The following is a 107,344-nucleotide window of genomic DNA, read 5'->3' on the forward strand; positions in this document are numbered from 1 at the left end:
GTGCCTCAAAATGGATATCATTTTATCTGTAATAAGAAAAGTTTGGGATTTAAGAATGTAAGAGTCAATTCTGAGTGAATTGTTTCCACGTTAAATTGCTTCTGGACAAATACTGGATCTCTAATTAAATGGTCTTCGCTGAGATCAACTAGTGGACATTGTGAACCCTCTTCTTGTTCCTTGTGTGGTTCAGTACTAATACATCTAAACTGGCACCAGTGATGCTATAATAAATAGCAACATGTCCGGGGCTCATAACGCCAACATGGGACATGGCATGACGTGCTCAGTACACCATAGGCCAGGGATGATGCTGATGTCCATCATTAAGTCACCAGCGGTGTGGTCTCCCGATCTCAGCAGACAATGACCATTTACATTGTACATGGAATGCTGCTTGGTTCATGTCAGAGATGCTGAGTATGGCGTCGACTCTAAGGGAATATTCAGGTCAGGATATTCATCTCTGGTGAAGCATAAAAACTGTAGACAAAAGAAAAGAAAGCAAAATTACACTATAAATAAGCAGAAAAAGTGGGGCTCAAATGATCAAAGAAAAGGAGCGAAAGTTGCATAGCGAGCAAAGAAACTATGAGGTTGCATAGTTTGGGGGCCAGACATATCTATTTGCTCTCCTCTCACTATGCAATGAGGGGGTTAAAAGGGTTGTCCAGCCTTGAGGTACAGGCATACAGTCACTCTATGTAACTGTAGACTTGTGACTCCTCACAGAGCACAGACTGCCCACTGTGAGGATTCTCGGGTGCCGGCAGCGATGGGCGTGATGCCACAAGTATGCAATTTGTATCCATGTGGACTGCATTGAGCGAGGCCAGACATGTCTAGTCGGAATGTGGCCGGAAGTATTCAACTCGCATAATTGTGGTCACATGACCACCTGCTCCTGGCGCCAGCACCAGAGAATCCTCACATTGTACAGTGTGTGCGCTGTGAGGATTCACAAGTCTTCAGTCACCTAGGGTACAATAATGCTGGATAACTCCTTTAATATTGTCACCTCTAATACCTGGATGAATCCAGTCTATTCCGCTCACATACAGAATAGATGGAATACATTGATTGTACAGTTTAAAATGTCTGAGGTTCTGACCTAAGTAAAGTCCATTGCTGGGGGTAGATTAATCTTCTGCCCAGTGATAATGGGAGCAATGCCCAGTGGGTTTTTCATATGGTCATTTATTAAGGGGATAAAAAGCTAGGAAAGGCTAAAAGGGGTGTTGGTACCTTCTGGATTTCTTCATTGGCTGGATCCCTGCTCCACCTTGTCTGCCGTCCTTTCTGCCCTTCTTCATCTATATGCAATATGGTATTCTGCGTGGTGCCAACCCTGCTGCTTGTTTCGGCACACAGGCTTCATCTGGGGGTGATGCAGGAGTCTCTCTTTAACACCACTCTGGATAATAGAACAAACAGGAAAATTACCTGAGTTTTGAATCGGACACATCTCTCTGAACAAGTCATGCAGCGCGTGACATCAGAACATGTGACCGGAGGCCCAATCCACGTGACGTGCTACGCGGAAGGGAGTCTGATCACATGACCACAACAGCTGCTGCTCTAGATACAGCCGGGGAGGCAGTCTGTCCTCCTGCCCCGCACATGTGCACCACTTGGTAGTGTGGCGCTGTATCGGCCAGAAGGTAAAACTAAGGTCAAAGGTGGGATGATGAGGCAGGAGAAATATTACTACAGCAGTCGGCAGGACTCCTAGATATGGAGATCAAGCAATGACGTTACATCATACCAGATACTGAATATCAGAACTTGACTGTGACGTCATCCTCCTACTTCCCCTCTTATACACCTCCTACCTGCCTTCATTGAGTGTTTTTTTCACTAGAATAAAACTAATTTGTCACCACCCGACTGTTTATATGATAATCAATGAACACTTAAGATGATGCTGATTAGATTTTGTAAATCTTAAAATCTTTCAATAAAAAATAATTTAAAAACTACTTACGTTTTTTTCTTTACTCTAATGTTCTGGTGCTGAAGCAGCATAAAAATGCTCTGACGAGCCTAAGAGGAAGCCAAAAAATTGGTAAATAGTGTTTAGAATGGAGAAGAAAGGACGGGAGGGTTAGTGAGTTTAGAAGTCGGGAACTGAAAGGGAAATGCTTTTCTCTTACTATGGGACGTATAAATAGACATTTACAGTGGGTATGGAAAGCATTCTGACCCCTTTAGATTTTTCACTCTTTGTTTCATTGCAGCTATTTGGTAAATTCTAAAAAGTTCTTTTTTCTTTCTCATTAAAGTACATTCTGCACCCCATCTTGACTGAAAAAAAAAACAGAAATGCAGAAATTTTTGCAAATTTATTAAAAAAGAAAAACTGAAATATCACATGGTTATAAGTATTCAGACCCTCTGCTCAGTATTCTTGGGAATGATGAAAACAAGTTTTTCACACCTGGATTTGGGGATCCTCTGCCATTCTTCCTTGCAGATCCTCTCCAGTTCTGTCAGGTTGGATGGTGAACGTTGGCGGACAGCCATTTTCAGGTCTCTCCAGAGATGCTCAATTGGGTTTAGGTCAGGGCTCTAGCTGGGCCAGTCAAGAATGGTCACAGAGTTGTTCTGAAGCCACTCCTTTGTTATTTTAGCTGTGTGCTTAGGGTCATTGTCTTGTTGAAAGGTGAACCCTCGGCCAAGTCTGAGGTCCATAGCACTCTGGAAGAGGTTTTCATCAAGGATATCTCTGTACTTGGCCACATTCATGTTTCCTTCAATTGCAACCAGTAGTCCTGTCCCTGCAGCTGAAATACACCCCCATAGCATGATGCTGTCACCACCATGTTTCACTGTTGGGATTGTATTGGGCAGGTGATGAGCAGTGCCTGTTTTTCTCCACACATACCACTTAGAATTATCACCAAAAAGTTCTATCTTCGTCTCATCAGACCAGAGAATCTTATTTCCCATAGTCTGGGAGTTCTTCATGTGTTTTTGAACAAACTCTATGCGGGCTTTCATATGTCTTGCACTGAGGAGAGGCTTCCGTCAGGCCACTCTTCCATAAAGGCCCGACTGGTGGAGGGCTGCAGTGATAGTTGACTTTGTGGAACTTTCTCCCATCTCCCTACTGCATCTCTGGAGCTTAGCCACAGTGATCTTGGAGTTCTTCGTTACCTCTCTCACCAAGGCTCTTCTCCCACGATTGCTAAGTTTGGCTGGATGGCCAGGTCTAGGAAGACTTCTGGTGGTCCCAAACTTCTTCCATTTAAGGATTATGGAGGCCACTGTGCTCTTAGGAACCATGAGTAATGCAGAAATTCTTTTGTAACCTTGGCCAGATCTGTGCCTTGCCACAATTCTGTCTCTGAGCTCCTTGGGCAGTTCCTTTGAGCTCATGATTCTCATTTGGTCTGACATGTACTGTGAGCTGTGAGGTCTTATATAGACAGGTATAAGTACACGTAGTTGGATAACCAGGCTCATTTCAAATATGATACTCTATTCAAAAAGAAAATGAGGATAACCAATAACACTTATACTAATTCTCATCCCTCATTAGAATAAATCAAAAAGTAAAAGTTCATATACTTTCAAAGATTTGTAAGTTTATTATATCAAGAAGTTTATTCCACAATCAAGATATCCCGCGTTGGGGTACGAGGCAATGTGGTCTCCTATATGATGGCACATGGTTTGTATGGTTACCCAGACTTACTAGAACTATATTAAACTGCGGGGTTACAGCAATCCTTCTGGTTGCTATCTTTATGATTAACCTCTAGGTGGTTTTCTTGTATTGTCATTTTATTAAATTTTTTGATTCACTGAGATAATGACATGATATCTTAACTTATATATATATATGACATGCACATTGGATCCTGGATATTTCAACATTATGTATTGATAGTGGTATCCTTAAAACGATTGATTGTTATTGTGAAGCTGCATGTACACGTTATTTATAATATTTGCCATCTATGTAACCACATGTGATAATGTATTGAACAGCTGACTAATTTTATATCATACCTATGTTTATTGGTCTATAAATTAATTATGTCGCCGAATAATATTATCACTTAGAACCACACTGTCTTAGTCTTTTTAAATGGGTCTTTTTTAGGGGTTATTTTTTATAAATGGGATGTCTGTTGATTCTTGATATAATAAACTTACAAATCTTTGAAAGTATATGAACTTTTACTTTTTGATTTATTCTAATGAGGGATGAGAATTATTATATAGAGGTGTGTGCCTTTCCAAATTAAGTCCTATCAGTTTAATTAAACACAGCTGGACTCCAATGAAGGCGTAGAACCATCTCAAGGAGGATCACAAGGAAATGGACAGCATGTGACTTAAATATGAGTGTCTGAGCAAAGGGTCTGAATACTTATGACCATGTGATATTTCAGTTTTTCTTTTTTAATAAATTTGCAAAAATTTCTACATTTCTGTTTTTTTTCAGTCAAGATGGGGTGCAGAGTGTACGTTAATGAGAAAAAAATGAACTTTTTAGAATTTACCAAATGGCTGCAATGAAACAAAGAGTGAAAAATTTAAAGGGTCTGATAACTTTCCGTACCCACTGTATATATTGGTTTCTTCCATTAAAAATATGCAATATAGTATAAAGATATAAAGGGAAGACACATCGTATATCTACCCCTGATATCATGAGCCTCAGTGTAATAACATGTCACATACAACAATGGGGGAAGCTTTTCCTTACTTTGGTGGTCGGTTCAGTTCTTCTTCGCTGTCGCTTCTCCTGCTGGAGAAATAAAAGAAATGATCACAAATAAATACCATGTAAAATAATAATCAGGAACAGATCTTGGTCTCATAGGGACACAGACAATAAACATAATGTATGACCTGTCCCTTATACTGCACTACAGGATATAGATGGATGTCATTACTAATTAATAGCTCATTGTATAAATATCACTGTCGGATGCATTTGCATGGGGACAGATCTTCTGTCTGTAACTACCAGGACGGAATATTAAATACTTTTTCATCTACAAGACAGTAATTAGGACATAAGGGCACGTCTATTTGTGGGAAGGGGTTAAAGTACTTACAATTTTCTGACTATGCTCATGGTCATTCTTCTTAAGCATTTTGGGATCCACAATTTACGATTGTGCCTTAAAAAATCCAAACAAACAAATTGAGATACAGACAGTTCACAATATCATTCTGATCAGTCTATGAGGATATATACAGCGATATCGTCCTGTCTAATGTCCGGCGCTTGTGTCACTGTATGATGTCATCACTCAAAAGTCCAAGGTCCCATTAGAGTAAATGCCGCCATGATTGCTCCTATTACTTACTGGATTGGCTCTGTGTTGGCCCACGCCATCTTTAGTTTTGGCCTATAAGAAAAATGAAGTTTTCATTAGAAACAGGGATGCTTAGAAAATATCAGAACATATCATCTGTATAGTGTGTCTCCTAAATAAATTCAATGACTTAAAGGGAATCTGTCAGTAAGATCAACCCTCCTAAGCCGTCTATATTGGCATGTAGGAAGCTGAAAATAATGACACCTTGATATCTGTGATCCAATTTCTTATTCCAGAGAAATCCACGTTTTTCTTAATATGTAAATGAGGTGTTAAGATCTATGGGACGGACATAGATCTCCCCAAGAATCTACCTACAGAGCTTATTATAAATAAAAGGGGCTGTTAGTGTGAGACATGTAGATCAGGAGAATAGACTGTCAGTCATTACATGTCTCACACTGGTAACTCCCCCTTTTATTTAGAATTAGCTCTAGAGGCAGATTCTCAGAGAGATCTATGTCCAGCCCATAGATCTAACCGGCTCATTTACATATTAAGAAAAATGTGGATTTCTCTGTAATAAGACATCAGATCAAAGATATCAATCTATCATTTTATTCAGCTTCCTATGACCTGCATGGCCACATAGATGACTTAGGAGGGCTGATCTTACTGACAGACTCCCTTTAAATAGCAGCAATCGGGGCACAGATATAGAGAATTAGTAGAATAAAACAAATATACAGCAACGGACCCCGTAAACTTCTCTTCTATTAGATCTAAGTAAGAATCTTGACATCCGCATGTGAAAACTTAAGAACAAGCGACTGGGGGGTTTCCGACCTTACTGGTCTTATATTTTTGGACTTTTCCATCTTCAGTCATCATTATGTACAGATTATGCAACCACGTTGTATACCAAGCGACTGAATATATAAATATAATGACTCCCCCGCGCCAGCCGCCCTAGTTTCAACTTTGGTAGCCACAGTGGTCATCAGCAGAACTATTCTCAGTACCCCATGGCCACATTGGAGCGGTATCACTGCTCAGACTAGACCAGTGTTACACGCACGCCTCTAGGTTCAGATAGGGGCGAGACAGGTTACATGAACTCTTTGGAATCCTGGGGGAACCGTTACTCAGGGCGACCATAGACCATGTGCTGCAGCTTGACTCAGGCACACAGGGGTATTGACCCTCAGGCACAGACACGTAGGTTGTTTCACTTGCTGACCAGACACACTTGACAAGAGTCCTCATAAACGGTAGAACAGTAGCATTTAATAAGAAGCTGCACAGCCAGTGCAAGTTAAGTCTTATGAGCAACAGGCTCCAGTGACAAACAGTACAGTTTCCTTAGCAGTACAGCAGTTCACAGTCTTCCCAGTAGTACAGGACAGCACAGTTCTAATGAAAAGGCACATTAATGACCACAGCATTCTTTACAGCACAGTGAGATGGAGGGGGGGGGTTGCTGATGGAGATGATCCCTGTGACACCATTTTTTCCAGTCCTTATCTTTCTGCCTGACAATACTCTGCACTGTTAGTTCAGGAACTCTACCTGACCTGTGCTTAGCTTCACTCCTGACTTGATTCCTTTTCACTAGCAGGGGCGCTTCTGTGAGATATAGAACACACACACCACCTTTCTCTTTGGCTCCAGCCAGACAGTAAACAACTTCTCCATAATCCCCCTGGGGCTATGCTAAAACTCTCCCCTTCTCCTGTGACTGTTTTATCCCCTCTAGTTGCTGGATGCTTCTGGAGCAACAGCACTACTTCTGCATGTCACACCAGGGACTCAGAAAATTGTGCTTACTGTAACCCTGGTGTAGGTGACCCCTAAATCAATAGCCCCCCAATATGTACAGCAATGTTTTATATGCTCAACAGTCTCTGCCCAGTGATAACAAGTCATTCATCAGTTACTAATAAATATCTACAATCATATATAGCCTATAATATCTGTATATGTCACCGTCTCTACTTACAGTCTGGTGGTCTCTGCGCTGCTGTCATCCTCTCTGATCTCTAGCTCTATCTCATCGATTTCCACTTGTTCCTCCTCTTCCTCACTACTGGACACATAACATGGACTAAATGCAGTAACTCTATCATAAATGACCATTGTTGTAATCACTCTTTTATGGAGAGTGTTAGAGCGGTTCATACAATGCAATTATAGCAATTTTTTTGGATGAATCAACCGTTCATGAATAAGTGTAAGATTTTTCTGACAAATTCAGAATGTTACAAGACAGTGCACAGTACTGCACAGCTTCCAGCAGGTGGCGCTTGCCAATCATTCTTGCTTTTTTAAAGGGAATCTGTCAGTAGGATCAACCCTCCTCAGCCATCTTAGTGGTCATGTAGGTCACAGGAAGCTGAACAACATAATACCTTGATATCTGCAATTTGATGTCTTTGGGAAGAGTCAGGCGGCCGTTTAGCTCGGACGAGGATCGCATACAATGCTCAGACTGGCCGGTGGCTCTCCCGACCCGAGCGTAACAGGAGCATAGAAATACATGCTGTCATGCTCGGGTCGGGAGAGCCATCGGCCAATTCGAGCAGTGCGTTATACGACCGCCTGACTCTCCCCTTATTCCAGAGAAATCTACGCTTTTCTTATATGTAAATGAGCGGTTCTAGGCTATGGGGCGAACGCTGATCTCCGAGAGAATCTGCCTTCAGAGCTTATTTTTAATAACAGGATACAGTGTGATACATGTAACTAACATAGTATAGTAGATCTGAAATTTGTCTCATAACAAACTCGTTAGCATCTGCAGCTCTCACAGCTCTGCTGTATTGCTGCCCTGTCTGCCTGTGAGATGAGGCCGGAGCTGAGAGGAACCTGCAGATGTATCAGGTATAATCACACACAGCTCTGCAGAAAGATCAGGAGAGCCGACTGTCAGTCATTACATGTCTCACACTGGTAACTCCCACATTCATGTAAAATAAGCCCTAGAGGCAGATCATCAGGGAGATCTATGTCCAGCCCATAGCCTGGAAAAGCTCATTTACATATAAGAAAATGTGGATTTCTCTGGAATAAGACATTGAATCGCAGATATCAAGGTATCATTTTGCAAATATAGACGGCTTAGGAAGGTCGATCCTACTGACAGATTCCCTGTAATTCCCTTCTGTGCCATTTATGTGCTATGTGAGCAATAAACTGGGAATTATCATCCAGGAGGGCACTAAAAAGCCAAACGGGGCACATAGGAGGCAGTGATTTTTGTGACCATATTCCATTTATTAATCCTTCTGTGAGCTTCTGTTCATTTCCCTATTACTTCCCAAATGACATTCATTGACCCCATAGCAGAGGCAGGACTACAGCCGTGTATATGTACAGCCATGTTTTATATGTTCCTCCATCTCTGCCCAGTGATAATAAGTCATTCATCAGTTACTACTAAACATCTACAACCATATACATCCCATAATATCTGTATGTGTCACTGTCCCTCTACTTACAGTCCGGTGTTATCTCTGCCGCCATCTTCCTCTGTTATCTCAGGTATAATATCCTCCATGTCCACTTCTCCCTCCTCTTCCTCACTACTGGACACATAACATAGACCATATGCAGTAACTGTCTCATAAATGACCACTGTTGTAATCGCTCCTTTATAAGCGAGTGATAGAGTAAGTTCATACAATGCAATCATGGGGATTTATAGCAGTGACTTTCCAAAATTATTGCAGAATCAAAGCATTTAATAAATGAATAAAACTCAGTGACCAATGGCCACATTGGAGGCTGGACAGATCAAGCAAGACCAGGGGCTCCAAGACTGCTACAGGATCAGAGAAGTCGGGTAGGGAGAGAGAGACTTGTGTAGTAAGAGACCCCCAAGTCTCCATCTTCCTGCCCAACACTGATCAGCGGAGGAGAAGAAGCTGAAAGAGACCGCGCTCATAGGTTTCTCATGTCGTCTGCCAGTTAGGTTTCATTGCAGCAGTTGGAAGACCTCCATTTCCCTGCACCATCTACCAGCGCCTCTACCTTCATATTTATTAGTCACAGTGGCCATCATTTCATCTGTCCTTAGTGCCCGATGGCCACATTGGATGGCAGCACTGCTCAGGCAAGACCAGCAACTCTGAAAATTGTATTTACTACAACACTGGTGTCGGGACCCCAGTAATCATTAGCCCCCAATCAGCCTCTGATACCCAGGAATATGTACGGCCATGTTTCATATCCTCCTCAGTTTCTACCCAGTGATAACAAGTCATTCCCCATTTACTATTATGATATCTACAATCGTATATCATCTATAATATCTGTATATGTCACTGTCTCTCTTCTTACCCTCCGATGTTCTCTTCGCCGCCATCTTCCTCTCTTATCTCTGGTGTTATCTGATATATTTCCTTCTCTTCCTCCTCTTCCTCACTACTGGAAACATAATATACACTGCTCAAAAAATTAAAGGGAACACTGAAATAACACATCCTAGATCTGAATGAATGAAATATTCTCATTGAATACTTTGTTCTGTACAAAGTTGAATGTGCTGACAACAAAATCACACAAAAATCATCAATGGAAATCAAATTTATTAACCAATGGAGGCCTGGATTTGGAGTCACCCCCAAAATTAAAGTGGAAAAACACACTATAGGCTGATCCAACTTTGATGTAATGTCCTTAAAACAAGTCAAAATGAGGCTCAGTATTGTGTGTAGCCTCCACGTGCCTGTATGACCTCCCTACAACGCCTGGGCATGCTCCTGATGAGGTTGCGGATGGTCTCCTGTGGGATCTCCTCCAAGACCTGGACTAAAGCATCCGCCAACTCCTGGACAGTCTGTGGTGCAATGTGACGTTGGTGGAAGGAGCGAGATATGATGTCCCAGATGTGCTCAATCGGATTCAGGTCTGGGGAACGGGCGGGCCAGTCCATAGCTTCAATGCCTTCATTTTGCAGGAACTGCTGACACACTCCAGCCACATGAGGTCTGGCATTGTCCTGCATTAGGAGGAACCCAGGGCCAACCGCACCAGCATATGGTCTCACAAGGGGTATGAGGATCTCATCTCGGTACCTAATGGCAGTCAGGCTACCTCTGGCGAGCACATGGAGGGCTGTGCAGCCCTCCAAAGAAATGCCACCCCACACCATTACTGACCCGCTGCCAAACCGGTCATGCTGAAGGATGTTGCAGGCAGCAGATCGCTCTCCACGGCGTCTCCAGACTCTGTCACGTCTGTCACATGTGCTCAGTGTGAACCTGCTTTCATCTGTGAAGAGCACAGGGCGCCAGTGGCGACTTTGCCAATCCTGGTGTTCTGTGGCAAATGCCAAGCGTCCTGCACGGTGTTGGGCTGTGAGCACAACCCCCATCTGTGGACGTCGGGCCCTCATACCACCCTCATGGAGTCGGTTTCTAACCGCTTGTGCAGACACATGCACATTTGTGGCCTTCTGGAGGTCATTTTGCAGGCTCCATTATATGGAGTGTTTAAGTGGGTTCGTACAATACAATCATGGTCGGGTTTTTTTTGCAATGTTTTTATAAATTAATTCAGAAAACAGAGCAAAAAAAAGCACCGTGTACAGTTTTGCACATTTTCAGTAGCCGTACCATCCCATCCCCAGAACACAGTATCTTAAAAGGGGTTTTAACAAGGCAGCTGTCACTTTGTATGGCGATAGACCCCCACAAAAGGCGATCGTTGTGTGCCGATTGGTTGCCATTGCAGCTAGGGGTCTTCTGGAGGCCGCCGTGTCTGTTGTGAGATCTCCTACAAAGCCCAACCTGAACCTTCTGCAGTCTGTACCATAAGAAGTCATTCATCAGTTACTATTAAACATCTACAGCCATATACACCCTATAATATCTGTATATCTCTCTACTTACAGTCCGATGTTATCATCACCTCCATCTTCCTCTCTTATCTCCATCACTTTAGTGACCTCTTCTCCTTTCTCTTCCTCCCTACTGAACACATAACATAACCCTTTATAAGTTAGGGTAAAGGGGGTCCATGCATAGCAATCATGGTGCATTTTTTGCAATGGTTTTCCAAAATCAATGCAAAACTGCAGTGTTTTTACTGTGATTTTGGAAGAACCTGGTAAGAAATATTCTGTGATCGAAGCAATGAACCCACGCTAGTGAAGATAAACCCACCATTCATGATCAGGGGAGATGTTACTGATGAATTCAGAATTTTACAGGAGAGCGCACAGTTCTGCAGTAGGTGGCGCTCCTAAGCCCAAGAACACTGCAGCTTGTATGGCAAATAATAGTACAGATCAGCGCAATTATGACACCACACTGGTCAGTGTCCGCAGTCAGGAGACAGGATGTAGGATGGAGAACTACTGCAGCTTCCCCTTCTCTGGCAGTGGGGCAAAGACGCTGCACGAATACAAAACCTAAGTCAGTCATTGTGAGCCCTAAGGGATCAAATGATGGCACCTGAGCAGAAAACAGAAATAAATTGCCTACTTCGTGTCCACTTGTCACTTGTCCATTTTTTAATACTCTTCTATGCCATTTGGGTGCTATAGGAGCAATAAATTGGAAATTGGCATCCAGTGGGCACTGAACAGAATGATACTAACAAGCAAACGGGAACTTAGGAGACATTGGATTCAACGGCCATTTTCCATTTCTTGTCCCTTTTATGGCATTCTCTTTATTATCTCCTTTCTGACATATATTGACCCCTTTAGACAGACAACTGCAGGACGTGGGGCAGTAAATGTGTAATGGGAACCAATGTGTTACAACACAGAGGGACATTAAATGAGCAATGGATTAACCCTTGAAATTTGATAATTCTCTACCTCTTTTCTGACCAGAAAAAGTTTGGAAATTCTTTTAAAGTTATCTTATCATACAGATTTAAAAAAATATATTATTTTTTTTCCAAGATTTCCTCAGTCCTGGTCTATGAGTTCCACTAAGACAAATGCAGCAATGAAAGTTCTGATAACTTACTTGATGTCTTCCATGCTCGCCCAGGCTGTTCTTGGTGTAATTGGCCTATAAAAATGGAGCTTTTGTTAGAAACAGTGTAATACTTAAGAAACCTACAGAAAATATCATCTATATCAGGGGTCTCAAACACGCGGCCCGCGGGCGCATGCGGCCCTTCAGGCTGCTTCATGCGGCCCGCAGGCACCATAGACCCCGATCGCGGCCCGGTCCAGGAGCTGCCGGTAGCTGCGCTTCAGTTCAGTGTATTGTCTCGCAGAGACCGGCTCTCTGCACAGCAATACCAGTGGCAGCCACTGGCCTATCAGAGGCCAGCAGATGTCAGTGACGTCATACGCCGCTGCGCTGGGACGCAGATGTCAGCTGCTGGCCTCTGATAGGCCAGTGGCTGACACTGGTATTGCTGTGCAGAGAGCCGGTCTCTGCGAGACAATACACTGAACTGAAGCGCAGCTGCCGGCAGCTCCTGGACCGGGCCGCGATCGGGGTCTATGGTGCCTGCGGGCCACAGGTGCAGAAAGGATGCCGAGGGAATGGAGGACAGGAGAGAAGAATCTTTTTTTTTTCTCTTGTATGTGTAGAACGGCACAAGGGACAGTGCTCCAAGATGGGGACCAGGCTGGGGACAGTCCTAAAAGATGGGGACCAGGCTGGGGACAGTCCTAAAAGATGGGGACCAGGCTGTGGACAGTCCTAAAAGATGGGGACCAGGCTGGGGACAGTCCTAAAAGATGGGGACCAGGCTGGGGACAGTCCTAAAAGATGGGGACCAGGCTGGGGACAGTCCTAAAAGATGGGGACCAGGGTGGGGACTGTCTTAAAACATGGGGACCAGGCTGGGGACAATCCTAAAAGATGGGGACCAGGCTGGGGACAGTCCTAAAAGATGGGGACCAGGCTGGGGACTGTCTTAAAACATGGGGACCAGGCTGGGGACAATCCTAAAAGATGGGGACCAGGCTGGGGACAGTCCTAAAAGATGGGGACCAGGCTGGGGACAGTCCTAAAACATGGGGACCAGGCTGGGGACAGTCCCAAAACATGGGGACCAGGCTGGGGACATTACTACAAGAGGGGGACCAGGCTGGGGACAGTCCTAAAACATGGGGACCAGGCTGGGGACAGTCCTAAAACAGCTGGGGACAGTCCTAAAACATAAGGACCAGGCTGGGGACATTACAACAAGATGGGGACCAGGATGGGGCATTACTACAAGATGAGGACATATCTACAATATGGGGACCGGTATGTGACATTACGACAATATGGGGCCCAGTATGGAATATTACGACAAGATGGGGACAAAGATGGGGGACATTACAAAATGCAGACCAGGGTGGGGCACATTACTACAAGACTTTGGCAGAAAAACTTCAAAATAAAGCATGAAAAAATATTTTGCCACTAAAAATGCTGCTTTATATCTAAACTAAAGTAAACAAAAAAATTGCATGTTTTATTATCGCCACATCCATAACGACCCAAGCTATAAAAAATAAAACAGCAAAAATGTTCAAAAGGTGTATAGAAAAAAAAATGGTATCACTAAAAATGTCACTTTGTCCTGCAAAGAATGCGGCCCCCCAAATGAATTTTTTTTCCGTGTGTGGCCCATATACCCAGCCGAGTTTGAGACCCCTGATCTATATAGTGTCTCGTTAACAAATGCAATGACAAATGGCAGCATTCAAGGGCATAACTATATGGAGTAATTAGGGAAAAAATTATTTTATGGTATCTGAGATGAACATTTACATATAGCTATAGCACACGTGTCAAACTCTGGCCCGTGGGCCAAATCTGGCCCGCAGGGTGATTATATTTGGCCCGCGACACCAGAACCACTACCCCTATGTGGGGCCATTATTCTGTATGGAGGACTATGTGGGGCCATTATTTTGTATGAGAACTTTGTGGAGCCCATCATACTGGTTAGACTTTGTCCAAGTTTTTCATTTTGGCTGTCTGTGTGTTTGGGTTTTACATCCCTGAGCTATAGGGAGTGTAGAGCGAGCAGTCGCATTTGGACACCTTCATCTGCCTCATATACTGTATATTCATCACAATTGCAAATGGTTTATGGTAGTTGAGGGGCCATGTTACATGTTTTGAATTGGGACCCAAGAAGTTCACGTTACACCTCTGATTGCATCTATGTCTCATAGTGAAAAGTAACTGAAGGACTACAAATATTGAAAGTCGTGGACCATGGTTATAGCAATTACTTACGGCAGTGTCTCATCATTGGGCCATGTGATCTTTACATGGGATCCAAAGAACCTGAAATATAAAAATATAGTTATGTTTAGAAGAATTGATACTTAGGAAGCCTACAAATAAAGTTATCTGCCGCAATGTGCACAAGGGCAGTATACTCTCTAACCGGCAACGGAACAGAGTGCACTGTCACTGCACATTGTAAGACAAATTCCCAGTGTGCAGAGACCAACACCGCCTCTGCAATTGATGTAATTTGTGGGGGCCGGTGTTCGTTTCTGCAAGCAGGGTATTCATCTTACAAGGAGAACTGACAGTGCTCTCTGCTGTGTTGCCAGCTCATTACTACTGATCTGAGCCGGTGAGAAAGCGCAATGCCTGTGCACATCGTACAATGCACGTTACGAAGGGACTAGCCCAGCCCCTGAAAAGAAAGTCACAGCTGACCCTTCATTTCAGGAAGAGGGCTGAGGCAGTGACCTCAGCTTCTGCTCCCTGATGACACTTCATTTGAGTATCCCAGCATGCGCTGGAGTTTTCAAGGAAGAGTCATCAAAAAGGAAGTAGGAAAAAGAAAGAAAAAAAGAAAAGTAGTTAGATAGTGTAGTTAAGGAAGGATTGGGAATTTTTAATTAAAGTATATTAGAAAATAGCTTAGATTATGGCATTATATAAATAGGGATTTAGAATGAAGATCACTTTGTATTTCGAAACATCTTCTAAAAGAATAAAGAAATATTATTTATATAACTTGTCTCTCAGATAATAACATGAACATCACCTCCAGAATCTATACAGCTCTGCGTTCACATAGATTGTACTACACAGTATGATTATCCTTTAATCTAGGGATCCAAGACAATATTTGGTCGGTCAGGAGTCCAGGTAAATTTTTGGCATTACTGTAATTTGTTCATGACCTCATTGTTATCCTATGGGGGAAACGGAGGAGCAACAATATGAAAAATTCATCTGGGTCTAAATTCTCTATTATTGAAAGAAACTTTATCCTTAATATGGAAACATTGTAAATGCCCATGAGTGAGAGCGGTAATGCCATGATCGCATCATTATGGAGTCCCCCCCTTATTGGGACACATACTACTCCTATAGGAATGTGGTAGGAAGATGTAATAAGATAAATACCCAATTCTTCCATTTGGGATCTCTGTTTTCTGCATCAATCTGTTAAAGAAAAAGAAAAGAAAAAAACAATGAATATATTACACATATACATTTACCAAAATGGTAGGAAGATATTTGATACTATTGAGCCTTAATTAGTGATGAGCGAGCATGCTCGCTACTGCTCGGTGCTCGCCCGAGCATCTCACTGCTCGAGATGCTCGGCACTCGCCAAGTATTTCCGGGGTTGCTCGGCGGGAGATCGGGTCCCCTCCCTGCATGTTTGGCGCTCTTTACAGAGCCAATGAACATGCAGAGATTGTCTGCCACTCACTGTAATGACGTAGCCATGTTGGTTGTGGCATTACAGTGATTGGCTGGCCGCACAGCGTCATCAGGTCTATATCAGACCTGGCGCCACCATGCTCGTCACAGTCACTCCAGAATCAGACAGTGTAGGGAGAGCTGCTGCTGAGCTAGGGAGAGATTTGCTTGTTTCTAGTTAGTGTAGGTAAACCACAATATATTATTCACATATCCATCTTAACAAACAGTTCTTCTGAGGACTAATCCATCTGCATAGATATCAGGCAGGCAGTGTATATAGGCAGACAGGGTATATAGCAGACTGCAGTGCACATAGCACAAGAGGCTCCATTCCAGTTCTGTCTGCTGCTGCTGCTGCTGTTAGATATTTCTAGAAATAGGCCCAGGTCTCAGGGGCCAGTAATAATTTTTTTTTGGATCTTAATCCTTATTATTTGCTTAAAAAGCAATCCAGAGAACGCCGTTGTTCTGCGCCATTTGCTTGTTGGCACTGCAGAATACAGCCAGGTCCTTTCCATATTACAGCGCTAAAAATCCAGCTATTTAACCCCTTAAGGACCTTGGGTTTTTCCTTTTTTGTTTTTTGCTCCCCTTCTTCCCAGAGCCATAGCCTTTTTATTTTTCGGTCAATATGGCCATATGAGGGCTTATTTTTTGCGGGATGAGTTGTGCTTTTAAATTTCATCACTTGTTTTACCATATCATGTACTGGAAAAAGGGAAAAATATTCCAAGTGGGGTGAAATTGCAAAAAAAATGCAATTCTACGGTTGTTGTTTTTTTTTTTTTAACCACGTTCACGGAATGCTAAAACTGACTTGCCATTATTATTCTCCAGGTCATTACGAGTTCGTAGACACCAAACATGTGTAGGTTATTTTTTATTTAAGTGGTGAAAAAAAAATCCAATGTTTATTAAAAAAAAAAAAAAAAAATGGCGCCATTTTCCGAGACCCGTAGCGTCTCCATTTTTCAGGATCTGGGGATGGGTGAGGGCTTATTTTTTGTGTGCCGAGCTGACGTTTTTATTGATACTATTTTGGGATAAATTGGATGTTTTGATCGTCCGTAATTGCATTTTATTGCAATGTTGCGACGACCAAAAAATAGTAATTCTGGCGTTTAGAATTTTTTTATCGTTACGCCGTTTACCGATCAGATTAATTCTTTTTTTATATTGATAGATCGGGCGATTCTGAAAGCAGCGATGCTAAATATGTGTATGTGGGAATTTTTTTTTAGTATTTTATTTTGAATGGGGCGAAAGGGGGGTGATTTAAACTTTTATATTTTTTTTATTTTTTTAATATTTTTAAAACCATTTTTTTACACTTTCTGCATGCTTCAATAGTCTCCATAGGAGACTAAAAGCTTCAGTTTCCTGATCGTTTCTACTGCATACATGCGACGAGCAGATTGCCTGTATGCAGGAGAAATGCTCCTATGCTATGAGCGCCAACCACTAGGTGGCGCTCATAGCTAGCGAGACATGACAACCAAAGGGGTCTGCTGCAGACCCCGGGTTGTCATGCCGACCCATCGGTGACCCGCGATCACGTGATGGGGTCACCGATGGGAGGGGCTAAGGCCTCGCTTCCGGTGCGGCGCTGTTAAATGCCGCTGTCAGAGATTGACAGCGGCGTTTAACTGGTTAACAGCCGCAGGTGGATCGCGATTCTGTGGCGCCCCTGAGGTTTCATTCGCCACAGAGGTACTACAACTAGTGGTGCCTCACTCTCTGGTAAGGAAAGGGTACAGCCCAGGACCCCAACACCTGCATCCAACACTACACTGCTCCAGGCCGGCTGGAAGGGCAAGATGCAATGTGTTCTGCTGAGCCCTGTCCCTGGCTGGAGTGGGGGGAACCAAAGAGAAGGGGAACCAGTAGTGGGTGTGGGTGAAGGACCTGGAACAGGGGAGCACTTTTATAGGAGTTTTATATAAAGGGAGGCCATCTTAGGGTGGCAGTGAGTGAGTGCAGTACTGTGCAGTGAAGTGAGTAGTAAGGAGAGGAGGGGAGCAGAGTCTCTTCAGGAGCTCTGCTCCACAGTGGGGCCTGGTGAGAGAGGCCCAGGAGGGGAGCAGAGGAGGAAGGCTCCGGTAACTGAAGGGGTCCCAGGGGTACGGAAGGAGCAGAAAGCCACCCGTACGCTCTAATCTGTCAAGTGACGGAGGGACCAGGCCGCAAGAAGGGAACCGGTCCCTGGGCTAGTCTTGTCACTTTAGGTCTTGGCTAGGAAATCGGAGGCTTCTGGCCTTTATGGTACAGTTGCTACAGCCTCACCCTAGTCGCCGAGGAGGGCCGCAAGTAGGTCCGGGAACTCCAGGTTGCCCAGAGGGACTTCAGAGCACCCTATCGGGACTTTGTGTGGGGAAGCGCAGGCCAGGAGGGAGAAGACCCAGCGCGAAAAGTTGGCCGAGGAAAGGAACATATAGAAAGGGGGCCCCGATAAATACTCTCAAATTGCCGGAGGGACTGCTGAACCCCTGCTTGGTGAACGCAGCGCGACGCGGGAAGCGGTAACCTGTACAGTGTACCGAGGAATCTAGAAAGAACTGTGAGTAAAATCGGATGACTGCACTCCACTGTCTCTGTTGGTTATTGCCGCTGCGCCATCAACCCTCCTACGTTAAAACGCCCTGCATCCCTTCTATCAACTCTGCCCCGGGGGCCTGCTCCGCCTGTGGGGAGCAGAAACATCCCAGCTGCCATCCCATCATCCCCCGGAGGTCTGCAGCAGCGCTGGTAATCATTACCGGAAACCACAGGTGGCGTCACGAGACAAGCTAAAAACATTAAAACCCCTTTTAAAGAGTGACCCCAGAGTACGGGCCCGGGAGCCGACTGCTGTGACATCCCAAGGAGGTAAAGGCCCGGGTACCGAGTCCCCATATCCCCCTGGGCGAGTCAATTCCACGCGCGGCTGTTGCGGGCACATGTCAGCTGTAAGAATCAGCTGACATGTGCCCGGTTCAGTGTGGGCTCAGCGCCGGAGCCCGCGCTGAACCAGGGGTAATAGCCTATAGCATACTAATACGTCATAGGCTATTAAGGGGTTAAAACTGTGGTTTGTCTGTCACACGGATCACATAGAATTGCGCTGAAAATACTGTAATTTTTGGCCTCCATTAAAAATTTGTTTCAGTGTGTCAGTGAAGCAATTGACACCAGTTTGCTGTTCAAAATAGTTACCTACAGGCCAGGTATTTAAAACTGTGCTTTCTCCGTCACACGGATCACATATACGTTTTCAGAAAATACTGCCATTTCTGGCCTCCATTAAATTTTTGTTTTCAGTGTGTCAGAAAAGTTTTTGACACCGGTTTGCTGTTCAAAAAAGTTACCTACAGGCCAGGTATTTAAAACTGTGGTTACTCCATCACACGGATTACATATAACTTCGCTCCAAATTCAGTCATTTGTAGTGAGCGTGGAAGATATTGTCCTCCATTTAAAATGGGCAAGGCGCGTGGCAAGGGACGGGGAACTGAACGTGATGGTGCATGCAGAAGCCGAGGCCGAGGCCATGGGCAAGCTGAAACTGTGCCACAACAAACACCCACATCTTCTCGCCCGACCTTCCTGTCCCAATTCCTAGGGGACTGCAGCACACCACTATTGAACCCAGAGCAGTGTCAAAAGGTTGTTGGTTGGATAGCGGATAATGCTTCCAGTCACTTTGCCACCACCACCACCATGCCCACCCTGTCTTCCATACGGTTAAGTCTCAGTAGCCATGAGCCTGGACTGAATATTCCTCACCCTGATCCTCCTTCCTCCCACCATGCCGAGTGCCCGGAAACAACTGATCCCACACTTGGACACTCCGAAGAGCTGTTCACTTTTCCATTTATAGATTCGGGCCTATCGCCCGGTCCACTTGAAGTGGGGCAAGAGGAGATCGCATGTAGCAATGCCTAAATATTTGAGCAGCCACGGTCACACGAAGGCGACGGTGGGAAAGTGTCACAAGAGGTGGACGATGATGAGACACAATTGCCAGAAAGTCAGGAGGAGGACCAAAGTGCGGAAGTGGAAGACGAGGTGGTGGATGATATAGTAACTGACCCAACCTGGCAGGAGGACATGCAGAGCGAAGACAGCAGCACACAGGGGGAGGGAGGCAGAACACTCCAACAGGCAGGAAGAAGCAGTGTGGTGGCCGCAGACAGAAGGCAGGCCAACATGAAGGAAGTTGCCAGTACAATTGTTAGGTCTTCCAGAGTCTGGTTGTTTTTTAAAGACTCTGCCGATAACCCCAAAAAGGCCATTTGCACCACCTGCCAGGCCAGCATCAGCAGGGGTGGCATAACTAGCAGCCTGACCACCACCAGCATGATCAGGCACATGGCAGCAAAGCACCCGACTTTGTGGGCCGAACCCCAGGGTCCAGGAACAGTGTCTGCGGGTGGCACCATTCCTTCTTCCGCTGTTGTGCATGCAAGCCAATCCCCTGTCCATGGTGCATGCGAAGATGCCTCCTGCCCTGCACCTGTCATTGCACACTCTCAAGCAGCAGCATCAGGAAGCACGTCCACGTCCTTGTCCCAACGCAGCGTTCAATTGTCCATACCCCAGTCCTTGGAACACAAGCGCAAATACGCAGCCAACGCCTCACAGGCCACACTACTAAATACCCACATTTCACGACTGCTTGCACTCGAAATGTTGCCTTTTAGGCTCGAGGAGACGGAAGCATTCCGCAACCTGATGGCAGCGGCCGTCCCTCGGTACTCGGTCCCCAGCCGCCACTATTTCTCCTGGTGTGCAGTCCCAGCATTACACAAGCACGTGTCCCAAAACATTAGCCGTGCCCTCAACAACGCAGTTACCAGAAAGTCCATCTAACCACGGACACGTGGACAAGTCCTTGTGGGCAGGGACGGTACATCTCGCTGACGGCACACTGGGTTAACATAGTGGAAGCCGGGACCCAGTCGGACCTTGGGACAGAACACGTCCTCCCGACGCCAAGGATTGCGGGCCCTAGGTCAATCAGGGTTGCCCTCACAGTCTACAGCTCCTTCACCTCATCCTCCTCAGCCTCCTCCTCCTCTTCAGCCTCCATCTCCGAAATGACCACATCAGTCACAAGCTGGAAGCACTGCAGCACTGCCTCGGCCAAGCGGTTACAGGCTGTGCGGAAGCTAATATGCTTAGGTGACAAACCGCACAATGCTGAAGAGTTGTGGACAGCTCTGAAAGAGCATGCAGATCTGTAGCTCACACCGCTGAACCTACAGCCAGGCATGGTCGTGTGTGACAATGGCCGAAACCTGGTGGCGGCTCTGAGGCGAGGCGAGCTCACACACGTACCATGCTTGGCCCATGTGCTTAACCTCGTGGTTCAGCGGTTTCTCAAATCCTACTCGGAGCTGGCGGATCTGCTTGTTAAAGTACACCGCCTGTGTGCCCCTTTTAGAAAGTCACCTACAGCTTCCGCCGCCCTTGCCATGTTTCAGCAGCGTTTGCAGCTTCCAGCTCACAGACTGGTGTGTGATGTCCCCACACGTTGGAACTCTACATTGCAGATGTTGGGAAGGATTTGTGAGCAGAAGAGGGCAGTTGTTGAGTACCAGCATCAACAAGGCCGTCAGTATTCAGTTCAGACGCCACACATAAGACCTCAGGAGTGGACATGGATGTCAGACATATGTACCATCCTCCAAAACTTTGAGGACTCCACCAAGATGGTGAGCGGCGATGACGCCATAATTAGTGTCACCATCCCGTTTCTCTGTCTTATGAAATGCTCTCTGCTCACAATCAAAGAGGATGCATTGCAGGCGGAGCACAATGAGATGGAGCAAGGAACCATACAGAGTGGTTACACACAACCCAGCCTCATCTCATCCCAACGTGGATTGGGTGACAATGAGGAAGAGGAGGAGGAAGAACAGGAGCTAGTTTCATGCGCTATAGACGGTACTACCTGCACAACTGTCATACCGTCTGTTCAGCGTGGATGGCCTGAGGACAGAGAGGAGGAGGAGGAGAGCATGGTCAGTCATCCTCTTGGTGAGGACACGGAAGTCTTGCCTGTTAGCAGTCTGGCACGCATGGCTGACTTTATGTAACGCTGCCTTTCCCATGACCCTCGCGTTCTCAAAATTTTGGGTGACAGTCATTACTGGTTGGTGATACTTCTAGACCCACGCTACAAGGAGAACTTTATATCTCTTATTCCTGAGGCGGACAGGTCTACAAAAATGGGGCAGTACCAGAAGGCCCTTGTTGCGGAATTAAAAAAATTCCCATCTGAAAACGCTGGCGGCAGAGGTCACAGTTTGTTGGGCAACTAAGGAGTACTGGCGAGAGAGACACAACTTCAATCCAGCAGATGCAGGGGAACACTGTAAAAGTTCTGGGAGAATTTTCTCAGCCCCTCCCATCGCACAGGCCCTGCGAGGTACTCTCACAAGGAGTGCAAAGTTTGGGAAGATGCTGAGGGAGTACCTTGCCGACCGTATCAACGTCCTCCGTGATTCCTCTGTACCTTATAATTATTGTGTATCCAAGCTGGATACGTGGAATGAACTGGCTCTCTACGCCTTGGAGGTCCTGGCCTGCCCTGCCGCCAGCGTATTATCAGAGCGGGTTTTTAGTGTCGCTGGTGGAATTATAACTGATAAGTGTATCCGCCTGTCAACTGAAAATTCTGACAGGCTGACTCTTAGAAAAATGAACAAGGGCTGGATTGGGCCAGACTTCTCAACACCACCGAATGATAGCAGCGTAACAAACTCAAATCCAGTGTCTTTTTTTGGGAGATGTATTCCCATGCACCTCTTCACACCCACACATGGGTATACACTTCCTGATTTTGGCTATTTGCTCTTGTCCTCCTCCTCCTCCTTCTCCTCATCCTCATTCCCCAGCACCATATCACCAGGGTGACCGTGGCCCGTGATGCAACACCCACATAATTTTTTTAAAGGGTGTTTATGATGCCAGTAAAAAAAAAATTTTATACAGTATGTTCATGTATACCCCCCAGGGGTAAATGTTTGTCAGCCCATACACTTAGTGCATGGGCATTACAAGTATAGTTTCTAATGGGAACATTTTTTATGAGGCCCTCCTCTACGTCTCTTCCAAAGGGCATTGGAGTGCCACCAAACCCTTGCATTCACTGCATAGGCAAACACAATGGGAGACCTACTTCCTAATAATGGGAACAATGTTTTCAGGAGGCCCTCCTCTAAGTCTCTTCAAAGGGGTATTGGGGTGTATCCAAATTTTCAAAGTGGTATTGGGGTGCGTCCAAATTTTGGGCAGCCCTGCCACTCACTGCATACCAATAACAGTATAGGAGACCCACTCTTTAGTAATGGGAACAATAAAACATAGCCGGCTGATGGCTCTCTAAGAATAGTGAGGGCCGACTGCTGGCCCTTTAAGAATAGTAAAGGCCGCCTGATGGCCCTATAAAAATAGGCTTTGTGAGTTTCAGAGTCCCTCCTTCAAAAATGAAACACGATGTGTCTGATGATGTGTCACACACCACATGGCCAGATAAGGTTGTAAAATGTTAAAATGACATTTCCTGCTGAATGCATTTGTCACAGTTGAAAGCAATGCAAAAGTGCAAAAACGCATCAAAAACGCTACGTGTGAACATAGCCCAAGGTGTGGAGGAGTATTTTTGTTTTTGGTTATTTATTTTGCCTTATATACAAGTCATTACCCTGGAAAAGATGTTCCTTAACATATTTCCCAGGAAAATCCATTTGGGTTTCGTTTTTGTATGCTTTATTGTGAGTCCGTAAAAGTGGCGTAATACCTTTGACAATGTTGTTGACAGCAGTGACCTGGGAGTCAGAGATGCTTCCAGGGGTCTTCCCTGTGCTGTTCCCATGTCAATTGAGTACTGTTCCCATCGATTTGGGCAATTTTTAGGCCCTCTGCAGACCGCCGGGGGGAGCCGTCTGAAAAATGCTTGAGTTTCCCATAGACTTACATTGGCCTCGTTGCTCGGGTCGAGCACCCGAGTATTCCAATGTGATCGACCCGAGCATCGAGCACCCGAGCATTTTAGTGCCCGCCCATCACTAGCCTTAATATAACAGTGCAGACATCTCTGTGCATTATTACAGGGAGAATATGGGAGAATCAATAATCCCAGTTATATCAGATACATACATCTCATCCAGATGTTCCTCCTCCTCCTCTTCTACCTTCATCCTATTAAAGAGTAAGGAAGATAATGAGAAATGATTGAATTATAACATACTTATCAATATTACGGTAGCCAAAATTGAGACATGTAAGCCAGTAATATCTCCATAAACCGGCATGGGGAGCCCTCCAAACATAACCGCAAACACTGGACTTTGGGTGGAATTTATCCCTTTTACAACACTTTCTGGCGTATATTATAACTATTCTGTTGGGCATTGCCCTTCCCTGCCCTTCGGCTAGGCCATATCCATGTTTTTGAAAAGTGTCAGGGTTGGTGTAAAAAAAAAGCCAAAAGGCTCTAAATTGTGTTTGGAACCTCGTGTTACATAAAAATGTACAACTTTTGTGGCCTAGTGTAATATGAACTCCGACTATGAGCGAATTTCCAAAAATTTAGATACTATAAATCTGCCATGTCTGAACTTAGGGAAGAGTCAGACGGCTGTGTAATTCTGGCAGGGATCACAACGCAATGCTCAGACTGGCCGGCGGCTCTCCCGACACGAGCGTGATGGTGTATTTCTATGCTGCTTTCACGCTCGGGTCGGGAGAGCCGATGGCCAGTCCATGCTTTGCATTGCGATCCTCGCCCAAGTTATACGGACGTCTGACTCTTCCCTAGGGCTAATGCTCGATGGTAACGCGGAGTCACCTGCCATTCTCCTTACTCACATGGAGCTTCAATGTTTCTCTATGGGAAGAGAAGTTGCAGGAGATTATGGGTGACATGGAAGGTGGCTCTCCACCATCAAGTGGCCCCAGTCTATCAGAGAAATTGTAGATTTAGGAAAACAAACATTTACCTTATTCTTCTCACAAATTATTCGCTCACACTAAAAAAAACCCTAAAAGTATAAAAAAAAAGAATTATAGTAGACATCAAATTTCACTCATGTTTTGATATTTGTGAAGAAGTGAAGGGGGCAAGGGCCGGTTACTGACATTACAGGGTTAATACCTATAGATAAAGAAGAAAGTAACAGAACATAATGAAGGCCATAAAAAGAGACTATTACAAAATTTACATATACTTCACTACCAACAGCAGCCCTCTAGTGAGTGTCCCCTCAACAGTTACCGTGATGTCACTGTGTAATGTCACCCCATTCCTTGGATTACTAATCACCAGTAACAACAGTAGCTGTCGGAAGTGACAAAAACCTGCAACCAATCCAATACACACTGCTCAAAAAAATAAAGGGAACACTCAAATAACACATCCTAGATCTGAATGAATGAAATATTCTCATTGAATACTTTGTTCTGTACAAAGTTGAATTTATTAACTAATGGAGGCCTGGATTTGGAGCCACCACCAAAATTAAAATGGAAAAACACATTACAGGCTGATCCAACTTTGATGTAATGTCTTTAAAACAAGTAAAAATGAGGCTCAGTATTGTGTGTGGCCTCCACGTGCCTGTATGACCTCCCTACAACGCCTGGGCATGCTCCTGATGAGGTTGCGGATGGTCTCCTGTGGGATCTCCTCCCAGACCTGGACTAAAGCATCTGTGGCGCCCCTGAGGGTTTAGTCGCCACAGGGGTACTGCACCTCAGCTTGAGTTGTGGTATCTCCCCTTCCAGGTAAGGATGGAGCATCTCTCAGGACCCTACTTTACCACTCAACACTACACCACTCCTGTCCTGAAGGGGGCCTAAATGCACCAGGGTGCTGCCCCGGTCCGGGATAGAGGATATGGGGGGAACCAAAGATAGGGGGAACCATGTAGTGGGTGAGGGTGGAGGACACACTTTTAGGAAACACTTTTTGATTCATATTTAATCTACGGCCATCTTTGGTTCAAGGTCTTTGATTGAGGGTCTTCTGTCAGGGTCCAGCAAGAGGCTGTAGCTGGCGGAAGGTTCGCGGTCCTCGTTCTCTGGCCTTGAGACGAGGAGCGGGTCAGAGTTAACCACTGTCTCTACCCGGTCAAGGTCCTGACCTAAGAAGGCCTGGAGGGGAGCAGAGGAGATAGGCTCCACAGGCAAAAGGATCCCAGGGGGGTACGGAAGGAGCGGAGTCGCCACCTGTATTCTTTATTCTGGCCTAGTGAGAGGGATTCCTGCTGCAAGAGGGGTGACCGGCCCCCGATATCTGACTTTGTCACTTCACGTCTCAGTCAGAAAAGCCCGGAGGCTTAGTGGATCCCAGGGGGATATGGATGGAGCAGATTCGCCACCTGTATCTGTTAAACTGCGTTTATCCAGTGGGACCCGGCCTTACACCACTTTCATACCACACACAGTCAGGAGGAGACTCTGTGGGAGAACTTACCAAGGAGAGGAACACACACCAGAGGGGTCATGATAGGTGCAGCTGATCTACTTGGGAAGTGCTGGACCCCCTTCCCGGTGGCCGCAGTACGCCGTGTGTAGCAGAGAGAAGCTTTGTGGCTGGAAGTTCATCCAAACTGAGTAAAGACCCGGGTGACTTCATACACCACCTTAGCCTGTTATTTCCTGCGCGGCACTGCACCCACCATTCCTCCTCACACTGCCCTGAGGCCTGCTCCACCTGCGGGGAGCCGTCCCATCCTAGCTGCCCCCTTAACACCAGCCTCAGTGGACTGTAGCTGCGCTGGTGGCCGTCACCAGGAACCGCAGGTGGCGTAGTCGAAAATACCACTCATCCTTGAAAGCCCATTATTTTTATGTGACAGCCCTGGGCACGGAACGGGTCGAGGCCATGACTGCATCCCCCTGCGACCCCTACACTGACCCGGCTCCGAGTACCCCAGCAGCCCAGGGAGGGCGAGTCACATCCGCCAACTCCTGGACAGTCTGTGGTGTAACGTGACGTTGGTGGATGGAGCGAGACATGATGTCCCAGATGTACTCAATTGGATTCAGGTCTGGGGAACAGGCGGGCCAGTCCATAGCTTCAATGCCTTCATCTTGCAGGAACTGCTGACACACTCCAGCCACATGAGGTCTGGCATTGTCCTGCATTAGGAGGAACCCAGGGCCAACCGCACCAGCATATGGTCTCACAAGGGGTCTGAGGATCTCATCTCGGTACCTAATGGCAGTCAGGCTACCTCTGGCGAGCACATGGAGGACTGTGCGGCCCTTCAAAGAAATGCCACCCCACACCATTACTGACCCACTGCCAAACCGGTCATGCTGAAGGATGTTGCAGGCAGCAGATCGCTCTCCACGCCGTCTCCAGACTCTGTCACGTCTGTCACATGTGCTCAGTGTGAACCTGCTTTCATCTGTGAAGAGCACAGGGCGCCAGCAGCGACTTTGCCAATCCTGGTGTTCTGTGGCAAATGCCAAGCATCCTGCACGGTGTTGGGCTGTGAGCACAACCCCCATCTGTGGACGTCGGGCCCTCATACCACCCTCATGGAGTCGGTTTCTAACCATTTGTGCAGACACATGCATATTTGTCGCCTGCTGGAGGTCATTTTGCAGGGCTCTGACAGTGATCCTCCTGTTCCTCCTTGCACAAAGGCGGAGGTAGAGGTCCTGCTGCTGGGTTGTTGCCCTCCTACGGCCCCCTCCACGTCTCCTGGTGTACTGGCCTGTCTCCTGGTAGCGCCTCCAGCCTCTGGACACTACGCTGACAGACACAGCAAACCATCTTGCCACAGCTCGCATTGATGTGCCATCCTGGATGAGCTGCACTACCTGAGCAACTTCTGTGGGTTGTAGAGTCCGTCCCATGCTACCAAGAGTGTGAAAGCACAACCAACATTCAAAAGTCACCAAAACATCAGCCAGAAAGCATTGGTACTGAGATGTGGTCTGTGGTCCCCACCTGCAGAACCACTCCTTTATTGAGGGTGTCTTGATAATTGCCAATAATTTCCATCTATTGTCTATTCCATTTTGCACAACAGCACGTGAATTTATTGTCAATCAGTGTTGCTTCCTAAGTGGACAGTTTGATTTCACAGAAGTTTGATTTACTTGGAGTTATATTCTGTTGTTTAAGTGTTCCCTTTATTTTTTTGATCAGTGTACATCGAATGGTCCTTGAAGAGATTGTGCAGGATTAGAAAAACATAACTGCTTTCTTCCAAAAACAGCGCCACACCTGTCCCCAGGTTGTGTGTGGTACTGTAACTCAGCTCCATAGAAGTAAATAGAGCTGAGTTGTAATACCAGACACAACCAACAGACAGGTGTGTGGCGCTAATTTTTCAAACAAACGAGACAGAATTTTTAAAATTTTGTACAACCCTTTTAAATTCCTTCCTTTAACCCAAAACCTTACACAAGAGATATCAGTGTAATTATCTAAATATCAAGCAAATAGCTTCTTTAGAGAGAAAGAGGACGGGAGCTCTAGTGCCACCCACTGGAGGTAGCAATGCTAAAAGTCAATATTGATCCTTTAAAAAGCCTCCTCACATGACCTAGGATATTAAGCAAATTTTATTTGCAGACAAGTGTTTTGGGCTTTTTGCTTCTTATCAGTGCAAAGTTATGTCCAATAGAGGGCACTAGAGCTCCTGTCCTCTTCCTCTGAACTGACTACTTGCATATTTAAATTCCCAGAGGAGCATTCCTTGGCCAATAAGTCTCCCAACACCAACTTGGCGCCCTCCACGAGGAAAAACGTTACCCCTCGGACCTTTTTATGTTATGTAACTGTGATTAAAACAGTAATAGATTTATGGCAGCTATTTCTATTTTTCTAATGATATTTAATCCATACATAATGTATTGTACCCATGTATGGATGAAGGCTACAATGACAGAAGGACGGTGGGAAAGATGACACATTTTGCTCATTGGCTAAACAAAAGTTCAGATATTAGAGAATGAGGGAAATGAGGAGTGAGAGGGAAAGACACAAGGGATATAATAGGACATAATATAAAGAAGCTACTTACACTCCACTAACTGTAAACCCTCAGAGGATTCCGTCCGGCAGTTGCTTATATATCAGCGTCACAACATTCCGTGACCTCATAACCGACAATCACCTACAACCAATGCACTATACATGAATGGTCTTCTAACCCCTTATGGACTCAACTGGTTTTAGCCTTAAAGAGACAGACCATTTTATTTTACTTGTGTTTTTAGCATTGCATTATTTTTCCTTTAATTTAGTCTTAGTATGCTATTTTTTGTGACTTTTTTTAAATTTGCCATTGAGGGAGAAGTGAAATTATACTCTGAAATGCATTTAGTGAATACTCTATCCAACTGTTGAACTACAAGTTACAACATCTTTGAGTCTATGAGTGTACTATTATCCAATTCTATTACAGTGAAGGAAATAATTATTTGATCCCTTGCTGTTTTTGTAAGTTTGCCCCCTGACAAAGACATGAACAGTCTATAAATTTTAAGGGTTGGTTAATTTTAACATTGAGAGATAGAATATCCAAAAAAATCAAGAAAATCACATTGTATAAATTAGACAATTTTTTTTGCATTTTGCAGTGAGAAATAAGTATTTGATCCCTCTGGCAAACAACACTTGATACTTGGTGGCAAAACCCTTGTTGGCAAGCACAGCAGTCAGACGTTTTTTGTAGTTGATGATGAGGTTTGCGCACATGTCAGGAGGAATTTTGGTCCACTCCTCTTTGCAGATCATCTCTATATCATTAAGAATTTGAGGCTGTCGCTTGGCAACTCGGAGCTTCAACTCCCTCCATAAGTTTTCTATGGAATTAAGGTCTGGAGACTGGCTAGGCCACTCCATGACCTTACTGTGCTTCTTTTTGAGCCACTCCTTTGTAGCCTTGGCTGTATGTTTTGGGTCATTGTCTTGCTGGAAGACCCAGCCACGACCCATTTTTAATGTCCTGGGGAGGGAAGGAGGTTGTCACTCAGGATTTTACGGTACATGGCTCCATCCATTCCCCTATTGATGCGGTGAAGTAGTCCTGTGCCCTTTGCAGAGAAACACCCCCAAAACATAATGCTTCCACCTCCATGCTTGACAGTGGGGATGGTGTTCTTTGGGTCATAGGCAGCATTTCTCTTCCTCTAAACACGGCGAGTTGAGTTAATGCCAAAGAGCTCAATTTTTGTCTCATCTGACCACAGCACCTTCTCCCAATAACTCACAGAATCACTCAGGTGTTCATTGGCAAACTTCAGACGGGCCTGCACATGTGGCTTCTTGAGCATGGGGACCTTGCGGGCACTGCAGGATTTTAAACCTTTAAGGCGTAATGTGTTACCAATGGTTTTCTTGGCGACTGTGGTCCCAGCTGCACTGAGATCATTTCCCCCCCCCCGTGTAGTTTTAGGCCGATCTCTCACCTTCCTCATGATCAAGGATACCCCATGAGGTGAGATTTTGCATGGTGCCCCAGATCGATGTCGATTGACAGTAATTTTGTATTTCTTCCATTTTCTTACTTTTGCACCAACAATTGTTTCCTTGTCACCCAGCGTCTTACTTATGGTCTTGTAGCCCATTCCAGCTTTGTGCAGGTCTATGATCTTGTCCCTGACATCCTTAGAAAGCTCTTTGGTCTTGCCCATGTTGTAGAGGTTAGAGTCTGACTGATTAATTGAGTATGTGGACAGGAGTCTTTTATACAGGTGAATATGTAAGACAGCTGTCTATAATGCAGGTAATGAGTTGATTAGGAGCGTCTAACTGGTCTGTAGGAGCCAGAACTCATAATGGTTTGTAGGGGATCAAATACTTATTTCTCACTGCAAAAGGCAAATAGATTTATCTAATTTAACTTACAAAAAACAGCAAGGGATCAAATAATTATTTCCTTCACTATAAGTATTCTTTGTGAACTGTGGAATCACGACGAGCTGCAGCATTTCCAGGTACATCGCAAGAAAGTTTATAAAAATCTGAAAAAAAATAAAATGTGAAAATTCAATACCATCCCTTTTCCTCCAATAATAATTCAGAAATAAAAACAAAAAAATAAGCATATAAGGTATCACAATATGTGGAAAAGCCTGATCAAAATATAAAATTACGGTAATAAAATCAAACAGTAAATGGCGTAACGAAATTTAAAAAAATAAACTTGAAAATATTTGAAGCTCCAAGAATGGAGGGGTTTTTTTGGTCTCCACATCTCCTTACAAAAATGCAATAAAAAGCGATCTTAAAATTTTAAATTTCCCCGAATTGGCATCACTGAAAAAGTCAGCTTGGCGCACAAAAAACAAAAATGTACAGAAATGCCCGGTCTTGCTAGCCTCATCCCCCACAAATTAAAACTGCCTTTGGTGCACGCAAAAGTCTAGTATGTCCAGGAAGGGTCAGATTCTCATCTTTTGTAATTTGCCATCAACTTCTTTTGAGTGGATGGTTCCTCTTCAAACAGGAATCTGCCAGCACTATATGTGCAGGAACTTCCTATACTTCCTGAAAGCCTCATTTTTTTATCAATATATAAATAAAGTGTTTGCTTATTCGTTATTAAAAATAATATTAAAAAACAGACAATATTGTATATCAGAAGTTTTTATTATTTGTTGTAATCCGATACACAGATTCACTTAGTAGATTACACTCTAAAACGAATGAAACACTTTTCATATTCATCATACACAGTATGATCTCACTTTCCACAATGTCTGATCACTGTCTGACTTCTTTCCCATCAGTAAGTGATATTACCCTTCTACATGTCAGAGATGCGATCAACGCAGCTCACGGCATCGTCATCCATGAGGATGTACTACATGCACGTTAAGACATGATATTTCACACGTAACATTTATATTTAGGAACCCGCTCCTGTTTTACAATCATACGTTCTTTAGTAACCAGTTTTTATATCTACAGCAGGACAAACACAAAAAAAATATACATAATGATACAAGCAGTGCTGAGGATAATGGATGTGTTCTCATATACATGAATATTAGGTAATAACCATTTAGGCGCTGTTCACACTGATATTTTAGTAGACAAATGTTTCCCATAAATCTCACTGACTACAACTGTTTTTCGTGTTATCAGCTGGCTTTACTTAGCCTCCATTTGTGCTTTACTATTTTAATTAAAATAAAATGCAAAAAAAAAACACATGACATATCCGCTAACATTTCACATATTTCTGGTCTTCAATGCATCTTTTAATAAATTTTTTTACCTAACTTGTTTTATTTTATTCATAGGAGGGATTTATTATCTGGCCAGAATTGTGGGCCTTCATACACATTAGATTAGTTTGGCTGACTTTTAGCTAATGCGTATGCTGGCCTTGAAAATAGACAATGCACTAATATCAAAAAGTATGAGCCCCTGTGATAAATACTTGGAGGTTTTAGTAAAGTAAGAGCCACAGTATTTTTTTTTTTTTAAAAAAACCTACAAAAAAAAAAAAATAATAATAATAATAAAATAATATTATTGCCAAAAAATTTTAAAAGGCCAATTTTTGAGAATTCCGCCCACACTTAGCATTAGACATATTGAGGGTTTTCTTTTTTAATAGCTTATTATTGTTTATTAGCATTTCTCTTATTTTAACTATTTATTTATTCTTTTACTTCACATATTTCCCTTTGAACTGGGGACGGTTAAAAAAAAACAAAAAAACCACATTTCTACCTCCTCTGGTTGGTGCTCAGCTATTTTTTTTAGATGACTGAAGAATAAAACCTCTTAGCGGCCACAGCAAAAACATATAAGAACTGTCGTCAAAGTGGGATCCGTTTTGATCCACTAATGTTGGAAACTTTGGCGTAGATGTGAGCCGAGCCGCAAGTAAAGTAATATATATTGTGCAAAAGTAGTAAAGTGTGTGGAAGTTTTTTTATATATTCTTATTTTACACCTTTACCCCCCATATTCGTCGATTTTGCTCTTTCGATACAAAGCAGCTTTTCTTAACAGTTCTATACAAAATATAAAGGCAGAATCTAATCGATGTTCCTTCATTTCCTTCGGATATCAGTAATTTTTCTCCTTCATTTATTGACATTCATAGTCCACAGTAGGTGGCCCGCGAACAAGGTTAAAATATCCAGCAAGAGCGCCCAGGTCAATGGATAGAGATCGCTGTCTTCTCAGCAGCTCCGACTCCTCGCTTGTGTACAAAGAAGAATCTATAGAGAAAAAAAAAAAAGTGTCAAAAGTAAAAATGGGGCTCGACAGAAATAGACGAAACTTTCTCCATAATGGCTAAAATTCTGCTACACTCAAAATCTGGAAATGAAGGTGTTACTGCAGAGTAAGGGGTTTTCCGAGCTGAGTGAAAATTCCTGCAATCACTCTAGTGACTGCAGATTGCCAAATCATGACAGTGTGCACGTGTACGCAGCCAGGATTCCCCTCTATTGCCAGCTTTTGCAGTCGTCATGTAGCCCAAAGTATGAGATTTGCATAGTTGCAGTCACCAAGCAATTTACTTCTCATCTGCTTCTTTCTATAGAAGATTGAGCGAAGCAGAAGTTTCTAGTTAGCACATGATCGCCAGTGTACAAGTCACATACGTGTGGGCACATGATGACCACTCAAGCTGGCAATACAGGGGAATCCTGCAGAGAACACAGGGGTTAATCTCCTGCCAATCATCTCCATCTTCAGCTGGTGAGAGGCTGAAGCCTTGTCCCTTGGGAAAGGGCCTAGCAATCATTTGTCCTGCTGTAAATGTGGGCCCGTGCGGGTTCAGTCGTCACAGAGGTACTGCATCTCAGCCAGAGGTGTGATACCCCACTCTCAGGTAAGGAGGGAGCACTACCCGGGACCCACACACCCACATCCAATACACTCCACTTCAGTAGGGAAGGGCAAGATTGCTCCTAAGGGAGAGCACAGTCCCTGGTCACTAGCTGGAGGGTGGAGCTAGGTAGAGGAGGTGAGTGGAGGAAGTAGTTCAGGGGAGCAAAGACAGGGAGAGTATAAGAAGAGGGGGAACCATCTAGAAGCAATCAGTTCTGAGGAGAAAGTTCAGAGGAGAGAGAGCTGGGAGCAGGAGCTCTGCTCAGGAGGAGTGGAGAAAGGAGCAGGGCCCAGACAGAGAGGCCCAGGAGAAAGAGTGAAGAGAGGAGAGAGGAGCAGTGAGGAGGGCTCCAGGAGTAACAGAGGGGATCCCAGGGGCACGGCGCCCAAATTCACGCTGAAGTGGAGGGATCAGGTCGCAGAAGGGGACCGGCCCCTAAAATAGTGGAGAATAATCAGGCTCAGATAGATAACCGGAGGCTGCTGTATTTGCAAGGTGCAGTAGCCAACCACCACGATTAGATTGCCGAAAAGGTGGCCGCATAGGGTCCAGGGGACTGTACGTCGTCCGACAAGACCCGAGGCTACCGGCTTGGGACACTGATCGTAAGGCGCAGGGCAGGAGGGCGAGAGCCAGCGCAGGGAAGACGAACATGTAAGGAACATAGAACGGGGTCCCGTTTAAGTACTCCTGAGAGATGTGAGAGTTGCTGAACCCCTTTCCCTGGTGAACACAGGACGGCGTGGGAGGTTACACACCGGCCCTGGTAATCTGGAGTCTGGAACAATTTGAGTAAACCTTGAAGACTGCACCCCACTGTGTCCTGGAATTATTTCTGCGCCATCACCAGCCCTGCACTACACTGCACAGCAACATCTACCTCATAAAATCACCATCTACTGCCCTGGAGCTAAGCTCTGCCTGTGGAGAGCTGAACCAACTCTGCTGCGTCACTATCAGCTCCATATAGCCGCATACTACAGGAGGTGACGTCATGAACATTATATCTCTAAAAACTTTTATTCCCCCTTTAATTATTTGACCGCCCGGGGCCACGGACCGGGTCGCTGCCACCGTGACATCCCCAACACCGACCGGCCCGGCTACCGAGAACCCCACGGACCCAGGTGGCGCGTCATAAACGTGGCAGAGCGGAGAGGCTCCCGCTGCAAACGTGGCAGAGCGGAGAGGCTCCCGCTGCAAACGTGGCAGGGCGGAGAGGCTCCCGCTGCAAACGTGGCAGGGCGGAGAGGCTCCCGCTGCAAACATGGCAGAGGGGGGAGGCGCCTGCAGCAAACATGGCAGAGGGGGGGGGGTCCCTGTTGCAGCCAGTTGTTTACAGCTACACAAAGGATTGTAAGGAAGAAAAAAAAAAAAATCATGTCTATGGGTCCGTGGAAAACATCAGACCGTTCTCAGATGACACAGACAGACGTGAAAATCTAACCACATCCTGATCAGCATAATCGGACCGATTTTCTCGGGTGAGAGAGAAATGGTTGTGTGACTCTAGCCTTACACTCTCTCACCCTACAGAGACTATTTCCACGAGGAAGTAAAATCCTCAGGTGCAACCAAAGACCAGGAGTTCTGCAATGTCTGGATATGGGAGTCACCAGCAGGATAACCAATATTTCCAGGAAAAAAATTGGCTTTGTATCACACTATGATGGTATTAAAAAAAATAAAACAATATATTTCTCTTGTAATCTGATACAACGATACTTTCCTTCTTTCAGTGCTTCCAGTAAACCGTCAGACATGCTCCTGATAACAATAGATAGAGGAAGTTCTGTCACAGGTTCCTCTTTTCAGGCTGCACAAAATCCACTCAGCGGAGCAGTTCTCAATTTCTGTTACAAAGACTTAATTATAAGTGGAAAATTGAGTTTCTGGTGGGAAAGATGAAGGATGAGTCCCAGGAAATATGCAAATATCTTTTCTACTTCTGTAAGTGATTCGAGCTATTTTGCTGGCACGAGTTGGGTTTACCACATCGGAGGCTATGCTCACACGAGCGTATATTTGGTCCGAGTACCGTCCGTGAAAAAAATCGTACATAACACGGGCAGCGCCAGGAGCAACGTTAGGTTATGTTTTTCCCACTGACTAAATTTGCATGTGAAAAAAATTGCAGCATCCACTAATTTCTTCCATATTGCCTATTCAAGTCTATGGGAGTGCAGAAAAAAAAACAGATCCGTGCGGATCATCCATATAGCACCTGTTTGTTTTACAGATACATTGCAATTCTATAAAATAGGAAAGTGTAAATTATTGATAACTACCGAATTATAAAAACAGATTGCACATGGACGACGGGTGAGAAAATAAAAAAATCGTCCGCGTTTTCTGGATGAAACTTTGACAATTTTATTATACGCTCGCCAGTCGCCTAAGGCAGGTTCCACATGGCGGATCCATCATTATCAGGACCTCCTGCATTTATACTGAACTTGGTCTTCATAGGGTTCTGTGGAGATATAAGTGCAGTTTATAAGAACCACCAGTGGTCCGAGTCTACAGTTGTTAAAGAGGTTGTCTGTTTTTGCAATCCTGTTTGTTTGTGAAGTCCAGGGACATGTCGGGCCCTTCATGGAGTCATTATCGGCTGGAGTGAAGAGTATGGCTCACGCATATAGCAGAGCTGTGTACACAATAGTGAGTCAGGAGCACAGAGTCCCTGGAGCTCTGTGCAACAGCAGTACTAAATCCAGGGGCCTCTATATGGCGCTGTTCATTCAATGCTTCTCGGGTATCCAAACATGCTCACCACTGTATGATATGGGAGCGATTTGAAGGGGAGGCCCCACAGAACCTGTGGATGCTGTATTATGTCTCTTTACTCTGTGTCCTTAATAGAGGTCAAGAAAATCAACATACTCCAGTGTCATTGACCATACAAATTAATATCATGTTCTATTCCCATCCTCTCAGGGCAGGGTCACACAAACAGTCCAATTATTCTGATCAGAGTGGCATCAGTTTTTCGGACGTGTAGAGAAAAAAAACATTTCTCCATCTTTTCCATCCTGCAAGTCTGTGAAAAGCAGACTGCACTCAGATGTCATCAGAGTGCAGTCTGATATATTTCCCTGACCCATAGACTTGCATTGCTGATATTTATCCGATACTTGGATCAAAATCAGACATGTCTCTGATTTCTTTCCTCAGTCCACTCAGTCCGAAGGAAAAAAAATTGGACATGTGCACAGCCCCATAGAATATCATGGGTACGAGTGCTATCCGTGAAAACCACAGTTAACACTTGTTTGAGATAATCGATCGTGTTCACGAACCATTTGGAAAAGTCAAAAATTTTGTGAATTTTTGTTTTGCAGTTATTCCACCCAAAACCTTGAAACTGGGAAAACTAAAATGCAGATATTTTCAGACAACACAAAAAGAAAAATTTAAGACAAAAATAGTAACATTTTGTACCTGTAATGTTTTCTGGGAGGTCAACCTCCTTTTTTAGCAATCTCTTCCTTTCCAGCAATGCTGTATCCAGGCTCTGGCAGCGAGGCTGGTCCTCCGGGGGTGGGTTCAGGGCCTCGTGTTTCAGTAGGTTTGCCGCAGTAGGTCGCTGCGTTGGATTCTTATCCAGCACTGAAGCCAAAAAGTCTCTCATGACGGGACTGCAGTCTTCAGCAATGTCCTCTAATGGGGGAGCTTGTTTGTGTATCTGGAAGAAAATATTAAATATTAGAAATTTGGATTTCGCCTCCATGATCTATTTTATTCTCACAATTGTACAATAGGAGAACTTAGACTAAATTTTAAAATTCGAACATTATAAAAAAAATACTAAAACTTTAAAAATATATATTAATCTAAATATTTTCTAAAAATTCCCATTAACATAAAAAAGTAGCAAAAAACAACTTACAATATACAGATAAGAGGGGTATGCTGATCGAGGATATCGCTTCACCCAGGGAGGATTTCCTGTCTGCATGTGAATGATCGTAGCGCCCATACTATAAATATCAGCTTTAGTTGAATGTCCTCTGCAGAGAACGACTTCTGGACTCATGTAAAACTGCAAGAAAACAAACGGTTGATAAATATCTACTGCTTATATGTGTGTCATCTAACCACATTACTCAGAAACATTTAACATCTTACAGCAAAGCAGTCAAATATTTCAATGCAGAACGACCACAAAAAAACTGCAGAATAAGTGACACAGAAATAGCCTTAATTTAACTTAATTAATGGGGTAAGTTAAATTCTAAAAACTTACTAACTTACACTATACATAAATAATAAATGTAGCAACTTTGTAAATTCTGTAAGATGGCAGCCGGAGAAGTCCTGGACCGAACATATGTGTTACCGTGGGGTCTAGCCTCGATGATGTAAAACCTGAAGAGAAGGCTCCAGCACGGATAGCGCTGAGAAGTTTATTTAATGGGCTTGGATTATGGATCCAGGTTTTAGGAGCAACTAGGAGAGCTGGGTGGGACTGGCTGCTCCCATATCTTCAATCTACACCTGGCAGCCGATACAAAGAAGCAGCTGAGCTGCTCCATAGTTTCCAGGGAGTAGAGGTGGAAACACCTCTGGTATGCTAGTCAGACTGCCAGAAGCTGACCAAGTATAGGCCTCTGTTGCTGGTGAGTCTCAGCCATTGACAAAAGGTGTGTGGATTGTCTAGGAAGGACTCTGTCAGTGTTGCAGTCACTGTCTTCTTATATGATTTCCGTTTATGCCAGGGAAGGGCTGTTTATCTTCATTTGCTGGAAGTGTTATGGACTTTTTGCATAATAAACCTTCCTATGTGGAAGCTTGAAGGGCATGGAGGAGTCAGAAGATATAGCTGTCTGCCAAATATTACCTTGCCATTAGCAGGTCGTCCGTTCTACTTTTCACTCCCCTTATTGATGCCCTGTGTTTTGGTCTGTATAAAGCAGAATACATTCCATCCTGTAATAGAGATTTCTAGCCTGTGTGTATGGTTATTTCCTAATATTAAGTCTTCAATCTGGAGAGCTAAATATAATCATTTTTTGGTACATTTTTTGGCCGCTGTGCATGTCACAATGAATGTATAAACCAGACTGGAGCCAAAAAGGGAAGAAAGAAAGTCGGGACCCGGAGCAGTGAGAAGCACCTAGCATTCCTTCCTACTTTGCATACTATGATTTCCGTCCTTCAGGATTACAGCAGTGCCCCGGCCCACACATCTGCTGGATACCCTGTGTGTTCTCAGGCATCACCCAGAGATAATTACCTCTGTTCCCCTCAGGTCTTTTGGGTAATACAGATCACCAGTCATCTGAACGCTGAGGCCAAAATCCACCAGGACAGCTTTGGTCGACATGAACACAATGTTGCTGGCTGGAAGGGAAGAAAGGAGAGTTTTAGGTGGAAGTTCTATTTCATTATATGATTTTATTCTTTAATATTTTAGATTGGGTTACATTTTTATATTATTATTTTTATATTTCTTTTGTTGGTTTTATTAAACTCAACTAAGAAAAAAAAATCAACAAACCTGATTGCCAACTGGTATGGGAATAGGTGATAGAGTATTGTATGCTTATTTTTTAGGTGATCTACTGTAGGATTACATAATTATAGTACTGATGAGTAATGACTTGGTGCAAACCTACTCACAACCACATGAAAGTCCAGATCATCCTGAATGAATATACAATCTACTAAAAATGTTAAAAATGGGGTATTCCGGTTTCAGTAAAGTTAGTTCTTTGTATAATGATTCACTCCTGTATAAGATGTTCGCTTGCACTAGAAACCTTCATTGTTTAATTTCAGGGGATAAAAAAAAAGGTGTCTGGGTCACGTGGTGACCACACAAGTACAGGGCTTGTCACAGGTAAGGTGGCTATAAACTTTAGATAGATGCCGAAAGAGTGACAGCTATTCCTCTTGATCCCCATATAAATTTCCCAGAGGATCATTGTATGGCCTATAAGTCTCCTTACACTGGCATGTCACTCTCCACAAGGAGAGATGTTACCCCTTAGACTCCTGACCCTCATACACACATATATACTTTGCGGACTGAAAACTTGTGTTCTCAATGGGCACAGAGGAATAAAAGCCCATCTAGACTGATTTTGGCTCATAAATGAGCACCAATCGCCTTTTACACAAGTTAATCAGTGTTCGTTTATAGCCCCGTTCACATGGGACAACAAAATTTAATGGTGACAGAAGATCACAAATACTATTGTGTATGTATACGATCACCCAAAAGCTAATGGCCCCTATATACATATGTGTTCTCTATGGAGAGAGGACATTAAAAGGGTCGTCCACTACTGGACAAAATCTTCCTCGTTGCTAAAGTGACCCAATTTAAAAAAAAGAAGGACTAAAAAAAAACTAAAATACATTACATAGTTACCTCAAAACACAAAAGCATTAATGCAAATTTTGTCTATGTATAATGCTAGACATCAATTATTTAATGGGGGCAATATAAAGAATATAATCTGATAACTTACGTTTTATGTCGTGGTGGATCACGTTTTTAGAATGAAGGAAATCAAGACCCTTTAAAATATGTTTGGTGACCCAGATAATTTCGAATTCCCGCAGGGGTCCACAGCTCTCCAGCTTTTCCAGCACAGATCCTCCTTCTCCGGCCTCCATATACAGGTGAACCATGTTCTCAGATAGGATGGCTCCATATAACTCAGCGATATTCTCGTGCTGGAACTGAACCTGAAACTCCACATCTGCTGGTTTAAACTGCTCCACTGGGATCTGGAATAGAGATACAGAAAAATATATATATTACCAAATAAAAACTAATTATTTTTTTGCTTTAAATGAAAGAGGAGAGCTGTTGTACCCTACCCTGTTCATGACCAGGAGGCACGGTTATGCATGGAAAAGGTGAAGGTCCCTTCATTCTTAGGATCGGACAACGTCCCGGTAATAGGACTGATGACCCAGCTAAGGACTATGCCATCACTTTCAATGATTGAATAAAACAATATATTTCCCCTAACAAAAATTCCCTTGAAATATAGAAATTTGAGTCATCCCCTTGTATGAAGTCTTGATATTCTCTTCAGCTGTCCTTGCCTTGGTCTCTTCTTTTAACAGAGATGTAACTTAAATCTTCAGGTCCATATACAAAAATCTGTAACCGGGCCTCTGCCAATTTCAGGACTATTGGCAGCTATGCCATGATGGGCAAATTAAGGAATGTTCTTCTCCAGGGTTCACGTAAACCCCACCCTAGAGCGCCATCCCCACACAATTCTGCCGGTTCCTGTGTCTTTCCTGGATCATCCTAAGGCCTCATTCACACGTCAGTATTTTACATCAGTATTTGTATGCCAAAACCATAAGTTGAACAATCAGAGAAAAATTATAATTGTAAGATTTGTTCTGTGTTTTGGAGAAATTTCTGGTTTTGGCAGACAAATACGGATGCAAAATACTTACGTGTGATTGAAGCCTTGTATTAAAGGAAGTCTCACCCTCAAAACTCAATGAAATCATCTTTAGTGTCATATAGGGGGCTTCACCCCTATAAAATTATTATACCTGTAGTATAGATTTCACTACTTTACTTTTACATAAAAACAGTTTCATTATACATGCAAATTAGGGCTCCTTGGTTACCCCCTTAGTGTGGCCAAAGACTCTTGTGAAGCATTTGGTCCCCTCCACTAGCATTCTCCACGCTTCGAGCTCTGCCTGAATTGAATCCATGGCCCTGCACGTCCACACCAACAATGCAAGAGCCCAGGGAGCGCTTGCACAGTGTCAGTGCAGGTGCGCACTGACCTCTTTCTCCTGTCTGCAACAGCCGCTTGCTACAGGTGCTGCAGACAGGAGAGAGGGATGAGAGCGTGTGTGCACTGACACTGCGTGAATGTGTGTGCTCCTGCAGTGTACACGCGTGCTCCCTTGGCTCCTGCAGTATAAGTGCAGGCTCGCAGCGCTATGAGTCAAGTTAAGAGAAAATGCAATAGATGCTGAGGCAGCGAAACAGTGCACCGAGCCCTTGGCTACACTAAGGGTGCACCACAGACCTCAAATTAGTAGATGTTATAAAACATTTTTTTTTTTTTTTATGTAAAAATAAAGTAGTGAAATCTACAATGCAGGCAGGTATGATTAAACACATACTCTGGGAAAGCAACCAACGTATATATTAAACGGTAGCCTGTGACAGATGCTACACGGCGGTATCCATCACCCATAGCACTCCAAACTTGGCTCCATGGAATAACTGGGTGTAAATGGATGCCTTTAATTCATGCACTGGGTACTTTGCTGAAGTAATATAGAAGCGGTCCAAGTGCACTGACACGCCCCACTGCACTTCCAGAATAATTTGCATATGACTTCTACGCTACCTTTCTCAGGACTGGCACATTGGCTCTCTACAGACAAAGTTTGGGGCAAGCACTTCTTCAGCCATACTACTACTTCCATAAGTAAAAACATGCTGATAGTTTGCCTTTAAAAATAAATTAATTAGTAATTGTGACTTATGGTTATATAGGTTGAAAGAATACAAAGGTCCATTGAGTTGAACCTTTCTCCACCAGTTATACAGTCTGTATCGCTAGATTATTTATAACCCACAACGCCACTTGTTGTGAGAAAAGCATACAGCCCTTTATTAAATGCTGTTGTAGTGTCGGCCATTACAACCTCCTGTGGTCGGGCATTCCACAGTCTGACTGCTCTGACTGTAAAGAACCCTTTCCTATTCATCTGCCAGAATCGCCTTTCTGCCAACTGTAATGAGACCGCCCTGGTCCTTTGTAAGGTCTTTGGAAACAATAAGTCATGTGCCAGTCCTTTGCATTGACCACACATGTATAAATGGGATCTCCTCCAAGACGTCTTTTTCCTAAGCTAAACAAGCCCAACTTTTCCAAACTTTCACAGGAGAGGCCATCCATCCCTTGTAATAATCTTGCTACCATGGAATATCTTTTTTAAAATGTGGAGCCCAAAACTGGATCCCATATTCTAGATGTGGCCTCACCAGTGATTTATAAAGGGGTAACAATTAGTGTTGAGCGAGTATGATCTGTTCCGAGTATGCTCGGGAGAGCACCGAGTATTTACAGCTGCTAGGTGATATGGTTGAATCGCTCCCGTGCATGATTTGCAACTGTTTGACAGTTTTATTACATGTGAGGAATGTGTAAGAAATAGACATTCCTCACATGTATTAAAACTGTCAAACAGTCGCAAATCATGCACACGGGAGCGATTCAACCATATCACCGAGCAGCTGTAAATACTCGGAGCTCGGCCCGAGCATACTCGCCAAAAGGGTTAACAGAACATACTCGCTCAACACTAGTAACAATACATTGGGATCAATGGATTTTATCTCTCTTTTTATACACCCTAAGGGGTAACATTTTTCCTTGTTGAGAGTGACATACGGACTCTGGCATGCCATTTATACAGTGATGTGAAAAAGTGTTTGCCCCCTTCCTGATTTCTTATTCTTTTGCATGTTTGTCACACTTAAATGTTTCAGATCACAAAACAAATGTAAAATATTAGACAAAGATAACACAAGTAAACACAAAATGTAGTTTTTAAAAGAAAGGCCTTTATTATTAAGGGAAAAAGAAATCCAAACCTACAGGGCCCTGTGTGAAAAAGTGATTGTCCCCTAAACCTAATAACTGGTTGGGCCATCCTTAGCAACAACTGCAATCAAGTGTTTGCGATAACTGGCAATGAGTCTTTTACAATGCTCTGGAGGAATTTTGGCCCACTTATCTTTGCAAAATTGTTGTGATCCAGCCACATTGGAAGGTTTCCGAGCATGAACCCCCTTTTTTAAAGGTCATGCCATAGAATCTCAATTGGATTAAGGTCAGGACTTTGACTATGCCACTCCAAAGTCTTAATTTTGTTTTTCTTACGCCATTCAGAGGTGGACTTCCTGGTGTTTTGGATCATTGTCCTGCTGCATAACTCAAGTGCGTTTCAGCTTGATGTCATGAACAGATGGCCGGAAATTCTCCTTCAGGATTTTTTGATAGACAGCAAAATTCATGGTTCCATTTACCACAACAAGTCTTCCAGGTACTGAAGCAGCAAAACAGTCCCAGACCATCACACTACCACCACCATATTTTAGTGTTGGTATGATGTTCCTTTTCTAAAATGCTGTATTACTTCTACGCTAGATGTAATGGGACATACACCTTCCAAAAAGTTCTTTAGATGTTGTTATGGGATCTTTTGTAACCTCTTGGATGAGTCATCACTGCGCTCTTGGGGTAATTTTGATCAGCAGGTCACTCCTGGGAAGGTTCACCACTGTTTCATGCTTTTGCTATTTGTGGATAATGGCTCTCACTATAGTTCGCTGGAGTCCCAAAGCTTTAGAAATGGCTTTATAACCTTTTCCAGACTGATAGATCTCAATTATTTTGTTTCTCATTTGTTCCTGAATTTCTTTCGATTGCAGCATGATGTCTAGCTTTTCAGGATCTTTTTAGTCTAGATTGAGAACAGGTGTGGCAGTAATCAGGCCTATGTTTGGCTAGGGAAATTGAACCCAGCTTCCCAAAGATGTGATAAACCACAGTAAATTTATGTTTGAAAGGGTGGGTGAGCAATCATTTTTTCACACAGGACCCTGTAGGTTTGAATTTCTTTTTCCCTTAATAATAAAAACCTTCATTTAAAAACAGACTTTATAACTGAAATCTATTAAGGAGTCTACAGAGAGTTGAATGTCATAAAAAGGATCATATCACTACTCTACAACAGAAAGCCTTATGGAGTTTGTATATGCCACTCTTATTTTTATGGGTTTCTTCCAGGTACTGAAGTTTTAGTCCACAAACCCAGGAATACATCAATAGTAAAAAGCTTGGTATGAACTGGCCTCCTTACAGTGCTGCAGAATACGTGGGCACAGAAGTAATTAAAATTGATTTGTGGTCATAAAGTTTTGATTCAAGAGCGTCATGGAACAGGGAACATATTCTAATATCTAAACTTCCCTGTATAACGAACGAAAGGAACAATCATTATCCTATTCACACAGAGGGAAGAAAATCTGCTTCATGAGAACTCCATGAAGAATCCGATATGATCTGATTTTAGAAACATTTCACAGTTGAACAATCTGAAAGTTTAATTTTAGTAACTAATAAAAGGTCTAAAAATATCATAAAAATAACACAAAATATACATGACATTTCCATAATGTGGCGCAATGTTATCTGGAACAAATAACCTTAGGCAACAGCAACGGAGGACGAGGTTTGCCAAAAAACATAGTATTTGTTTTTGTTACTAGGGTTGGTGGTTAAACAGTAACTAAACCTTCTTATTTTGATTTTATTTATATCTTTTACCGCCCTTTTAATTGCAAGCAGATCGGTGGAGGTCCTGGTTCTGAGACCCCCTCCCCTCATCAGTGGCTCCAAAACCAACCAGGAGGTTTGATTATCTCTTGTCTGAGAGTGCACACAGAGAGGGGTACAGATTTAACAGAAAGTTTAGGCTTCAATAAAAGCAAAGACAAATAATTTTTTAAAAGGGTTCAAATATGAAAAAAAACCACTCCCCATCACCAATCCCCGCGGCTCCTGCTTCGCCGCTCACCCAGATCTCGCCAGATTTTACTTCCTGGTCCCAACAATGGTTGTAGCGGGGTCAGGGTGATTGCCAGAGCAGATACTTTTGAGCATGTTAAGTATATCGAGCCAGGAAAAGAATATGGAGGTCAATAGGAACCAGGTAACCATTGGAATGGGGGCTATGAGGGATCAGTGAGGATAAGAATTGCTTAATTCATTCTTTTTCTCAGCTCTTTAAAAATATTTTTAGTAGTTTAGACTACCCCTTTGATTAAACTTGAAGATATTGTACCAAAAAAAAAAAAAAATTCTTCTAAAGGATGTCATAAAAGTGAAGGTTGTGAGAAATGTTCAACTTGGCCACAACCAACCATGGAGATGGCTTCACCTACATGGACAGATATCATTAAAAATAACTGGGTTTTTTTGTTGCTTTTTATGAAACTAAAGGGTTTGTCTCCAAGGGGCAACCTGTCTCCATATTTGTTTTGTGGACGCTACAAGGGTGGATTCTCCACTCATTACCCTTTGGTGGACCCAAAGTGTCCATGAATTACAAGGTTGGCCAATTCATCTGCCAGATCCAACCTATCAATGTATTATACAATGTCTAAAGATATATAGAGACTCTATTATTATACGATCCCCATGCTATTACATACCAGTTTACACGCCATTCTCTTCCTTGTCTGTACATCTTGCGCCAGATGAACTTTACCAAAGGCGCCCCTGGGAATGAATTCGGAACCGATGCTTTTATAGGTCATCTTCCACGGAAACAATACAACATCAGTGTCTCTCTGATATCGCCCGTTTCTTATCGTGAGCATCTGGAAACATAAATAAAAAAGAAACTTAATCCACATCATATATCAATGAGTAAATTATATCTACCATGCCAGTGGATGTCCTATGTTGGGGTCAGTACTCACAGTAGCCAAAATGGCACAAAAAAAAATGTGCTGTTTAACTAATGGTAACTACTGTCAGCAGTTAAAAAGTTATACAAAATTGCTTTCTTCCAAAACAGCGCCACAGCTGCCTACAGGTAGTGTATGGTATTGCAGCACAGACACACTCCAGTCAATACAATCAAACTGCAATCACAGACACGTCTCACGTACTGATGAGGCGCCGTTTATGAGAGGAAACAGACAATTCTGATCATTTGAAAAAGTTGGTGGAGTTTCTTGGAGAAGGGTGCATGGCTGAGTGGGGCCGGCAAATTCAGCTTAATTTACCCCGCAAAAGTGACAGTCGCTGGCGCACGGCCTATGAAATATACTCAATAATGAGTTTTGCGCCATCTTATTCCAGTACACTCTTCTCTAAGAATGGTGTCAAAACGCCAGTCAAGATGAATCAGGCGGAGGTACAAAAGTCTAAAGAGTTTAAAAATAAAAAAGTAATTACATCTGCAAACAGCAGCCTGAGTAAGGCTCCCAAAGAATAGCAGATTTTTCTACACTGCAGAGAATAAAAAATAAATACAAATGAGAGAAAACTGTAAAAATAGGTCTGATTTTCATCAGTGTTCTGGATCCCATTTTCACCAGTCAGTGATTTTTCATGTATGGAAAAAAAAAAAAAAAAAAAAAAATTGCAAAGCTTCTCCTATTCATTGCAATGTTTATCATGGATAGCACACAGATCACAAACTGATGTCCTCAATGTGCTGTCTGTGATTTTAATAGACTTGTATGGGCAATCTCGGTCTCTGTTTTTTTGATTTTTTGGAGGGGAAACAGTCCACAAAAAAAAAAAAAAAAATGATATGTAACTAGCTCCATTGCTTATAATGGATACGTGTTCCATCCGAGAAAATCACTGCTAGAACACAGGGGTTCATTGATGTCTGAATGAGGCCTTACAGATTACAGGAGGGTGGAGGTTTTGTACTCATATCTGCGGTGGACAAGGGGAGAATGTGTCTTAGAGGGCACAGAAAAAACTGCAATAGACAAGGTTGAAAGTACATGAAGTTTAAATGCCTGCAGTACGAGAGCTGGGCCAATACATGAAAGCAAGTAAAGACAGGAACACCCTGGATGCACACAGACGTCACATCAAGCCTATATTACTGGAAGTGACACTCGCACAAGATAAACTACTGACCTTCTCCAGGTCCATCAGCGAGTCTCCGCCGCTGCTCCTGGTAAGTGTGACATGCAGAAGTAGTGCTGTTGCAGAGTGTGACATGCAGAAGTAGTGCTGTTACTTTAAAAGTATTCAGCAACTATTAGAAGTAACACACCCACAAGAGACAGGAAGTGTTGTGCTCCAGAAGCATCCAGCAACTAGAGGGGTTAACACAGTCACCGGAGAAGGGGAGTGTTTTAGCAGAGCCCCAGGGGGATTGTGGGGAAGTTGTTTACTGTCTGGCTGGAGCTGAAGAGAAAGGTGGTGTGTGTGTTCTGTATCTCACAGAAGCGCCCCTGCAAGTGAAAAGGATTCAAGTCAGGAGTGAAGCTAAGCACAAGTCAGGTAGAGTTCCTGAACTAGCAGTGCAGAGTATTGTCAGGCAGAAAGATAAGGACTGGAAGAAATGGTGTCACAGGGATCTTCTTCCTCAGCAAACCCTCCCCACTCTCCATCTCACTGTGGTGTAAAGAATGCTGTGTTCATTAATGTGCTTTTGCGTTAGAACTGTGTTGTCCTTTACTACTGGGAAGACTGTGAACTGCTGTGATGCTAAGGAAACTGTACTGTTTGTCACTGGAGCTTGTAAGCTCATAAGACTTAACTTGCACTGGCTGTGCGGCTTCTTATTAAATGCTACTGTTCTACTGTTTATGAGGACTCTTGTCAGGTGTGTCTGGTCAGTAAGTGAAACAACCTATATGTCTGTGCCTGAGGGTCAATACCCCTGTGTGCCTGAGAGAAGCTGCAGCACATGGTCTATGGTCGCCCTGAGTAACGGTTCCCCCAGGATTCCAAAGAATTCATGTAACCTGTCTCGCCCCTATCTGAACCTAGCGGCGTGCGTGTAACATAAGTGGCACTGTATGCGGTGCTAATGTTACATCAACAACGTGGTAGCCAATTTGTGAACTCAGCGGCTCTGTGTATTCCAGTGTATACATAATGCCCATATCCAAGCTCATTGACTGGCTGCAGCCAATGCCACATACCTGGAGCAGCGGTGGCACGGACTCTCCAGTAGACCCAGCAAAGGTGAGTACAGCACGTTTCTTTTTTGCTTTCTTTTTATGAGAAAGACATTATATTTGAAAGGGAACAACCCCTTTAAAGCGGTCTCTATCACACCTGGGGTGTACACATGCAAAATATTAGTTGATAAAATGCCTAGTAGTATCTGATCATAGTGAGTGTGATGTAACATGGAGACTAACAGGTTGTTCTTCTATTGTGCATTTACAACACGTTACCACCATTTACGCAATAAAGCGTCAGGACTTCATACGATGTAGATAACTCTGTGACCCGTCCTACAGGAACGCCGCGGTCAGGCGTGGTGCACTAAGGATCTAGTCGTAAACACGACATAGATCAAAAGCTATTTTATGTGACATAACACGTAGATGTAATTACACATTCACATTAACACCTTCCTCAAAAGCTAATGACTAATAGAAAACCCAGGTTCTGATTAATATCAGAAACTAAACAGGATACAAATCTAAATAAAAAAATATATACACCTTGTGGTGCTAAGGAGGAGATCGTTTGGAAAGGACCATGAAACCACAGGCAGAAATAATAAAAACTTGGCAATTTCGTCTTAAAAACAGCACCACCCGTGTCAACAGGTTTTGCCTGATATTGCAGCTCAGCCCCATTTACTCTATGGACCGGTATGGCAATGTTTCTGGCTGAAAACAACCATGTTTGTGCAATTCTTGACAACTCCTTTAACATAAAACCTAATTTTCTTAGTCCGATTAGGTTGGAAGAAAGAAGAGTATCAGTATGCTAGTAGAACGGTCATCAAGCAGGGTCCTAAAGACAAACATTTGTTTTGGGATCAAATTATGAGCATGGTATGATAATTTATACTCTTCTGCAATTTTACCAATAGCTGACCAAATACAGAGGTTCACTTTGGTTAAAGGGGTTGTCCGGTAAAAACAAGTTATCTTATTATCCATAAGATGGATGACTTGTTAGACCAGTGGGGGTCTCACCGCTGGGACATGCACCAATTTAAAGAACGAGATGCTTTTATCCCCATTAGCACTGAGTGGTGGTGCACACCCCCGACCGCCGCTCCATTCATTTCCTATAGGGCTGATGAGCGCATTTTCTGGCATCTCCATATAGAGAATGAAAGGCAAGGCAGTGGGGCATCTTACCTGCCGCTTCATTTTGTAATGGGTATAAAAGTTTACCGCCAGGTATAAAAACTCTCCCCCATCTGCCAATCACTGCGGGTCCCAGCGGTGTGACAAGCACCCATCAACAAGTTGGCACCTATGGGTGATAATTTGTTTTCACTGGACATCCCCTTTAATTCACATTGGCAACCAATATTTACTGTATTTAAGGAATCCCGTGCTAATAGAGATAGATCTTCCATCGAGGACTTTCAGATATTGGCCAAAAATGGAGACAACTTATTAATTTCAATGGGCACTGTGTGATGCAGTATATAGCTAAACAATGGCGTACATTAGCCATTGACTCATATTGCAAAAACTAAATAAATATATATACCACATGGTCTACTTTATTCCTAACTAGGAAAGCGCAGTAGTCTATGCTTTTTTTATACAAAAGTACGCCGATGCATAATATCTTCGGATATGCCAGTAGGACACACTTAGCAGTTCCTGGGTTGATTGATGACCATGTATAAGTTCGCTGTGTCTGGGACTTTTCCAGAGCATAAGGAAAAAAGAATGTGAGCAGAATCTAACTGGTGTTTATAGGGTTTTTCCATGGAAAAAATAGCTTTATGAAATGGTAAGATAGTTAAATCACAAATATATTTGAATTAGCCATGGTGCTCCGATTCTTCCATAGTCAGTTCAGGCCTCGGTCCCTGAATCTTCACTTACAGTCCTAGAACAACATTTTTCTATGTCAACATGTGACCACAGTAGTCCATGAAGTTTGATTACTGCTAGATATAGATAGGAGGGGCCTGCTTATCTATTGAAATGAGCAATCAGCCAGCCCCCTTCACACACAGCTTCGATCCCGTACGGACAAAGAAAGTACTGTCCTATATTGGACACAAACCAGAAGATGACCCGCCTTGACCTGAAACTAGAGCTCGTAGCTAAAGATCTAGGCACCTTTCAGACATGAACCATATTAGTAAATTACTAGATTAAAGGGGGTTGTCCGTGATTGGGGCTTAAGTCTGCAATCAATCTATGTGACTGCAGACTTGTGAATACTCACAGGATTCTCTGGTGGCTGTGATTTGCATACTTCCGGCCACATTCCGACCAGACGTGTCCAGCTTCTCTCAATTCACTTGTATTGAGCGTCTAGTCGGCACGTGACCGCATGTATACATATCACATACTTGTGGCTCCGAAGAATCCTGACAGTATGCATATTGCTGTGAGGATTCACAGGTCTCCAGTCACAGAGTACCTGCAGACTTGAATCCTAAGCCTAGACAACCACTTTAACATAAGTACAATTTTGTTTTAGCTGGAAAATTTCTTAAAATACACAATCTCTCAAGTAGTAATCGTCATGTGTCTTTTTACCTTGTTTAATATAATCCCACATTCCTGCTCAAAGCATTTATGTAAATGTTTCGTTGCATCAGATACTTGGTTTGTAAAGTTGAGTAGCTCCTTAGTAGTTCCGTATTTGACCGATGATAGGAGGGAAGTTTCTTGTCCGCTCAGAAACAGAGAGTCCGTCCTCTCCTCGTGGTTATAAGCTTCTTGCCCTTGTGTGACCGAGTTCTTCTCCCCTGCACACACTTCCCCATCACGATACAGGTTTTCCATTATAGTCACCAAATCCGTGACATTTAAATAAGTGAGAAGCAGCTCCGCGTCCTCCTTCTGGTCACTGGTGGTGCTCATGAAATCCATTATGGCACTGCTTTCTAAAGCAACACCTAGAAAATAAAAAGGAGGTTCATGTTATTCCATATATCAAATTCATCTTCAGAAATGACAATTTTATTCTTTTTTTAAATTCCAGGTCGTAGTTGTAAAACATAAGCTAAAATAGAACTGCAGAGACCTCTCCGTGGGGTCTGAGGTCAAGAAACACTTGTACTTTCCTCACAGAATTAGTGACAGGGTCTATTTGACCCATATTAGGGTACTATAGGATCAAGGGGCAATCCCAGATCTATAATGCAACTTTTTTTTTTCATAACCTTATATATGCACCGATATTTGGTATAATTGGATAGTTTTTCATTATTTTATTTACTTAGCATGTGCACTGTGAGTATCTGTCATTTTTATCTTACAAAAGGGAGTTACTTCATTTAACTATGTGGACAATCCCTTTAAAAAGGGGTTGTCCAGGCTTGGGGCTCAAGTCTGCAGTCACAAATATGCGATTTGCATCCTTCCAGACACATTGCGACTAGACGTGTCCAGCCTTGCTCAATTCACTTGTGTTAAGAGAGGACACGCACATCTAGTAGTCATGTGACCGAATGAAAGTAAATTGCATACTTGCGATCATGCGCCTACTCCGAGCGCACTGTGAGGATTCACAAGTCAACAGTCACAGAGAGATCACAAGTCTGAGACCCAAGGCCACACAAGCCTTTTGAGCATGGCGTGATCCCCTAGAGCTACATCACTTTGTGGCTTCTGAAATGCTGCATAAAAATCCTCTTGACTAGATTTACACACAGAGATAAGGGGCCATATCCTTTGAATGGAGAGGCACAAAAAACGAAAAACCACCACCAGATTAACAGAATTTACACCAGGCAAAAAATACAGATTTACGGTAAGGGACAGGTTTTCTTTAAAGAGATTTTCTACAATTTATAAAAATAAAGACGGCTGATTAAATAAAACATACATACATACATACATATACAGTGCTGGCCAAAAGTATTGGCACCCCTGCAATTCTGTCAGATAATACTCAGTTTCTTCCTGAAAATGATTGCAATCACAAATTCTTTGGTATTATTATCTTCATTTAATTTGTCTTCAATGAAAAAACACAAAAGAGAATGAAGCAAAAATCAAATCATTGATCATTTCACACAAAACTCCAAAAATGGGCCAGACAAAAGTATTGGCACCCTCAGCCTAATACTTGGTTGCACAACCTTTAGCCAAAATAACTGCGAACAACCGCTTCCGGTAACCATCAATGAGTTTCTTACAATGCTCTGCTGGAATTGTAGACCATTCTTCTTTGGCAAACTGCTCCAGGTCCCTGATATTTGAAGGGTGCCTTCTCCAAACTGCCATTTTGAGATCTCTCCACAGGTGTTCTATGGGATTCAGGTCTGGACACATTGCTGGCCACCTTAGAAGTCTCCAGTGCTTTCTCTAAAACCATTTTATAGTGCTTTTGGAAGTGTGTTTTGGGTCATTGTCCTGCTGGAAGACCCATGACCTCTGAGGGAGACCCAGCTTTCTCACACTGGGCCCTACATTATGCTGCAAAATTTGTTGGTAGTCTTCAGACTTCATAATGCCATGCACACGGTCAAGCAGAGGCAGCAAAGCAACCCCAAAACATCAGGGAACCTCCGCCATGTTTGACTGTAGGGACCGTGTTCTTTTCTTTGAATGCCTCTTTTTTTTTCCTGTACACTCTATGTTGATGCTTTTTCCCAAAAAGCTCTACTTTTGTCTCATCTGACCAGAGAACATTCTTCCAAAATGTTTTAGGCTTTCTCATGTAAGTTTTGGCAAACTCCAGCCTGGCTTTTTTAGGTCTCGGAGTAAGAAATGGGGTCTTCCTGGATATCCTACCATACAGTCCCTTTTCATTCAGACGCCGACGGATAGTACGGGTTGACACTGTTGTACCCTCGGACTGCAGGGCAGCTTGAACTTGTTTGGATGTTAGTCAAGGTTCTTTATCCACCATCCGCACAATCTTGCGTTGAAATCTCTCGTCAATTTTTCTTTTCCGTCCACATCTAGGGAGGTTAGCCACAGTGCCATGGGCTTTAAACTTCTTGATGACACTGCGCACGGAAGACACAGGAACATTCAGGTCTTTGGAGATGGAATTGTAGCCTTGAGATTGCTCATGCTTCCTCACAATTTGGTTTCTCAAGTCCTCAGACAGTTCTTTGGTCTTCTTTCTTTTCTCCATGCTCAATGTGGTACACACAAGGACACAGGACAGAGGTTGAGTCAACTTTAATCCATGTTAACTGGCTGCAAGTGTGATTTAGTTATTGCCAACACCTGTTAGGTGCCACAGGTAAGTTACAGGTGCTGTTAATTACACGAATTAGAGAAGCATCACATGATTTTTCAAAGGGTGCCAATACTTTTGTCCACCCCCTTTATTAGGTTTGGTGTGGAATTATATCCAATTTGGCTTTAGGACAATTCTTTTTGTGTTTTTTTCATTGAAGACAAAATAAATGAAGAGAATAATACAAAAGAATTTGTGATTGCAATCATTTTCAGGAAGAAACTGAGTATTATCTGACAGAATTGCAGGGGTGCCAATACTTTTGGCCAGCACTGTATGTATGTATGTATGTGTATATATATATATATATATATATATATATATATATATATATATATATATTATACTCACCTTTGTAGTCTACCACTGCTGCTCACTGTTGTCTCTGTTCACTTCCTGCAGCAGTCACATGCTGTATATCATTCATGTTACCACTGCAGCCAATCAATAGCCTCAGTGGTCACGTGTTGTACATGCCAACATCAATGATTGGCTGCAGCAGTCGTCTGAATGTTATACTGCACATGATCACTCCAGGAAGTAAGAAGTGACTGAAGGGAAATACGGAACCATCAGCACCGGAGCAGCAGGGGGGTTGAGTATAGGAATTTTTTTTACTTAACCCATTCCTTACATTTTTATACATCCTGGAAAACCCCCTTATAGGTCTTGTCCTCTATGTAACATTCATCACTGATCCACTGCTGAGACTCATATAACAAGAACATGAGTCCAGTGTTCCCCACTTGAATGAATTAGTTTTAAAGGTGGTCCAATGTCCCTCATTTGGATGGAGTGGTAGTCACGCATGCGCACTATTGTTACATGGGACTGATAAGTGAGCACTATTGTCACGCAGGGTGTGGGAAAGACTAAGTGCAACACCAAGGGAAGAGGGGGAGGAAGCCCAAACACTAGGGAAAGGGGGAGTAGAGACCCCCCTAGGCAGATCTAATCACCCTGTCTACCCTACCGTCCCTATACAGGTTCCACACTTATCGCTGAGCAAGACCCTAAACCCTGGATGACCCTAGAGCTTGGCCATAGATAGGGAGGGGGAGGGGTGAGCACTGGTCAGGCCCCACTACAAACTAAAGACTACAAGGTAGACAAACAAAGGGGATACACATAGCTTGAGCAGACAGCAGAGGAGTAACGCCAACTGTCCTCCAAGGGCACCAGAGAAGATGCTAGCCGACTGCTAGTGCTCCAAGCCTGCACAAAGGTACATAGAAGTATCACCGGTGATTCCCTGGAGCAAACTGAGTGTTTTTAACTTCCTGGCAAGGGTGTATCAATCAGCAGAAGGAGGGAGGTCGCCGCTGGGTACTAAAGGCAGAAGGATTAAGAAGGCGTCTGTAATACCAAGCGCAGAGACCTTCTACAGCCAGATCCAGAGCGACTGTCTATTACACCTGACACACCCGTGACAACTATACTTTGCCATCTCCATCCGTCCCAAAGATAAAGAGTGGACTTCTTGTTAACATAATAAACCGCCAATCCGTTCAAATAGGTGAGCATTCTTGAGATTTATGGGGTCCCAGTGGTGGGATCACCAGTGATTACGCATTTATCATCTATCCTTTGATGATGTAATAGATGTTGTTCCTGGGCCAAACCCTTTACCGTTCTCGTTACGCAACAATCTACATTTCTTTTGGCGGCTGTCATAGTTAGAATAGAAGGATACAATGCACCTAAAGGCAGTGCACGCAGCGTACTCGTGTCATGCAGAACCGGCCCTGCCCAAAAACAGATTAAATCAGCTTCCAATTACGGAGGGGGTCTTACAGGTGGGAAACAATAACTATTGTGACATTTACAATGCGACACATCTGCTCCTTCCATTTATTCGGTTTCCTCTTAAATGTGCATTAAAACCAACATACAATAAAACCATTGTGCAATATATGGAGGAAAAGGGAAATTATAAATGCAATGTGTGTTCATTTGATTAATCAAACTGTAAGCTGCGACCTTCCGGATGATCTAATAGTTACAGCCTGGGAGTTGTAGTTCTGATATTTAATGAGAGACTTGTTGCCGAGCATTACATTTTATAATGCAACTTTATGTAACTGTGTAATCTGAATTCCTGCAAATCAAGTCACGATTGAAGTCTAAGAATAGCAGGATGATGACCTCAGCCTTGATCCCTGGAGGAGACAACAAGACAATTTCTGGGCAGACATTAGAAATGTGACTTAAGAAGAAAAACATTCATTTTCCCAATCCAAATAAGGCAGAAAAAAATGGATGGATTACTGGAAAACTGAAGCACAGTTCCCAATCCATCCAAAACTAAAAAGTTTCCCAGCAGTTGGCAGGGAGGATGGAAAATTGGAAAAGTCCCCTTGTTGTCCTAAGACATTTACTACATCTCCAATCATAACATGTTGCCTACTTGGCCCTTTAACTAATGCCGGGTGACTGCAGAAGTTACTCAAAACTGTGTCTACTGATCAAATGTTAGCATACAAAGAGTTAATATATGAACGTTGTATTGTAGTCTATCCGATGGGCTGATATCTTCTGGCCCTTTAACTTGTGCCCCGATTTGAGGATGATTGACAATGAAATATAGGTCAGATAGTGGTCTGTGGCTGAGTCTACGGAGGTCTGCCCGTAATCGCAGTGGTAAGTTCCTCCCTTCCATCCTTTCTTAGTAAACAAGTTCATTTCTCCTTATTGCATAATATAAACCAGTGTGACGTGAGAAAGGTCTGGGGTCTAAACTTACTAACTGTGATCAGAGCTCATAAAAAGTTACAATTACTGGCATAATCCTGGTGTCACGGGGTCCAAATCCGGTATCACACAATCAACAGAGCGAAAGATGACTGAACAATCCCAAGAACCTTTATTACATGCAAACCAAAAGGTCCATAAAACAATCTACCACACAGAGGATGAAATAGTCCAGGAACACGGATACAGTCCAGTAACGGGATAAATGCCCCGGAAGGTGAGAGTCACAATCCTCCGCTTAGAGATCGATATGACAGTGCGACTCCAGATACTTCTCCATACAGGTTCCTCTAGCAGTATTAGTCTCTCTGGGGTGCAGGCCTTAGCATCAGCAACCCACAAAGGATCTATCTTACTCAACTGTTTGTCCTCCTCAGATCCCCTCCTTATATCCAGGGATAGGCAGACAGGTTGGATGGCCTACCATCTGGCCCCCCAGACCTGGGAACGGTGCCTCAGAGATCTCTACCCTCAAAAGAGCTGGTGTTACTATCAGGAATCTGACAAAGTCCAAAAAGTCAGTTGTCATCCATCAGTCAACACAAGTGAAATTAACCAAGTCTTTGGGTGAACTCAGAAGTCCTGATCTGTCGGAGGTCTCCCCAACTGAACTCTTCAGTCTTATAGGCATATATGAGGCACTTGAGTTCGGGTTAGGAGACCTGCGATCAGACCGGACACTGTGGCCCATATTCAGACCGTGTTTCACGGAAGGATGAATTTGGTTTGACTCTTCGAGAGATTTTCTATCCAAGTATATTGTTTGGGTCCAGGTCCATAAAGTTCACATTTTCTACAACTCCATGACTGTATTGTAAGGGAATCCTAACAAGACATTCAAATCATGACGAATGAGAAGGAGAAGCCAGCTCACCACACACCACAGTAGTCCATAAATCTCTGGAGCTTTGACTGACACCACTCAGCCGGTAAGACAGATAAACAAAGTAGGGATAGATCCAGCTACATAACCATGACTAAGGGTGCTAAATGCACCCGAAAAGCGTCAGTACCGGTTTGTTTTTGGACTGTAATGGATGTTTTGTGGAATTTTTAATATGAACGAATAAAACTTCAGTAACCTTTATCCGTGTAGCTGGATCTATCCCTACTTTGTTTACTTAAATCATAACACCCCAAAACACCCTTCTCCAGGTGCCCACCAAATAATTGAAGAGAAACCTGTGGAAAGAAACCCTTATTATTGGAATCAATGGCATGTATTTGGAAACTTATTCCAAAGTCTAAAGGCCCCCAAAACACATTAAGTGGATGTCATCCGAACAGGGAGATATTGGTAGGAGACACAAACTATCCAATGTTTATAGGGCCCTCCTAACTCTTGCTCAACAGATGATTTAATAGCGACAGAATGATCCGGCGTATTGAATTGCAGCACCCTATGCACCCTTGTAGCCAAGACACTGACTAATACCATATTTGTTTATTTTACTCACTTATATAGCGCCATTAATTCCACAGCGCTTTACAGACATTATTGACACTGTCCCCATTGGGGCTCACAATCTAGATTCCCTATCAGTATGTCTTTGAAGTGTGGGATGAAACCGGAGAGCCCGGAGGAAACCCACGCAAACACGTCAATGCAATTTGTAGCAGTTTGTATTCTGCAGATTATTTCTCAGGAAAGACTGTTGCAAAGTTCCAGTCCAATGGACAGGGATGAAAACTTAACCAATCCTAAAAATACATTTTTTAAACCAAGGCTACCACTCCACTTCCATTGATGACCAGATCATTAGAGCCACAAGGATCCCTAGAAGTCAATTACTTCAGTACAGAGAAAAAGAGGAAAATAATTGTGTACCGCTGGTGGTGACCTACAACCCACAGCTTGAGGTACTGAGAAAAACTGCTAAAAAACGTCACCACATGCTACACAAGGATGACCGGCTAAAAACAATATTCAAAGACCCTCCCTTGCTGTGCTACAGGCAACCTCCAAATTTAAGAACCATCATGATCCGAAGTTCAGTGCCCTTAGATACACCAAGAGGAACTTTTCCTTGCAATGTGAAGAGCTGCAAAACATGCACCCATATAGAGACCAAAGACAGGATACAGATTCCCAACACACAGCAGGAATATAAGATTCCCGGGACATTCACATGTTCCTCTTCCAATGTGGTGTACTTAATTCTGTGCACTATATGTCCTATTGGGGGTCTCTATGTGGGAGAAACCAGACAGAAACTGAGAGCAAGCATCATCGCCACCCAATTACAGATAAAAAAAAAAACATATACCGGTGGCCAAACATTTCTGTGGTCCAGGACACAACATCAACAATATGAAAGTTGTCATATTAAAAGGCAACTTTAAATCACAAAAACACAGAAGAGTTTGGGAATGCAAACTGATTAGAGTCTTTGGCACCCTCCACACAGGAATAAATCTGTCAGGAGGATTTATGTCTCACTACAAAATCTGAGGAATCTGCTCCAGAGACAGGAGGTCACCAGGCCTATGATCTTACATGGATATTGGAACCATAAAACTTTCACACCACTAATCTAATCCAATTAAGGACTTCTCTAAGCTCAGTTTTGTTTGCTTATTTAAATGTCAATTTATTATGCCATGCATCTGTTTTTTGTTGTTTTTTTTTTCTTTTTTTGTGTGCATATATTTGTGTTTCTTTATATATCTTCTCATACCATGCCTGAGGAAGGAACCTAAGTTGTCTCGAAAGCTTGCCTTGTAACATCATATATTTTATTTTTGCTAGCCATTAAAAGGTATCATAACTACAAGATTATCTTGTTTTTCCCACTGAGAGCAATTTTTAATCAACACATCATAACGTCTATAAAAACTGCATTCACAGAATACAGGCTGCAGTACATGGCCCCAATATTCTGCTAACGGCAACTGCACAAACTTCGTTATATGCCCTACCTCAAAGTGCTGGTTCTTAAGAATGGAGCGATTTTTAATATTATTGTTGACTGCTCCTTGCTTAGGTTACCAGCCATGTCTGCAGTCGATCAGCAGTGGCCGGTCTCCTAGGCAAGTAGTGCCTAGCTTTTTCCATATATAAGTTGGCAAGGTCGCTCTATCCATCCAATTTCAGTGCCCCTGCGCTCCTCGTATAGACCAGAAGCAAATCTGTCTCTGTTTGCAACATCTGAGACTGCACATTTTTCGCCAGGGGCTCAACCATTCTACTGATGTGAACTATCAATAAGGAATGCAGCGCCTCCTGGCTAGAAGGAAGCTGTGAAGCAGGGGAGCGGTGCGCTCCTGAAGACAGAACTTAGAACAACCCTTTTAAGACTCTCTGGACTAAGTTTGCACTGTCTAAATGTTGCAAGAGATTAGTAATTCTACCCAAGTGGGTTTTTTTTCTGTAAAACCTCAAAAAAAAAAGTTAAACTTTTAAGCATTTAGTATGGAATTTTAGCAATACGACTCTTTGAACATTTTTTAAAAGCCTATTGACATCTATAGAGAAAAAACACCTTAATATCAAACTCCGATCACAATGTAAAAAAACACAAACGTGACTGTGTAGAGATAATCATGTGTTCCTATAAACTAATGACCTCCAACCTGTCATAAAACGAAACTCCTGACCTACCCTGACAACCTGCATCTGTCCGTGCTCGCTGGAAGTAGTAGTTTCCTAACAGCTTGAGACCTTTTCATAGACTAAGGCCTCGTTCAGACATCTGTGCTTTATGTATGATTTTTAGTTGTGTTTTTCATGGACAGAACATGTGCCCATTATAATCTATGAGGCTGTTCATATGTCCATTTTTTTGTGGTTTGCAGACTAAAGGCCCAATTTATTATTGCATTTGTGCCTTTAGTTTAGTCAAGTTATTGGTGTTTTTTGCCTGTTTTGCATTTGTGCTTTATTCTTTTAATTTGTACCTTTTTATATTAATCTTATATGTGTTTTTCATTATGTTCTCCATTGTGGGCAAGGTTTGGGGTTTACAGATTTTTATGGTTGATTCGTTAAAAGGTATAGTCCGAAATACAACTTAATTTTCATCGTAAACCCCAATTTAGTGCCATAATCTAATCTAATACACTTGAATTAAAAAGTCCCTTTTTCTTCCCTAACTAACTGTTTTTTTTTTGCGCTAAAAAGTCACAAAAAAAAGGTTAAAAAACAAAAGTAAAGACTGTTTTTGAATTTGTACAAAAGTCATGAACAGCGTACACCGGTATTGGTGGAGTAGAAGGAATTAAATTCATTAAGGGTGCTTTCACTTTGCGTTCACACACCCGTTCTGTGGCTCCATCGGGGTGCACGTCTATATTCCCCCCTGCAAAATGGGATTTGGGCCTATTCGCCAATGGAACTATAGACTATAAAGATGCCGGCAGAGCGAACGTGCACTCTGCCGTACACCATTTTCAAATGTATACTCCTACTTTAGGCGCCTATTACGTCTGAGTGTCCATACCAGTAGTCGTACATGCTCAAAAATGATGCACGGCAGAGCATACATGCACTCTGACGGCACCATTATAGTCTATGGCCCTGTTGGCGCATATGCACGAAACCCAGATGTATGACCTGACGGGGCCACCGAGCAGGTACTAAACGCAATGTGAAAGCACTCTTAGAGGAACAAACCACTTAATTAACTTGGTGCCTCTTCTGAGTGGCTTGCACCGAGTCCGAAACCCTATTCCAGTCAGGGACTGGAGTAGCATTTTTTGCGTACAAAATGCCATCACTTCTGAGGAATTTGATGGGCAGGCGTGGCCAGGTCCTATCCCGGTTCCTCCCCAGCTCTACACATTTCAACAGTGCCTGATCTAAAATGGCGAGAAAATGCCAATAGTTGCAAACATTTCACGCAACTGTGAAAAAAATATGGCGACTTTCCAAAGCTTTTGCACCAATTTTTTGGGCTTAAAAGCTTTTATGAATCGGCCCCCATGCAAAAAAAAAAAAAAATCACTGATCTTGAAAACCTGACCCAGTACACCAATGAAAATCGGTCAGTAAGGCTGTGTGCCCACGTAGCATTTTTCAAGCGTATATGCTGCGGAATTTCCGCAGCGTAAACGCTTGAAAAACGCATGTATATCCGCACCCCATGGTCCCCAATGGGATTCCGCAACTTCTATGCACATGCTGCGGATTTTTCCGCAGCGTTTATGCCGCGTTCAAAACTCCGCAGCATGTCATTTAATTTTGCGTTTCCGCAAGCGGAATTGCCTTTGTCCAATGCATAAAAAACGCAAGGCAATTCCGCATGTGGAAAACGCGTGATAAACGCGCGAAAAATGCGCGATAAACGCGTGCGGAATTCCGCATGCGTTTTTCCGGGAGAGGACTTGCATTTATGCAGCAGAAATTTTCTGCTTCATAAATGCAACGTGGGCACATAGCCTAGGAGAAATCACTGACGTCTGAATTTGGCCTAAGAGCAAACTTCTGCATGGAGTCTTTTTGGCTTTGAAAAACTCGGTGTGTGTAAAACTGAGCTCCATAATAACAGCTGAAGTTTTGGCCACATATTTTAAAGCGTCCTTCCTGCAGGGGCACATTACTCATCAGAAGGTCGAGAAGGAAAGTCCCTTTCAGAAGGGAAAAAAACAAGTCTTGTTATTTCCCTCACTTGGCATTTGGTCGCTATCAGGTTTGACATTTTTTGCAAAAGTTTTTTTTCTCTAATAGAAATAGAAATTAATCGCAAAGTAAAATATTGCACTTTTCTCTACATACTTAGCATCATAAACAAGAGAACAAGGTTTCTGTGACGCTACCTATCTGGAATGTATTTGTTCTGTTGCTTCCAGTGAGCAGACAACAGAGGTATACGTGACATATGTGTCATCCACACCTCACAGACAATTCCACACAGGAATCCCAAAAAATGCCACAGTCCATATACAGTCAGTGAATGGGGGATGCAGCCAAACGGGATTAGACTTCAAGGCAATAACGTATTAGAGAAATGTGATCGGGGTTACAATCAGGGCCGGCCTTAGGGTATATGGCGCCCTGTGCGAAATCCCTCTTGGCGCCCCCCCCCAAAGAAAAAAAATTAAACTCATGTAGGTGAAAACAACAAGTGCATTTTTTATTAATCAAATGATCAAGTAATAACAAGCAACAAAAGTTGAAAAGTTTTAAAGCCGCCACCACGATAAGGTAGACTCTTCTGGCAGGGCCCTACTCTAACCTATTAAAATTTTCTTAAAATATCCAATACTCTTTTTAGATATATTTTTATTTAGTTTTCTTTAAGGGAATGTGTCATATACATTTTTTTTTAAAAATGACCAATAATACCACATACAGGGAATACTGCCACACCATGACCAGACCACATATTACCACAACATAGTGACCGAATAATACCACACAGAAGGGGGAAAAACTGCCACACCATGACCAGACCACATATTACCACCACATTACTAATATTACCACCACATTACTAATATTACCATAAGTGTCATTATGCACGGGAGCTCTATACATGGTATGTATAATGTAAGTGTCCAGGTAATCTAGTGATCACCAGTGACATTATACACAGGAGCTCTGTATATAGTGTCAGTGTACAGGTAATACAGTGATCATCAGTGACATTATACACAGGAGCTCTGTATATAGTGTCAGTGTACAGGTAATACAGTGATCACCAGTGACATTATACACAGGAGCCCGGTACATAGTATATAGTGTAAGTGTACATGTAATACACTGACTCACTGGTGACGTCTCTAGGTGAAGTCCTTCAGCTACGCTTTTCTCCTTCATCCAGCACAGACCGCCATTACGTCTTCCAGCCAGGACTCGTCTCTGCATAAAATAACACAGTTATCTAGAGCACATTCCCCAACTTCTACATTACGCAGCTGAATACAGACGTGTATCCACCATCAATATATGGTTAGTTATTATACAACCTACCATTCCAAATATAAATTGTAATCCACCACGGTGCCCCCATTAACTGTAAATAGGCACTTAATATATAATTTAATTAGAACCTCTACTCTTTCCGCCAATTTGTTACCAGTTACACTCCTGCATCCGCAACGCCCCCTACTCTATACTTCCTGCTCCCCGCATTCATTATTTACATGCACCCCCTGCCCCAATTCATTATATCATGTCCTGCTCTCCCCACCCCATCATCATTTACTGTCCCCCACCCCACATTCATTATGTGCAGCTCATTATCCCCCTACTCCCAATTCCCCCATGTGCAGCTCATTTTCTCCCAATTCCCCCATGTGCAGCTCTCACCCCCCCATGTGCACATCTCTCATCCCCCTCCCCCACATGTGCCCCTCTCTCATCCCCCTCCCCCACATGTGCACCTCTCTCATCCCACTCCCCCACATGTGCACCTCTCTCATCCCCCTCCCCCACATGTGCACCTCTCTCATCCCCCTCCCCCACATGTGCACCTCTCTCATCCCCCCCATGTGCACATCTCTCATCCCCCTCCCCCACATGTGCACCTCTCTCATCCCCCTCCCCCACATGTGCACCTCTCTCATCCCACTCCCCCACATGTGCACCTCTCTCATCCCCCTCCCCCACATGTGCACCTCTCTCATCCCCCTCCCCCACATGTGCACCTCTCTCATCCCCCCCATGTGCACATCTCTCATCCCCCTCCCCCACATGTGCACCTCTCTCATCCCCCTCCCCCACATGTGCACCTCTCTCATCCCCCTCCCCCACATGTGCACACCTCTCATCCCCCTCCCCCACATGTGCACCTCTCTCATCCCCCTCCCCCACATGTGCACCTCTCTCATTCCCCTCCCCCACATGTGCACCTCCCATTCCCCCCACTCCTAGTAAATTGTATTTAAAAAAAAAAAAAAACTTGTTATACTTACCCCCATGCGATCCCTGCAGAATCCTCGTCCAAATCGATGACACCAGGTTCTCCTGACTTCCGGTCATGTGACGGTGCCGTCACATGACCGGAAGTCAGAGAAATCATGACAGAGATGTTCCGGCCCCGGCGCTTAGCATGGGGCCGGGGGCCCCATGAGGAGAGAGACACACAAGAGGGGGGCCCCCAAGGGGGCCCCTACCGGCCGGGCCCCATACTGGAGTCAGGGCAGTCATGCCCTGATGGCGGCCCTGCTGGAGGCTGAAGGGGCCCCCTCTCCCTCGGGGCCCCCGTTCAATGAACCGGCTGCACGGGCGGTAGTTCCGCCCCTGTGTGTGAGGAGGAGAGAGTGCAGCGCGCCCGGGTCCCGGCCGGACATTTCAGAGCAGAGAGGGGGCGCCGGCGCCTGAGCACAGAAGAAACGCTGGGCGCTCCCTCTCTGCTCTTCCATAAGAAAAATACCGACGGGGAGGGAGCCAGCGCAGCGCCCCCCTTCACTCTCAAGTTTGAGGCGCCCTGTGCAGTTGCACAGCTGGCACGCCCCAAAGGCCGGCCCTGGTTACAATCATAATATTCCGATGGAGATGAAGGCGGCCAAGCTGTGCCCAGAATAGATCCAAGTGTATGGTCGCTCCTAGGAAACCGAGCTCCCCAGAGACAGTGGGTTACCCACCAGAGATCATCCATTACATTTCCAGATGATCTGGCTGCTCACTAGAACGGCTACAATAAGACACAAGCAAATTCACTCTGTAACAACAATGTGATTGCACATTTTATTAACACTCAGGAGGAATATGCCAAACAGCAGCCACAATCTGGTTGCCGTTGCATCAGTCCATCATAGGGACCGTTTCCAAAAAAAACACTACTAATATATATATATATATATATATATATATATATATATATATATATATATTTCTTTTGGGTTTTTTTTGTGGGCTTAAGGGACACTTATTCTGATGCATTTTCTGATAGGTAAAAAAAAAATGTATGCAGACAGAGTGGACCCATGGGAACATTAAGATGTACACTTGAAGCTATGCCTGGCATACATTATCAGCTTTGTGCACAAACATCTACAATATATATTTATTTTACTCACTTATATAGCGCCATTAATTCCACAGAGTTTTACAGACATCACCACTGTCCCCATTAGGACTCACAATCAGCATTCCCTATCAGTATATCTTTGGGGTGTGGGAGGAAACGGGAGAACCCAGAGGAAATCCACACAAACACGGGGAGAACATACAAACTCCTTGCAGATGTTGTACTTGGTGGGATTTGAACCCAGGACCCCATCGCTGCAAGGCTGCAGTGCTAACCACTGAGCCAGAGTGCTGCCCATATATCTTATAAGGGTATGTGTGCACACGGACTGGAGCGGGCCAGCTGCGGCCCAGACGCTGCAGAATAACCACCGGCGGCTTTCACTCAATATGCTAATGAGCTGCACCGTTTGTTTTTTTTTCACCTGCAGACTTTCTTCATAGATGTTAGTCTATGGGGAAAGCTGGCATGCGGACCCGCAAGAGATTGACATGATGCGGTCTGGAAAACCGCGCAGCATGTCAGTGTCCGCAGGTGTGCCGCAGGTGCACGGAGACGCATAGCGGACATGGGATTTCTAGAAACCCCATCCGCTATGCTGTAACATCTGGACGCTGTAGGTTTGACGCTGCATAAGTTTGCAGCGTCAAACCCACAGCGGCTCCGGATCGTGGGCACATACAGTACAGACCAAAAGTTTGGACACACCTTCTCATTTAAAGATTTTTCTGTATTTTCATGACTATGAAAATTGTACATTCACACTGAAGGCATCAAAACTATGAATTAACACATGTGGAATTATATACTTAACAAAAAATTGCGAAACAACTGAAAATATGTCTTATATTCTAGGGTCTTCAAAGTAGCCACCTTTTGCTTTGATGACTGCTTTGCACACTCTTGGCATTCTCTTGATTAGCTTCAAGAGGTAGTCACCGGAAATGGTCTTCCAACAATCTTGAAGGAGTTCCCAGAGATATTTAGCACTTGTTGGCCCTTTCGCCTTCACTCTGCGGTCCAGCTCACCCCAAACCATCTCGATTGGGTTCAGGTCTGGTGACTGTGGAGGCCAGGTCATCTGGCGTAGCACCCCATCACTCTCATTCTTGGTCAAATTGCCCTTACACAGCCTGGAGGTGTGTTTGGGGTCATTGTCCTGTTGAAAAATAAATGATGGTCCAACTAAACGCAAACCGGATGGAATAGCATGCGACTGCAAGACGCTGTGGTAGCCATGCTGGTTCAGTATGCCTTCAATTTTGAATAAATCCCCAACAGTGTCACCAGCAAAGCACCCACACACCATCACACCTCCTCCTCCATGCTTCACGGTGGGAACCAGGCATGTAGAGTCCATCCGTTCACCTTTTCTGCGACGCACAAAGACACGGTGGTTGGAACCAAAGATCTCAAATTTGGACTCATCAGACCAAAGCACAGATTTCCACTGGTCTAATGTCCATTCCTTGTGTTCTTTAGCCCAAACAAGTCTCTTCTGCTTGTTGCCTGTCCTTAGCAGTGGTTTCCTAGCAGCAATTTTACCATGAAGGCCTTCTGCACAAAGTCTCCTCTTAACAGTTGTTGTAGAGATGTGTCTGCTGCTAGAACTCTGTGTGGCATTGACCTGGTCTCTAATCTGAGCTGCTGTTAACCTGCGATTTCTGAGGCTGGTGACTCGGATAAACTTATCCTCAGAAGCAGAGGTGACTCTTGGTCTTCCTTTCCTGGGGCGGTCCTCATGTGAACCAGTTTCTTTGTAGCGCTTGATGGTTTTTGCAACTGCACTTGGGGACACTTTCAAAGTATGCCCCATTTTTCGCACTGACTGACCTTCATTTCTTAAAGTAATGATGGCCACTCGTTTTTCTTTACTTAGAATTTGTATTATGGAAAGAAAAAAACAGCTAACAGTTTATTCAGTAGGACTATCAGCTGTGTATCCACTTGACTTCTGCACAACACAACTGATGGTCCCAACCCCATTTATAAGGCAAGAAATCCCACTTATTAAACCTGACAGGGCAAACATGTGAAGTGAAAACCATTTCCGGTGACTACCTCTTGAAGCTCATCAAGAGAATGCCAAGAGTGTGCAAAGCAGTCATCAAAGCAAAAGGTGGCTACTTTGAAGAACCTAGAATATAAGACATATTTTCAGTTGTTTCACACTTTTTTGTTAAGTATATGTGTTAATTCATAGTTTTGATGCCTTCAGTGTGAATGTACAATTTTCAAAGTCATGAAAATACAGAAAAATCTTTAAATGAGAAGGTGTGTCCAAACTTTTGGTCTGTACTGTACCCTAAACAGTTTTACATATGACAGCAGATGTTTCTTTTGTGCATTACAATACTTAAGTAAATGACAAATTCAGCTCTGCTGCAACCACAACTAAAAAACTCACTATATATTGAATGTGTGAACATGGCCTTATGGTGCAATCAGTTTACTCTGCAGATTTCCTCTCCTTTGTGAGGATGACATGTCGCACATTTCCTTCTTTTCTGTGACCTGAATTAGGTTTTGACTAGCAAATACAGACCAAAATGCTGCCATGTGAATGGACCCTGGTGCCTCAGGCATCCTGACATGTACTAGATCCATTATAAAGCTTATATGGGGCGCAGAGCCTCAGCTGTACCTCTATTCTCATATGGCATGTTTTTTGTTGTGTTACTCAGTGTGAATTGGGGCCAGTTTCACACATCTGTTTTTCATCGTCTTGGTACAGATTGCTCTGCACAGACTCACAGTGGTCTCCTGACCCAAACTCAACAGCTTCATGTATATACGCCCATGGTACTCTGGAGTTTGGGTCAGGAGACCCGAGGTCAGTCTGTACATTGCACAGTGAATCACGGATGTGTGAAACCTGCTGTTGGCCTCATTCACACGTCCATGTTTAAACATGGATATGAAAAAATGGTGCCGGTGTCATCAGTATTTTGGATCAGTGTTTGGTCCGTGTGTTCGTTTTTACCATCAGTGTTTTCACGGATGGATAAAGAAATGACAACACTTCTCCTATACGTTACAGTGTTAATCACAGGCGGCACACCGATGGTACATGGATGACATCCATGTGCTCTACGTGTTTTTCACAGACCCATAGCCTTGTATTGGCCCTTGTCATCCATGCTGTAGGAAAAAAACGGACATGTCTGCGCAGGGGCGGACATATCATTGGTGCAACCTATGCAGCCGCACAGGGGCCCAGGAGGTAAAGGGGGACCATTTATACCTCCAAAGCAGGTGCCATTTTGCATTCTTAGGAGCTCTTGGGCTGCAAAGGGCCCTTCTATTGTTCTTGCACAGGGACCCTTTTCTGTCTGTGTGAGTTTTGCATGGACATATGAATAGCACAATATATTATAATGGATACTTGTTCTGTCCATCTTTTTTTCATGGACAGAACATATCCGTGCAACAAGGACATGTGGATGAGGCCTTAGGGAGCGTTCACATTCACACTTGTTCGGTGGCCCTGTCAGAACTTAAGTCTGAATCCTGTTTTGTGGAGGGGTTCAGACGCAAGCCCCAACATGGCCACTGATTGTTGGATGCCGGAACGCATAGTGAAAGCACCCTTAGGCGAAGTTCAAATAAGTATATGAAAAATCATCCATTTTTCATTCAGGAATAAAGAAAATTTTTTTGATCCATCTAGCCATCCATATACCATCAGCATGTCTCCCATGTGTCATCCATATGTCCATTTTTGATAACCATTTTTATACAGCAATAATTAAAATTTATTCAATTTTCCCTATGTTAATAATTGCAATGGAGCCATTAAAAACGGATGTCATATGCATGGTGTCCATATTGCACCCGTTTTTTGTGTGCACCCATTGAAATACTGTATATAGGCGAGTCTCATTGGAAAAACATATGAGGCAAGAGATTTAGTTCACACCGTTGGTCTGTGCGGAAAAACAATTCAGGTGAAGGAACACATGGATTAACATCGGAGCGTGTGCGGTCCATTCTCCACACATACAGCACTTGGACTGAAAATATGTTTGCATGAACGGACCCCAAGGCTACATTCACAAGTCAGTATCTTCGGTCTGAGTGCTGTCTGTGGAAAAACTGACAGACGGACAGCGCTCGGACCAGAGTTATTTTATTGAGCTGTTCTGATGTATGTTTTTGTTTTTTGTTTTTTTACTTTTAACAAATGTCCACGTGAAAAAAAAAAAAAAACACAGCCTGCACTATTCTCTTAGGCTATGTGCACACGGTGCGTTTTTTTATACGGTAAATCCACATGGAATTGGCCCCAAAAACGCACTGCAAACCTTATCCCTGCATTTTCTATGAGATTTGTGCACGCGATCAGGATTTTCCCTTACAGAATTTCATGTGCGTTAAAATAAGCAGCATGTCCATTTGTGCGTTTTTCCTATACAATGCATTGGAAAAAAAGCATGGCAAATCCGCATCAAAAACGCTGCGGAATTTCCGCAGCGTTTTTTGTTTTGCTGCCAAGAGGTGAAGAACCTGGCAGAAATGCTGCAGAAATTTCTACAACAAATCCTGATCGTGCGCACATAGCCTTATGAATTTCAGATGACGCACTTTTATCCAATTCTACAGGTCCTCAAAAAAAATAAATTAAATAAAAAAAAAAAAAAAAATCAGATTCCACGTGGATCGACAGCACGGCATCCGATTTTTATGGATATATTGCAATTCTTTAAACATAGGAAACTGTTTGGTCTTGTAAATTTTATTTCTGGATGAAAATCAGACTTTATTTTTTTTTATATACGATCCATTCCAACAGTGATTTTTTTTTTTTTATGTTGCAGACTTTTTGCACCCATTAAGTAAAATAAGTTACTTGCATTTTTTCGAAAATACGAAGCGTAAAAAAAACTCATTGTGGGAACTTAGCCTTAGACAGAAAGCAATGGTCTGCGTGGTCATATTCCGCATACACGGCTACTAGGGGACACTCTCTTCATACACACAGCTCTCGTAAAATCTCATGTAGCGACCTACAATGAGTATGGGGTCTACCGTACAATGACCCTAATAATGTTGCCTTCTGGGCTTCCGCTTACCTTTACACTCCATGTGGGCCAGCATGGCTAGGACAAGGGAAGTCACTTGCCGTCCAGTCCTAGCCCCATGTCCCCATGTCCTGGGTGAGTACTGCTCCCTGCTCAGCCTGCAGCTCAATGCTGGAAAGTCCAGGGAGGAAGTTTTTCTCAAGAAGTTGGGCAGTACTTTCAGGAAATGATGAGAATGAAACAAGAGGAGATATTAACCCTCACAGCACCTGAGAGCATGCAAAGACACCAAGGAAGATCTTCACTCTACTGAGACAAACTAAAAAGTGATCTCAAGTCTTAGGGCCACCCAGAGAAAATCCCCAATCTGCATAGACGCTCGGGGAGGGCTTATAGTATTTGCATATAAGGAGCGCCATGATGAAAGGAAACTCGCTTCACAGAAAAAACAATTCTTTCCATTGAGCGAATGATATCACGGTGACATTAGTAATGGAGCACTGACCTGATGTATTGTACGTGACCGAATAAATAGGATCATAATGCAACTGTTTCAGCTACTGGGAAAATAAGCCTTTTATCTGATGTTGTATCTAGCAAACGAGTGGTTAACCCAGCGTACATTGTACAGAGATAACAGAGACCTGGCATCATTTCCAGGATTTTTTAGCTTTATGTTGAGAAGAGTGCAAAACAAAGCAGCGGCTGGAAACCTGAAAATTACAGGGGATTTAAAGGTTCGGTATTATTTAACGGGTTAATCCCAATTTGTACAGTAAAGACAATGCCATCAGTTTATGATTACCAGTGGTCCATATGCCCCCTTCACACATCCGTATAAAACCGGTACTGGAAAAAACAGTATTGGTGTCATCAGTGTTTTTCCGGTATGAATAAGGAAATAAATTACAAGTCTTCTCCTATACTTTTTAATGTTAAGCACGAACATGACACGGATGACATCTGTGTGCTGTACATGTTTTTCAGGGACCCATAGACTTGTATTTGATGCATTTGTGCTGCGGTAATGCGCTTAAAAAGTATTTGCATTTTTTACCTGCAGAAATTCCACTCCTAACGCAAGTCTATGGGAAAAATCTGCATGTAAAACTCAGCGTACCAGCAAGAAAAATTGGCATGTTGCAGATTTGAAACCCGCATCGCAGATCAGTTTACGCTGCATAAACAAAATCACAGTGGGCATGAGATCTGTATTAGGCCGGTTTCACACGTTCGGATATTTCCGGTCCTGAAAAAAACAGTACAAGAGATATCCATGTTTATGTGCACCTGTTTGGCACACGTGTGCTGCACGTGTGACACATTAGGATTACACGTACCGGCGACTGGGAATCAGCAGTACAGTTAGTGCTGTTCCCAAGTGCCAGGTGCTGAATGCTGACCTCATCATTGTCCCTTGCTCGCGCTGTGATCAGCACGAGCAAGGGACAATGTTGGGAGTAGCAGTCTGCTGCCGCAGTGTCCAACTGTAAAAATAAGAATAAAATAATAAAATCCTTATACTCACCTGTCCGGAGATGTCCCCCACTGTAATCATCGGCCCGCTGAAGCTGAGGAGCAGGGGAGAATGAGCCCCTGCAATGAGAGGAGTGCAGTTTCGGGGCCCGCTCGCTGGAGTGAGTCATTCTCCCCGGCTCCTTGGCGTCAGCGGTCACATAGATTACAGCGGGGGATATCTCTGGGCAAGTGAGTATAAGAATTTTATTATTTTAGTCTTATTTTTACACATGGACACAGCAGGAACAGACTACTACTCCCAACATTGTCCCTTGCTCGTGTGATCAGAGGGCTAGATCTAATCTGTCAGAGGGCTAGTACTAATATTAAAAGGGTTGTCTAGGCTTGGGTTACAAGTCTGCAGTTACACTATGTGGCTGCAGACTTGGTAATCCTCACAGTGTGCAGTGTGCACACCATCAGGATTCTCCGATGCCGGAAGCGGGCGGCCATGTGACCACAAGTATGCGATTTTCATACTTCCGGCCACATTCTAAGTAGATGTGTCCGGCCTCGCTCTATTCACATGCATTGAGAGAGGCCGCGTACGTCTAGTCGGCACGTGACCGCATGTATACAAATCGCATACTTGTGGTCATCCGCCTGCTCCCAGCGCTGGCATCGGATAATCCTGACAGCCCACACACTTCATGCTGCAATGATTCACATAGAGTGATTGCAGACTTGAACCCCAAGCCTTGACAACCCCTTTAAAACCATATGATATAAACATTTTTATTATTACTTCTTCCATTTATCGCCGTGTTTATTTCAAGTTAACCTAGAATAGGAAATCATTAAATCTTCGTATAGCTAAGCACTGTCCTGTGACTGACATCTTTCTACCCACAGCTGAATATATCCCATATAGCTCACACCATGAAACTTGTTTCTAGGAAGCAAGTTTACTATTCATCTTTTAATTATTCCAGTGAACCATAAGTTTAGGGCATGTACTGACAATACAGAAAAGTTAACACTGATTACTTCTCAGTAGAGTGTTACCAGGTGTCAGATTACGGTGTATAGTCCACACAAGTAGATTCCTTTGCTCTAAGCTAGACCTCTTATTAGGCGACGTTCCCAGAATGAGCTTTTGGTGGGTTTTTGACGCGGTGTCAAAAATGCAGTGTCTTAGGGTATGTTCACACTAGGCATTTTTTTCTGCAGCAAAACCTGAACTCCTGGCTGGCAGGAAAGAAGCTGCATCAAAAACGCAGGTTTTAGTGCGTTTTTGCTGCGTTTTTCAGGATCCCAAAGTTCAGCTTTGCTTCCACCACAGAAGCAGGAATACAGGTCACCAATGCAAGACATACAGTATGTGAAGCCATATTAACCAGAATTACAAATGCAAAAGTGGGGGGAGGTGAATTGTTCATAAATAGTTTACCTTAGGATACTGGCAGTGCATTGAGTTTCTATGACACTATTTATTTTCGCACTATGGTCTGCCATTGAGTTGCTCAGGAATTGTTCAATTTCACACCTCCGTGGGCCACAGGTATTGTTCAATCTCACACGTAGATCAGTCAATGTTTAAACTGTACACATCATTAATTTAATTAAACTCTCCTAATCCAAACTGTCATCTCAGGTGACCAAGACAAGATGGCAAAATCACAAAAATAAATGAGTTTCACATACTGCTGTACTTGTTTTTTTTTCCACTAAAAACGCAGCAAAACCTGATAGACGTGACATGCTCTATTGTGCAAAAAAACATTTGAAGCACAAAATACAGGTGACACAAAAACCAATGTGTGTGCATGAGATTTCTGAAATCTCAGACTTTGCTGATACTGTAAAATGCCGCTGAAAATTTGCATAAAAAAATGCATTAAAAAAACACTGAAAAAAACGCCTAGTGTCAACACGGCCATAGAGATCTCATGCCCACGGTGCTTCTTTTTTACTTCTTTTTTCACACAGTCTTCTACTCAGAATTATGTCCCCATATAGCCCGCCTACACATTATGATGTCCCCACACAGCCCCTCTTGCAGTATAATGTCCCCAAAAAGCCACTATGCAGTATGATTTTCCCACACAGCCTCAATACACAGTATTATGTCCCCACACAGCCTTCTACTCAGAATGATGTCCCCATACAGCCCCCCTACAAATTATTATGTCCCCATACCTGCCCCCCTACACATTATGATGTCCCCACACAGCCCTCTTACACATTATTATATCCTCACACAGCTCCTGTGCAGAATGACATCCCCACACAGCCTCCATGTAGAATGACGTCCCCACACAGCCTCCAAGTAGAATGACGTCCCCACACAGCCTCCAAGCAGAATGACGTCCCCACACAGCCTCCAAGCAGAATGACGTCCCCACACAGCCTCCAAGCAGAATGACGTCCCCACACAGCCTCCAAGTAGAATGACGTCCCCACACAGCCTCCAAGTAGAATGACGTCCCCACACAGCCTCCAAGTAGAATGACGTCCCCACACAGCCTCCAAGTAGAATGACGTCCCCACACAGCCTCCAAGTAGAATGACGTCTCCACACAGCCTCCAAGTAGAATGACGTCCCCACACAGCCTCCAAGTAGAATGACGTCCCCACACAGCCTCCAAGTAGAATGACGTCTCCACACAGCCTCCAAGTAGAATGACGTCTCCACACAGCCTCCAAGTAGAATGACGTCCCCACACAGCCTCCATGTAGAATGATGTACCCACACAGCCTCCATGTAGAATGATGTCCCCACACAGCCTCCATGTAGAATGATGTACCCACACAGCCTCCATGTAGAATGATGTACCCACACAGCCTCCATGTAGAATGATGTACCCACACAGCCTCCAAGTAGAATGACGTCCCCACACAGCCTCCAAGTAGAATGACGTCCCCACACAGCCTCCATGTAGAATGATGTCCCCACAAAGGCCCCTCATCACACACAAAATGATATACATTGCTGTGAAAAATTAAAGCATCAATATTTACAAATTCATTTTGAAATGGAAACAATGGTCAGATTGAAACGAAATTTTGCATGGCTGTAGGCCAGACCCTGAATTTCATGATACGGAAATTGTTTTGCTATTTTCAAATCAATTCTAGGGGTTGCAACCCTCTAAACACCCCAAATTGGAAAGTGGCTAGAACAATTCCAAAGAAGTCGACTTTTCTCTGAAACTGTCAAATGGATTGGTTTGAAAGACTCCTCAGTGATGGTAGATTGCATAACATTTGTGATCCTGTCATTCCAAATGAATTTGGAAATATTGATTCTTTAATTTTTCACAGGAGTGTATAAAACTGCTCACCTAACCTCATTCCCGTGCAGCTCTGGTCTGCGCTGGGCACAACTGGCTCGATGCAGTGACCTCATTGCGACTGCTGCGCTCCAAGACACACAGGCTCAATGATGGCAGAGGGAGCTGACAGTCCTTTGGCTGTCCCAGTACATGGGCCGCACCAGAACAACCAAAGAGCCGCATGTGGCCTGCGGGCCGCACTTTGCCCATGTCTGCTCTGTGCCATTGCCACCTCACAGCATAATACAGGTAGCCATCTACGAAGTCTATGTGCGCGCTAAGGCTGGAGCTGTGCACTTCTGTCTCTTGTATTGTATAATTCTCTGGGTTCTAATGAATGATCGGTGAGTGTCTCAGGATCTGTGCACCCGCCAACCTGCATGCAATTAAAAATCTTGAAAGTTTATTTACTCTGTTATTAACACTTTAAAAACAAGCAACTTTTACAATTTACTTCATATTAAATATCCTCTCTGCTCCCAAGAGCTGAGGAATTTTTAATTCGATAGTTTACTGCTCATTGCTTAGGTTACCGGCCACCTCAGCATGATCGGTTTCCTACGCAAGGGGCACTCGCTTGCTAGTACTTTTCTCTGAAGCTTGCTGGATCGCTGGTTCAGGCCAGCTTCAGTGTCCCCGATCTTCTTCCTGGCAAAGTTGGCTCTGCTAGTGCTCAGTTCAGACCAGCATCGCAACCATGCTGCTGGTCCGAACTGTCAATCTTCAGGATAACACCGTCCCCCCCTTCCCCAGTAATCAGTAAGCCAGTAGGTAAGGGAGTGGTGGCTCCTGAAGAAAGAAGGTGAGAGCATATAAAGGGAATCTGTCAGCAGGGTTTTGCTATATTATCTAATAGAAACATGATGTAGGTACAGAGACCTTGATTCCAGTGATGTATCACTTAGTTTACTGGGTGCAGCGGTTGTGATACAATCACTGTTTTCTCTGCTGCAGATCTAGCAGATCTCTGAATGATGAGCCCTGTATAACCCCGCCCACTCCACTGATTGGCCGCTTTCTGTGTACACTCTGCATAGGCAGAAAGCTACCAATCAGTGGTGGGGGTGTGGTCGGACCAGGAGACGCGAAAACACCAAGGCCTCTACTGATAATCTTCCGCTGATTTTATTGAAACACTAACACACAGCCTAGTAAGTGACACATCGCTGAAATCAAGGTCTCTGCCCCTACATCATGCTGCTCTCACACAGTGGCATACATAGAAATCATAGGGCCCCATAGCAAATGTTCTAATTGCACCCCTCCCCCCAAAATAAAAAAAAAAATTATATATCCCTACATTTGAAGCACCTTGGTGTTAACCTTTTAGGGGCATTTTAGAGTTTGATGCTCCCAAAAATGCCTATGCACACACACACTGTGTATGGTATCCAGACAGTGAATCCCCCCACAGTTTTACCCCACGCATACAGTGTAGTACCTGTCAGTATGATGCCCCACACAGAATGAGGGCCCCCACAGCCCCCTACTGAGTATAAGAACCCCCACACAGAATGACAAAAAAGTATTTGTCCATCTTGTTTTTACCTTTGAGGGCCCCTGCCCCTGCCAGCCCTTTGTCATATGCACATCATTAAGGGCCCTCATTTAGAAAAGATCCTATGAAATGGAAGTTTGTTACTTTTTTTTTATAATAAAACTACAGAACTTGATGAGTAGGTATAACCAGATATATGATGAATGTCTTTTAACTGCAGTCACCAAAGAGTTAATAAACAAGGAGTGAACCCGTCCTACGGTCATACAGTATGGTAAGTTCTCACGGGGTGGGCAGATCTGCAGCAGCTTTTCCATTTGGAATTTCCAGTTGCATGTGAACATGTGATGTAGATCCGGGATCCGCAGCATTTTAATTTATGCCTTGGATTTAACTGTAGATTTCACTGTTTGTAATGCAAATCCAGAAAAGCCCTCAGCATTTCTGCTACAAAATCCACAGCGGATTCATTAGGTAGGAACAAAATCATCCAATCCTTTACTCAAAGAAAGTGCTTTTTACTTTGATCACCCTGTAAGGGGTGTGGACTGAACTGTTACGTTCCTGCTCCTTGCGTATCTACCTAGCTATATATATATATATATATATATATATATATATATATATATATATATATATATAAAGAAAGTGCAGCAGCACTCCATTACATTATGGCCAAGATACATAAAGACAATAAAACCATTTAATTTAAACTGTGTTATTACTCAATAAGCTTTACTTACAAAAAATGGAGGTTCTTAGCGCATAAATTGGCCAATTCATGTGTGCCCATCAACCGCTGCAAGGTGACCTCCCATCTGATGGGTACTACTCTGCCTACATGCCTCTCTTGGGCTACAAGCCTATAACTCTGGACAGAACATATCACTTCTGGGCTAAAACACCTACAATTTAAATGGGCTGGTAGAGTAGAATATACATCACCTGCTGGTTAAATGGGGGGAGTGCAAGGTCAAACAGGAGGCAGTTCCCACCTCCTATAGTGATATGTCAAATAACACAGTTTAAATTAAATGGTTTTATTGTCTTTATGTATCTTGGCCATAATGGAGTGCTGCTGCGCTTTCTTTTTATATATCTTATGCAGTTTCTGCAGCTTGCACCTGTTCACATTTGGGATGTGCTGGTCAGTTTTTTTGACATATATATATATATATATATATATATATATATATATATATATATATATACAGTACAGACCAAAAGTTTGGACACACCTCATTTAAAGATTTTTCTGCATTTTCATGACTTTGAAAGTTGTACATTCACACTGAAGACATCAAAACTATGAATTAACACATGTGGAATTATATACTTAACAAAAAAATTGTGAAACAACTGAAAATATGTCCTATATTCTAGGTTCTTCAAAGTAGCCACCTTTTGCTTTGATGACTGCATTGTACACTCTTGGCATTCTCTTGATGAGCTTCAAGAGGTAGTCACCGGAAATGGTTTTCACTTCACAGGCGTGCCCTCTCAGGTTTAATAAGTGGGATTTCTTGCCTTATAAATGGGACCATCAGTTGTGTTGTGCAGAAGTCTGGTGGATACACAGCTGATAGTCCTACTGAATAGACTGTTAGAATTTGTATTATGGCTAGAAAAAAGCAGCTAAGTAAAGAAAAATGAGTGGCCATCATTACTTTAAGAAATGAAGGTCAGTCAGTCCAAAAAATTGGGCAAACTTTGAATGTGTCCCCAAGTACAGTTGCAAAAAACATCAAGCGCTACAAAGAAACTGTCTCACATGAGGACCGCCCCAGGAAAGGAAGAACAAGAGTCACCTCTGCTTCTGAGGATAAGTTTATCCGAGTCACCAGCCTCAGAAATCGCAGGTTAACAGCAGCTCAGATTAGAGACCAGGTCAATGCCACACAGAGTTCTAGCAGCAGACACATCTCTACAACAACTGTTAAGAGGAGACTTTGTGCAGCAGGCCTTCATGGTAAAATAGCTGCTAAAGTTTGGGCTAAAGAACACAAGAAATGGACACTAGACCAGTGGAAATCTGTGCTTTGGTCTGATGAGTCCAAATTTGAGATCTTTGGTTCCAACCACCGTGTCTTTGTGCGACACAGAAAAGGTGAACTGATGGACTCTACATGCCTGGTTCCCACCGTGAAGCATGGAGGAGGAGGTGTGATGGTGTGGGGGTGCTTTGCTGGTGACACTGTTGGGGATTTATTCAAAATTGAAGTCATACTGAACCAGCATGGCTACAGCATCTTGCAGCGGCATGCTATTCCATCCGGTTTGCGTTTAGTTGGACCATCATTTATTTTTCAACAGGACAATGACCCCAAACACACTTCCAGGCTGTGTAAGGGCTATTTGACCAAGAAGGAGAGTGATGGGGGGCTACGCCAGATGACCTGGCCTCCACAGTCACCAGACCTGAACCCAATCGAGATGGTTTGGGGTGAGCTGGACCGCAGAGTGAAGGCAAAAGGGCCAACAAGTGCTAAGCATCTCTGGGAACTCCTTCAAGATTGTTGGAAGACCCTTTCCGGTGACTACCTCTTGAAGCTCATCAAGAGAATGCCAAGAGTGTGCAAAGCAGTCATCAAAGCAAAAGGTGGCTACTTTGAAGAACCTAGAATATAAGACATATTTTCAGTTGTTTCACACTTTTTTGTTAAGTATATAATTCCACATGTGTTAATTAATAGTTTTGATGCCTTCAGTGTGAATGTACAATTTTCAAAGTCATGAAAATACAGAAAAATCTTTAAATGAGAAGGTGTGTCCAAACATTTGGTCTGTACTGTATATATATATATATATATATATATATATATATATATATATATGTGTATATATATATAATGTGTTCCGGTGTGATGTATTATGACATAGAGTGTGATAAGTGCTGAAGTGTAATGTGCATAATGTATAGTAATGCAGGATTTAATAGAAAAAAGTATAATATAAGTATTGTTGTATTGTTTGTAGTAGTGCGTTGCGTATGGCGTTCTGCCCAGCAACAGACAGCAGGATCAGAAGTAGTTATATGTTGGGACTGGCCCACAGGGGGAGGGCTTAGTGATAAGGACAGGGCTGTGCTCCCTGGATAGAGTTAGTTAGGAGTTTGCAGAGTAAGAAGTGTGCAGTGCGGCCAAGGGTTGATCTACAGCTAGAAGAGACTGGAGCGAGGAATAGCGAGATCCCAAAGACAGTTAACTGACGAGACTGTGAGACCTTCCAGAAGGTGTTATCGGGTAAGACGATGAGCCACAAGAAACCTGGGAGCTTGCTAGTGCCCAAAGTAACGGACCTAAAGAGGACTGAGAGCGTGGGACTAGTGGGGGTCCTGAGCAGTAGATCCAGGGCATCTATAGTGATAGGACAGGGAACCGCAGAGCGAGTAGAGAGAGACTAGCCGATCAGGACTGTGGCCTAGAAGCTGGATTGTGGCGATGTAGTGACGAAACAGATAAGCTGCAGAGCCCTGGAGTAGCCTACAGAGGAAGGATACAGTGGGAATGTTCAGTAAAGTCCCCATGTATGAACGAAAATCTCCTTTATTAGTCTGTGGAATTCGTGGTCCTGGCTAGCCAACACCATCGGCTATAGGTGGCCTGCACGGGCGCAAGGTCCTCACAGCTCCAACACCAATACCCCGCCAGGTCCCACTCTTTCAAGCAGCGCGCCGGGGCGTGACAGAAGAAGACAAGCGCCTTGTCCGCGGCTACTGCCCCGCGCCGCTCTACAGCCCCCTCAGGTCTACAAATGTCATCAACAAAACCAAAGCCTGATGTAACCAAAAGAACAAAACAACCCAATTCAATTCATTAGTTATCTGTAAGTTATTAATAAGAGAAAAACAAACTGTGACACATTAGACGTTGTAGTAACGCCTAGGTCATGCCTGAGAAGTCACGAAAAAAGCAGAAGTGATGAGTTTTATCAAGGGAGGTGCAGCGAGTGTTGATAAAATGATAAACACTATGGGGGCGATTCATAATTAGCTTTCTTATAAATCAGTTTTCTTTTTTTTATCTTTTGATGTTCGTTGACGTTTTTTGAGCCAAATTCTTCAAAATGGAGGACATAGTTTATGGATTTTCTGAAAAGTAATTTTTGTCTTTAAACTCTTTTTGAGACTTTTTAGAGCAAAATGTTCTGCTAAGATGACTCAAACTATGCAAAAATTTCAGACTGGAGCATATTTATGTGAAACTTGATGAATCAGCCTCAAACATCTCAAAAACAAAAAACCTGCCCACAATAAAGACATAAAAACCGATTGCAGTGGTCCTAGTAACTTCCGAACAGAGCAGACACAGTTTCCAGAGCTGGTGAAGACCTCCAGAGCTGAATCCGCAGGTAAGCTTGAAGGTGCGAATGCCTCCGATTGTTATTTTAAAACATCCATGCCCAAAAATAAATTATTTTACTATCGACAACCCCTTTAAAAATGCTATGGGTGCACATTACAGTCTAATACATCCTGATTCTCATGTTCTATAACTTGCTATCTACTCTTTTTCAGTGGGTAGAACCCCTTTATCAGCATTCTGCCAGCACATTAGGTGCTGGAGCTATTAGTTCAGTTAAATGATTGTCTATTGGACAGATGTCATGCAAAATTTCACAGGTCAAGGACGAAGGAGGCGCTCATCATATAACTGTTGAGATGGGCTCCAATGCCCTACTGTGAAATTAAAGACATAGTCTGAGACTATCACGCCAGAGGGTGCCTCCAGACTCCATATTGTTATATGTGCAATTTATACCAAGTGTTATAATACGTAAAAAGTAAAGTTGAACAAAAAGATATGCAGGACTGCTAACATCCTCTGACATGCTGACTTCCCTGGCATCTTTTCCAATTAGTAGGCCTGGTGTGACATCATCGTTGTGACATGATGTACAGTGCATTGTGAAAGTATTTGGCCTCCTTGAACTTTTCTACCTTTTGCCACATTTCTGGCTTCAAACATAAAGATTAGTGTTGAGCGAGCACTAAAATGCTCGGGTGCTCGAAGCTCGGGCCGAGCTCGCCGTGATACTCGGCTGCTCGAGCCGAGCAACGAGCCCAATGTGAGTCTATGGGAGACCCGAGCATTTTTGCGGTGGCTCCCCCGGCAGTCTGTAGAAAGCCTAAAAAGTGCCCAAAACGATAGTGACAGTGCTCAAATGACATGGGGACAGCATGGGCATCACCCCAGGAAGCATTTCTGACCCCCAGGTCACTGCTGTCAACAACGTGGTCAGAGGTATTAAGCCACTTTTACGGGCTCACAATAAAACGTTCAAAAACTAAACTGAACCTGCTTTCCTGTGAAATATGTTAAGGAACTTCCTTTCCAGGGTAAAGACTTGTGTATAAGGTAAAATAAATAACCAAAAACAAAAATACTCCTCCACACCTTGGGCTATGTTCACAAGTAGCATTTTTTATGCGTTTTTGCACTTTAGTATAGCTTTCAACCGTGACAAATGCATTCACCGGGAAATGTCATTTTAACATTTTACAACCTTATCTGCCCATGTGCTGTGTGACACATGCATTCAGTGCTGAAAAGACATGAGAACAGCATGGGGAAGACCCCTGGAAGCATCTCTGACACCCAGGTCACTGCCTAAAAGTGTGCCCATCAAAAGTGATCCTTGCCACATCAGAAGATGCAGACTTGCAACTATCCCTGTGCAAGTCCTTGTCCCAGGGCAGTGTTCAATTGTACCTCCCCCATTCCTTGCAATGCAAGCACAAGTATGCAGCCTGCCACCCACCCACCCCCAGGCTGCAATACCATACTGCTTGCTTGCTTGAACTTGAAATTGGGCCTTTTAGGCATGTGGAGGCGGAATCTGGCCACCACGTCATGGCTGTGTTGGCGGCCTGGAATCCATACTCAGTCCCCAGTTGCCCGGGGGCAGCCGGGTGTCCATAAACGGTCCCCAGCCGCCCCTATTTCTCATGTCAACTTCCCCCCACACACTTTTCTTAGCCCGGCCGGCTTTAGGGCAGCATTGGACGAGCCCACCAGAGAACCAGACTCCTCCGGTGGGCCCTGGCTTCTCCATCAGGGGAGTTGAGAGTGCCAAGGTGAGGAGCATGATGATGATGATAGAAGTTAGCATCTGCTTTGTTTTCTTGGAATGCAAGCGTAAGTGTGCAGCCTGCCACCCACCCACCCCCAGGCTGCAATACCATACTGCTAGCTTGCTTGCACTTGAAATGAGGCCTTTTAGGCTTGTGGAGGCGGCTTGGTATCCATACTCAGTCCCCAGCCGCCCGGTGCGCCTTATACACAAGCGCGCATACCAAAACATTACCTGTGCCCTCCCCAGTGCATTTAGTGGGAAGGACAGCCTAACCACAAACACGTGGACAAGTGAATGTGGCCAGGGATGGTCCATCTCACTGACGCCTTCACACTGGGTTAATATTGTGGAAGCCGGGACAACACGTCCTCCAGACATAGAGGATTGCGGGTCCTGGGTCAATCAAGCTTCAATACAAAGTTCAGAAAGTAGACAGCAGCAGTGGGCGGCCTCCTACACAATGAGTAAATTATTCATAATCATGAGGCCATCCATCTCCTTAGCTTTCTATTCCTTGGAATGCAAGCACATGTATGTAGTAGCGGCTAGGCCTGAGGTGGTCAGCGTTTTGGCGCATATCCTACCTCCTCCGAGGATTGCTGGATGTTTTCCTGCTACTATCCCAGTTCTATGACTCCTGTTAAAAAAAAAGCTTCAGGTGATGAATGATGGATGAGGTGGTGGCAAAGGAGAAAGAGCAGGAGGAACAGGGACCATTCACATCAATATCAGGCCAGTCAACCACACATGTCTTGTAGGATATGTTTCTGTACCAAAAGAAGCAGTTCGGCTACACAGTTCTAGGGCATACAGTGAGTGCAATGCCTACCAAAAATTTCGAAGCACTCCAATGCCCCTTGGAAGCGACATGGGGGTCAGAGGGCCTTAACTAAACCGTTTTTTTCCATTTATAGCAACTGGGTCTCCTGTACACTGTTGGCTTAAGCAGTGAATGGAAGGCTTTCCAAAAATTTTGAGGAACTGCAATGCCCCTTGACACAGACGTGGATTACAGCATACTAAAAACCTTTTACCCATTATTGGGGAGTGGGTCTCCCTTGGTGTTCGCCTATGCATTGAAAAGAAAAAGCTGACTAAAATTAGGAGGAAATGCAATGCCCGTTGGAAGAGTCGTGGAAGTTAGAGGTAATTAAAAACAACATTTCAATGCCCCTTGGAAGAGCTGTGGAGTTCAGAGTGGTTTAACAAGACGGTTTTAATGCCCCTTGGAAGAGACGTGGAGGTCACAGTAGCTTAACAAGACGGTTTTAATGCCCCTTGGATGAGACGTGGAGGTCAGAATAGTTTAACAAGATGGTTTTAATGCCCATTGGAAGAGACATGGAGGTCAGAGTGGTTTAACAAGATTGTTTTAATGCCCCTTGGAAGAGACGTGGAGGCCAGAGTGGTTTAACAAGATGGTTTTAATGCCCCTTGGAAGAGACGTGGAGGCCAGAGTGGTTTAACAAGATGGTTTTAATGCTCCTTGGAAGAGACGTGGAGGTCAGAGTGGTTTAACAAGATGGTTTTAATGCCCCTTGGAAGAGACGTGGAACTCAGAGTGGTTTAACAAGATGGTTTTAATGCCCCTTGGAAGAGACGTGGAGGTCAGAGTGGTTTAACAAGACGGTTTTAATGCTCCTTGGGAGAGACGTGGAGGTCAGAGTGTTTTAACAAGATGGTTTTAATGCCCCTTGGAAGAGACGTGGAGGTCACAGTAGCTTAACAAGACGGTTTTAATGCCCCTTGGATGAGACGTGGAGGTCAGAGTGGTTTAACAAAACGGTTTTAATGCCCCTTGGAAGAGACGTGGAGGTCAAAGTGGTTTAACAAGATGGTTTTAATGCCCCTTGGAAGAGACGTAGAGGTCAGAGTGGTTTAACAAGATGGTTTTAATGCCCCTTGGAAGAGATGTGGAGGTCACAGTAGCTTAACAAGACGGTTTTAATGCCCTTACAAGAGCCATGCAGTACAGCATATTAAAAACATTATTTCCATTATTGGGGAGTGGGTCTCCCAGAGTTTTTGCCTATGGCTTTCAAGCAAAAGCTGCCAAAAATTAGGACGGAGGAACTTGCAATGCCCCGTACAAGAGCCATGCAGTACAAGATGACGACTGACCATGCTCTCCTCCTCCTCCTCCCCCATGTCCTCAGGCCACCCACGCTGAACCGACGGTATGACAGTTGTACAGGTACTACCGTCTACAGCGCATGATACCAGCTCCTGTTCTTCGGCCTCCTCCTCCTCTCCCTCATTGTCCCCCAATGCACGTTGGGATGAGATGAGGCTGGGCTGTGTGTAATCGCCCGCTATGGCTTCTTGATCCATCTCATCATACTCTGGCTGCAATGCCTCCTCTTTAATTCTCTGCAGAGAGCGTTGCAAAAGACAGACAAGTGAGATGCTGACGGTAATGATGGCGTCATCGCCACTCACCATCTTGTTGGACTCCTCAAAGTTTGTCAGGATGGTACATATGTCAGACATCCAGGTCCACTCTTGAGGTCTTATGCGTGGAGTCTGACCTGAATATCGACGGCCTTGTTGGAGCTGGTACTCCACAACTGCTCTCTTCTGCTCACAAATCCTTTGCAACATGTGAAGGGTAGAGTTCCAACGTGTGGGGACATCACACACCAGTCGGTGTGCCGGAAGCTGCAAACGCTACTGCAACACAGCAAGGGCGGCAGAAGCTGTAGCCGATTTCCGAAAATGAGCTGACAGGCGGCGTACTTTCACGAGCAGATCTGGCAACTCGGGGTACGATTTAAGAAACTGCTGAACCACGAGGTTAAGCACATGAGCCAGGCATGGTACGTGTGTGATCTCGCCTCGCCTCAGAGCCGCCACCAGGTTACGGCCATTGTCACACACGACCATGCCTGGATGTAGGTTCAGCGGTCTCAGCCACAGATCTGCCTGCTCTTTCACAGCTGTCCACAACTCACAAGCAGTGTGAGGTTTATCACCTAAGCTTATGAGTTTCAGCACAGCCTGTTGCCGCTTGGCTGAGGCAGTACTGCAGTGCTTCCAGCTTGTAACTGATGTGGTGATATCGGAGACGGAGGCTGAACATGAGGAGGAGGATGATGCGCAAGAGCTGTACACTGTGGGGGCAACTCTGACTGACATAGGGCCCGCAATCCTCGGTGTGGGGAGGATGTGTTCCGTCCCAAGGTCCGACTGGGTCCCGGCTTCCACTATGTTTACCCAGTGTGCCGTCAGGGAGATGTAACGTCCCTGGCCACAAGCACTTGTCCATCTGTCCGTTGTCAGGTGGACTCTCCCAGTAACTGCGTTGTTGAGGGCACGGCAGATGTTTTGGGACACATGCTTGTGTAGTGCGGGGATGGCACACCGGGAAAAATAGTGTCGGCTGGGGATCGAGTACCGAGGGACGGCCACTGCCATAAGGTTGCAGAAGGATTCTGTCTCCACCAGCCTAAAAGGCAGCATTTCCAACGCAAGCAGTCGTGAAATGCGCGAATTTAGGACTGTGGCCTGTGGGGCGTTGGCTGCGAATTTGCGCTTTCGTTCAAAGGTCTGGGATATGGACAATTGAACGCTACTTTGGGACGTGGACGTTGATGCTGTTTCTTGAGAAACTGCCATAACAAGTGAAGACTGAGAGGAGGGGGCATCTTTGCATGCAGTATGGACATGGGATTGCCTTGCACGCACAACAGGGGGTTCTCTTACACGCACAACAGCGGAAGAAGCAGTGGTGACACCCGCTGACACTGATCGTGGACCCTGGGGTTCGCCCCACAAAGTCGGGTGTTTTGCTGACATGTGCCTGATCATGCTGGTGGTGGTCAGGCTGGTAGTTTTGTCACCCCTGCTGATGCTGGAATGGCAGGTGGTACAAATGGCCTTTTGGGGTTATCAGCAGAGTCTTTAAAAAAATTCCAGACTCTGGAAGACCTACCGGTTGTACTGGCAACGTCCCTCGTGTTGGTGTTACGGGGAACGGTTGCCTGCCTTCTGTCTGCGGCCACCTCACTGCTTCTTCCTGCCTGTTGGGGTACTCTGCCTCCCTCCCCCTGTGTGCTACTGGCCTCGCTCTGCGTGTCCTCCTGCCACGTTGGGTCAGTTACTAGATCATCCACCACCTCCTCCTCTTCCACTTCCACACCACGGTCCTCCTCCTCACTTCGTGGCAATTGTGTCTCGTCATCGTCCACCTCTTGTGACAAATTGCCAGCGTCGCCTTCCTGTGGCCGTGGCTGTTCAAATATTTGGCCATCGTTACATGGGATCTCCTCTTCCACCACTTCAACCGGAGCAGGCGAGGGGCACAAATATGGTAATGGACCAGTGAACAGCTCTTCAGAGTGTCCAACTGTGGGATCAGTTGCTGTCTGACAACACTCGGCATGGTGGGAGGAAGGAGCATCAGGGTGAGGAGGAGTATGCAGTCGAGACTCATGGCTACTAACACTTGACCGTGTGGAAGACAGACCGGAGGTGGTGGTGCCCAGGTGACTGGAAGTATTATCTGCTATCCAATTAATAACCTGTTCACACTGATCAGTTCGCAATAGTGGTGCTGTTGTGTGCTTCCCTAGTAATTCGGTCAAGAACTGGGAGCGAGAAGATGTGGCTTTTGGTTGTGGCACATTTTCACCTTGGCCACGGCCCCGTCCTCTGCACGCACCATCACCAGAACGTCCAGTTCCACGTCTCTTGCCACGCACCTTGCCCATTGTAAATGAAGTAAAATAGCTTACACTCGCACTATCAATGGCAAAAGGGTAATAAAAAGGAGATTTGAACCGTGGAAGAGGAAAACCACAGTTCTATTTCTCTGGCCTACACCAGACTCTTTTAAACAGATATATTGGTGTCTGAACAGTCAGCGAGACACTGAAAGTGTTTTTTTTATGGAAAAATGACAAAAAAGTGGATAATACAGAGATTTGAACCGTGGAACTGCAAAACCACAGTTATAATTTCCTGGTGTATACCAGACTTGTTAAAATAGATATATTTGTGGCTGAACAGTCAGCGACACATTGAAGCAGTTTTTTTTATGGAAAAAAGGCAAGCAGGTTGATAACACCCAGATTTGAACCGTGGAAGAGGAAAAACACAGTTCTAGTTCTCTGAACACTCACAGACACACTCAATTTTTTTTTTTTGGGGGGGGGGGATACCAAAGGTTAATAAGACGGGTATTTGTACAGTCTGACTGAGGAAAAAAAAAAAAAAACAGGATTTAGATGAAAAAAAAGGATTTTTCCTGGCCCCTGAGACCTGGGGATAAGTCTAGCAATTTGACCAGCAGGAGCACACAGGACTGTAATGCAGTGTTTGTTGGTATAACCACTGCGTCTCCTATACAGCCTGCCTGCCAGATATCTGGGATGTATATTAGTCCTGAAAAGGACTGTTTGTTTGATTTGGCAGGCTTTAGAGACCCTACACTATTTCGCAGTATAAATCTCTCCCTAGCTCAGCACCACTGACCCTACACTGTCTGATCCGGAGTGACTGTGTCCAAGATGGCGGCGCCCGGTTTTAAATACTCGAGGTGACGCTGTGCGGCCAGCCAATCACTGTAATGCCCACAAACAACATGGCTGCGGCATTACAGTGACTGGCTGGCAATCCCTGCATGTTCATTGGCTCTGTAAGGAGTGCCAAACATGCAGGGCGGAGACCCGAGCTCCCGTCCGAGTAACGCGGAAATGCTCGGTGCTTGCCGAACATCCCGAGTAGTGAGATGCTCGGGCGAGTACAGAGCACTGTCAAGCATGCTCGCTCAACACTAATAAAGATATAAAATTCAAATTTTTTGGGGAAGAATCAACAACAAGTGGGACACAATCGTGAAGTGGAACGAACTTTATTGGATATTTTAAATTTTTTTAACAAATTCAAAACTGAAAAGTGGGGCGTGCAATATTATTCGGCCCTCTTGAGTTAATACTTTGCAGTGCCACCTTTTGCTGCGATTACAGCTGCAAGTCGCTTGGGGTATGTCTCTATCAGTTTTGCACATCGAGAGGCTGAAATTCTTGCCCATTCTTCCTTGCAAAACAGCTCGAGCTCATTGAGGTTGGATGGAGGGCGTTTGTGAACAGCAGTTTTCAGCTCTCCAGAGATTATCGTTGAATTCAGGTCTGGACTTTGACTTGGCCATTCTAACACCTGGATACATTTATTTTTGAACCATTCCATTGTAGATTTTACTTTATGTTTGGGTTCATTGTCTTGTTGGAAGATTAATCTCTGTCCCAGTCTCAGGTCTTTTGCAGACTCCAACAGGTTTTCTTCCAGAATGGTCCTGTATTTGGCTCCGTCCATCTTCCCATCAATTTTAACCATCTTCCCTGTCCCTGCTGAAGAAAAGCAGGCCCAAACCATGATGCTGCCACCACCATGTTTGACAGTGGGGATGGTGTTTTGAGAGTGATGAGCTGTGTTGCTTTTACGCCAAACATATAATTTTGCATTGTGGCCAAAAAGTTTGATTTTGGTTTCATCTGACCAGAGCACCTTATTCCACATGTTTGGTGTGTCTCCCAGGTTGCTTGTGGCAAACTTCAAACGAGATTTTTTATGGGTATCTTTGAGAAATGGCTTTCTTCTTGTCACTCTTTCATAAAGGCCAGATTTGTGCAGTGTACGACTGATTGTTGTCCTATAGACAGACTCTCCCACCTTAGCTGTAGATCTCTGCAGTTCATCCAGAGTGATCATGGGCCTTTTGGCTGCATCTCTGATCAGTCTTCTCCTTGTTCGAGATGAAAGTTTAGAGGGACGGCCGGGTCTTGGTAGATTTGCAGTGGTCTGATACTCCTTCCATTTCAATACGATCACTTGCACAGTGCTCCTTGAGATGTTTAAAACTTGGGAAATCTTTTTGTATCCAAATCCGGCTTTAAACTTCACCACAACAGTATCTCGGAGCTGCCTGGTGTGTTCCTTGGTCTTCATGATGCTCTCTGCACTTGAAACTGAACCCTGAGGCTATGTGCCCACGATGCAGAAATGAAGCAGAAAATTTCTGCAGCATTTCTGCATCTCCCTGGCAGAAAAAACCGCATGCAGATTGTGCATGCGTTTTTCCTGCAGAATACATGCGGATTCACATGTGTACCCACATGCGTTAAAGCATGTGTTTCCGCATGCGGGTTGACAAGCACTTTCCAGGCGATAGCATCACTTGTAAAGTGTTTGACAACTAGGTCACACTATATAAAACCATGCAAAAGGCATGGATTTATATAATGTGACCGTTAAAATAAAAAAATAAAGCTATACTTACCCCCGATCCCCCGCCGCGTGTGCTGTCGCGCTCGTCCTGGCTTCTTCCGGGTTGCCGGCATCTCGCGAGACAGCCTGCGGTCACATGACCGCGACGTCATCTCAGGTCCTGGAAGGAGAAGCGCTGCAGGGGCCGCCGGACAGGTGAATATAAACTATTTATTATTTTATTCTTTTTTTCACAGGTACAATGGTACCCAGGTATGGATGAGAGTCTTCTCTCCTCCAGAACTGGGTACCATCCGCACATAGAGACGCATATAATCCGCTTGTACAACTGTACAGACACAGATTCTATGCGTCTCAATGCAAGTCAATGGCGGCGCTTCCGCAAAATTAATGAACATGCTGCGGATTTATTTGCGCTGCAGAAACGCTGCGGAAAAATCCGCAGCATGTGCATTGACATTGCGGAATGCCATTGGGGATCATGGGGTGCGGATTACCATGCGTTTTTGATGCGTTTCTGCATGAAAAAACGCATCGTGGGCACGCAGCCTGAGACTATCACAGAGCAGGTGCATTTATACGGAGACTTGATTACACACAGGTGGATTCTATTTATCATTACCATTCATTTAGGACAACATTGGATCATTCAGAGATCCGCACTGAACTTCTGGAGTGAGTTTGCTGCACTGAAAGTAAAGGGGCCGAATAATATTGCACGCCCCACTTTTCAGTTTTGAATTTGTTAAAAAAGTTTAAAATATTCAATGAATTTCGTTCCACTTCACGATTGTGTTCCACTTGTTGTTGATTCTTTCCAAAAAAAATTGAATTTTATATCTTTATGTTTGAAACTGTTACGCTCGCGCGACTGGCGTGAGCGTGATTAGTGATCCCACTGTACCATGAACCGAGGAGTGCCTGGAGGGGCGTAACGAAGTATCAACCCGATCCGACCAAGGTCACACGCCGCCTCAGTCGACTCTGTGAACCAGGGAGGAACAGAGCAGAGGGACCAGGTGCTACTCCAGGTCAGACCCCGGTCACAGCTGTTGACCCACACCAGGGAATGCAAGAACAGGCAGGTTAGCTGGTATGCAGACAGGTGGGCACTGGCAGGCACGGCTGGTATGAAGGCAGGTGGGTGCTGACAGGCACGGCTGGAATGCAGACAGGCAGATACTGGCAGGTATGAACGCAGGCTGGATAGGGACCAGTACAGTCTGGGATACAGGAACAAGCGGAGCAAAACCGCAGGTGCAGTGAACAAGCAGAGCGGAGCAAAACCGCAGGTGCGGTGAACAAGCAGAGCGGAGCAAAACCGCAGGTGCGGTGAACAAGCAGAGCGGAGCAAAACTGCTGGTGCGGTAAACAAGCGGAGCAGTGTGGAATCGCCGGAGTGGTGAACAAGCAGAGCAGAGCGTAACCGCAGGTGCGGTAAACAAGCGGAGCAGAGCGGAACCACCGGAGCGGTAAACAAGCAGAGCAGAGCGGAACCGCCAGAGCGGTGAACCAGCAGAGCAGAGCAGAACCGCACGGCTGGAATGGAATGCAGACAGGCAGGTACTGGCAGGTATGAACGCAGGCTGGATAGGGACCAGTACAGACTGGGATACAGGAACAAGCAGAGCGGAGCAAAACCGCAGGTGCGGTGAACAAGCAGAGCGGAGCAAAACCGCAGGTACGGTGAACAAGCAGAGAGGAGCAGAACCGCAGGTGCGGTAAACAAGCGTAGCAGAGCAGAACCGCCGGAGCGGTGAACAAGCAGAGCAGAGCGGAACCGCAGGTGCGGTAAACAAGCGGAGCAGAGCGAAACCGCCGGAGCGGTGAGCAAGCAGAACAGAGCAGAAGGTGAAGGCAGACAGGACAGGGCTCTGTTCACATGGAACAGACTGGAAGATACAGGAAGATAGCTAGAACACAGGAGGTAAATACGGAGGCAGAGAAACAGAACGAGCAGAACCAGATACACACAAGGTACTTACAATGAAGTAGCGAGTGGACACAAAACTCGCAAACAGAAGTACAGAGACAACTAGTTGGAGTTAGGTGCAGGTTCAGACACTGTAGGAAAAGGGAAGGTACAAACATGGAAACAAACAAGAAACGGGCTAGGACACTGTTCAGACAGGAACTGAAACAGAAACAAGATACAGAAACGAGCCTGGGAACTCAGCCCCCAGGGTGGCGGAAACAGACAGGTAACAGGCCTGGGTATACAGCCCCCAGGGTGGCAGAACAGACAGGTAGCAGGCCTGGGTATACAGCCCCCAGGGTGGCGGAACAGACTAGATACAGGACAGGACCTGGCAATTCAGTTGCAAGGACTAACTGAGAGAAGGTGTTGCTCAGGCACCTCCTACTGGGTGGAGGGGGTTTAAGTATCCAGTGACTCACAGCAATAGGCTGGGTATGCATTAGGACTGTGCACACAGTAGCTATAAGAAACAAGCAGAAAGCCCCGCCAACGCCCTAAGCAATCAGACAAGAGACATGGACAGAGCTGGTACTGGAGCAAAGAGTGCAGCATGGACTGACAGGTAAGATTGCGGTCTTGCATGGTGGGAGGTGGTGCACCATGCAAGCACGCCGCCAGGGATGTTACAGAAGCCAGAAATGTGGCAAAAGGTAGAAAAGTTCAAGGGGGCCAAATACTTTCACAATGCACTGTATATATGACATTATATAGGGCCGACTAAACAGAAGAGTTGCCAGGGATGTTGGAAAGTTGGAAGAGATTTGCAGAGCTTTGGTCTGGCCGCTATGGACTACTGACATGGCTACTGCTATCTTTTTAGCACAAATCACGTACAAAAATTGCAGGCAATGAGAAGCCTTCCTTCACAGATGATCAATGGGAGATCCCAGCAATAGAATAACCTGTGATTGGATTTAAGGAGTTTGCTACTACATAAAATCGGGAGGGCCCCCAACTAATCAGCTGTTTTCAGCTCTGGCGGTTGGATGCAAACAATGTGGGGAGTGGTAAATCATCAATATCATAGTTGTAGAAAACCCCTTAAACATCAAGGAACTCATAAAAAAGTGATAATCCCATAATCCCATGAGGATTTTTAGGATAACTGCAAAAAATAAAAATAAAATAATGCAGTCAGTCGGTTGCACGCCACAGATAGTATGCCAAAATATTAAGATCAAATGATGTTGGAAAATCCCTGTAACTGCTAATCAGTAAATGAGCGGAGCAAGATAAAAACGCCAAAAGAAACAACATAATAAAAACATAAATAATAAGGATTGGTATATCTGACCCTGAGGGAAGGTGTAGTTTTCTACAAAGGAAATAAAATCTTGTTGCAACGAGACCTCACACCACATCTGTCCGCTCCCGCCGTAGCTCATACAGTTCAGGATTAAAGAGCTGAAATAAAAAAGAAAGAATAATTTCAAATATTAGAATTATCATCTAACGTGCTATGATGGACAATTGGTGGATGACTGTACACACAGTAGTCTTGGCAAAATAGCAGGGAAGAGGGAGAGGGAAAAAAATATCAGCTCACCCGTTAGTAGACTGCTGGAGGCTCTGTGTTAGAGGTGATCCGACAGCGGAATAGCCTTGGTTCCAGGCAATCACTTGGAATATAGAGCAAGGAAAAAGAGAGCAGCAGGTATCCAGCGGATCTTCATTAAAATATAGCTTTTATTGGAAACATATAAAAGCAGCCATGTCACAAGGACAAAACATGGAATACCAATCCACAGAGCATTGCAGTCCCAACGTGTTTCAGCTAGGTGTTAGCCTTAATCATGGCTGCTTTTATATGTTTCCAATAAAAGCTATATTTTAATGAAGATCCGCTGGATACCTGGTGCTCTCTTTTTCCTTGACTGTACACACAGTGGTCACCAGAGGCGTAGCTAGAGGTTCAGCTCACGGGCGGACCTACCGCCCGTGCAGCCCGTTCATTGAACGGGGGGCCCCGAGGGAGAGGGGGCCCCTCCAGCCGGGCGAGGCACCATCAGGGCATGACTGTCCTGACTCCAGTAACCCCCTCGGAGCCCCGTTGGGGCCCCCCTCTTGTGCGTCTCCTCATGGGGCCCCCGCGGGGCCGGCGTCAGCACCCGGCGCACCGGGGCAAATGCCGGGGCCCTGAGCAGGCGGGGGAGGCCCCTCACCGTCGGGCACCCCACGCGCTATGGGACCCGTGAGCGGAGGAGAGCGGTGTCAGTGCCCGCTCCCCCCCACTTGCTCAGGGCCCCGGCACCCGGCACAATACTTACCCCTCCCCGTGCCTCCGCAGCAGCTCCTGCATCCTCCGCGGCTGCTGCACTGTGACGTCTCAGGTCAGAGGGTGCGGTGACGTCTTTACACCATGCTCTCTCTTGAGCAGTCACAGCACAGAGCGGGATGAGGCCAGCGACGCTGGAGTCCGGAGCAGCGGCAGCAGGTGAGAAGTGAGGTGAGTATTTGATTTTTTTTTTATTGTATGGAGGCCTGTGGCAGTATAAGGGAGGGGGGAGAGGTGGAGGTGTGTGACATCCTGCATGGGGCATTATAAGGGGGGGGTGACATCCTGCATGGGGCATTATAAGGGAGGGGGGGTGTGACATCCTGCATGGGACATTATAAGGGAGGGGGTGTGTGTGACATCCTGCATGGGGCATTATAAGGGAGGGGGGGTGTGACATCCTGCATGGGGCATTATAAGGAAGGGGGGTTGTGTGTCATCCTGCATGGGGCATTATGTGGTGGGAACAGCCTGCGTGGGGCATTATGTGTGGGGAACAGCCTGCATGGAGCTTTATATGGGGGCCAGTATTCTGTATGGAGCGTTATATGGGGGCCAGTATCCTGCAATGGAGCGTTATATGGGGGCCAGTATCCTGCATGGAGCGTTATATGGGGGCCAGTATCCTGTATGGAGTGTTATATGGGGGCCAGTATTCCGTATGGAGCGTTACATGGGGGCCAGTATTCTGTATGGAGCGTTATATGGGGGCCAGTATTCTGTATGGAGCATTTTATGGGGGCCAGTATTCTGTACGGAGCATTATATGGGGGCCAGTATCCTGTATGGAGCGTTATATGGGGGGCCAGTATTCTGTATGGAGCGTTATATGGGGGCCAGTATTCTGTATGGAGCATTATTTGGGGGCCAGTATCCTGTATGGAGCATTATATGGGGGCCAGTATCCTGTATGGAGCACTTTATGGGGGCCAGTATCCTGTATGGAGCATTTTATGGGGGCCAGTATACTGTGTGGAGCGATTCGCTGGTTTCTGGAATTTACAATAGATATCGCTCATGTAATGTAAGAAGTGAAATCTTTGCATTGTACTATATATCTATTTCTCTTCGGTATCTGTGCATCATGAATCGTGGTATGTGTTAAAGGGGCCCACTGAGACTCTTTCGCCCGGGGCCCACAAAAACCTGGAGCCGGCCCTGGGCCCCCGGCCCCATGCTGAGCGCTAAGCGCCGGGACATCTCAGCGCTGCTTTCCTCTGTGTAGCAGTGCAGCGCTGCTGCGGCAGAGCTGCCGCGCATCGCCTTCATGATTCCCCTGACTTCCGGTCATGTGACGGCGCCGTCACATGGCCGGTAGTCAGGAGAACCTGGTGGCAGCGACGTGGACGAGTGCCAGGATTCTGCAGGGTTCGCTTGGGGGTAAGTATAACAAGTTTTATTTTTTTTAAATACAATTAATTAACTAGGAGTGGGGGGAATCAGAGATGCACAGGGGGATGAGAGATGCACAGGGGGGGGAGTGAGATGCACAGGGGGGGGGATGAGATGCACAGAGTTGATGAGATGCACAGGGGGGGATGAGATGCACAGGGGGGGAAGAGAGCTGCACATGGGGGGGGATGAGAGCTGCACATGAGGGAGTTATGTTTACATAACTTTGTTGCCCTATGAAGGGCAGGGGGGGGGCAACAATTTCTTGCACAGGGGCCCACTACAGTCTGTGTCCGCCCCTGGTTCAGCTCAGGGGGGCGAAACATCTGAGTGGGCTCCTAATTGGTAACCCTGATTACAACTATGGTGGCGCACCCTAATTGTGGGTATTGGGGAACCATAAGCAGGTGACCAGACTGAAAATACATCTCTATACAAAGACCAGAACTGATATTACAGCCATACAGTGATTATATAGTAATATAACATACAAGTGATCACAGTACAGTTAGAGATGGTGACTTACAGCCGACGTTCTCTCTGATGGAATTGCTCAATTTTCCTGTCTTTTCAATTTGACCCAGACCGACATGACAACTTCTTCAAATCACAACTCGTCTGCAGAGATTACAACGAAGACACATATGACTTCTCGCATTTCCAGCAGCCTCCCCATCTAATCCCAACCTGCACAAACTACTCAACCCAATGATGATCCGCGGCGTATATGCCCCTATTACTGCAGCTGCAGCTCAGCATTGGGGTATGGATGAGGAGTTTGTGCAGGGACGGTGCTGAATATGTGAGACGTCATATGTGTCTGTGTTATAATCTCTGCAGACGAGTCCTGACTGGAGAAGTTGTCATGTCGGTCTGGGCCAGATGGAAAACACTGGAAAAGTGGAGGACTCCATCAGAAAGAACGTCATCTATAAGTTATTATATATAACTGTACTGTAATCTTTTATATATTTTGCAGGACTGGTATCTACCACTATATGGTCACCATATGGTGGGAATATCCGTGTTGGTCTTTGTATCGAGATTATTTTCAGTAACAGCGCAGACATCTACTGAGGTTCTCCTGTAATCAGAGTTACCTGGTTAGGGGCAACACAGATGTTTCGCCGCCCTGAGCTGAACCCCCTAGCTACGTCTCTCAGGCATATTGATCCCGCCAATGGGAAATACCATTTTTATAGTATGCAACTGCAGAAAGCCAGACAAGCTCCTAACTTTGTTCTATTGGGTGCCTATTTTTGCCCAAGTGCTAAATGACCCAAAATTTCACACTTAAGCATCATATCCCTATACAGTCAATGAACCTCTGATCTTAAAGTTATAGATATTAAAAGATTTTTCCTTTTATATACTTTTTTTTTCCCATGCAGATGGTAGCTAATGTTTTCTTAAATATTTAGGCTGTCCACAGGATAGATAATCAATATCAGATCAGCGACGGCTCCACACTGATACCTGCAGCCAAAACCACGGCCAACATGTATCAGGCACTGACTGTATGATTTCAGCCAGGTATGTTTGACTCTGAAATACTGCGGCGTTTCAGAGAAAAAAACATGAAATTTAAAAGCTGCCGGGGACCGAGCCACACGGGAGACTAGTTGGACAAGTGGGTCCCTGGCGGCGGCTCCCTGCCCTCTGTCTGTGACTTCCAGGTCTCTTCCTATACACAAATGCAGGTAGAGACCTGTCACCAGGGGCGTAACAATCGTTTTCGCAGAGGGCCTCGGACGCACATTCAGCTGAAATGCATTGCGGCACAGAGACCCACCGGCTCCCTGCAGTGCAATATTCGCGGTCGGCCAATTAGAGGCTGGCAGCCAACATCGGCATGCGGCACCACTAGTGGAGCATAACAGTGATGTCATGCGCTGCACGTCACTTGCACACAGTAGTCTGCTGCCGGCTACAGAAGAGGACGCCACGCTGCGTGGGAGCAGAGGAAGGTGAGTAGAATTGTTTGTGTTAAAGAATGGGGCCAGAACACGGGATATATATACCAGGATGGGGGATATATTTATCAGGAGCCCAGGATGGGGGACATTAGTACAAGATGGGGGCAACACATATGCCATTATAGGATTTAGAACACTATTAGGGCCTATACATCTGATCAACACGGGGGGGTCCAGGTTAAAATTTTGCACTGGGGCCCATCAGACTCTAGTTACGCAACCGCAAGGATAGCGGGGAGAAGCAGACAGGGACCCACCTGTCCAACTAGTCGTCTGTGCTGCTCGGTCTCCGGTGGATTTTAAAGTATGTTTTTCTCTGAAATGCTGCAGCGTCTCAGGGTGACATGTACCTGGCTGAGATCATACAGCGAGTGCCTGACATATGCTGCCCGTGGATGTATTAAATGTTTGTTACCTTTGACGTACTAGCCGCCATCCCTGCTCTTACTCAGGAGGCCTCCCGCTGCCTCTATGTGTCAAACAGTTAAGAACCTGATATTTCAAGCTGTGGCCTTGTCTGTAGAAACTGAAACTGAGACATGTTTGAAGTGGCCATAGTTTCATTTCTTTCTTCTGGGTTTCACTTTATAGCAGAAAATATTCTTAACCCTTTAACACCGCATGCCGTTTTGAACTTTAATCACAAGATACATTTTCCGGAGTTTTTGCATGTACTGTTTCAAATGGCTAAAACTCCTTTACTTATTAATGTGAATTTTGCAACAAAAAGGGCTTGTTTTTTCTTTTTTTCTACAGGTTTTTTTTTTATCAATGATGGTCTTTCTTGTCTGAAAAAGTTAAAAATAACAATTTGTTTCAAAGGAGATCCTTAATAACAAGCATGGAGGTCTTCAATTTGATTGTGGGGCGTGCCGATGGACGCATGGAATCATGCATACCCATGCAGGCGCGAGTGTTGACAGCGGCATTTAACAGGTTAACAATCCCTGGCAAAACTCCGTTCTGCCCGGGATTGTAAGAGGTAGACCCTGGCTTTAACACACAGCCATGACCTGCCGGGTATGGGGCGAGCTCATCCTGTGAGCCCACTCCATATTCCCGCTTCTGACTTGCGCCGTACATGTATGGAGCATGTCATCTAGGGGTTAAAGACGCCCTTCACCTTAGATGTCAGGGCTGTATAACTATACTCACTCCTGACATGTTTTTTCCACTAAGATTGCAGTACTCACTGTGATATATGTTGCTCTGAGCCTCAGACTACCACTTTCTTCCATTTGGAATATGGGGTGTGGGGAAGACAGTAGTCTAAGATTTGACGGCCATGAGCCAGAAGGGCGAGTCCATGCATAAGCATCGTATCAGTACCTATAGTAAATGTGTTTGCTCCATCCAAGAAATTGTGAAGTTCTATATAAAGGAATGTCCGTAATAAAATAATAGGATCGGACTTCAGATTTATTGCATACAAAGTAATTTTTGAAGAAAGAGGGATCTCCGAACAAGGAGACACAAAGGGGCATGTGGCCAGTAGCACAGGGTGTTATGAAGGAGTCATCCTAGAATTGATGGTGGGCTAGTCTCATGGTCTTAGAGGCGGGGATGTCGGGGTGAGCCCATTCTGTAACCTAGATATGTGTTAGGTAGGGGAGGAGGTAGAAGAGGCTTTTAAGGGCATCCACATGATTATACCTAATTGAAATCAAATGCATTAAAGGTTATCACTAGATAATAAGTTCATAGGTTAGGGGCTAACATTCTGATTGTTGGCGGTCCAACCGATGGGACCCCAGCGATCCAGAGAATGGGCTCTGGAACCCAGGAATCGAGCTCTGCAGAGACCCTCCTTGGATGGAGCAGAAGTGCGCATGATCAATCTCTGCTCCATTAATTTTCTATGGGAATTCCGGAGAAAATGAAGCACAGTCCTATAGACAATGAATGGAGTGGAGGTCAAGCATGTGCATCTCAGCCCTGCTCTTGGGATTGGATCGCCGGGGTCCCAGCGGTTTGACCCTCAGTGATCGCTAAGTGTTCCAATTACTGTTTGCAAGTCTGCAGCAGGTTTGTAGAAGTGCTGCAGAAAACACTAGGGTTAATCTCTTGATCAGTCCCCTCTTTACCTGGTGGACAAATAGAGACCCATCTCTTTTGCTTAAAAATGTTTTGACCTACTGCAGAGCAGACAGAAGGGAGAGGCTTCCGCTGCAACCATTTGTCTTAAGGGTATGTGCACACGATAGGTATGGGCAGCGCTTTGAACGTAGTATGCTTTATGATGCGTGCAGGTGAATCCACATGTGTTCATTCAAACAATACATTGCACTGATATCATTTATCTTGCGGAGACTAGCGACTCCGCAAGAGAAATTGACATGCTGTGCTCTGGAAAGATGCGCTGCATGTCTGCGGGATCATGGAGACGAATAGTGGACATAACAATAATAATCTTTTTATTTATATAGCTCCAACATCTTCCACAGCGCTTTACAATTCAGACAGTTTTACAGACATTATCATCACTGTCCCCATTGGGGCTCACAATCTACATTCCCTATCAGTATGTCTTTGTAGTGTGGGAGGAAACCGGAGAACCCAGGGGAAACCCACGCAAACACGGGGGGAACATACAAACTCATTGCAGATGATATCCTTGGTGGGATTTGAACCCAGGACCCCAGTGCTGCAAGGCTGCAGTGCTAACCACTGAGCCACCGTGCTGACCAAATCTACAATCTACAATCTACAATCTACAAATCCCATCCACTATGCTGTAACATCTGGCCGCAGCGATTACTGATCGTGTGCACACACCCTTAGGCCACGGCCCCACTATCAGTATTCGGTCAGTATTTGGTCAGTATTTTTTTCTCAGGAGTGGGAAGCGAAAACCATGTTAGGAACAATCAGAGAAAAGATATAAAAGAAACAAGTCACCAATTCTGCATTTATCACCCACTCCTGGTTTTGGCTCCCACCTCTGAGAAAAAATACTGACTGAATACTGATAGTGGGGCCGTGGCCTAAGAAAGTAAATAGGATTGAAGAAAAGGAGGAGATTAAGGAAAGAATTGCTGGAATATTTTCAATATCTGCTGTATCTGTGTTTAGAGTTCCTTCTAATGGGAATTTAATCAGCAGAAGGTAATCTGCTGGGTAATTCCCCGCTGAGAACAAGGGCCATTTTTTTCTTTTGCACAAGGATTTGCATCTTTTGGACCCTGGGAAATTTAGGTTTGATTTCTGTTTTTTTTTTTTTTTTAAAACAATTTATTGTCTTTGTGGAAACTGAAGTGAAAAAAAGTAACATTTCAAAGCAAAGAGAGAAATGTGTAATAAAGAGAGATGAGGGGTGTAAAGAAAAAAAAATAAAGGACCTGTCCTGTGTACGGCTGTAAGACAATTAGTACAAGCCAGAATCATACAAAAAAGCCAAATAAACATGGAGCCCCCTGCTGGTCATTCAGTCAACTTACTATACTTATTGCATGTAAGAAAAATAAAGGCATATACACATTGTCATATGGATCCATAATACTTATCAAGCTATGGACCTACTGTATACTAGATAAAATATTGGACCCAGGTAGTTTTTCCTCCAAACAAATTCTGTATGACAAAATTAGTGGCATGCTCCACCACATCCAAGGTAATCTATTATAAGGTCATTTCTAAAAAATATTGTGCTATACTGAGCAACAGTGTGTCTATACATCCAGAATACTGAAGCGCTGCAATTCTTTGTGCACCTGTACTAGTTGCATTATTGCTCAAAAGTTAAAATCAACCTTAGTTTTAAGGGTGGGTCACATTGTAGTATATTCTCTCATATTATGGTCAATTGTGCAAATCACACTCTGATCAAACTCTGACCAGAGTGTGATCTTAGTGCGATCCAATTTTTGTCAGTTTGTGAAAATCGGACTGCACTCAGATGTCATCCGAGTGCAGTCTGAAGGTTCCCATGGACTTGCATGACCGATCAGATAATCATCCAACTTGTGCATGCTGCATTTTTTTCCAAAGCCCGGCTTGGTCCAAGGAGAATAATCGGACATGTGCATGGCCTCTTAGAATAACATTGGTCTGAGTGCAATCCGATGTTTTGTCGGACGGCACTTGGACCGAAAATACGGCCAAGTGCACCTGTCCTTAATCGAATCACTTATTTATTGCCCTGCATGTCGAGCGCTGGAGTCCTTCCCATTTTGTGCCTGCTGTGGAGTCAGGGAGAGCCATCACTTACAAAGATAAGTCACACAACGCTTGTATCGCCCTACAGGACACAACGCTTTAATCAGGGTGTGTCACTACTTTATGTTAGGGCATCATAAAGCTTTAACGGGAGTCTATCACCCCAAAAACTCAATGTAAACTAGTCCTATAGGGGACTTAACCACTAAAAAAAATCGTCTCTGTAGTGTAGTTTTCACTTACATACAGTACAGACCAAAAGTTTGGACACACCTTCTCATTTAAAGATTTTTCTGTATTTTCATGACTATGAAAATTGTACATTCACACTGAAGGCATCAAAACTATGAATTAACACATGTGGAATTATATACTTAACAAAAAAGTGTGAAACAACTGAAAATATGTCTTATATTCTAGGTTCTAAACCTAAAAATAGACACATCAACCAATGAATAAACCAATGAATAATAAATGATTAAATTTTATTAAATAGTTGAATTAAAAATCACAATAACAGAACGGGAAAGGGAATAAAATAAGATCCGAAAGAGACATACGCAAGGGGAAAATAATGACTGACTCCATCCATATGGATTATAATAACATTAAAAGGATGGCAGTGGATATAGATGACAAATGTAGGTGGGATAAAATCTATATAAATAGATAAATAAGTAAAGTGCACAATACAAATATACTGATAATATATATGACCATAAATTATTAATGATATGAATAAATGAATATACAAAATATATATCAATATATCCTTGAGAAAGCAACAGCGAAACGCGCGTCGGATGTGAGACATAGCTCGGGTTAGTACATGTGCTTACATGATTTCATATGCACCCTCTTGACTGTTTTTCACCCACTGAGTGATTACTAGTGGTATTCATATGTAGTTGGCTATTCTTTGAATGGATTAATATACTAGTATGCACCTTATATAACTTTTCGTATACTTCACTTATTTAATATATTATACCATTTATTGTTTTGTATTTATTATATTGAAATATATTTTGTATATTCATTTATTCATATCATTAATAATTTATGGTCATATATATTATCAGTATATTTGTATTGTGCACTTTACTTATTTATCTATTTATATAGATTTTATCCCACCTACATTTGTCATCTATATCCACTGCCATCCTTTTAATGTTATTATAATCCATATGGATGGAGTCAGTCATTATTTTCCCCTTGCGTATGTCTCTTTCGGATCTTATTTTATTCCCTTTCCCGTTCTGTTATTGTGATTTTTAATTCAACTATTTAATAAAATTTAATCATTTATTATTCATTGGTTTATTCATTGGTTGATGTGTCTATTTTTAGGTTTAGATTTGTAATTGACACATAAACATTTAATATTTTTGCTTTATTAAGCTAATTTTTTTGTGGTTATAATCTAGGTTCTTCAAAGTAGCCACCTTTTGCTTTGATGACTGCTTTGCACACTCTTGGCATTCTCTTGATGAGCTTCAAGAGGTAGTCACCGGAAATGGTCTTCCAACAATCTTGAAGGAGTTCCCAGAGATGCTTAGCACTTGTTGGCCCTTTTGCCTTCACTCTGCGGTCCAGCTCACCCCAAACCATCTCGATTGGGTTCAGGTCTGGTGACTGTGGAGGCCAGGTCATTTGGCGTAGCACCCCATCACTCTCCTTCTTGGTCAAATAGCCCTTACACAGCCTGGAGGTGTGTTTTGGGTCATTGTCCTGTTGAAAAATAAATGATGGTCCAACTAAACGCAAACCGGATGGAATAGCATGCCGCTGCAAGATGCTGTGGTAGCCATGCTGGTTCAGTATGCCTTCAATTTTGAATAAATCCCCAACAGTGTCACCAGCAAAGCACCCCCACACCATCACACCTCCTCCTCCATGCTTCACGGTGGGAACCAGGCATGTAGAGTCCATCCGTTCACCTTTTCTGCGTCGCTCAAAGACACGGTGGTTGGAACCAAAGATCTCAAATTTGGACTCATCACACGAAAGCACAAATTTCCACTGGTCTAATGTCCATTCCTTGTGTTCTTTAGCCCAAACAAGTCTCTTCTGCTTGTTGCCTGTCCTTAGCAGTGGTTTCCTAGCAGCTATTTTACCATGAAGGCCTGCTGCACAAAGTCTCCTCTTAACAGTTGTTATAGAGATGTGTCTGCTGCTAGAACTCTGTGTGGCATTGACCTGGTCTCTAATCTGAGCTGCTGTTAACCTGCGATTTCTGTGGCTGGTGACTCGGATAAACTTATCCTCAGAAGCAGAGGTGACTCTTGGTCTTCCTTTCCTGGGGTGGTCCCCACGTGAGCCAGTTTCTTTGTAGCGCTTGATGGTTTTTGCAACTGCACTTGGGGACACTTTCAAAGTTTTCCCAATTTTTCACTCTGACTGACCTTCATTTCTTAATGTAATGATGGCCACTCGTTTTTCTTTACTTAGCTGCTTTTTTCTTGCCATAATACAAATTCTAACAGTCTATTCAGTAGGACTATCAGCTGTGTATCCACCAGACTTCTGCAAAACACAACTGATGGTCCCAACCCCATTTATAAGACAAGAAATCCCACTTATTAAACCTGACAGGGCACACCTGTGAAGTGAAAACCATTTCCGGTGACTACGTCTTGAAGCTCATCAAGAGAATGCCAAGAGTGTGCAAAGCAGTCATCAAAGCAAAAGGTGGCTACTTTGAAGAACCTAGAATATAAGACATATTTTCAGTTGTTTCACACTTTTTTGTTAAGTATATAATTCCACATGTGTTAATTCATAGTTTTGATGCCTTCAGTGTGAATGTATAATTTTCATAGTCATGAAAATACAGAAAAATCTTTAAATGAGAAGGTGTGTCCAAACTTTTGGTCTGTACTGTATTTCTTATGCAAATGAGAGCTTTTCAGTGCACCTTTGGTGTGACCAATAGCCGCGCAGCCGCTGCCGACGGGAGAGAGGAATGAGAGCGTCTCCGCAATAACACCGCATGCGCATGCTAGCTGGACTCCTGCAATGTCAGTGCACATGTGCAGCATTGGCTGTGAGCAAGTGAGAGCTGTCAATCAGCACCAGGAGAGGTGTGCGGCATGGTGAACGAGGGGGCAGAACGATGCACTGAGCTCTCGGCCATGCAAAGGCTGAACCGAATACTCCTTCATTTGCAGAAGATAAGAAACAATCTGATTTTTCTGGATAACTATGCAAGTAAAAACTATAATACAAAGAATTTTTTATAGGGGCCATATAGGACTAAATAAGTAGTTTAAATCGAGTTTTGGGGGTATCAGACTTTCTTTAAGTTAATGGTTTACATAAGAATTGGCACATAATTTATTAATTCTAAAAACTGTATAAAGGACCATGAAATATATTTTAAAGCAGACCTGTCATCAGATTACACAATATAAACTGCAGACACTATTAAGTAAATCTCCTAGACTTAATGAGGCTGGTGTACTTATTTTGATAATACACGTCAGTATTATCCTTAGTAAAATTGTGAACGCAATCCTCACCCACCTAGCCTGATTGCCAGCTCCTCAGTGTCCCTCCTCCCTGCTGTCTTTTACTCAGCATGACGTGTCATTGCTGGACCTGGAGACCTACTAGTCTGAGCCCAAGACAAGCAGGTACTAATCAGGTGAAAAGTATTGCAAATTTGTGATTATTTAACGTCTATTAGAAACAGCTAATTAGAGATTGATTTGCAGGATCCTTGTCTATCGGCCACGTCTCTACTCCATGTCTGCCGGACGTTGTGCCGGACCTATAAATCAAACGAGGTGCTGGGGATTCTGGTAGGTAGGAGGTGGTTCGCAAGGCTCCCTTCCGATGGCCACGGATTACTTATGTGGCCGTTAGACCAAGGTCTTGCGAATTTATTTGCTGATCTCTACTACTCATACAGCTGTTCCCTTAGGTAGCCCGTACACATAGTAGCCACATACACAGCAGCAATTACCGCATGCGGTTTTACAATGTCCAGCAAGTACAGGTGAGGCATGGAAATTCCATGTTCTTTCTTAAGTATTTGCTTGTTTTTGGCCATATAACACAAATGCTACATTTATTAGGGTCTCGATTTAGTAAGCTAGCTCCATCATTTATGGCACATGAAACTACGGATTTGCAAAATCTTTTGGAACTTTTCCAGCCCTTAAAATTATGTTGCAATTGTCAGTGTAAAATGACAGGCGCACCCCACAGACAATGAAACTGTCAGCAGACTTACAGATGCCTCGAGAAAAGAAAACATTGCGAAAGCTGCTGAAGTGACGTCAACAGATCATTTGTAACCATCGTTCTGGGAAGTAGCTGATCACAAAAGCAAGCAGATGGTTACCGACAAGGGTCAGTGAGCAGAGCCGCCTGCAGGAAGCTGGTGGGTACACGGTGCTGGTGCCAGGACTGGTCTGACAGGGTGCACACCCCACATAGGGGAGCATGGAGCTCCCCCTGACAGCAAAAAGTAGTGTGGTATCATGCTAGCCCGAAAAGTAGTATTAAAGGCATGTTGTGATCTTGGGGTATGTGCCCAGGACATCTTCTTCAGGCGGGTCCGCTCCACAGCAAAAAAAACATCACAGAAAAAGATACAGCCTTACCAACACCAGGTCAGATTACCAATACACCAGCAGGATGAAGCAGATCCCCATGATAAAGGCGGGGGCAGCACAGGTGCAAAATACTGATGCAACAACCACTCACTAACCTACCAATTCATGGAGGGGATGGCTGTATAGTATTATACATGCAAACAGATGGGGCTTGCATAGGACGCCAGTCACACAGATACGTGTGATGCACAGTCAGGGCCGCCGCCATCAGGGCATTACTGCCCTTAATGGTGTATGGGGTCCGGTGAGCAGCAGAACAGAGGGGGGGCTTGGGCCCTGTCAGGGCCCCCCCTCTTGTGCTTCTGCTTATTGGGCACCATGGTGCAACAAATTGCCGAGCGCCAGGGCGCTGTGTGCGTTCCCAGAGCTTAGCAGCCCTGCAGCTCCAGCTCCCTCATACTAAGTGCTCCAGGACTTCTGGTCATGTGACTGCGCGTACGCGATGACGTCACCTGACCAGAAGTCCGGAGAAATATGAGGGAGCTGGAGCTGTGTAGGTCCGGAGCTCCGGGAAAGCACACAGCGCTGTTGCCAGCACACCAGAAGCCGAGCTGCGCCAGCAGGTGATAGTAAGTATGATCAAACTTTTTTTCCAAAATGAATTAAATAGGTGAGGCCCGAGGGGAGGGGAACTGCAAGTCATGGAGTGAGGGGGAGGGGGCTGCAAATGATGGAGTGAGGTGGGGGCTCTAAATGATGGAGTGAGGGGGGCTGTAGATGGAGTGAGAAGGGGACTTCAAGTGATGGAGTGAGGGGAAGGGGACTGCAAGTGATAGAGTGAGGGGGGGCTGTAAATTATGCAGTGAGGGGGGCTGCAAGTGATGGAGTGAAGTGGGGCTCCAAATGGAGTTAAGGGGGACTGCAAAAGATGGGGGGAGGGCGGGCTGCAAATGATGGAGTGAGTGGGGACTGCAAATGATGAAGTACAGAGTGGAGGAGTTGAGGTTGCAGGAGTGTGACTGAATTGTCGCAAAGAGTATGGGTGCTAACTAATTTATATATTAGGTGGGGAAAGTGGCTATTTATA

The 107,344-nt window shown here is 44.3% G+C and overlaps 1 protein-coding gene across 3 annotated transcripts; it reads right to left on the minus strand.

Annotated features, from left to right (window-relative positions):
- Positions 1-32,379: 32,379 nt before the first annotated feature.
- MAP3K8 (mitogen-activated protein kinase kinase kinase 8) lies at positions 32,380-70,664 on the minus strand. 3 transcript variants are annotated; one of them, XM_073677592.1, is made up of 9 exons: positions 70,378-70,664; positions 63,103-63,192; positions 50,981-51,342; positions 45,959-46,126; positions 40,209-40,470; positions 38,969-39,075; positions 37,622-37,774; positions 37,174-37,417; positions 32,380-33,115 (listed from the first exon to the last, which is right to left on the minus strand). In XM_073677592.1, exons 3-9 carry the CDS (start codon positions 51,314-51,316, stop codon positions 32,982-32,984), a joined length of 1,404 nt encoding a protein of 467 aa, XP_073533693.1. In that variant the 5' UTR covers positions 51,317-51,342; positions 63,103-63,192; positions 70,378-70,664; the 3' UTR covers positions 32,380-32,981. The 3 variants fall into 3 exon arrangements, with proteins under 3 accessions (XP_073533693.1, XP_073533694.1, XP_073533692.1); XM_073677593.1 differs by lacking the exon at positions 70,378-70,664 and adding an exon at positions 64,248-64,363; XM_073677591.1 differs by lacking the exon at positions 63,103-63,192.
- Between the last annotated feature and the right edge of the window lie 36,680 nt (positions 70,665-107,344).

The sequence above is a fragment of the Phyllobates terribilis genome, unplaced genomic scaffold, assembly GCF_046119375.1.
Source record: "Phyllobates terribilis strain yellow unplaced genomic scaffold, ASM4611937v1 Scaffold_4__5_contigs__length_816908805, whole genome shotgun sequence".
NCBI classification, from domain to species: Eukaryota; Metazoa; Chordata; class Amphibia; order Anura; family Dendrobatidae; genus Phyllobates; species Phyllobates terribilis.

What these genes read in the sequence shown, in the direction of transcription:
- MAP3K8 (XM_073677591.1), bottom strand. Translation starts at nt 70,402, where the DNA reads ATGCTGGCCCACATGGAGTGTAAAG. An exon ending in GTGGGATTATATTAAACAAG is followed by an intron (nt 46,127 to 50,980) that starts GTAAAAAGACAC and finishes TTATGTTTCCAG; the next exon opens with ATGCTCACGATAAGAAACGG. An exon ending in AAGACCTGAGGGGAACAGAG is followed by an intron (nt 37,775 to 38,968) that starts GTAATTATCTCT and finishes GTTTTCTTGCAG; the next exon opens with TTTTACATGAGTCCAGAAGT.